The sequence below is a fragment of the Oncorhynchus gorbuscha genome, linkage group LG01 (genome assembly GCF_021184085.1).
Source record: "Oncorhynchus gorbuscha isolate QuinsamMale2020 ecotype Even-year linkage group LG01, OgorEven_v1.0, whole genome shotgun sequence".
Lineage (NCBI taxonomy): Eukaryota > Metazoa > Chordata > Actinopteri > Salmoniformes > Salmonidae > Oncorhynchus > Oncorhynchus gorbuscha.
In genome coordinates, this window is record NC_060173.1 from 97,369,690 (window position 1) to 97,513,868 (window position 144,179).

The following is a 144,179-nucleotide window of genomic DNA, read 5'->3' on the forward strand; positions in this document are numbered from 1 at the left end:
CTGATACTTAGCACTACCTACCTTGCTTGCTAGCACCAACATGAGGGCGAATCTACCGTGGCGGCTATCCAAATTATCATGTTATATGGAAATCCCCTCTAAGGGCACTATTCAATCCATAGGTCTGAAGATCCGCTTTATAGTGTGATTGACAATTAAAAGCTATGTTCCCGTGGTTGCGGACACTGCATTAACACTAAACGCTGCATAGGTCGGTTCAATCGGAAATTACCTTTACATTTATTAACGCGTATCTTCCGCAATATTTCGCAGATATAGATTGAATCCAGCACTAATTGTTATAAGGCTGTTGTTTGTAAATTTGGGATATCAATTTGAATTTCCCTGTAACACTTTACTCAACACAGTTCTAATTTCATAAAGTCATTATTTGAACTTTTCTGGCAGACACACAGACGTTTCTGTCCTTGATACATGGGTAATATGTTTCTCAATTTGTCTTAATCGGTGTAAACATATTCCAAAAAACGTTATTTAAAGTTAGCACGCTAAAGTAAAGTAACACCAAGAGTCCCATATGAGTAAGCAGAGTAACCTTTTGCTGCAGCGAGTTGAAACACTCCTGGTTTCCAACATGGTAACAGTTACACAGGAGTTAGCATAAACTGTTACACAGGAGTTAGCATAAACTGTTACACAGGAGTTGGCATAAACTGTTACACAGGAGTTAACATAAACTGTTACACAGGAGTTGGCATAAACTGTTAGACAGGAGTTAGCATAAACTGTTACACAGGAGTTATCATAAACTGTTATACAGGAGTTAGCATAAACGGTTACACAGGAGTTGGCATAAACTGTTACATAGGAGTTGGCATAAACTGTTACACAGGAGTTGGCATAAACTGTTACACAGGAGTTAGCATAAACATCATTACTGTGCAGCTCTATTATTTGGAGTTGGCATAAACTGTTATTGGCATAAACTGTTACACAGAAATGTCTTTGTTAAACACAATCTAGTTTTTAAAACTTTAGATCGCTCCACACATGTTTCATCCTTGGCTGCTACAGTAGCTATTTAATCTGTCTTTCAGTCCACGGCTGGCCTTCATTTGTTTGTGATTCCAGCAGCAGACAATTTTGCTTGATCATTTCTCCTTCAATTTCATGTGAATGTTTTCTCAGGTGCTGATTGTTCACTGCCACGAGTGAAATGTTTTCAGTGCTTTAGGTCTACTGCCAAGCCAGATCCAGGTCCCTCTCCTCCATTTTGTTAGGGCCAATTCCTCTGTGAGACTAAAGTAATGCTAACGTAATGCTCCACGTGCACACACACACACACACACACACACACACACACACACACACACACACACACACACACACACACACACACACACACACACACACACACACACACACACACACACACACGCACACACGCACACACACACTACCAAAGCAATCCCCCCTTCGATCTGATCTAGAGAGCCACAGCTCATGTCGGTGATGTGGGAGGGTTTGATTTAAAGTACCATAAACCTTCACTCCACCATGCCATAGCAGATAACTAATTGTAAGCACTTTCACATGTGCCCAGAGCTGTGCTAGCTGTATGATGTAATGCATGCCCTGTCCCTGGGCATGCATTACGCCTACATGCACGCCTACAGTACCAGTGGGCTGGACAGGAGGATTATCCCTGGTCACAATGGACATATTGTGAGAGTTTGAACTAAACATCAAGGGCTTGTAGCATGACATCAACAAGAACAAAAGGAAAATGCAGACTAGGCAAACCCTGAGACTCAAAAGAAATCCCTTTGAGTGTAGTGTACAAATAATCTCCGCACACTTTTGAAAATACTTACAATATACAGTGCCTTGCGAAAGTATTCGGCCCCCTTGAACTTTGCGACCTTTTGCCACATTTCAGGCTTCAAACATAAAGATATAAAACTGTATTTTTTTGTGAAGCATCAACAACAAGTGGGACACAATCATGAAGTGGAACGACATTTATTGGATATTTCAAACTTTTTTAACAAATCAAAAACTGAAAAATTGGGCGTGCAAAATTATTCAGCCCCCTTAAGTTAATACTTTGTAGCACCACCTTTTCCTGCGATTACAGCTGTAAGTCGCTTGGGGAATGTCTCTATCAGTTTTGCACATCGAGAGACTGACATTTTTTCCCATTCCTCCTTGCAAAACATCTCGAGCTCAGTGAGGTTGGATGGAGAGCATTGTGAACAGCAGTTTTCAGTTCTTTCCACACATTCTCGATTGGATTCAGGTCTGGACTTTGACTTGGCCATTCTAACACCTGGATATGTTTATTTTTGAACCATTCCATTGTAGATTTTGCTTTATGTTTTGGATCATTGTCTTTTTGGAAGACAAAAATCTCCGTCCCAGTCTTTTGCAGACTCCATCAGGTTTTCTTCCAGAATGGTCCTGTATTTGGCTCCATCCATCTTCCCATCAATTTTAACCATCTTCCCTGTCCCTGCTGAAGAAAAGCAGGCCCAAGCCATGATGCTGCCACCACCATGTTTGACAGTGGGGATGGTGTGTTCAGGGTGATGAGCTGTGTTGCTTTTACGCCAAACATAACGTTTTGCATTGTTGCCAAAAAGTTCAATTTTGGTTTCATCTGACCAGAGCACCTTCTTCCACATGTTTGGTGTGTCTCCCAGGTGGCTTGTGGCAAACTTTAAATGACACTTTTTATGGATATCTTTAAGAAATGGCTTTCTTCTTGCCACTCTTCCATAAAGGCCAAATTTGTGCAATATACGACTGATTGTTATCCTATGGACAGAGTCTCCCACCTCAGCTGTAGATCTCTGCAGTTCATCCAGAGCGATCATGGGCCTCTTGGCTGCATCTCTGATCAGTCTTCTCCTTGTATGAGCTGAAAGTTTAGAGGGACGGCCAGGTCTTGGTAGATTTGCAACGGTCTGATACTCCTTCCATTTCAATATTATCGCTTGCACAGTGCTCCTTGGGATGTTTAAAGCTTGGGAAATCTTTTTGTATCCAAATCCGGCTTTAAACTTCTTCACAACAGTATCTCGGACCTGCCTGGTGTGTTCCTTGTTCTTCATGATGCTCTCTGCGCTTTTAACGGACCTCTGAGACTATCACAGTGCAGGTGCATTTATACGGAGACTTGATTACACACAGGTGGATTGTATTTATCATCATTAGTCATTTAGGTCAACATTGGATCATTCAGAGATTCTCACTGAACTTCTGGAGAGAGTTTGCTGCACTGAAAGTAAAGGGGCTGAATAATTTTGCACGCCCAATTTTTCAGTTTTTGATTTGTTAAAAAAGTTTGAAATATCCAATAAATGTCGTTCCACTTCATGATTATGTCCCACTTGTTGTTGATTCTTCACAAAAAAATACAGTTTTATATCTTTATGTTTGAAGCCTGAAATGTGGCAAAAGGTTGCAAAGTTCAAGGGGGCCGAATACTTTCGCAAGGCACTGTACATGTAACTGACAAAATAAAGGAAACACTTGAGTAAATGAGGGATACACATTATGTTGGTGTTTTCTTTATTTTTGCAGTTACCTGTAGGCTGTAGTGAAAAAATGTGTTTGAATCAACCAGGGTTTCTGTCAATTCCATTTCAATTCAGCCCTGATGAGCCCACTGCAGTCGTGATCTGGGTTCTGGGAGAGAATAACTAATGTCTGCCTCCTTGTCTGGCCCTGCAGGTGCACTCTGGAGAAGAGGAGGTGTGTGTGTGTGTGTGTGTGTGTTGAGCTGCAAATCTACCTGAAATATCTCACAGATGTGTACTGTATTCACACTGACAGGCTGCCAGGCCAGACTGTTAAAACAGCTGTACCTGCTGTAATGGCCCAGTCTGCCACAGAATAACAACATACCCTTTTAATGAGGTGAAAACCAAGTGGACTTTTCCTGAGTAGCCTACCCTACTATGTGTAAGGGCATTCATATCCATAATTGCACTAAGAGAGGCTGGAGCACGTATGCCCTGACTAACTGTCTTGGGCATTAGTACGGTGGGGTTGGGGGGAGTGGTTGCTGTGGTCTGTCAGGTGTCAGGTGGTGTAGCTACATGTCAGTACCTCTGTAATGTGTCATGTTCAAGAGCTGTAGAAGTATGATTGAAGACTTAGGAGAGTCATGGGAGACTAGGCCAACAAGCTCTCAGTTTAACCACAGAATCTGACTTTTGTCCATAAACGTCAAATTTCGAAAGTTAAGTTTAAGCATTCATTCTGAATGGTTGACGTAAGGATTAAGGTTTGGGATAGGGTTAAAACAAATTGAACACGTGACACTCAGAGCCAGAGCTCACAACTTATGCCCATTCACCATCCCTGTCCACAATGTCCTTGCAAACTCCAAGCCTATTTAATGGTAATAGCGCTCACCATTGCCCCTAGTGGTCAGTTTTGAAGTCATATCCCAATGTCCTGCTTACCAGGACGGATGTCAAATTTCGCAGTGGACCTTGAACAACTTGGCTGGACAAGGCCACCATTCAGGTCACCTCCTGTTCAAGTGTCTATTCGGCCAGCCATAACCCTAACTTGTAGGCTCTAGCTTATACAACGCATTACTTTTTTGGACAATGCTATACTTTGACAGCCTAGTTTTCACCTGACACAGTGGTCTGAGGTAGCCTAGTGGATAGAGCATTGGGCCAGTAACCGGAAGGTTGATGGATTGAATCCCTGAGCTGACCCAAGTTAATAAATTTGAAGGCAGCGTTACCAAATACTAATTGAGTGTATGTAAACTTCTGACCCACTGGCAATGTGAAAAAATAAAAGCTGAATAAATCATTATCTCTACTATTATTCTGACATTTCACATTCTTAAAATAAAGTGGTGATCCTAACTGACCTAAGACAGGGAATGTTTACCCCGGCCTTAAATGTCAGGAATTGTGAAAAACTGAGTTTAAATGGATTTGGCTAAGGTGTATGCAAACTTCCGACTTCAACTGTAAATGCAGAAGACACATTTCAGTTGAATTCATTAAGTTGGACAACTGACAAGGTTTCCACTGTGAAATTCATGGTTTGCAGCCCATATCGGCAGATGCTGGCTTGCAAAGCGTTATATCACTCCTATTGGAATCCAGACAGAATTAGGATATCTAATGACTGGAACTTTTGATCATCCGCAATCTGCAGTTAGAATGACTGCCAAGGTAGAAAGACTGATATATTAGACTACCTAAACCATCTAAACTGGAACAACCATCTCAATAACGGGTGAAATAAGCCAAACATTTGCAGATTGGATTGGTTTAGAAAGATGTAATCAGAGGGTGGTTTTAACCTTCCAGACTTGGAATTGTATCAACTCACCACCCAAGGCTTTTACTTGTGACATGTTGTTAAATGCACTAAAGAGAAACAATGGGTACAATGGAAGATGTGCATGCTCATCCCCAGAATCGTTTCACTTCATAGTTAAGAACACTATAACAATATGGAAGAAAATGAAATGGATTCTACAAGAACCAATATCACTGCCTAAAAACACACCCATGTGAAAAATCCGTGGATTGCTTTTCAGAATTCACCAATAAATTGGCCCACATGGAAAACTAAAGGCATAGAAACCATAAATGACATGGTAATAGGAAATACAATTATTTCCATGACAGAATTCAAATGCAATTTTGAACTGATTAATATAGACATTTTCAAATATATGCAGGTTAAAAGTTTTGTATCACGAAATTTCGACCTGAATACTTTTGGACATCAGAGTAATGTTGAGGGAATCCTATCTGTCAGATAAAGATATTGATGTGATAGGTAATATATAAAAAATTTGCAGAGAGCCTATCCAACTGACAATTTAATAGAGAAAATAGAAACTATTGGAAACAACTATTGTAAAAAATAATAATAAATAAAAAAATGTGTTATTTATCTTTGTGTATTATTAGCTAAATTAATCAGTCAATGTGCATGCAAAAACATACTGTAAATATTAAAGCATTCTAAAAAGCAACCTGCTGCAAAGCATTCTAGGAAATATGATAATGAGGCCCCTCCAATGTATTTTTCACTCTGAGGGCTCAATTCAATTTTAAAAAACTGAAGCGGTTACAGATTTCGCAACATACATTTTAAGGTACTTTCCAGCCGACATAAGCAACAATTACCGTGAATACAGTTTCTGCTCAACTAAAGTGGGAACATTGCCTTTAAATTTCAATCACGCTGTAAAGCTGAATTTCCACAATGCGGATTGAATGGAGCCCCGAGAGAGTTAACGGAAATTAACTCAACACAGTCGAGTAACAACAACACCAATTAACTCCTTAGAGTCGATATCCTCGCCCTGGTGGAAATACATTAGATCCGCCTGTTTAAGCTAGATATATCTGTTTTGTTTGCATGGCAGAGCTAAAGCGGTGTTTGAATCAGTCTTCTCACGGAAACACAAGTGTCACAGCAGTCATCTGAAGTCAGTACCGCCGATCTGCCAACTTCTGTCTGTAGGGTTCGAACAATTTGGGCTACCCACTGATATATGACTCCACCATCGAAAGGTGAGACTCTCACGAACAAGTACATGTCCACAAAGCCTCACAAGACTAGTCTGAAGGTAACCCAGTACCAGTTTTAAAGAATTATCGAAGTATATATGGAAGTACTTCAGTGACAAAAAAAGGGATTAAATATGGGTCTCTCAGATTTAGGACAGACACTTCTAAACATTTTATACTTATAGGAGTCATAAAACTGAAAATTAAAAAGTTAAATGATCCTTAGTATGACTATCTTCAAACAATTATATACGTTAGCTTAGTAGGAACCCAGCCCCATGCCCTTAGACCTTTAGCACACAGCTTGAACACAGCTGTTTACACAGGGCTGACTCAGGCACGGCGTGTGTGTGGTGTGGGGTGGGGTGTGTGGGGGTGGTGTGGTGTGTGGTATCCTGGGGGGCTAGAGAAAAGGCTAATCGATAATAATGACATGTATCTCTCTCAACAAGGTCCCCACACAGCTGGATTACTTTATATCACTTAGGTTTCATCTGTACATTCACCTGTATATTTTCATATCCATTTTCTTCGCATACATTTAAAAAATATTTTTTTTAAACTCAACTTCAACATATTCTCCTGCAACCCCTCTCACCCAATGTGGTATGGATCTGCTATTTACTTTACCTTAGAACCGGAACCCCCAACAGAGGCTAGCCAGCTAACTAGCTATTAGCTAGTAGTCAGATAGCCACTGCTAGCGGTCATCAGCTAACCTTTAGCCCGGACAACTCCTGCCAGTCTGCACAGCGTGATTCAACACAGAGCATATCGGACTTCTTCTTCTCCATATCTCTGTATTCCTATCGCAAGCTCTGAACCTTTTCACCTGGATCATTGCAGCTAGCAAGCTGCTATCCAAGTGGCTACTCCTGGCTAACGTTTCTGTCCCGAAGCAAGCACCAATTACCTTGGAGCTAGCCAATGCTAGGCCCATCTCCCGGCTAGCTGAAGAGGTCCATCAGCCACTCCTTGGGATAAAATAGCTATTTTGCCAATTGGCCTGGACCCCTTTTACTGCCGATATGGAGCCCCACCGATTCATCACCACTGGACTACCGACGTAATCCGCCCGAGGGTGTTTTTCAACAGGCTCCTCCGTCGCAACGTCCCCTGAATGCTCATTTGCTAGCCGCGGCCCGCTAGCTGTCTAGAGCATATCGGACTGTTAGCTAAAGAGGTTCATCAGCCAATTTCTTGGGCTACTATACCTATTTTGCCAATTGGCCTGGACCCGTTTACTACACGGACCCCTGCTGATCCATCACGACTGGTCTGCCAACGTAACCGCCTGAGGGGGCTACAACAGACTTCTTCCTTCGTGACGTCCCTCTAAGGCCCTTCTGCTAGCCTGCTAGCCCTGGCCTGCTAGCTGTCAGAATTGCCGTGTCTCCAGCCCGCCTAGCTACTCACTGGACCCTATGATCACTCGGCTTTGCATGCCTCTCGCTAAGGTCAATATGCCTTGTCCATTGTCTTCTTGGTTAGTGATTATTGTCGTATTTCACTGTAAAGCCTCCTGCCCTGCTCAATATGCCTTAGTTAACCCATTTCTTCCACCTCCCACACATGCGGTGGCCTCACCTGGTTTAAATTGCGTCTCTAGAGACAATACCTCTCTCATCGTCACTCAACGCCTAGGTTTACCTCCCCTGTATTCATATCCATATCCTGCCATACCTTACCTACCGGAAGGTTGCGAGTTCAAACCCCCGAGCTGACAAGGTACAAATCTGTCATTCTGCCCCTGAACAGGCAGTTAACCCACTGTTCCCAGGCCCTCATTGAAAATAAGAATGTGTTCTTAACTGACTTGCCTGGTTAAATAAAGGTAAAATAAAAAAATACAAATATATGTACATTAGGCCTTGAATCTATTCTACCGCGCTCAGAAACCTTCTCCTCTTGCTCTCTGTTTTGAACGTACTAGGCGACCAGTTATTTTAGCCTTTAGCCGTACCCTTATCCTACTCCTCTGTTTCTCTGGTGATGTAGAGGTTAATCCAGTCCCTGCAGTGCCTAGCTCCACTCCCATTCCCCAGGCTCTCTCATTTGTTGACTTCTGTAACTGTAAAAGCCTTGGTTTCATACATGTTAACATTAGAAACCTCCTCCCTAAGTTTGTTTTATTCACTGCTTTAGCACACTCTGCCAACCCGGATGTCCTAGCCGTGTCTGAATCCTGGCTTAGGAAGGCCACCAAAAACCCTGACATTTCCATCCCTAATTATAACATTTTCTGACAAGATAGAGCTGCCAAAGGGGGCGGAGTTGCAATCTACTGCAGAGATAGCCTGCAGAGTTCTGTCTTACTATCCAGGTCTGTGCCCAAACAATTTGAGCTTCTACTTTTAAAACTCCACCTTTCCAGAAACAAGTCTCTCACTGTTGCCGCTTGCTATAGACCACCTTCTGCCCCCAGCTGTGCCCTGGACACCATATGTGAATTGATTGCCCCCCATCTATCTTCAGAGCTCATGCTGTTAGATGACCTAAACTGGGACATGCTTAACACTTCGGCCACCCTACAATCTAAGCTTGATGCCCTCAATCTCACACAAATTATCAATGAACCCACCAGGTACAACCCCAAATCCGTAAACACGGGCACCCTCATGGATATCATCCTAACCAACCTACCCTCCAAATACACCTATGCTCTCTTCAACCAGGATCTCAGCAATGACTGCCTCATTGCCTGTGTCCGTAATGGGTCTGCGGTCAAACTGTCATGTATTGTCATATTATGTCTTGTTCCTGTTCTTTCTCTTCACTCCGTCTCCCTCTGCTGGTCGTATTAGGTTACCTTCACTTCCTCTCCTTCCCCCAGCTGTTCCTCATATTCTCTAACTACCTCGTTCACTCTTTTCCCACCTGTTCCATTTTTCCCTCTGATTAGGTCTCTATTTCTCTCTCTGTTCCTGCTTCTGTCTTTGTCAGATTCTCGTTTGAGTTTCTCATGCCAGAACCAAACTATCGTCTCGTTTGCTTCACCCTTGTCCCGTCCTGTCGGAATCTACCTGTTCATCTGATGCTACGTGTGATCAGGTACCTCTGTCCTCTACGACCCGCGCCTACCCAGAGAGACCAGCAGTCTGTCGCCGCTCACCCAGCTATTCTCCTCTGCTGCTAAGAAGGGGACTCTAACCCAGCTATTCTCCTCTGCTGCTAAGAAGGGGACTCTTCTGTAATTATCAGAAGGACTTTATGATTCATTTGTCGCCCTCTTTGCGGGTTGTCTATTTTGCCATTATATACATCTGAAGAGGATCTATGTCTTCCCTGTGTTTTGACATTAAAGGACTCTGTATTTGTTAAACCGCTTTTGGGTCCTCACTCACGTGCATAACACAAACGACCACCCCTCATCACTGTCAAATGCTCCCCAAAACACTTCAGCGAGCAGGCCTTTCTTTTCTTTTTTTTCCTTTTTTACCCGATTTTTTCTCCCCAATTTCATGGTATCCAATTGTTAGTAGTTACGTCTCATCGCGACAACTCCAGTACGGGCTTGGGGAATATGAAGGTCGAAAGCCATGCGTCCTCCGAAACACAACGCAACCAAGCCGCACTGCTTCTTAACACAGCGCGCATCCAACCTGGAAGCCAGCCGCACCAATGTATCAGAGGAAACACCGTGCACCTGGCGACCTGGTTAGCGTGCACTGCGCCCGGCCCACCACACGAGTTTCTAGTGTGTGATAAGACAAGGATATCCCTGCCGGCCAAACCCTCCCTAACCCAGATGACGCTAGGCCAATTGTGCGTCGCCTCAAGGACCTCCCGGTCTCGGCCGGCTGCGACAGAGCCTGGGCGCGAACCCAGGGTCTCTGGTGGCACAGGAGCAGGCCTTTCTAATCGACCTGGCCCGGGTTTCCTGGAAGGATATTGACCTCATTCCGTCAGTAGAGGATGCCTGGTTATTCTTTAAAAGTGCTTTCCTCACCATCTTAAATAAGCATGCCCCATTCAAAAAATGTAGAACCAGGAACAGATATAGCTCTTGGTTGACTCCAGACCTGACTGCCCTTGACCTGCACAAAAACAGCCTGTGGCGTACTGCGTTAGCATCGAAAAGCCCACGCGATATGCAACTTTTCAGGGGAGGTAGGAAACAATATACATAGGTAGTTAGGAAAGCAAAGGCTAGCTTTTTCAAACAGAAATTTTCATCCTGCAGCCAAAACTCCAAAATATTCTGGTACACTGTAAAGTCCATGGAGAATAAGAGCACTTCTTCCCAGCTGTCCACTGCACTGAGGCTAGGAAACACTGTCACCACCGATAAAACTGCGATAATTGAGAATTTCCATAAGCATTTTTCTACAGCTGGCCATGCTTTCCACCTGGCTACCCCAACCCCTGTCAACAGCCCTGCACTCCCCACAGAAACTTGCCCAAGCCTCCCCATTTCTTCTTCACCCAAATCGAGATCGCTGACATTCTGAAAGAGCTGCAAAATCTGGACCCCTACAAATCAGCCGGGCTAGACAATCTGGACCTTCTCTTTCTATAATTATCCACACCATTTTTTGCAAGCCCTATTACTAGCCTGTTCAACCTCTCTTTCGTATCGTCTGAGATCCCCAAAGATTGGGAAGCTGCCGCAGTCATCACCCTCTTCAAAGGGGAGACACTCTAGACCCAAACTGCTACAGACCTATATTTATCCTACCCTGCCTTTCTAAGGTCTTCGAAATCCAAGTTAACAAACAGATCACCCACCATTTCGAATCCCAGCCTATCTTCTCCGCTTTGCAATCTGGTTTCCGAGCTGGTCATGGGTGCACCTCAGCTACGCTCAAGATCCTAAATTATATCATAACTGCCATTGATAAGAGACAATTCTGTGCAGCTGTATTCATCGACCTGGCCAAAGCTTTCGACTCTGTCAATCACCATATTCTTATCGGCAGACTCAACAGCCTTGGTTTCTCAAATGAATGCCTCGCCTGGTTCACCAACTACTTCTCCGACATAGTTCAATGTGTCAAATCAGGGGGCCTGTTGTCCGGACCTTGGCAGTCTCTATGGGGGTGCCACAGGGTTCAATTATCTGGCCGACTCTTTTCTCTCATCAATGATGTATACATCTTGCTGCTGGTGATTCTCTGATCCACCTCTACACAGACAACACCATTCTGTATACTTCTGGCCCTTCTTTGGACACTGTGTTAACTAACCTCAATTACAACTCTCCTTCCGTGGCCTCCAACTGCTCTTAAAAGTAAAACTAAATGCATGCTCTTCAACCGATCGCTGCCCGCACCTGCCGCCCGTCCAGCATCACTATTCTGGACAGTTCTGACTTAGAATATGTGGACAACTACAAATACCTAGGTGTCTGGTTAGACTGTAAACTATCCTTCCAGACTCACATTAAGCATCTCCAATCCAAAATTAAATCTAGAATCGGCTTCCTATTTCGCAACAAAGCATCCTTCACTCATGCTGCCAAACATACCCTTGTAAAACTGACGATCCAACCAATCCTTAACTTTGGCGATGCAAAATATCCTCCAACACTACTCAGCAAATTGTATGCAGTCTATCACAGTGCCACCCGCTTTGTCACCAAAGCTGTCAGAGCAGCTCACAGATCACTGCACCTGTACATAGCCCATCTGTAAATAGCCCATCCAACTACCTCATCCCCATACTGTTATTTTTTATTTTTTTGCTCCTTTGCACCCCAGTATCTCTACTTGCACATTCATCTTCTGCACATCTATCACTCCAGTGTTTAATTGCTAAATTGTAATTATTTCGCCACTATGGCCTATTTATTGTCTTACCTCCCTTATCTTACCTTATTTGCACACACTGTATATAGACTTTTTCTATTGTGTTATCGATCTGTATGTTTGTTTATTCCATGTGTTACTCTGTGTTGTTGTTTGTGTCGCACTGCTTTGCTTTATCTTGGCCAGGTCGCAGTTGTAAATGAGAACTTCTTCTCAACTAGCCTACCTGGTTAAATAAATGGCCCTGGACAGGTAGGTATTGTTTTGTTCTCAATGTAGCCGGTGTGAAATGCCTAACTAGTTAACGATACGTAGCGTTCAATCACTGGTGCCACTCGCTCTGAGACCTTAATGTGGTTGTTTCCCTTGCTCTGCAAGGGCCATGGCTTTTGTGAACAGATAGGTAACGATGCTTCGTGGGTGACTGTTGTTGATGTGTTCAGAGAGTCCCTGGTTTGAGACAAGGAGAGGGATGGAAGCAATACATGAAGATTGAAAATGCTATTCTATTCTTCCTCAGTGTAATCCAGTGTGAAGTTACAGCCTGTGGGTAACTTTATAGGCACTCTAATTGAGAATGTAAGTCAGGCACTTGATGGAGAAAAGCCATTAACTTGAATAGAGGGCTCCTGGGTATAACTAACCACTATGTGAAACACATAAACAGATAGGATAGGGGCCACACGGGACTCCCTGTATACGTTACTTAGCCTGACACTTTTTCATTGTGTGAACCAACCTTCTTCATTCTAGTCTGTGGCTGCTGCACACAGTTTGAGCAAATTAATTTAGGAATGTAGCTACAAATAAAAAACAAACTCTCTCTCAGTTGAACTTATTATCCAATGAAATTATAAAGCTTATAACACAAAACAAAATTCCAATATTTTGTCGAATGCTTATTTCAAATGACGTACACTTTCAAAGTTATATTGTGTGTTTTCCGTGAACTTCAATGTTCCCCTAATAAAAACCACACTGTGGTTATAAGGTGTTACAACTCACTGACGCCAGAAATGGTGGAAGGGCTGCCAGCTCTACACCGCTCCACAGCTCTCCGCTCCAACCCATTCCAGTGGCCCCGGGTTGGTCGGGTGGGTGGGGTTTTTCCACCTCTCAGAGGAAAATAAACATGGAGCAATCATTCAGTCACCCCGAGGCCCAGCAAACAGGCTCAGCGAAGCCTCGTTGAAGCCAGCCATCAGCAGGGGAAGTAGAGGTCATCTCTCCAGGGGGAACATTAAACATGCTGGGCCTGGGCAATAAGCAGAACAGCAGCAGCACAGAACCTGTCTCTATACATCTACCCAAACTTCATGTTTCACACTTCTAATGCCCATGGTCTGGCCCGTTCACACTTCCACCAATGATAAACCACAAGATAATCAATTAGGGTCTGTTGCAGCCTGGTAAATCTTATCTGACGCAAGTTAGTTTGCATTGGACATGGGACAAAAGCAACCATGGAACCAGCTGGGACACTGGTTAAACACATTTTGTCCGGACTTGATATGCTTCCTAGCTAATTCTTCTAACATGTGTCTCTTCTACTCATAAAGCCAGAGGATGAGGAAGGAACAGATCAGCCATCTCCTCCAAAGGGTCCAAAGGGGTCGCTTGTGGTGATGAGAGATTTTGTTCCAGTGTGTTCTCTATGTGACGGTGGTCGGTGCGTACCGCAAACCGGTGAGGACAGAGAAAACAGAGGTTTCTGACAGAGAGAGAGAGAGAGAGCAAGAGGGAGAGAGGTGGATGGAGAGCGAGAGAGATGAGAGATGAGAGAAATAGAGAGATGGAGAAGAGATGGAAAGAGAGAGAGAGAGAGAGAGAGAGAGAGAGAGATGGAGGAAATATGGAAATAGAGAGATGGAGAAGAGATGGAAAGAGAGAGAGAGATGAGTTTGATGTGTTGCCACTGTGTTCTCATCCCTGGACCGTTTCATCCCTCTCTCCAGCCACAACCTCTGAGCTTTGAGCCAGCGAGGGCTTTGACCCAGGGTTCTCCCCATCCCCTCCCCTCCCCCTGCCTTCCCCTGAGCTCCAGCACAGGAAACAGAGCTGCTGAGCTTTCATGGGAAACGGGTAGATACTGCCTCAGTCTCCCCAGCGAGGTAGAGGAGAGGAACAGATAGGAGAGCAGATAGAGGTGAATATTCTGGAATCACAGAATAGTTTCTCATCATGCATCATTGCATTGTTTTATTCTATAGGAGAATGACAAATGGCAACTCTAATTAAATTGTTTTAGAGTTGATGCATAATTTCATTATTGCAAAGTCATAATGTGAAATAAAATCACTCCTTTTGCAGAGTGAAGAGGGATTAAAAGTGCACTTTATCTGACCTATCGTTCCAGCTTTCAGCCGAGAGGTAGCAGGTACAGTAGGGCTTGATGGTGTGTCACTCACTGTGCTCTTATGGAAGTCATTAAATATGTGTCTTATAAACCCAGTCAGTAATGTGTTTAGGGAGGCAGGAAGGCGCTGGCCTGGAACAGAGTCGTGCCTCTTCCATGATCTCACACCACTTGAGCTGTGATCCAAATGACACCCTATTCCCTAGATAGTGCACTAATTTTGACCCTGGCCCATAGGGTAGTGCACTATAGGGAATTGGGTGCTATTTGGGACACAGCCCAGCCCCGAGCAGAGCGGCTACGCCAGAAAAACTCTCACTGCACTGTACCGGGATTTGATGGTTTCCATATGGTGCATCATTTACGTGAGTAAAATGCAGGAGGTGGGACAGATTAATTATCAGAGTGATTTATCCCAAGCGTCCGGTTGCACTAAAACAAGACAGAGGTAGTAGTGTGTGTGTGCACCTGTGCATGCCTGCGTGTGTATGGCTGAAGATGGCCTCCCAATTCATGGACCGAACATCGAGTTGGGCTTGTTATAACAAGTTCATTTTGTGTTCACTATCTCATAAACTCACCACAGACAGTCCATGATTAAGTCACTCGTATATTCCTCCCCTACACTTCATATCTGATCACCTGTAAATAAGGTTCCGGCAGCACCCGACAGGGTGACGTTGTCATAGAAATAGAACGATCATCATTCTTAGTCTATGGACTTCACATAGGGAGATGTAGAATCTTTGATGACGTACAGTAGTGTGGGCCAGGAAGCATTCAAGACCTCAGTATTATCGCTGACCTGGGTGACAAATAATAAAATATCCACTTTCCTATTTAGTTTCACATGACAAGTAAGCAACAGTAAAATAGTTAAATTATGAATTGTATTCTTGTTCTATTGTGCATTTTTTACTATGCACTCTATTCTTCACTTGAGTGGTGAATTAGGTTGCTTGACAAACTAATAAACTTTGTATGGTTCATGTGATACTGGTAGATCTCTTTTAGTGTGAGGAGAATCTGTTTTGCTGCTTCTGTCTGTCACTGCGCAAGGCCAAGCTTTGTCTGTTCATAGCGAGCAAGCATTATTTCACATTAGAGGCCAACACTCTTTCCCTGTCGATTGGTTTGGTTTTGAGACTGTACTGTTGGATGATAAACAGACTCCCTCTGACTAAGAGCATGAATGCTTTCATAGGCTGGGAGGGAGCAGGCGAGCAGTATGCTGATTTGGCCTCAGTCCAGATTCTCTCTCTGACTTTCCTCAACCTCGTAGCCACTCATACATATAGCTTCCCTCTTCATTCCTTTAACTCCTGTTCATTTACAGTACAGTACAGACTTCTCAACAAGCTTCTCTCAATATGTTGAAGTGTGTAGGCTAGTCAGTCATGGCTACCCATGTTGTAGCTTAGTCGGGTCAATTTAGTCAGGTTGAGTTCTTCAAGTAGGGTAGGCTATACAGGTACGGGTAATACTGTATACTACATGTTTGCTGTGGAAAATATTGTTTTGGAATAAAAACATGTTCTGATCACATTATGTGCAAGACAGCTCATACAGCCATGGACTATGCGTTGGATATGACACCAGCCAGACAACGTTTAATAAAGCACTCAAATCAGATTTAAAATCACAATTGAGCGGTGGTTAGCATTTCATAGATTTATATATGTATGTATGTTGTGTACGAAGACAAACCAGAGTGATGTATATGAGAAGTATAAAACTACAGTTCAGTTTAGAAAAACCCGAAGCACCAAAAACGACCGGAAGAAAGACACTTAAGCAAATCATCAGAGCTCCAAAGCATGAGACATATAAGAAAGCAATTCAAACATTTGTTCCAGAGAGAGAAAAAGAGAGAGAGAGGGAGACATATTACATGTAATGCAATCATTATTTCAATAGCTCAATGTTGTCGTGTTTTGTGTTGTCATCAATGACATGATATACTTCTTGGATCATTCTGACTTTTCTTCACATACTGACAAAAACATGTCCCGCCTCCCTCCCACTTTCCTCATCCTTTGTTCATTTTTCTCCTTTGAAATGTGTTAAATCTTCTTGTAGTGTAAAATAGCCAGATTACAACTTGTTTGTGTTTAAAAGAAATAAAGCATCACAGAGCACCCCATCATAAAAGCACTTTGGTATCTTAAAGACATCCACTTCATCCCATGTGCAGTCTCTAGCTGCTAGATAAATATTCATCATTTCTCTTTAGAGTGCTTCTAACATAATGCTGTGCTAAGACCATTGTGCATCCTAAATGACACCCTATTTCCTATATAGTTCACTACTTTTGACCAGAGCCTGGGCCAAGTCCAAAGTTCCCTATATAGTTAATAGGGTGCCATGTAGGATGCAGTCCCTGTCACTCTTCCAGTAAAGTCCCTCGCAAGTCTCGTCCAACTGTACACACACTCAGCACTGTTAAATGAACATTTTGTTTGTGCAAAAAAAATTATGAAAACACACACAAAAAAAAGAATTATAAACAAATATAATACAAAACAAAGCAACAACTAAAAAATAATCTACATTCAGCTACAACAGTTTTGAAAAATAAAACGTGCAATAGTGCAATTTCAGTTTTCTGTCTGCAAACACTTTTCTTTCTATCTCCATATGTTGTCCCATATGTCATCATTTAGGGTTGCAACATTCTGGTAACTTTCCCCAAATTCCCAGAATTCCCAGTTGGAGGATTACATATTTCTTGATTATTCCCTCCTGATTCCAGAAAACTTGGAATTTTGGGAAAGTTGGTGGAATTTTGCAACCCGATCATCACTGCACAGGGACGCGTCTTGGTTGATCAGTGGCGGCTCCTCCGCATATTGCTTCTCCCAGAGTTCCCCCGGCTCTGGTCCCAACGCCTCACCTTCCTCCCCATACGGTCCTTCCACTTCTGTGCAATGGAGCCTTCGATGAGCAGAAGTCTACAGACAGGTGGGGGGCATATGAGTTACAATGTGTTATGAATTACATAAAGCTGGAAGTAGGGCTACAGTAGGTCCTACTGCCTTCCTTAAAAATGTACAACAGGGTTGGAGTCAATTCCATTTCAATCCTGAATTGAAATGGAATTGACTCCAACCTTGTCGTACATTTTTAACTGAAAGTTAACTGAAAGTTCCATTCCTATTCTCCTCCATTGCTATCAATTATGACATTTGGAATTGACAGCTCTGCTGATGTACACAATCATATATAAATGATTCCATGAATGATTGTTGCTAATAGAGATACAGTAATACGACTGGCTAAAGACGTACCTGGATCTCTCCTCGTTCTCGTAACCCATGATGATGTACTCGTCGTTGGCAGTGAGAGGAGGACAGGGACAGCCAGAGTTGTAGTACAGTGTGACTGTATCACGAGGGATGTTCACTAAGGAAGACTTCAGGATGTCTTTGACCTCCACGATGGCACTCAGATCATGATTTCTGCTTCTAATCTCCTTCACCCTCGCACGAATCACTGGGAGGAAAAGATTAAACACAATTCTATTTAATTTGATTACCTTAGGAACCTTTACATTTGAAAGCCAATTTGTTTGACTGAACATTCAGGGACGGTTTCCTGGACATTAATTAAGCCTAGTTCAGGACTAAAAAGCGCTTTTGATGGAGATTCCATTGAGAGTGCTTTTTACTGCAGGACTAGGTTTGATCTGTGTCTGGAATAACATCCAGAGTTTTAGGACAATGATAATATCATGCATTGTAATAATCAGCTAACTATATCTCTCTCATTCTGTAATCTTCTCTCACTCACTTCAGAACTGCAAAAGTAATTGCCTAAAAAAATCATACAGAAAATAACCCACCATAGTTGTAATTACTCTTTAGGTAAGTCTTGAGACCCAGTCTTACCGACTTGCACTTGCATCGATCTGAAACAATAAAAGGATGTGATTCATTGTAGAACATCTGGTATTTGAACAGCAATATTACATTCTTGAAATAAATGTAATGACAAACACATGACATCAAAATCTATATCATATTCTAACATAATACTGTACAGAAAAGATTCTTCAGCACTAAATTCAATAGCCAAAAATATTGTAGACATACATTTCTAAGCACATTAGGATACATTTTTAGTATGTTAGGACAAAAACAGCTCCATGCAAAAGTATGTTAGGACAAAAACAGCTCCATGCAAAAGTATTCAAATGTTTAGATAAAGCAAAGAAAATATCAATATTATTTTACCATTGTTGGCTCCTTTACAGTTCACATTGTGAGAGTCACTTGGAAAGTCAGGAGTTGATTCTGAATAAAGATAACAATGATAAGAACATTTTCACTGAAGAACAGTACAATCTATCACTTCACAAGTAGCCTCTAATAAAATAGGCAACTGTGGTTTAATTGTTTTGTCAATTTATATTGGGAACATATTCAAGGGTCACATGGATCTTACCAGGTGAGCATTTTGAGGGGTCTTGATAATAGGGGTTGTCTGAGGAAGAGAGGAATAATATTGACTTACAAGTAAGTGGCTGATGTAGAGAATTGTACATCATCATCACCATCATATTTTCCCTTTGATCTCTTTATATTATGTGAGGTATATTTATTCACAATATCTATTTCAGAAATACACCCTTATCCTACCTGGTCCTTCTGCCTTGACAATGGCCTCTGGCGAGATACAGACTCCCCGGTCATAGACTGGCAGATCCTCGCAGGCCAAGCTCTCTGGCCAGGTGTGATTATACCGCTTCATCACCGGTTCACAGCCGCACTTCGCCCGTTCACACACCGACTTGCATGGCTTGATAGGGTCGTGTTGGAAGTCAATAGTGCATATTGGAGCGTACATTGCGCACAGAAAGAACAGTAAATCTGGACTGCACTGAGTGCCAAGAAGCCCTTCAAACTGCTCAATCGCTAAGACTGCGTTCGCCTGGGTGCTGTGGTGGAGGTGGTTGGGCATTTTCGTCATGTTCCAGGGCATGGACTTGCACAGTGGGATCCGTATGGGCTCGCAAGCCGCTGCGGACGCTCTGGGTATCCCAAACAGACAGGTAACCGCGAGGAAGGAGACGAAGAACTCGTGTGAAAACATGATCATCCTCAGTTATATTCAGACAGGTGGTTTCGGACAACAAAATACAAAAAATTGAAAGCTAAATGCAATGCCTGGTTATGAAGTAGGCATGGATAAACTTCAATGCAATCCTAAAATCTATAGCCCTAAAGTTGCTGTCGAAAGTTGTCTGTCTACCTGGACGTGTCCAAACTTAGCGTCACGTAGAAGGAACGAGGAGCGAAAGTCATCTTTCGTGCGTAAAACCAAAACAACAAAGCCTATTCGAATCGAATTCCTAGTGGGAGATAACCTGGAGATTCCTTTAGTTTTCCCACTGTTCTTTTGTTGCTTATTCCATCGGCGCGTGTGTGATCATATTGCGGGTGGAAGTGGGCTGGGGTGGTGGCTCCGCTCTCTCTATCCCTTCCTCCCCAAACCAGTTTGCGCTGCAGTGATTGCTCGCTGGAATCGCAGTGACCGCACAGTGCGGGACCAGCTTTTTTACCCCTCCGCATCATCATCATGCCTCAGTCTGACCCAGGACACTCCTCCTCTCCTGCTTCAAGCCAATACCAAGCAGGGCTGGATAGCTTGTCCCACAGCCTTCTTTGAAACGCGTGGTCGTTATGAAATAGGCTATATAGCCTAACTCATTTCAGTAGCTAGGCCTATTAATTTCTATTTGGATTAAAAGTAAAGTCATGAAACCCTTATAAAGACACCAGTATAAAGTCACAAATCTAAAGACATATGAGGACAGTGCTAAGTACACAATGAACTTTAATCAAGCCTAACTAGTGTAAACACAACACAATTGTCTTTGATGAGTGTTAATAGGCTCATTGGCTGTTGACAAGATTAAGAATGTGTTAAATAGCATCCTTTATGCAAACAGTGTTTAAATAATATACAATGAACAGCATGGAGGATTTTAAAGGGATCGTTTACATTACATGTGACCAAGAGGTCATATAGGGTCAAATAGTTAATTATAATTAAGATACAGTATTCACCATTTCAGTGTTCATTATTTAATTAAATACCATTTTAGTGTTCACTATTTAATTAAATACCATTTCAGTGTTCACTATTTAATTAAATGCCATTTCAGTGTTCACTATTTAATTAAATACCATTTCAGAGTTCACTATTTAATTAAATACCATTTCAGAGTTTTCTGGATCCATGCAAAATTAGGCCAAATAAAGTGGAGCAAATTACTGTTATGAAAGCTTCTTAAAGAGCCTTTTCATTTAGTTTCTCACAAATAGTGTACCAGTGGAAAAGAGAGCAGATTTAGGATTTACGATTTGTAGATCAAAGGGTCGCCTGATTACCTGTCAGCCATTATTATAAAGTTCACATTTGTTCCTCCAGTCAAACATGAACACGGAAACGACTGATCGTGTGTGTGTTCACACGTATCTATGCTTGTGTGTGTGTGATCACGTGACTGAGGGGGTGTTTAACATTATGACCAGGGGAACGTCAATGTGATGGCTGCTGGCCGGCACCCTCAGGGTGGAGGAACACTTCCCCACTAATATTTTGACAGCAAAAAAACACAAAAAAGCACGAAACAAGTGACTAAGACCAATGTTGGCCTACGAAAATACAACTGTTCTAGGAAAGACCTTCAAGTTCTAGACAACCTTTGTTTCAGAATACACTGAGAAGCCAACTCTATAAAACAATAAGACAATCAGGTCAGGTGTGAGTTTGACAATTAGCTGCCAAGTGTGACAGCTTGAACTTTTGTGGACATTTCTCTAAACGCATGTCTCAAATGCAAACTCAAGTTAAAATGATTAGGCTAATCGTAGTACTGTATGTCTGTCTGAGTATGTATAGAATTTTGTGTGCAGTTTGTGTCCGGAAGTTTAGATTCAAACATGTCAACAACAACAAAAATCACACATTAGGCCAGTAAGTGGATATAGCCTAAGATTTATTCGTCACGTTATGGAGGACACAGTTCATCGAAACATCGAAAACATATAAAAGTGGTAAAAGGAGAGCTATTTATTAACATTCAATAAATATGAAAGAATGTTTATTATATACCATACAGACAGGTACAATGGAGTGGTTATGCCAATGAGGCATTTAGTTAAAAAATTATTCTATGCTTTATACAAATATCAACGATCTGTTACCACTTTTCATAATATTTAAGTTTAATACCAACATTTTAGCTTAGCTCCAAATAATATAAAATGCTATGGTTTCTCAACAGTTTGGCAAATATCTCAAAAGAACACAAGAATGTAATTAACACAAATTCACAGATACACATACTGTAATAATCAACAGATGATGGTGAATGGAATAACTGTGGATCATCATTTCCCCAAAAATCTGCAATTAGTTTTGCACATTGCAATGTTCCCCTTAATAGCAATTTTAGTGTTACATTTTTTAACCCATTCAATATTTAGAAACGAAAGCCTATGACAGTATTCAAACATGTAATTAAGTAGTAGTGTACCACTGATCATTGTCAACAAAGCTTACATCAGATTAATTTAAGTAAACAAATTATTCATTCATAAAACTGGGTGAAAAGAAAAAACCCTGATCCCACAAAACCAATAATATTCTTTTTTGTTTTCTTTAAGACTGAAGATGAAACACAGCACACCCACAATGGTCACATCATCATATCAGACTCAAGTTGTACAGAGCCATATATTTCTATTCTCAGTATAGGGCTCTGGGGCTGCCTGCATGTATCAAGCGTCTCAGAGTAGGAGTTCTGATCTAGGATCAGGTCCCCTGTCTATGTAACTGCTGGGTGTAACCCTAGCTAGCAAACTGTCATGGTCAAAACATATAGACTAAATGGTTGCTAAAATGGGAAGAGTTCTGTTCATGATAAGAAGTTGCTCTGCTTTCTTGACATCGAAATCAACCAGACAGGTCCTACAGGCCCTAGTTTTGTCGGACTTGGACTACTGCCCAGTTGTGTAAACATGTGCGGCAAATAAGGACAAAGGAAAATTGCAGTTGATCCAGAACAGAGCAGCACATATTGCACGGAAAATGTATACAGAGGGTGGATGTCAGTGGCATGCATGTCAATCTCTCTTGGCTCAAAGTCTTTTTTTTTGCCGGGTGTTGATTGGTTAAAGGTATCGAACTGTTTGTTCAAGCAGTTGGCACATAGTTCGGACACTCATTGGTACAACACAAGACATGCAGCCAGAGGTATCTTCACAGTCCCCCAGGTTCAGAACAGAGGCTGGGAAACGCACAGTATTACATAGAGCCATGACTAAATGGAACTCTCTACCACCCCGGGTAACTCAAACTAGCAATACAACCAGATTTTAAAAAAATTGATAAAAGAACACCTTACGGCACAACGGGGACTGTGAAGAGACATTTTTATACATTTTGTATTATATTCCTCATTGTATTAAGTATTGCATTATGTAGTGTATTCTGCACTGTATTAAGTATTGTATTATGTAGTGTATTCTGCATTGTATTAAGTATTGTATTAAGCATGGTATTATGTAGTGTATTATGTAGTGTTATGTATTTTATGTATTCTATTTGTCGTTTTGTTTCCTGTTTGGACTCCAGGAAGAGATTAGCAGTGGGATCCAAATAAAATATTACATCTCATCTAATTGTGATCTAAAAGGCTAAACTGATTTCAAATGATCACTCCTACTCTGAGAAGCTTGATACATAAGGCCCCTGATGTTGTCTCCTTCACTCTCTGCATGCTAAGGCTCCAGACAAAACCGCTTTCTCTCGCTAGGCAGGGAGCTTCCCCGCCTGCCTCTCTCTCTCTCGCTAGCCTCCCTGCCCCTCTCTCTCTCTCTCTCTCGCTAGCCTCCCTGCCCCTCTCTCTCTCTCTCTCTAGCCTCCCTGCCCCTCTCTCGCTAGCCTCCCTGCCCCTCTCTCGCTAGCCTGCCCCTCTCCCTCTCTCGCTAGCCTCCCTGCCCCTCTCCCTCCTCCCTGCCCCTCCCTCCTCGCTGCCCCTGCCCCTCTCCCTCTCTCGCTAGCCGCCCTGCCCCTCTCCCTCTCTCGCTAGCCGCCCTGCCCCTCTCCCTCTCTCGCTAGCCGCCCTGCCCCTCTCCCTCTCTCGCTAGCCGCCCTACCTCTCTCCCTCTCTCACTAGCCTCTCCTCCTCCTCTCTAGCCTCTCCTCCTCCTCCTCTCTAGCCTCTCCTCCTCCTCCTCTCTAGCCTCTCCTCCTCCTCCCACCTCCTCTCTAGCCTCTCCTCCTCCTCCTCTCCTAGCCTCTCCACCTCCTCCTCCTCTCCACCTCCTCCTCTCCACCTCCTCTCTAGCCTCTCCACCTCCTCTCTAGCCTCTCCACCTCCTCTCTAGCCTCTCCACCTCCTCTCTAGCCTCTCCACCTCCTCTCTAGCCTCTCCACCTCCTCTCTAGCCTCTCCACCTCCTCTCTAGCCTCTCCACCTCCTCTCTAGCCTCTCCACCTCCTCTCTAGCCTCTCCACCTCCTCTCTAGCCTCTCCACCTCCTCTCTAGCCTCTCCACCTCCTCTCTAGCCTCTCCACCTCCTCCTCCTCTCTAGCCTCTCCACCTCCTCCTCCTCTCTAGCCTCTCCACCTCCTCCTCCTCTCTAGCCTCTTTTCACCTCCTCTCAGGGCTCTCAGGTGGAGGAAGGCACACTCTGCTTGTAGACGGCGTGGTATGCGTTACGGAGCAGCACATAGGGGAAGCAAGACTCCAGAAGGTCCATGGTCAGGAATGGGGACTCCTGCACAATCTGGTAGAGAAAACACATGGATGGATAAGGACACAACCCAAAATAAACACTGTGTGAACAAAGTTACACATAGGTTGCATCCCAAATGGCACCCTATTCCCTATATAAGTGCACAACTTTTGACCAGGGCCCACATACGGCTCTGGTCAAAAGTAGTGTGCTATACAAGGGAATAGGGTGCCATTTGGGATGCAGATTAAGTTTAATCACACTTTTGTGATCTTGCCTTGTTCTCTATGTTATCGGGGCAGAGTAGCCCCATGGATTAGGCAGAAGGGTGTGTGTGTGTGTGAGTGTGTGTTCTATCCTATGCCAGGTCCACTGCAGGATAAAGACTGTGGCTGATTCTTCCTTCTTTCCATTACAGTTGTCTTTCTATTCAACAACCTCCCTCCTGTAGATTATTCTTCAAAGGAAAGCAAATCTCCAGACCAATGAGTAAGCATCTCTGATCAAAAGACCATACATGTGTATGCATGACTGCATATGTAATTTTCAATACAGTCAGAAAGAAAATAGTGCTCTGTTCATTTTCCAAAGAAAATAATGCTCGGCTCATTTTCCAAAGAAAATAATGCTCGGCTCATTTTCCAGTAGAAAGAGGTTATGCGATTCTCTTCCTTTTCCTTCTACTTTGTGCTGGCCAATGCTAGTGAAAATGTTGACCTTGGAACCAACTGGTATATTACATGTGTTAGTTAGATGATGGTTAGATGATAATTAGATGATGTGACAATGTGTTAGATGATGGCTAGCTTAGTCATAATGCATGTCAAGTTCAAAGTTCAAGTGCTACAGTATACAGTACAACTCCAATCTACTTGGACTATTATAATCCTTATTTATAGTAAGCCTAACTTTCTAAAACTGCAACTCTTAGTCATTCTGTTTGATATAGTGTCATCAATTTATAGTATAGGACTCTCTCCTAAATGAATTTTCCAGGTCTCCTTTGGGAAACATTTCTTCTGACCTAAACAGGACTTCCTGGTTAAATAAAGGGTTAAAATAGAACATTAATCTGCATCCCAAATGGCACCCTATTCCCTATATACTGCACTACTTTTGACCATGGCCTATAGGGCCCTATACAGTAGTGCACTATATGGGGAATAGGATGCCATTTGGGACTCAACCATACAGTATGTGACTCACCATATCCAGGAGCAAGTAGACAGATTCTCTGTTCCTTGTTGTGGTTTTGTCAGTCTCCTGGCCGATCTTCAGCAAACTGGAGGAGGCAAGCTGCACGGGAGAGGGAACCGTTTCAATCAGTTTCAACTGACTGTGTAGAAGAATGGTAAAGAACTAGAAGCTTTAAGAACAACTTCAAAATGGGGCGGCAGATGCCTAGCGGTTAAGAGTGTTGTGCCAGTAACCAAAATGTTGATGTTCCCTTGAGCAATGCACTTAACCCTAAATGCTCCTATAAATTACCCTGGATAAGATTGTCTTCTAAATGACTCAAATGTCAAATGTAAACTTTAACACTGAAAGAAGCATGGTGTCTTTTCACGACGTTTCTACAAGTCACCAAGCTGCACCGGAGAAAACAACTCTCACACCGAGGGCCGGTTTCCCACACACAGATACATCCTATTTCTGAACTAAACAGCAATTCAAACTTTTTGTCCTGCAATATTTATCTGTGTCTGGGGAAACCGGTCCTAAATGTATAGAAGCACTCGTGTCTCTTCTATCACTTTCACAATGTTACTAGGCATTTAAAGCACAATGTTACTAGACATTTAAAGCACAATGTTACTAGACATGTAAAGCACAATGTTACCAGACATGTAAAGCACAATGTTACCAGACATGTAAAGCACAATGTTACCAGACATGTAAAGCACAATGTTACCAGACATGTAAAGCACAATGTTACCAGACATGTAAAGCACAATGTTACCAGACATGTAAAGCACAATGTTACTCAGACATGTAAAGCACAATGTTACCAGACATGTAAAGCACAATGTTACCAGACATGTAAAGCACAATGTTACCAGACATGTAAAGCACAAATGTTACCAGACATGTAAAGCACAATGTTACGAGACATGTAAAGCAATGTTACTAGACATGTAAAGCACAATGTTACATTTAAAGACATGTTACGTAAAGTTACACAATGTTACTAGACATTTAAAGCACAATGTTACCTGACATGTAAAGCACAATGTTACGAGACATGTAAAGCACAATGTTACGAGACATGTTACGAGACATAAAGCACAATGTTACATTTAGACATGTTAAACATTTAAAGCACAATGTTATGTTTACTAGACATGTTAAACATTTAAAGCACAATGTTACGAGACATGTAAAGCACAATGTTACGAGACATGTAAAGCACAATGTTACGAGACATGTAAAGCACAATGTTACGAGACATGTAAAGCACAATGTTACGAGACATGTAAAGCACAATGTTACCTGACATTTAAAGCACAATGTTACTAGACATGTAAAGCACAATGTTACGAGACATTTAAAGCACAATGTTACGAGACATGTAAAGCACAATGTTACGAGACATGTAAAGCACAATGTTACGAGACATGTAAAGCACAATGTTACGAGACATTAAAAGCACAATGTTACGAGACATGTAAACATGTAAAGCACAATGTTACATTTAGACATGTAAAGCACAATGTTAGACATTTAGACATGTAAAGCACAATGTTACGAGACATGTAAAGCACAATGTTACGACATGACATGTAACATTTAAAGCACAATGTTACACAATGTTACGAGACATGTAACATGCACAATGTTACGACATTTAAAGCACAATGTTAACATTTAAAGCACAATGTTACGAGACATGTAAAGCACAATGTTACGAGACATGTAAAGTTACACATGTATGTTACGAGACATGTAAAGCACAATGTTACGAGACATGTAAAGCACAATGTTACGAGACATTTAAGCACAATGTTACCTGACATTTAAAGCACAATGTTACCAGACATTTAAAGCACAATGTTACCAGACATTTAAAGCACAATGTTACCAGACATTTAAAGCACAATGTTACGAGACATGTAAAGCACAATGTTACCAGACATGTAAAGCACAATGTTACTAGACTTTTAAAGTACAATGTTACCTGACATTTAAAGCACAATGTTACTAGACATTTAAAGCACAATGTTACCTGACATTTAAAGCACAATGTTACTAGACATTTAAAGCACAATGTTACTAGACATTTAAAGCACAATGTTACTAGACATTTAAAGCACAATGTTACTAGACATTTAAAGCACAATGTTACTAGACATTTAAAGCACAATGTTACCAGACATTTAAAGCACAATGTTACGAGACATGTAAAGCACAATGTTACCAGACATGTAAAGCACAATGTTACTAGACTTTTAAAGTACACTGTTACTAGACATTTAAAGTACACTGTTACTAGACATTTAAAGTCTACCACTCTAACCTTGCCTCTTGGATTTTAACTAAACACTGCAGGGTTTCAAAGAGGATGGGGCTTTTGGGCTGCATCTCACATGGTATCAGACTGGAGACAGCATTACATATTTTAACAGTAGTAATACTTTGTATTGCGCTCCAATATTGTAAGAGACAACATTTTATGAGGAATAATTCCAATGGAAACACAGAGGGGAAAACAAGGTTGGTGGTGTGCTGTACCCTCCTCCTCAGTGATGCAGAAAAAACCCCGGTATCCAGGAAAATTCATTTCAGATATTAAAATAAAAAATGATTTAGAATCACAGAAGGTTTATGGAACATTAATGTTTATCAATCCAGGTCATGAAAATAAAAAATGAAATAAAATAAATATCCTGCCTCCTCCCACGCCGTGTGTAATAAATTCTTACACGACCGTGGCTCTGTCCCAAACAGCACCCTATTCCAGGACCCAAAAGAAGTGCACTATATAGGGAAGTGTGCCATTTAGCATACACTCGCTACATTTTGAAAAACCCACCAGAGAGATTAAATAGGAAACAGATGAAAGAAGAGAGCTGCTTATAATAAATAATAAGAAAGGGTGGAGAGAAATGTGTGGTATAAACCAAATGGACTACCACTATAAAACGTACTGCGAGGAACTCTTTGAGGCGGTCCTCGATGCTGCCCTTGTGGATGGTGAATAAAGCTGCAGCGATCTGGTTTATAGCTTTAGCCAGACAGTGGATGTTGTTGCAGTGACCTGTGAAAGGATGACAGACAAGTAGATATTTAGTGTCTCGACTATGTCGTTAAACACTGCGGGTAAAACTATCTACTATATCTCTCTACAATGTTAACTTGAGACTAAACCACATCAATCCATGAACAACAAATGAACATAAAATGTCCTTAAGACATCTTATTACTTACTGTATGTCACAGCACTATTAACAAAGGACTATTATGAAGGAACCATATTCAGTATAACAACAAATAGACTTAAAATGTACATAGGAACATTTACTTCATGTATCTAAAAACAGGTACCTTCAATAGCAGGGCTATACTGGGACATGACGTTGCTTGCCAAGGTGGGCATAGAGACCGCCACAAAGACCATCAGCAGGCACGCTATCTTGTACTCCTCCTCAGGACTGATGTTCTCTGTTACCAAAGAAAGGAAATGTCTGTTAACAAACCATCACCATGACAGCTTAACAGCACGACTTTATCTTGGCATCATGACATAGAGAAAAAAATATATTAAAAAAATAGCAGTTTGGGGGAAATCGGGGGGATCCAATTTGGATATTATCTGAACACGAAGACCCTCTAGCCAAGACAAACTGCAATAAGGCTCTGTAATTAGCTGTAATTTATATTAACAGGACAACACTGGGAGATGATTCAACTATGTGGACCCAGCACGGGGTAAGAGTGCCTCCCAAATGGCATCCTATTCTCTATATTGCACTACTTTTGACCAGACCCTTATGGGTCTCCCTAAGGCCCTGGTCAAAAGTAGTGCACTACATAGTGAAAAGAGTGCCATTTGCATCCTAGGGGATGAAGTTGAGGGTTGATAACTATTTTGATATTAAACAGAGGTTTGTATAAGAACAGCAGGGGCATAATAGAAATGTCTTCGCTGGCCAAACGGCCTGCAGGGCTCTTAATGGCTCTGACAGAGTTAAAGCAATGTTATTGAGTATTTTCCTTAGAGCAACAGAGAGGGGCTGGGAACTTGAGGAGAGCCAGTGGTTTCGTCCCAAATGGCACCCTATTCCCTATATAGTGCACTACTTTTCACCAGACACCTATACAGGGGATAGGGTGCCATTTGGGATGCAAACAGAGGAATCTCTGGGAATAGGGTAACATTTGGGACATAGAGTGCATTCGGAAAGTATTAAGACCCCTTGACTTTTTCCACATTTTGTTAAATTACAGCCTATTTCTAAAATCGATTAAATAGTTATTTTCCCCTCAATCTACAAACAATACCCCATAATGATAAAGCAAAAACAGGTTTAGATATTTTTGTCATAAAAAAAAAAATCACATTTACATCAGTATTCTGACCGTTTACTTTGTACTTTGTTGAAGCACCTTTGGCTATTAAAGTCTCACGTCTTCTTGGGTATGACGCTACAGACTTGGCACACCTGTATTTGGAGAGTTTCTCCCATTCTTCTCGCAAATCTTCTCAAGCTCTGTCAGGTTGGATCGGGAGCGTCGCTGCACAGCTATTTTCAGGTCACTCCAGATATTTTTGATCGGGTTCAATTCGGGGCTCTGGCTGGGCCACTCAAGGACATTCAGAGACTTGTCCAGAAGCCACTCCTGCATTGTACATTTACATTTACATTACATTTAAGTCATTTAGCAGACACTCTTATCCAGAGCGACTTACAAATTGGTGCATTCACCCTATGACATCCAGTGGAACAGTCACTTTACAATAGTGCATCTAAAACTTAAGGGGGGGGGGGTGAGAGGGATTACTTATCCTATCCTAGGTATTCCTTAAAGAGGTGGGGTTTCAGGTGTCTCCGGAAGGTGGTGATTGACTCCGGAAGGTGGTGATTGTCTTGGCTGTGTGCTTAGGGTCATTGTCCTGTTGGAAGGTGAAGAGTTCTCTGGAGCAGGTTTTCATCAATGATCTCTCTGTACTTTTCTCCGTTCATCTTTCCCTCGATCATGAGTCGTTTCCCAGTCCCTGCCACTGAAAAACATCCCCACAGCATGATGCTGCCACCACCATGCTTCTCTAGATGTGACACTTGGCATTCAGGCCAAAGAGCTCAATCTTGGATTCATCAAACCAGATAATCTTGTTTCTCATGGCCTGAGAGTCCTTTAAGTGCTTTTTGGCAAACTCAAAGCGGGCTGTCAAGTGCCTTTTACTGAGGAGTGGCTTCCGTCTGGCCATTCTACCATAAAGGCCTGATTGGTGGAATGCTGCAGCAATGGTTGTCCTTCTAGAAGGTTTTTCCATATCCACAGAGGAACTCTGGAGCTCTGTCAGAGTCACCGTTGGGTTCTTGGTCACCTCCCTGACCAAGGCCCTCCCCCGATTGGTCAGTTTGGCCCGGGCGGCCAGCTCTCGGAAGAGTCGTGGTGGTTCCAAACTTCTTCCATTTAAGATTGATGGAGACCACTGTGTTTGTGGGGACCTTCAATGCTGGAGATATTTTTTGGTACCCTTCCCCAGATCTGTGCCTCGACTCAATCCTGTCTCAGAGCTCTACGGAAAATTCCTTCTACCCCATGGCTTGGTTTTTGCTCTGACATGCACTGTCAACTGTGGGACCTTATATAGACAGGTGTGTGCCTTTCCAAATCATGTCCAATCAATTGAATTTACCACAGGTGGACTCCAATCAAGTTGTTGATATATCATTTTGCAAACATTTAAAAAAAACCTGTCATTATGGGGTATTGTGTATAGATTGATGAGGATTTTTAAAAATGTAATACATTTTAGAATAAGGCTGTAATGTAACAAAATGTGGAAAAAGTGAAGGGATGCACATATGGAATGGACAGCACTTTGTGGATATGGCTGCAGAATACATGACTTGACAAACTAATACCAGTGTGTATAAGCATCAACATGTCCTGTTAAGTAACACGTCCCTCAGGGGTGCTGGGGTGTTAAAACATTACCTAAACAAAGCATGGCATATCTGTTGCGATTATGAAAAATTGACAGGACATGTATTTCTTTTTAATTTATGAAAACATTAGTTTGATACATGACCTCAGCAGGGAATGTAGTTCTAATGCTTGTCCAACTCTCTCTCTTTTGCCATTATTAACAGATTTACTTTCAAACTGAGATTTCAACAGCGAAAACTATCCCTATACACAGTGTTTGCACATGTAACTCAGGTTATGATGCATATGATAGCCATCGTCATTTCAGCTCAACAGCTAAACATATCCATTAATTCAAAATGTAAATGGCTAAATCCAAGATGTGCAGCAAACTAGTTCACATGTGTTCTTGTTACAGTTATTCATTATTCAACAATAATTTAATCAAATACACAATCATAGAGACGTCCTCAATGGTGCGTACAGAGAAATGGACTTCCATGTATCAGCTGTGTGATGAAGCAGTGTATGGAGTGTCCCATCTTACCTGACTTCTGGGAGGAGAGGGCCACCACTAAGGCAGGGTCTATCTCACAGGGCAGGCCTGCTGCAGAGGACAGCTCATACACATTCATGGCCACCTGATGATCAACATACAGGACATCAGAGAGTCAGTCTGCTTCAAACACAACAGCCATTTATATATCATATTAATAATATGAATAATATATGCCACTTAGCAGATGCTTTAATCAAAAGCAATTTACAGTACAGTGTATGTGATACTTGTGCGAACTGAACCCACAACCTTGACCACATGAAGCATCAATTAAAGGTCCTACTGTGTCTCTCACCTTCATGTCGGTCTCTCTGGGAATGTGATCCTTGAAGTCCTCCACTGAGCTCACCAGGAATGGGATGTGGCACGACAACACCTGTTGACAAGAAGAAGATAATGTGTTACCTCAATACTAAGCCAGAAATATTTGATTTAACCAACTTCAGCACAGGGTGTAATATGAGAAATCAAGATAATTGTGTACTCTATTGTGTCAATATATGATGCCAATCAATTTAGAAACGAAGCATTTGTGTTTAGTGAGTCTGCCAGATCAGAGGCAGTAGGGATGACCAAGGACGTTTTCTTGATAAGTGCATGGAATTAGACAATTTTCCTATCCTGTTAAGCATAAAAAAATGTAAGGAGTACTATTGGGTGTCAGGTAAAATGTAAGGAGCAAAAAGTAAATTATTTTCTTTATGAATGTAGTGGAGTAAAAGTAAAAGTTGTCAAAAATATAAAAAGTAAAGTACAGATACCCCAAAAAACTACTTAAGTAGTACTTAAAAGTATTTAAGTACTTTACACCACTGCCCACGGGACACGTCTGAAGTCGGTACCGCCAATGTGCCAACTACTGTCTGTAGCTTCTGAACTGTTTGGACTACAAACTAATATGGAAAGGGGAGATTCTCACAAACAAGATGGTGTTCCCCGTTTTGCTCTACGACCCCCACAAGTGTCACAGGACTCATCTGAAGATAACCGTGTACCGGTATAAATAAACGAATGGAAGTAGTTTGGTACCCCTACCAAAAATGGGGTTAAATATGGGTTAACATCTAAAAAAAAATCATTTCTGAGCTTTTGAATATCTCCTAGATATAGGACAGACACTTTAAAACCTTATTTGTTATGATATATCTTTTTTTACTCTCTGTTTTGCCATTCATGAAGGTGTTTCTATTAGCTATAGCAGTATTATTATCATTAGGATATATATTTTTTATATTGCTACAGGGGTCCTACAATTCAAAAGAGCCGACTTACATCTCGGAGTGCCTCCTGAGCCAGTGATCGGAATGAGAGGATAACGCCGATGATGGTCATCCGTTTCAGAACACTGTCGACTGCTGTAACACCAAGACAAAAAAACATGTGAGCCTCACAGACAACTGACATGTCTCTAGTCATTTTACTGGTATGCAAATAAGATTTAGATGTTATGTTACGTCACTTTTGCCCTTCAGCAGCCATAACCAAAGGTCCGTACGCATAACAGTTATATTTATGGGAGAATGTATCATGTATCGGTTGCTTATTTGGCCCTTGGCAGCACTGGGCCTAGTGTCTGTCTGGCACAGTAAGACTGACCAGGCCAGTAGAAATACAGACAGAGTACCCACATGAGAGCTTCTTGAACAGAGCAGCCATTTCTACCGGCTTGTCAAAGCTGGTCCTCATCTGGGTCAAAACCTCAACATTGTCCACCACCAGTTTCTGAAGAGGAGAAGAATGAGTTGAGGGAGACAGGGAGAGGAGTAGTAATGTGAGGGAAAGAGGAAGGAAGAGAAATAGGGAGATATATAGTATATATACAGTGCATTTGGAAAGTATTCAAACGTTCACTTTTTCCACAATTTGTTACAGCCTTATTCTAAAGTTGATTAAAACTTCGTATGGCTTAGATCCCGTTAACAGGATCGATATGACAACAGCCAGTGAAAGTGCAGGGCACCACATTCAAAACAACAGAAATCTCATAATTCAAATTCCTCAAACATACAAGTATTTTACACCATTTTAAAGACAAACTTGTTGTTAATCCCACCACAGTGTCCATTTTCAAAAAGGCTTTACTATGAAAGCACACCAAACTATTATGTTAGGTCAGTACCTAGTCACAGAAAAACAGCCATTTTTCCAGCCAAAGTGAGGAGTCACAAAAAGCAGAAATAGAGATACAATTAATCACTAACCTTTGATGCTCTTCATCAGATGACACTCATAGGACTTCATGTTATACAATACATGTATGTTTTGTTCGATAAATTTCATATTGATATCCAAAAATCTCAGTTTACATTGGCGTGTTACGTTCAGTAATGTTTTGCTTCCAAAACATCCAGTGATTTTACAGAGAGCCACATCAATTTACAGAAATACTCATCATAAATGTTGATGAAAATACAAGTGTTATGCATGGAACTTTAGATAAACTTCTCCTTAATGCAACCGCTGTGTCAGATTTTTTTTAAAGCTTTATCCGAAAAAGCACACCATGCAATAATCTGAGTACAGTGCTCAGACAACAAAACAAGCCATACAGATATCCACCATGTTGTGGATTCAACAGAAGTCAGAAATAGCATTATAAATATTCACTTACCTTTGATGATCTTCATCAGAATGCACTCCCAGGAATCCCAGTTCTACAATAAATGTTTGATTTGTTCGATTAAGTCCATCATTTATGTCCAAATACCTCCTTTTTGTTCACGCGCTTAGTAAACAATCCAAACTCACGAGGCGCGGGCAAGTCCAGGCGGAAGTTCGTAGAACTGTCAAACGAATTATAGAATCAATCTTTAGGATGTTTTTATCATAAATCTTCAATAATAATGTTTCAACATGTTTCAACAGGAGAGTTGACTGAGACTTTAAACAGATTGGAAAATTCCAGAAAATTATGTCATGGCTTTAGAAGCTTCTGACAGGCTAATTGAAGGTGTACCTGTGGATGTATTTCAAGGACTACCTTCAAACTCAGTGCCATTATGCTTGACATCATTGGAAAATCAAAAGAAAATCAGCCAAGACCTCAGATTTTTAATTTTGTAGACCTCCACAAGTCTGGGTCATCCTTGGGAGCAATCTCCAAATGCCGGAAGGTACCATGTTCATCTGTACAAACAATAGTACGCAAGTATAAACACCATGGGACCACGCAGCCGTCATACCGCTCAGGAAGGAGACGCGCTCTGTCTCCTAGAGAAGACCGTACATTGGTGCAAAAAGTGAAAATCAATCCCAGAACAGCACAGTAAAACAACCTTATGAAGGTGCTGGAGGAAGCAGGTACCAACGTATCTATATCCACATTAAAACAAGTCCTATATCGACATAACCTGAAAGGCCGCTCAGCAAGAAAGAAGCCACTGCTCCAAAACCACCATATAAAAGCCAGACTACGGTTTGCAACTGCACATGGGGACAAAGATCTGAAGAAATGTCCTCTGGTCTGATGAAACAAAATAGAACTGTTAGGCCATAATAACCACCGCTATGTTTGGAGGAAAAAGGGGGAGGCTTGCAAGCCGAAGAACACCATGCAGGGAATTGAGTGCCATTTGGGACACAATCAAAGAGGCGTTGAATGGTCTGTGATGGGTGTCTTGGCGCAACGAGCCAAAGGATTGTTTTTGAAATGTTGAGACAGTCATGTGTGCCGCTTGCAATGCCTCACATGTCATCCACTCCTTCAGTTTACTTTGAGACGATTCCCCAAAAAAGTAACTTGATGACCACGACTCGGTGTGCACAGACTGAATAAAACCAATGCTTAATTCCTACATCTGATTGTGAATCAGATACCAAAACAATTTTATTTTCACAAATTGCTTTCATATGTGGAGGGAAACGTTTGCATGTTAGAGAATCATAAATATGTACCAGAGCTACGTTAACACACCAATGTGTGCTCTAGGGACTAAACAAACCACCAATTATATTACAATCCAACGACCGGTTTGAAAAAACATGCATAATATTGTCAGTCTGCTGCGCTAAAATAATTTAACATTGATTATCATTCTTTAGATAAATGATATTCCAACAAGAACTCTTCTAAAACCGTTTTGTAACACTAACAAAGACATTAGTGTCATGTAATGCACACTACCGTTCAAAGGTTTGTGGTCACTTAGAAATGTCCGTGTTTTTGAAAGAAAAAATGTGCTTTTGTCCATTAAAATAACGAACTTGATTAGAAATACAGTGTCGACATTGTTAATGTTGTAAATGACCATTGTAGCTGGAAACTGATGATTTTTAATGCAATATCTACAGAGGCCCATTATCAGCAACCATCACTCCTGTGTTCCAATGGCATGTTTGTAACGGCGTTTGTCTGTTGTAAGAAGAGAGTCGGACCGAAATGCAGCGTAGTGGTTACTCATGACTTTAATGAAGGAAAACGGAACGATACATGAAATAACTCATAAATACAAAAACAACAAAACGGAATGTGAAACCTATTACAGCCTATCTGGTGAACACTACACAGAGACAGGAACAAACACCCACAAAATACAAAGCGAAAGTCAGGCTGCCTAAATACGGTTCCCAATCAGAGACAACGCGAAGCACCTGACTCCAATTGAGAACCGCCTCAGGCAGCCAAGCCTATACAACACCCCTAATTAGCCGCGATCCCAAATACTACAAACCCCAATACGAAAAACAACATATAAACCCATGTCACACCCTGGCCTACCCAAACATATAACAAAAACACAAAATACAATGACCAAGGCGTGACAATGTTGTATTAACTAATCCAAGTTGATCATTTTCTGTGAAGGGAGTAGTACACAGCGCTGTACGAGATCTTCAGTTTCTTGCATGGAATAGCCTTCATTTCTCAGAACAAGAATAGACTGATGAATTTCAGAAGAAAGTTATTTGTTTCTGGCCATTTTGAGCCATTTTTTTTAAAAAAAACATTTATTTCACCTTTATTTAACCAGGTAGGCTAGTTGAGAACAGGTTCTCATTTGCAACTGCGACCTGGCCAAGATAAAGCATAGCAGTGTGAACAGACAACACAGAGTTACACATGGAGTAAACAATTAACAAGTCAATAACACAGAGAAAAAAGGGGAGTCTATATACAATGTGTGCAAAAGGCATGAGGAGGTAGGCGAATAATTACAATATTGCAGATTAACACTGAAGTGATAAATGATCATGTACAGGTAGAGATATTGGTGTGCAAAAGAGCAGAAAAGTAAATAAATAAAAACTGTGGGGATGAGGTAGGTGAAAATGGGTGTGCTATTTACCAATAGATTATGTACAGCTGCAGTGATCGGTTAGCTGCTCAGCTAGCTGATGTTTGAAGTTGGTGAGGGAGATAAAAGTCTCCAACTTCAGCGATTTTTGCAATTCGTTCCAGTCACAGGCAGCAGAGTACTGGAACGAAAGGCGGCCGAATGAGGTGTTGGCTTTAGGGATGATCAATGAGATACACCTGCTGGAGCGCGTGCTACGGATGGGTGTTGCCATCGTGACCAGTGAGCTGAGATAAGGCGGAGCTTTGCCTAGCATGGCCTTGTAGATGACCTGAAGCCAGTGGGTCTGGCGACGAATATGTAGCGAGGGCCAGCCGACTAGAGCATACAAGTCGCAGTGGTGGGTAATAGAAGGTGCTTTAGTGACAAAACGGATGGCACTGTGATAAACTGCATCCAGTTTGCTGAGTAGAGTGTTGGAAGTAATTTTGTAGATGACGTCGCCGAAGTCGAGGATCAGTAGGATAGTCAGTTTTACTAGGGTAAGCTTGGCAGCGTGAGTGAAGGAGGCTTTGTTGCAGAATAGAAAGCCGATTCTTGATTTGATTTTCGATTGGAGATGTTTGATATGGGTCTGGAAGGAGAGTTTGCAGTCTAGCCAGACACCTAGGTACTTATAGGTGTCCACATATTCAAGGTCGGAGCCATCCAGTGTGGTGATGCTAGTCGGGCATGCGGGTGCAGGCAGCGATCGGTTGAAAAGCATGCATTTGGTTTTACTAGCGTTTAAGAACAGTTGGAGGCCACGGAAGGAGTGTTGTATGGCATTGAAGCTCGATTGGAGGTTAGATAGCACAGTGTCCAATGACGGGCCGAAAGTGTATACAATGGTGTCATCTGCGTAGAGGTGGATCAGGGAATCGCCCGCAGCAAGAGCAACATCATTGATATATACAGAGAAAAGAGTCGGCCCGAGAATTGAACCCTGTGGCACCCCCATAGAGACTGCCAGGGGACCGGACAACATGCCCTCCGATTTGACACACTGAACCCTGTCTGCAAAGTAATTGGTGAACCAGGCAAGGCAGTCATCCGAAAAACCGAGGCTACTGAGTCTGCCGATAAGAATATGGTGATTGACAGAGTCGAAAGCCTTGGCAAGGTCGATGAAGACGGCTGCACAGTACTGTCTTTTATCGATGGCGGTTATGATGTCGTTTAGTACCTTGAGTGTGGCTGAGGTGCACCCGTGACCGGCTCGGAAACCGGATTGCATAGCGGAGAAGGTACGGTGGGATTCGAGATGGTCAGTCACCTGTTTGTTGACTTGGCTTTCGAAGACCTTAGATAGGCAGGGCAGGATGGATATAGGTCTGTAACAGTTTGGGTCCAGGGTGTCACCCCCTTTGAAAAGGGGGATGACTGCGGCAGCTTTCCAGTCCTTGGGGATCTCAGACGATATGAAAGAGAGGTTGAACAGGCTGGTAATAGGGGTTGCGACAATGGCGGCGGATAGTTTCAGAAATAGAGGGTCCAGATTGTCAAGCCCAGCTGATTTATACGGGTCCAGGTTTTGCAGCTCTTTTAGAACATCTGCTATCTGGATTTGGGTAAAGGAGAACCTGGAGAGGCTTGGGCGAGGAGCTGCGGGGGGGCCGGGGCTGTTGGCCGAGGTAGGAGTAGCCAGGCGGAAGGCATGGCCAGCCGTTGAGAAATGCTTGCCCACTGCCTCAGTGCAGTGGGCAGCTGGGAGGAGGTGCTCTTGTTCTCCATGGACTTCACAGTGTCCCAGAACTTTTTGGAGTTGGAGCTACAGGATGCAAACTTCTGCCTGAAGAAGCTGGCCTTAGCTTTCCTGACTGACTGCGTGTATTGGTTCCTGACTTCCCTGAACAGTTGCATATCGCGGGGACTGTTCGATGCCATTGCAGTCCGCCACAGGATGTTTTTGTGCTGGTCGAGGGCAGTCAGGTCTGGAGTGAACCAAGGGCTGTATCTGTTCTTAGTTCTGCATTTTTTGAACGGAGCATGCTTATCTAAAATGGTGAGGAAGTTACTCTTAAAGAATGACCAGGCATCCTCAACTGACGGGATGAGGTCAATGTCCTTCCAGGATACCCGGGCCAGGTCGATTAGAAAGGCCTGCTCACAGAAGTGTTTTAGGGAGCGTTTGACAGTGATGAGGGATGGTCGTTTGACTGCGGCACCGTAGCGGATACAGGCAATGAGGCAGTGGTCGCTGAGATCCTGGTTGAAGACAGCGGAGGTGTATTTGGAGGGCCAGTTGGTCAGGATGACGTCTATGAGGGTGCCCTTGCTTACAGAGTTAGGGTTGTACCTGGTGGGTTCCTTGATGATTTGAGTGAGATTGAGGGCATCTAGCTTAGATTGTAGGACTGCCGGGGTGTTAAGCATATCCCAGTTTAGGTCACCTAGCAGAACAAACTCTGAAGCTAGATGGGGGGCAATCAATTCACAAATGGTGTCCAGGGCACAGCTGGGAGCTGAGGGGGGTCGGTAGCAGGCGGCAACAGTGAGAGACTTATTTCTGGAGAGTGATTTTCAGAATTAGTAGTTCGAACTGTTTGGGTATGGACCTGGAAAGTATGACATTACTTTGCAGGCTATCTATGTAGTAGACTGCAACTCCTCCCCCTTTAGCAGTTCTATCTTGACGGAAGATGTTATAGTTGGGTATGGAAATCTCTGAATTGTTGGTGGCCTTCCTGAGCCAGGATTCAGACACGGCAAGGACATCTGGGTTAGCAGAGTGTGCTAAAGCAGTGAGTAAAACAAACTTAGGGAGGAGGCTTCTGATGTTGACATGCATGAAACCAAGGCTTTTTCGATCACAGAAGTCAACAAATGAGGGTGCCTGGGGACATGCAGAGCCAGGGTTTACCTCCACATCACCCGCGGAACAGAGAAGGAGTAGTATGAGGGTGCGGCTAAGGGCTATCAAAACTGGTCGCCTAGAGCGTTGGGGACAGAGAATTAGAGGAGCAGGTTTCTGGGCATGGTAGAATATATTCAGGGCATAATGCGCAGACAGGGGTATGGTGGGGTGCGGGTAAGGCGGAGGTAAGCCCAGGCACTGGGTGATGATGAGAGAGGTTTTATCTCTGGACATGCTGGTGGTAATGGGTGAGGTCACCGCATATGTTGGAGGAGGGACAAAGGAGGTATCAGGGGTATGAGGAGTGGGGCTAGGGGCTCCATAGTGAACTAAAACAATGATAACTAACCTGAGCAACAGTATACAAGGCATATTGATATTTGGGAGAGACATACAGTGAGGCATACAGTAATCACAGGTGTCGAATTGGGAAAGCTAGCTAAAACAGTGGGTGAGACAACAGCTAATCGGCTAGCATAACAACAGCAGGTAAAATGGCGTTGACTAGGCAACGGGGCCGACAGATAAAACAAACAAGCAGAATCGAGTACCGTGATTAATGGACAGTCCAGTGTGCATCAGCACAACAGTAATCGAACCCACAAATACATATGCTCCAGTTCCTCAACTAGTCTAAAGAAGGCCAGTTGTATTGATTCTTTAAAATCAGCACAACAGTTTTCAGCTGTGCTAACATAATTGCAAATGATCAATTAGCCTTTTAAAACGATTGGATTAGCTAACATAACATGCCATTGGAACACAGGAGTGATGGTTGTTGATAATGGGCCTCTGTACGCCTATGTAAATATTCAATTTAAAAAAGTTTCCAGCTACAATAGTCATGTAAAACATTAACAATGTCTACACTGTATTTCTGATGAATTTCACGTTATTTTAATGGACACAAAATATGCTTTTCTTTCAAAAACAAGGACATTTCTAAGTGACCCCAAACTTTTGAACGGCAGTATATATCTATAAGGAATGATTTTGTGCCTAACCATAGTACCTTTTCATCCCAGTTACACTAAATCGAATTAAAAGATATTTTGCAGCTCTAAAGTGCAACACTAATCAAATACCAAGCCACGGAACGCATAGGTCTACGTATGTACAGTACGTCTATTCGAAGTGATTTTGGTTCTGATGTAGGTTTATCAATAGGCTGGCTAGCTGCTTTCCTAACACTTACCACGAACCCATTTTGTCCCAGTCTAATATACAGAACAAAAATATAAACACAACATGTAAAGTGTTGGTCCCATGTTTAATGAGCTGAAATAAAAGATCTCAGAAATGTTCCATACACATAAAAAAAATATTTCTCAAAAAATGTGGTGCACAAATTTGTTTACATCCCTGTTAGTGAGCATTTCTCCTTTGCAAAGATAATCCATTCGCCTGACAGGTGTTGCTAATTAAGCAGCATGATCATTACACAGGTGCACCTTGTGCTGGGGACAAAAGGCCACTAAAACGTGCAGTTTTGTCACAAAACACAATGCCACAGATGTGTCTAGTTTTGAGGGAGTGTTGGCATGCTGACTTCAGAAATGTCCACCAGAGCTGTTTCCAGAGAATTTAAAGTTCATATCTCTACCATAAGCCGCCTCCAAAATTTTAAAGAATTTGGCAATACATTTAACTGGTCTCACAAGCGCAGCCCACGTGTAACCATGCCAGCCCAGGACCTCCACATCCGGCTTCTTTACCTGCGGGATTGTCTGAGACCAGCCACCCAGACAGCTGATGAAACTGTGGGTTTGCACAATTGAAGAATCTCTGCACAAACTGTCAGAAACCATCTCATGGAAGCTCATCTGCGCGCTCGTTGTCCTCACCAGGGTCTTGACCTGACTGCAGATCGGCGTTGTAAACGACTTCAGTGGGAAAATGCTCACCTTCGATGGCCACTGGCACGCTGGAGAAGTGTGATCTTCACGGAAGAAACCCGGTTTCAACTTTACCGGGCAGATGGCAGACAACGTGTATGATATCATGGCGGCAAGTGGTTTGCTGGATGCGGGGAGGTTATTTTATGGGCAGACAAAAGCTACAGACAACAAACACAACTGTATTTTAACAATGGCAATTTGAATGCACAAGGGATACCGTGACGTGATCCTGAGGCCCATTGTAGTGCCATTCATCCGCCACCATCACCTCATGTTTCCGCATTATAATGCACGGCCCCATGTCGCAAGGATCTGTAGACAACTCCTGGAAGCTGAAAATGGCCCCTTTCTTCCATGGCCTGCATACTCACCAGACATGGCACCAATTGAGCATGTTTGGGATGCTCTGGATTGCTGTGTACGATAGCTTGTTTCAGTTCCCGCCAATATCCAGCAAATGGTAGCCACTCCAGATACTGACTGGTTTTCTGATCCATGCCTCTACCTTTTTTTTAACACATCTGTGACCAACCACCACCCAGTCATGTGAAATTCATAGATTCATGGATTTATTTCAATTGACTGATATACTTATATGAACTGTAACTCAGTAAAACCTTTGAAATTGTTGCATATTGAGTTTATATTTTTGTTCAGTGTAAGAACTAATCAAAACGATTTTGCTGACCCTACATAATTCAGTGGTCCTCTTTTTTTAAACAGAATTCTTATTAGTTACCCAAAATTCAGTAAGGGTAGGTAGGGAACTTGATCCATCGTCAGTCAGTCAGCAGTAAGAGGTTAGCAGAAACCCCCACTGCCTCTGCTCTTCTCTGGGAAACACCTCATTAACGAATAATGAAGAAACAAACAAATTTGCTCCGCTGTGGGTCTGGTTCTGTTTCCAGGGGGAAAAAAACTCTACTTCTGGAAAGAGCCTCTAACCACTATTGGCTCATACAAGGCAGTATCTCAAATGGCACCCTACTCCCTATATATTGCACTACTTTTGACCAGATCCCATAGGAGACCGCCATAGGGCCTAGGTCAAAAGTAGTACAATATATAGAGCAGGGGTGTCAAACATACAGGTCCAAACCAGCACCGGTTTGAGTAAAAAATAAATAATAAAACAAATCGATATACTTTAAAATTTGTATAACCAAATCAAAATAGTGTAGAAATGATAATGGACCTACATTCATACAATTTACTGACTGTCCAGCATACTGGCAATGAAATATTTAAAACATTCAGTGCAGCCCTCTGGACTTCATTGAAGACCGATTGCAGCCCGAGGCAAAATGATCTTGACACCCCTGATATAGGATACAGGGTCTCCTTTTGGAGCACACTAGGAATTAGAGAAGCGAGAAACCAGGGACGTGTTCATTAGGCACCAAACGGAACAATGTGGTCCTAAACTGGCATGGGACTATTTGGACCCCAAAAATAATATATGTATATTTTTTTTGTTGCTATGGCCAAGTGCCCTAATGAACATGACCCAGCCTGCCCTGAGTTAACCCTGGATTACCTATGGTCCTCAACCTGTAACCCCTGACCTCCATGACCCCTCACCTTGAGCTCGGCCACCTGGGAGGAGATATGCCACATGAGACTCTCACTGAGGAACTTCATCCCATAGGGCCCCAGCAGCTCTGACAGGGACCGCATTTCTGAGAAGAGAAGAAGATGACTTTATTGTCCAATAAATGTCCAACGGAAATTTGGCGTTCTGCTTTAAACCAACACAAGATGTCTTCTTCTGTATACATCATCTGTATACTTAAGGTGCTTTATCGTCCACAATTGTCGAACATACATGCTTTTTTGTTTTATCCCAATCCTTCCGACATAAGATGGTAATGTTTTGTCAGTGATTCATTGTGTCATCCAACACTGCTATTGCTATAAAAAAAGCCATGTTTAAATAGGCTAGATAGTAAATCATCTGACTCACTCTCAGTAACATAACATGAATGTCTATTGGTGTCTAAAAGGACAATAAGTAATGAAGCTTACCTGAGATATCAGAATATTCCTCTGCATTGAAGGTGAGCTCGTTCTCCGTAGGCAGGTTGACAAAAGCCTTCATGGCTGGGAAGTAAGCAATGTGTCCGTTACTTACTTGGCGCAGTAAGGTCTCCAGATACCTGAAGTACAGAGAGAATGTATGGTGTCTGCGTCATTGAATGGAAGGCATGATCAAGGCTGGGATTCAAATCAATCAATTTCTCAGATTTTCACAGAGATCACGTTCACTACCTTCCTGAAGACAAACAATGTATACGAAACGCTTCAGTCAGGTTTTAGACCCCATCATAGCACTGAAACTGCACTTGTGAAGGTGGTAAATTACCTTTTAATGGCGTCAGACCAAGGCTCTGCATCTGTCCTCGTGCTCCTAGACCTTAGTGCTGCTTTTGATACCATCAATCACATTATTTTGGAGAGATTGGAAACCCAAATCTACACGGACAAGTTCTGGCCTGGTTTAGATCTTATCTGTCGGAAAGATATCAGTTTGTCTCTGTGGATGGTTTGTCCTCTGACAAATCAACTGTAAATTTCGGTGTTCCTCAAGGCTCCGTTTTAGGACCACTATTGTTTCCACTATATATTTTACCTATAGGGAATGTCATTCGGAAACATAATGTTAACTTTCACTGCTATGCGGAAGACACACATCTGTACATTTCGATGAAACATGGCGAAACTCCAAAATTGCCTTCCCTGGAAGCCTGTGTTTCAGACATAAGGAAGTGGATGGCGGCAAATGTTCTACTTTTAAACTCTGACCAAACAGAGATGCTAGTTCTAGGTCCCAAGAAACAAAGAGATCTTCTGTTGAATCTGACAATTGTGGTACAGTCGTCTCTAATAAAACTGTGAAGGACCTCTGCGTTACTCTGGACCCTGATCTCACTTTGGACGAACATATCAAGACTGTTTCAAGGACAGGTTTTTTTTCCATCTACGTAATATTGCAAAAATTATAAACTTGCTTTTGTCACTTCTAGGTTAGACTACTGCAATGCTCTATTTTCAGGCTACCCAGATAAAGCTATAAATGAACATCAGTTAGTGCTAAATATGGCTGCTAGAATCTTGACTAGAACCAAAATATTTGATCATTACTCCAGTGCTAGCTTCTCTACACTGTTGTCCTGTTAAGGCAAGTGCTGATTTCAATCAATCCTTATCCCAGTCTGCTGTTCCCATATGCTTCAAGAGGACCACCATTGTTCCTGTTCCCAAGAAAGCTAAGGTAACTGAGCTAAACGACTACCGCCCCGTAGCACTCACTTCCGTCATCATGAAGTGCTTTGAGAGACTTGTCAAGGACCATATCACCTCCACCCTACCTGACACCCTAGACCCACTCCAATTTGCTTACGACCCAATAGGTCCACAGACAACTCAATCACAACCACACTGCCCTAACCCATCTGGACAAGAGGAATACCTATGTGAGAATGCTGTTCATCGACTACAGCTCAGCATTTAACAACATAGTACATTCCAAACCCGTCATTAAGCTCGAGACCCTGGGTCTAGACCCCGCCCTGTGCAACTGGGTACTGGACTTCCTGACGGGCCGCCCCCAGGTGGTGAGGGTAGGTAATAACATCTCCACCCCGCTGATCCTCAGCACTGGGGCCCCACAAGGATGCGTTCTGAGCCCTCTCCTGTACTCCCTGCTCACCCACGACTGCATGGCCATGCACGCCTCCAACTCAATCATCAAGTTTGCAGCCGACACTACAGTGGTAGGCTTGATTACCAACAATGACGAGACTGCCTACAGGGAGGAGGTGAGGGCCCTCGGAGTGTGGTGTCAGGAAAATAACCTCACACTCAACGTCAACAAAACAAAGGAGATGATCGTGGACTTCAGGAAACAGCAGAGGGAGCACCCCCCTATCCACGTCGATGGGACAGTAGTGGAGAGGGTAGAAAGTTGTAAGTTCCTCGGCATACACATCACGGACAAACTGAATTGGTCCACCCACACAGACAGCGTCACTTGAGTGGGTTGAGTCATTGACGTGATCTTCCTTGGGTTATGCCATGGGGGAGATCTTCGTGGGCTATACTCAGCCTTGTCTCAGGATGGTACGTTGGTGGTTGGAGATATCCCTCTAGTGGTGTGGGAGCTTTGCTTTGGCAAAGTGGGTGGGGAAATATCCTGCCTGTTTGGCACTGTCCGGGGGTATCACACGGGGCCACAGTGTCTCCTAACCCCTCCTGTCTCAGCCACAAGTATTTATGCTACAATAGTTTGTGTTGGGGGGTTAGGGTCAGTCTGTTATATTCTTGGAGTATATCTCCATTCTTATCCGGTTTCCTGTGTGAATTTAAGTATACTCTCTCTAATTCTCACCATCTTTCTCTCTCTTGGAGGACCTGAGCCCTAGGACCATGCCTCATGACTCCTTGCTGTCCCCAGTCCACCTGGTCGTGCTGCTGCTCCAGTTTCAGCTGTTCCGCCTGCGGTTATGGAACCCTGACCTGTTCACCGGACATACTACCTGTCCCAGACCTGCTGTTTTAAACTCTCTAGAGACAGCAGGAGCGGTAGAGATACTCTGAATGATCGGCTATGAAAAGTCAACTGACATTTAGTCCTGAGGTGATGAGGTGCTGACCTGTTGAACCCTCTACAACCACTGTGATTATTATTATTTGACCCTGCTGGTCATCTATGAACATTTGAACATCTTGGCCATGTTCTGTTATAATCTCCACCCTGCACAGCCAGAAGAGGTCTGTCCACCCCTCATAGCCTGGTTTCTTCCTAGGTTTTTCCTAGCCACTGTACTTCTACGCCTGCATTACTTGATGTTTCGGGTTTTAGGTTGGGTTTCTGTACAGCACTTTGTGACATCAGCTGATGTAAAAAGGGCATAAATAAATTTGTTTGATTGATGGTTCACCGAGGATGCACAGAAATCCCCTTACAAACTCAATCGCAGTGCACAGGACAATTATTTGCGTTTGTTTGAATCAAGGCCTAAATCTGTTATTCATAGACAGGCAGAAAGAGGACATTTGTATTGTTTTGTGAATGTATTGCTTGTGCCAGTTGGTGTAGAGGCTGGTGATGGTGGGTTTGGGTTAAGGGGGTTAAAGAGTTTGGGGTTTAGGGGTTAAAGAGTTAAGGGAGGTCAACGAGTTTTGGGGGGTGTGAGGAGTTATGGGGGTAAGGAGTTATGGGGGGTAAGGAGTTATGGGGGGTAAGGAGTTATGGGGGGGTAAGGAGTTAGAAGGGTTAAGGGGTTAGAAGGGTTAAGGGCTCACCAGTTGGTGTAGAGGCTAGTGATGGTTGGTTCTCCGTGACTGTCCAGATGTTGTGTCTGCTGCAGCAGCACGTTGTTGAACACCCTGGTGATATCTATCTGAACATAGTTCTCTATGCTCTGGAGCACAGTCATGTAAGCCCTGACACTGGTCAGCAGCTCAGATGGTTTGGCTATCTCCTGGGTCGCCTGGTTATACATGGTCATCCCCACGATAGACCTAGAGAAGGAACAAAACAGGATCGATCAGTCAATCAATCAAAGGCATGATGAAGAATTCCTTATATTTCACTGACAGGGATGCAGAGAGGGAATTCATCATGTCCAGGAATTTGATATTTGACTGGCAGATCCAACAGTTAAGATTGGAATAATAGGGATCAATCAATCAAATGTACTTATAAAGTCCTATTTACAACAGCAGATTATCCCTGTTACTGTTAGTTACATGGACTCCAGGGAGTTTGGGCGACTCTTCAACAACGTTCAACAATGGCTGTATTGTTTTCCCTAATGCCTAACCTTTCCGTATTTCTACGTAGATAACTTGGTGTGGAGTGGGCAGATCTGATCCAACATGGCAGGGTTAAAAAAAAGTGGTAAAACTCTTTTTCACACCCTGACCGAGCATTAGGAACATTTTGTAAATAACTAGCCACTTTTCCCTTCTGTCTGAAGTGTGCTGGGAACTGGGAACCTAAGAGCAGTAAAACTTTTATCCTGCACTGATCTGGAGGAGCAGGGCGGAGTGGTAAGTGGCGGTAATTGGGTATGTGTGTGAGCCCTCTCCTCTGTGGGAAGCCTGGACAGTGGAGGGGTTCACGGCACTGTGGAGAGGGGCCAGCCAACGCACCCACCCCTCACACACACACACACACACACACACACACACACACACACACACACACACACACACACTCACCAGCCAAAGCACCAACGTCACAACCCCAACTCCCACAGTGGAAAATAGCTGTTACTCTCCAGCACAATGTTTATTTCATTGGACCGGTCAGGCCCCATTCTGGATGTATGTCAAAAATCACTCTGACACCAAAAAACGTTTGTCTGTTGGACTAATAAATCACATATCACATCATTAACCCCAGAGAGGTTTTTTGTTAAACTCTGTCTAGGGATTTTAATTCAAATTAACAAATGGATGACAATGTTCCTTGATTTATAACAACAAACTAAGCCTCCTTCCTTTTGCATGAGATAGTCAATGGATTGGTGTTTGGGGAGGAGAGACAGATTTCATAACTGACCAGCTAACGTTACAACACAGTGGTGTCATGATGTTGGCCTGGGGGTAGGTTTATGACAGTTATAAATACCTCTTCCCCCCTTTCTCCTCTCTCTACCCTACTGATGTTACATTTGAAAACCCCTTGGTTAACATAGAGATTCTGGGAACACCAGAAGGTGGGGGGAAATGAACTATATTCTGGTAATCTGACCAATTGAACATATGCAGTGGTACTTAATGAATATGATGTCAGTTCGGTTGTCATCTGAGACATTCTCATCAATGATAAGATGACAAACTCTACAGTGTAAAGTCTTCACATCAGAGTTATCGGATTCACAGGAATTGTTGTTCAATTTAAATGTTTGAATATGAAATTATTCGTGATGGGATGAAATGTGATTTTAGCTTCTAAAATGTGAGAATTGGGTTTTCATGAGTGAATTAGGCCTGACTCACTGGCCCGCCCACATGAAGATACATAGGTTGTAAACTATGAAACACACACCCCTTGTCTCCCTCCACTATATAAGCCCTTGACGAAAATGTAACCTCCAGTTCCGAGGATGTGAGGACGATGGTCCGATGTCAGAATGGTTCAGATAATAACTACAGAACGAAGACAACATCAGCGTGAGCTTTGGTTGCGAATGGTATGAACTTTGAACTCTTATTCACTACAGAAGTGATACCTCATAGCCGTTGAGTTAGCAACAGCAGCTGCAAACGAGGGTTAGGAAGGAACAGACAGAGTATCCTGTCTATCACACAATGGGTGGTAATTTAGAATGCATAAGATACTGTATTTACGATAGCACAGCTTCTTCCTTTGTCCCTCAGTCTTCCCGCTCTTTCACTCAAACCCAGCCCTTTTCTTGTGTGTAACCAGCTGTCATATCTGTTCCACCCGCTAGGGACGTTTTCCTTTATGACGTAATTTGTAATCAAGGTATAATTCATTCTTTGTATATGTAATTCTGTGTGATTAGTTAGTTATTTAGTAAATAAATAATGAAACCCAATTTTGTATTGCTGATTCAACTTGTTAGCCAGGGTTTCGTGAAGATAACCAAGAATTTACAACTTTCAGATGAGACTGAATTTAGGTGACGATTAATATTGACTGCTATTGATGTAAAATATTACTAGGTATTTAAGAGTTTATTCAGAAGATAACAGCTCTATAAATATTATTTCGTGGTGCCCCGACTCTCTAGTTAACTACATTTACATGATTAGCTCAATCAGGTAATATTAATTACGGAGAAATTATTTTATAGAATAGCATGCCATATCACTTAATCCGGCATAGCCAAAAACACGACAGTGGGAAGCCACCAGACTATCTGCAGGAATTCACTCATAGCCTCCTGTGAGGATTGGTGTTTGGATTCCCTAAGTTTGTGTGTGTGTGTTCATGCACATGTGCGATCATACATATGCTTTTGTGCGTGCAAGCATGTGTGTACACTCACTTGGTGAAGCGGATCTCCAGGTGTGAGGTGAGGTACTCCCTGGGAGTGAAGGTGTGTTCCCATATCACCATGTTGGGTACATAATTGATGGAGAAACACAGCTCGGATAGCGCTGTGTGAAGCTTATCCAGGCTAGGAACACAGACAGTTAGGCAGACATTAAAACCTCATTTTGTTCAGATTAAAGGGGAAATCTGTGACAAAGCAGATGGATTAAGTTCCTCCAGCACCACAGTTAATGTTGTTTTTACACATCACTTTTTCAGCCCAGACCTGAATCTATATTATCCTAGCCCTGGTCATGGTCTGTTTCTATGCAGCTTACTGGACGCTGAGAATTAGGAGTATAGTAGTAGAGTTTGGACCAAATTCAAGTGGAATACCCAGAGCAGGGAGGGCAAGTGATGGCAGTAAGTCTTAGCATGGTATTTTTAACACACAGTGGAAGATGAGGTTGCAAAACCATGTCTGCATCCCAAATGGCATCCTATTCCCTATGTCGTGCATTACTTTTGACAGGTTGTCCACAGGGCTCTGGTCAAAAGTAGTGAATTTTGTAGAGAATAGGGTGCCTTTTGAGACACACACAGACCATGACTTACAAAACCATCCAATAACAGTGCCCTGTTGAAAATATCTGAAAGTGGATAGGAGGTCATGGGGAGGGGAACAGGTAGCCTAGTGGTTAAGAGCGTTGGGCCAGTAACAAAAGGTCGCTGGTTCGAATACCCGAGCAGACTTGGTGAAAAATCTGTCGATGTGCCCTTGAGCAAGTCACTTAACCGTAATTGCTCCTGTAAGTCACGCTGGAAAAAAGTGACACAAATGTAAATGTCTCCATTTCATCTTTTCTTGATTCCTCCAAATCGAGCATAGACACATTGGGAAAGAGTCCCTAACCTTACTTAGAGACCCTACAGAGTGTACACTACTTACTTGGTGACCAGCAGCCTGTTCTTCCTCATGCTCTCTACTCCAGGCTTCTCTCTCTCAGGTTCTCCTTTCTTCCCCGTCTGCTTCTTTGACTTCTTGTTCACCGCCTGACTGATGGTTTTGGCACAATGTTTTGGCAGCAGCTGCAACAGGAGCACAGCAGGGACAGGAAACCCCCTTTAACACTCACAGACCAATAAGGAATGAAGTGACAAATTATGTTTCCAAGGCACTTAGTTGGGACGTGCACAATGTAGGCTATCTGGTATTCTATTTACTAGGCTTGGGCGGTATACAAATGATTTTTCAATAGTTTTTCAATAAATGTGAACATTTGTAGCTACTTAAGTTATTACCTGCAGTCAACTTGTGCAATACGTTAGGAGATAAAGCAGATTGCATTCTTCATTTTACTTGTCACATTATTTTAAATGATGAAGCTTACCATAGTTCCCTAGAACAGTTGATCCAGTCGGGTGTTTGTTAGTAAATAGCACAACAGGAAACAGCAGGAGCTGGTGAACCCATAGTGTTCTATATCTGGTGAACCCATAGTGTTCTATATCTGGTGAACCCATAGTGTTCTATATCTGGTGAACCCATAGTGTTCTATAGCTGGTGAACCCATAGTGTTCTATATCTATCAGAGTCTCTGCTGTGCGGCGCACATGAGCTGAAGAACTTATTACACTTGGATACAATTCACTACTAAATGTTTGCCATCAGATATCTTAATGGCTTTCTGCCAGAAGTCAAAGTGATCTGGATGCGTTCTGTACAGACGCCATTTTTTCCCCTGTGTTTCCTACTAGTGTTTTTTCCCCTCCTCCTTCTCCCATCTACGCCGTGTACACACGCTGCTCTTCTTTCAGTAAAGCATGCATCACAACTTTCTCAATTTGCACAATTTCTTCCGTCCACTTTCACTTGTAAAATGTCCACACTCACTGAAAATGGGATTCAGTAACAACAGGCTATGCTTTTATAACTTTATGAGCTGGATTTGCCGGTCTTTGCAATTAGCTTATGTTTGGTTTCAAACGTTAGAATTTAGCTAACAGCTTCTATATGATTTTGCTATTAGTTCGTGCTAATTCTGTTAGCATTCTGGTAATAGCGGCCCAATGGGCTTTTCTTGTGTTTTTAGCGCACCCTTGTGGGTTATCCGGTAATACAGTAAATCCGAAGATGCGAGAAGGATGGTATAGCAATATGAAAATCTGGATACCGCCCAAGCCTATTTACCTGTACATGACAGAAATAGAATTTTGAAAAGTATCTGACTTAAGACCTACATTGAGTCAGTCATCAGTTGAAAAACTTAAATGGCTAGTAAATAGGTCCAACATACAATAGTTCCATAACAAGGCATGAACTCAATGTACCTTACCTTACGGGCCTGTTTTCCAGACTCAGATTAGGCCTAAATGACGAGGCTTAACCTGTGTCTGGGAGACCGGCCCTTCTCAGTAATTATAATAAATGAGATAGCTAGGAATGACACGAGAGCAGACCCAGATCACTCCTACCAAACAGTAAAAAAATAAAAAATGTAAAATACATTACACATTTCGTAATGACAGAATGCATTTTAAACTTCACGCACAGTAAAACTTGTGTAGGACTTTGGCCTAATGAAATTATTTTATCCACAGGAGTGGGGAAAAAGGTGCTTGTACATTAATAAGCAAAGACAAGGATGGCCTTAACGACACGTAATAAAATAAAGACGGCCTTAACGACACGTAATAAAATAAAGACGGCCTTAACGACACGTAATAAAATAAAGACGGCCTTAACGACACGTAATAAAATAAAGACGGCCTTAACGACACGTAATAAAATAAAGACGGCCTTAACGACACGTAATAAAATAAAGACGGCCTTAACGACACGTAATAAAATAAAGACGGCCTTAACGACACGTAATAAAATAAAGACGGCCTTAACGACACGTAATAAAATAAAGACGGCCTTAACGACACGTAATAAAATAAAGACGGCCTTAACATTACATTTTACATTTAAGTCATTTAGCAGACGCTCTTATCCAGAGCGACTAAAATAAATGACATCCAGTGGGACAGTCACTTAACAATAGTGCATCTAAAACTTAGGGGGGTGGGGTGAGAGGGATTACTTAACCTATCCTAGGTATTCCTTAAAGAGGTGGGGTTTCAGGTGTCTCCGGAAGGTGGTGATTGACTCCGCTGTCCTTAACGACACGTAATAAAATAAAGACGGCCTTAACGACACGTAATAAAATAAAGACGGCCTTAACGACACGTAATAAAATAAAGACGGCCTTAACGACACGTAATAAAATAAAGACTGCCTTAACGACACGTAATAAAATAAAGACTGCCTTAACGATACGTAATAAAATAAAGACTGCCTTAACGACACGTAATAAAATAAAGACGGCCTTAACGACACGTAATAAAATAAAGACGGCCTTAACGACACGTAATAAAATAAAGACGGCCTTAACGACACGTAATAAAATAAAGACGGCCTTAACGACACGTAATAAAATAAAGACTGCCTTAACGATACATAATAAAATAAAGACTGCCTTAACGATACGTAATAAAATAAAGAGGACACTTCAACAAGCCTATTTCACACCATAGCCTGCTGAATTTGCAAGACGACTCGTCTTTCATTTACATTTTGGCACAAATTAAAATTTTGCACTGACTCGCCCATAGACTGATGTTTCAGCATTGTATAAATTAAGAGTTCAGCCTTCGACTAGCCACGTGCGACATGCACGAGCAGTTACAAGCCTGCTCGAGTTAGCGGCAGGTGGACGAGCAATATCCACCATTGTAGTGTGGCTGAAGCCTGATCTGGAAAGAGAAGCTAAGTGAAGCTGGCTAGCTTTAGAAAATCCTGAGTAGATCAAGCTTGTATCGTAATATAGCCCTTTGGTCGCTGAGCGTGCACTGTGATTAATCACCATGACAACAGAACCTCACCTGGTCGCTGAGCGTGCATTGCTCGGTGCAGATGTCTGTGATGAGGTTGCGGGCCTGTTTAGCCATCTCATCCAAAAACATGTTGCACAGGGACAAGCTACGGTCGCCTATGTGATGCCTCTGTAGGAAGGAGGGAAAGGGGGAAGAAAATGTTATCCAGGGTAAATCAGTTTGCACTATAGGAAATTATCCAGGGTAAATCAGTTTGCACTATAGGAGATTGGCTGGTGGATGGTGAACGGCTGTTTGTTAGCCTGGTCCCAGATCTAACTCCTTCAGTATTTGTCAATGCCAAACAGATCTAGCGGTTTGTGAATAGCAAAAGGTTCTAAGGTAGGTAGAGAGGTCTGAGTGAACCTGTCATTCGTAGGTAGCCAACTCTTAACAGTACACACTGACTGAACAGCACACACCGCCACGCTCTAAAACTGGTCACACAGTCTCCACAAACAACTCTGGTCAAACAGAATAGCTCACAGAATAGGGCTGTGGGCAGCTGAGCGGAAACGGAGGAAAACTAAACTTTTGGAGGACCTACCATGCTTCCACTCCCTCCTCTCTACCTTCTCTTCCTCTGTGTACGTGCTAAAGCTGCTTTCTATCACTCTAAATTTCAAGCTTCTGCCTTTAACCCCAGGAAACTGTTTTCCACCTTCTCTTCCCTCCTTAATCCTCCACCTCCTCCTTCCTCACGGATTACTTTGCCAACCACTTTGAAAAGAAGGTCGACAATATCCACTCCTCATTCACTCAGCCTACGGAGTCCACTGGTCCCACTATTACAGAATTACCTTATACCTTGACCTCCTTCTCCCCTCTCTCTCTCCGTATTAAATCCTGCAACTAGTGATGTCCAGCCACCTGACAACCTGCTCGCTCGACCCCATGCCCTTCTCCAGACCATCTCTGGAGACCTTCTCCCATTCCTCATTAAGATGGCCAATGTTGCTCCCCTCCTCAAGAAACCAACTCCTGACCCCTCTAATGTCAAAAGCTATAGACCAGTACTCCTTCTTTCCGCTCTTTCCAAAACCCTGAGCATGCTTTTGTGAGTGAAATGTTATGTTTGTGTATCAAATCAGTGCTTAGAGCATTGGGCCAGTAACTGAAAGGTTGCTGGATCGAATTCCCGAGCTGACAAGGTAAAAATCTGCCGTTCTGCCACTGAGCAAGGCAGTTAACCCACTGTTCCCTGGGCGCCGAAGACGTGGATGTCGATCATGGCAGCCCCCTGCACCACTCTGATTCAGAGGGGTTGGGTTAAATGCGGAAGACATATTTCATTTGAATGCATTCAGTTGTACAACTGACTAGGTATCCCCCTTTCCCTTTCCCCAAATCAATGTTACTTTTCTAATAACCAATTAGATAGGTTCATGCAGGTGACTGACTGATTGTGTATGGAGGAATCCTCACTATCACTGATATGCAACTCGGCAGGACTCCCAGAATGTTGCTATGGGAACAACCAAAGTATCTCAGTTTCAAGGTCTAAACTTGGAGAGAGAAATCTTCATGAGGTATTGGTCAGCAACATGTGCGAACCACCGGTAATGATTCATTAATCATGCTAAATCATGCAAATATAACTTGTCTGTGTACAGTATAGCTGTATATAAGAAAACTGCTGGGACTGCCCCAAGGGAGCTTCTGATAGACCTGCACGGTGTGCAGAGTTTTTTGTAACCTGTTGTAAGCTTGCTCATAAAAGAGTGATTCATTTAAGCTCGACTTTAGGTGTCCCTGGTGTTGAATTTCCACCACACTTTCTATGACCAACTCTCTCATTATCTCTCTCAGAACGATCTTCTTGACCCTAACCAGTCGGGCTTCAAGACGGCTCACTCAACTGAGAACTCTCTCCTCTGTGTCACGGACGGTCTCCGCTCTGCCAAAGCTAACCCTCTCTCCTCTATTCTCATCCTCCTAGATACAGTGCCTTGCGAAAGTATTCGGCCCCCTTGAACTTTGCGACCTTTTGCCACATTTCAGGCTTCAAACATAAAGATATAAAACTGTATTTTTTTGTGAATAATCAACAACAAGTGGGACACAATCATGAAGTGGAACAACATTTATTGGATATTTCAAACTTTTTAACAAATCAAAAACTGAACAATTGGGCGTGCAAAATTATTCAGCCCCTTTACTTTCAGTGCAGCAAACTCTCTCCAGAAGTTCAGTGAGGATCTCTGAATGAACCAATGTTGACCTAAATGACTAATGATGATAAATACAATCCACCTGTGTGTAATCAAGTCTCCGTATAAATGCACCTGCACTGTGATAGTCTCAGAGGTCCGTTAAAAGCGCAGAGAGCATCATGAAGAACAAGGAACACACCAGGCAGGTCCGAGATACTGTTGTGAAGAAGTTTAAAGCCGGATTTGGATACAAAAAGATTTCCCAAGCTTTAAACATCCCAAGGAGCACTGTGCAAGCGATAATATTGAAATGGAAGGAGTATCAGACCACTGCAAATCTACCAAGACCTGGCCGTCCCTCTAAACTTTCAGCTCATACAAGGAGAAGACTGATCAAAGATGCAAGAGGCCCATGATCACTCTGGATGAACTGCAGAGCTCTACAGCTGAGGTGGGAGACTGTCCATAGGACAACAATCAGTCGTATATTGCACAAATCTGGCCTTTATGGAAGAGTGGCAAGAAGAAAGCCATTTCTTAAAGATATCCATAAAAAGTGTTGTTTAAAGTTTGCCACAAGCCACCTGGGAGACACACCAAACATGTGGAAGAAGGTGCTCTGGTCAGATGAAACCAAAATTGAACTTTTTGGCAACAATGCAAAACGTTATGTTTGGCGTAAAAGCAACACAGCTCATCACCCTTGCACACACCATCCCCACTGTCAAACATTGTGGTGGCAGCATCATGGTTTGGGCCTGCTTTTCTTCAGCAGGGACAGGGAAGATGGTTAAAATTGATGGGAAGATGGATGGAGCCAAATACAGGACCATTCTGGAAGAAAACCTGATGGAGTCTGCAAAAGACCTGAGACTGGGACGGAGATTTGTCTTCCAACAAGACAATGATCCAAAACATAAAGCAAAATCTACAATGGGATGGTTCAAAAATAAACATATCCAGGTGTTAGAATGGCAAAGTCAAAGTCCAGACCTGAATCCAATCGAGAATCTGTGGAAAGAACTGAAAACTGCTGTTCACAATGCTCTCCATCCAACCTCACTGAGCTCGAGCTGTTTTGCAAGGAGGAATGGGAAAAAATTTCAGTCTCTCGATGTGCAAAACTGATAGAGACATATCCCAAGCAACTTACAGCTGTAATCGCAGCAAAAGGTGGCGCTACAAAGTATTAACTTAAGGGGGCAGAATAATTTTGCACAACCAATTTTTCAGTTTTTGATTTGTTAAAAAAGTTTGAAATATCAAATAAATGTCGGTCCACTTCATGATTGTGTCCCACTTGTTGTTGATTCTTCACAAAAAAATACAGTTTTATATCTTTATGTTTGAAGCCTGAAATGTGGCAAAAGGTCGCAAAGTTCAAGGGGGCCGAATACTTTCACAAGGCACTGTATATATCCACTGCCTTCATCACTGCCAACCATCAGATTGTTCTCTCCACTCTCAAGGCTGGGTGTTTCAGGCTTTTGCATTGAGTCCTACCAGGCAGGTTGCTCATACCAGGTGACATGGAGAGGAGTCTGCATCACATGCTTTCAATACTGGTGTCCCAGTGGCTCAGTTCTAGGTCCTCTCCGCTTTTGTCAACACACAAAGTCACTCGGCTCCATCAAATCCTCACATGATCTCTCCTATCATTGCTATGCGGATGACACTCCTAGGAGGCGACATGTCTGCCCGGCACGCAGAGATACATCTCAGCTTGGATGTCGGCCCATCACCTGAAGCTCAATCCAATCGAGAAGACGGAGCGGCTCTTCCTCCCAGATAAAACCTGCACGCGCTAAGATCTCTCCATCATGGTGGACAACTGTGTCCCCCTCCCAGAGTGCAAAGAACCTTGGCATGACCATTGACAACACTCTGTTATTCTCTGCAAACATCAAAGCAGTGACTCGCTCCTGCAGGTTCATGCTCTAGTCTACAACATCCATAGAGGTCCCCTGTTGCTCAGTTAGTAGAGCATGGCGCTTGCAATGCCAAGATAGTGGGTTTGATTCCCGGGACCACCCATACATAAAAATGCATGCATGACTAAGTCGCTTTGGATAAAAGTCTGCTAAATGGCATATATTACACTGAGTGTACAAAACATTTAGAACACCTTCCTTATATTGAGTGGCACCCACTTTTTCCTTCAGGACAGCCACAAATCGTCGGGACGTGGATTCTATTAGGCGTCGAAAGCATTCCACAGGGATGCTGGCCCATGTTGACTCCAAAGCTTCCCACAGTTGTGTCAAGTTGGCTGGATGTCCTTTGGGTGGTGAATCATGTTGAGCGTGAAAAACCCAGCAGCTTTGCAGTTCTTGACACAAAACGGTGCACCTGGCCCCAACTACCATACACCATTCAAAAAGGCACTTAAATATTTTGTCTTGCCCATTCACCCTCAAATGGTACACAATCCATGTCTCAATTGTCTCAATGCTTAAAAATCCTTCTTTAACCGGTCTCCTCTCCTTCATCTACACTTATTGAAGTGGATTTAACAAGTGACATCAATAAGGGATCATAGCTTTCACCTGGTCAGCCAATGTCATGGAAACAGCAGATGTTCCTAATGTTTGTATACTCAGTTGATTATAATAATAGAGTACGACCCTTCCTCACACAGGAAGCTGCAAAGATCCTAATCCAGGCTCTGGTCATCTCCAGTCTAGACTACTGCAACTCTCTGTTGGCTGGGCTCCCTGCTTGTGCCACCAAACCCCTGCAACTTATCCAGAAGGCAGCAGCCCACTTGGTGTTCAACCTTCCCAAGTTCTCCAATGTCACCCCGCTACTCCACACACGCCACTGGCTTCCAGTCGAGGCTCACATCCACTAACCGACCCTCCCTATCTTCAGGCTATACTGAACTGAAACCCTACACCCCAACCCAAGCACTCTGTTCTGCCACCTCTGGTCTCTTGGACGTCCCACCCCTACGGGTCAGCTCAGTCCAGTGTTCATTTAGGATTTAGCCGAGACTTAGTCATTTTGACAAAAATATAATTAAGTCTTAATCATTATTCAAATGAAAAAAATGTGACAGTCTAGTTATTGTCAAAATGACAAAAGCAGCAGGCAATTTTAGTAAACTAAATGCCCTTTCATTTTAGTCACATCATATTGGTATTGTCTCATCAACCTATAGTAAACAAAATCACCGACTTCCATGTGCAAAACACACAGTACACCATAGCCTTGTCCTACCAACATATTTTTCTGCATAACATCATATTCTCTTCCCAACAGCAGAAATATGATAAACATCTACAGTGCCGTGAAAAAGTATTTGCCCCCTTTCTGATTTTCTCTATTTTTGATATTGAACAATAACAGATCAACCAAAACCTAATATTAGATAAAGGGAACCAGAGTTTAGATATAACAAAAAAAAGATAGTTATTTTATTAATTTAAAAAAGTTGTGCAACACCCAATTCCCCTGTGTGAAAAAGTAATTGCCCGTTCAATAACTCATTGTGGCACCTTTAGCTGCAATGAATGATACCAAATGCTTCCTGTAGTTGTTGATCAGTCTCTCACATCGCTGTGGAGGAATTTTGGCCCACTCTTGCTTTAACTCAGTGACATTTGTGAGTTTTCAAGCATGAAGTGCTTGTTTCAAGTCCAGCCACAACATCTCAATTGGGATTAGGTCTGGACTAGGCTATTCCAAAACTTCAAATGTGTTGCTTTTTTAACCATATTCATGTAGACTTGACTGTGCGTTTTGGCTCATTGTCTAGCTGCATGACCCAGCTGCGCCTCAACTTCAACTCACAGACGGATGACCTGACATTCTCCTGTAGAATTCTCTGATACAGAGCAGAATTCATGGTTCCTTCTATTAAGGCAAGTTGTCCAGGTCCTGAGGCAGCAAAGCATCCTCAAACCATCACACTACCACCATCATGCTTGACCGTTGGTTGAAGATCTGATAACATTCCTTATCAAAAACACTGTATTAGAATATATGATAATTATCTGGCCATGTAAATGCCTATTTCAGCCTACATTGATATTACACATTACATAAATTACATAAAAAACAAACAGACACGGAAGCACAGACAGAGGGACAGAAGAGATAGGCAGGCACAATCACCAGATGATGGTGTAAAGTATTGGAGAGTAGTATGGGTTGCACCTCCATCATTCACATTGTCATCATCATTTCACAGACGCCACAGCCACATTGATGCCTAAAAGTACAACGGGAGCTAATGACTGTTTCATCCAATGATGTAGTTGAGTCACTAAAGTAAAAGTCTTGAGTCTCCATGCTCGAGTCCTGGTCCAAGTGCTCAAGTCTGAGTCTCTAGGTCCACATGAACTCAAAATAAAATATATTTACCCAGTCAGATAGTGTAGTGGCGAGAGGAATTTAGTCAATCAATTGTTTGCTCTCCCTTTCCCTTTCTTTTCCACCAAATGTTTGCATATAGGCTACGTTCAGTTGAAAGATGTTCTCGAATGTTGAAGATAGAAATACCATGAATAGAGCCAACGTTATTCCTTAGTCAACATGTCAGAGGAAGGTTTGTTCTACATAGCATATTTCTCTCTGAACGTTCTAAACGTTGCGTCCTGCTGAACGCGCCCCCAGGTTGTTAGCTATAGCTAGCTAACTGAACAAGGTGTAGCCTAAACCAATGGTTAACAGTCCGGTCCGCAAGTAGCTACATTTTAAAATAGCCCGAGATATGCTTCATGAATGTAAAATGCAGCCCACCAATGCATGATAGAAAGAAAAAAAAAGTAGTGCCAGTATTATGGGCCATGTCTTTTGAACTGTAACCTAAGGGCTATTTTCTCTGAATAAAAGAGCGGGAATTGTCTTCTTTGGCCTCAGAACCTATATATGAGATGCAGTGGGAAAAGTGGGAGTGTTGAGCGAGACTACATTTACTGTTGGACATAGGCGGCAGAAAAAGCGCTTAGGCCCAATACTTTTTTTAATGCAGAAAAACCCTTCCCCCTGAAGCTAGAACAGCCAATTCCCTGCCCATCTTCCAAAAACATCTGAAACCCTACCTCTTCAAAGAGTATCCTAAATGAATCCCATGGCAGTTTGCTCTTTAAACCATTTAGTTTGGTCTTTTTGAAAGCCATAGAGGGTGGGGGAGTTATTTGTTCCCCCAGGCATGGAAGACATGAACAAAGGTTGAAATTTAAAGCTGTGAGTGACAGGTCTTATTTCTCCCTCAGGCCATTGCTAACCGGCAGACTCTATATTAATACTGTGTGTGTGTGCTCCTTACACAACATACTTCAATTATTATCTAGTCACTCAACATTTTCTGAGAAGATTTCACATGGAATAGCTTTCTTTCTAATAATTGTTGTATTTTCATTTTTTGTTGAAATGATTATGGCCTAAAAAAGGTTCAAATGCTGAAGATTTTTCAAAATAAATCTAAATCGGATGTAAAATTACGTTTAGCTGCCAAAAGAATAAAACAAAAAAAATCTAATCAGATGCCTTTCGCTGAAGCTCTGTGACCTTGGTTGCGTCCCAAATAGCATCCTATTCCTTATGTAGTGCACTACTTTTGGCCAGGGAACTATGTAGGGAATAGGGAGCCATTTGAGATGTATGAGGCCCAGAGTTGGGAACCAAGTCACTATTATTTGAGTCACAAGGTCCAAGTCTGGAGTCGAGTCTGGAGTCAAGTCCAGGTCGTGCATTCTAAGAGCAAGTCAAGTTGAGTCAAGTCACACGTTTTTTCAAGTAAGGTAAAAAAAATGTATACAGGCAACGACTTGTTCAACAACAAAAAATCTGTCTATTTATGGAGGCTACTAAACAGCCCTTTATTTAGTCTACAACACATTATGTAATAATACATTAACAACCAATTCCAAACAGGCTTCACAAGTACATTTTCACATAGCAAAATACCAGTAGGCCTCTGTTAGTAAGTGTTGCTTGATGCCCCATTGCTGGTGAGCTTGCAACGTAAACAGTTCATATTCTTGATGACCAAATTACTTGATTTTCAGAGCCCACATATTTTATTTTACCTTTATTTAAATAGGCATGAGACAATTTTATTTGATATTAATGTATGATTTGATATTAATTTATGTCAATCATCTCTCCCTACAATTTGACATTTGTGCTGCACCCGATCTCCTATAGCTGTACAGCAAATCAGCAATCTGTTCACTCAGCCGTTTTCAAACATTTTGACCTGCGAAGCCCAAAAAGGATTGGTTCAAAGCTTGCGACCCCTCGTGCACAGGGCGAACACAATCACTCCGCAAATGTAGCGTGTCATTACAGCCATAAACAGTGATTCACTTTCAAAACACAAGATACAGAAATAAACTGCGTTTTACATTTGGAGCTGAAAGTCATTCATGTTAGCAGTCACTATCAACTAGGGCTATTATGTCACTGTCACTTCTCTGGAGGTCAGAGCAAGCAGGATCATAACTGTATGCAGCGGAGGTTGCATGATCTGTCTGTAGCATTTTTCTTACTCTCAAACATCGTCATTCATTCTCCAGAATGTAACATCTTCATCCCGTAACTATTGAAGGTAGTGCGATGTTACAGCGATCTTTAGACATAAAGCCAGAACTGAGGTATATTATAAACCACCCAAACTAGGCCTATCTGAAATTCGAAAATGATCAATGAAATCACCAGCTTGTTGTGGCAAAGATGCGTTCCGTAGAAGATTTATATGGATAATATTCATGTAGGTATGCTATTCTCTTTTTGCCAGGCAGAACTGGAGAATATCAAACAAGCGCTTTCTGGTCACTAATCTGAATATGTGCGTCTGCCTTTGCGCGCCAATGCTGGTGACTGGTCAACAGTTAAGAAGCACAACGTTTTGGTTCTGAAGCACAGATTAGTTTTTGAAACAAGAATTTGGTCCAATGCCGTAGGCTAACGTTAGGTGACTAGATCGAATAAGCAAAAATATACATATAAAATACAAACAGTATGTATGTAGCCTATTAAAATATGTATGGAAAATATATATTATTCCCATTCAGTTTCACACTCAATCCCCCAAAACCTTCTCACTGTGCTAGCTCAGCCAACCTGTGTTGATTGACAGTTTGCTGGTTCAATCAGAGGGCAGAAAGTGTGCATTTCACCAGCCAATCAGTTTTTGTTGCAATTGCGATACTGTCTCTGGCTGCGTGTAGAGCAATCCACGGAGACTCTGTGCCACAAAATGAGTGACAAGGCGTAACAAAACCTGCCCAGATAATTTTAAGTAATCAGTCTCAAGTCAAAGTCGAGTCCTGAGTCTTGCGGCTCGAAGTCCAAGTCATGTCTCAAGATATTTTATTTTCTATCAAGCCGAGTCTCAAGTCATCAATTTTGTGACTCGAGTCAGACTCACATCTCTGATAAGCCCTGGTCAAAAATAGAATAGGGTGCCATTTGGGAAACAGACCTTTTACTGTTAATACAAACCACTGTAAAATGTTCCGTGCGAGATGGAAATATTCTTGGAAACATTTAATGCTTTTCCAACATAAATAAAGTTTGCAGCTGCCCAAAGCTATGAGGAGTGGACATAGGAAGAGGAACATTTTGAAAACACGCTGAGAGAGGGAGTTTTGTGAAATCCAAGCCTATGGCTCAATAAATCTATTTTATTTCTCTAAGTGCACTCAGACAGCTCCTAAGCAAAAGGCCCTCCTTTGACCACTCTGCTTGGCCACATGAGAACGCCCATTGTGCCACTTCTTTTGGTACTGTTTGTCAACCAATTAGGAGCGAAAATATGCCTTATTTACCAAACTAAATGGATATTGGGCTCCATGTTTGGCAGGAACAAACATGAATGGGCCTGGCGTATTTCAGCAGAGAGGGAAACAGAAATCTGTTGTGGAGGCTGTGTGAGCGGAGGGCTTCCACATCCCCCTGGGAGTAGCTAGTAGCTGCACCAGTGTATGGTTCAACTACAGATTTAATAAATCATGCTTTTCAGCCCTCTACTTCTCAGTACACATCCGGGTACATGGACCACAGCGCTGGACGCTTCGTTACACAACATTCCACAACCCCAGAAAATTTGCAGTTACTTTCCTGATTCTCCGTATGTCTCCATCCTGCTGTTGCGGAAGGAGACAGAGGCTGTGTCCCAAATGGCACACTATTCCTTATTAGTGCGCTACATTTGACCAGGCAAAAGTTGTGGCCAAAAGTAGTGCACTAATAGGGAATAGCGTGTCATTTGGGATGCACATATGAGCCTTAGCAGCACTGAGACGGAGCTGAAGGAGACTTTTCCAGTCTGTGTGAGACATCCTGTGAAATGGCCTGTTTCTCTGAGACTAGCAGTCCCCCTAAGAGCTACAAAACTAATGAGAGAGATGAGTCCAAATGGAATAGGCTGCTACTGCACCAATATATTTTACTTAAGATTCCAATTCTTGGAAAGACATCTAAAGAACATACAAAAACACTCATCTTTACATTACATGTATTATACATAAACGTGTCAGGGGCCATTACATGTATTTTATGTACATTTACATTACATTTAAGTCATTTGTATTCATTTATTTAAGTAGGAAAAACCCTTAAAAACATATTTTGCAAGGGCGACCTGATCAATTGAACATGAGTTATGTTGAAAATACATTTCTTTAATAAATGACTATCGCAGAGTGACCCGCCAGACCTTAGTGATGCTTACTGTGATGTTTTGTGACACAGTGGTAACATCATATCTCAATGGGACACTCACCTCCTCAGGACAGAGCTCATGGGTGCAGCTCATGAAGTGGGTACAGAGCAGAGGGGAAGGAGATGGAGTGACGAGACTGGGATGGCAGCTCCAAACACTGCTGGAACATCTTCTCAAACGCACGACTGTAAAAGCTATCAGAAGGGAGAAGGAGAGAGCGAGAGAGCGAGAGAGCGGGAAAGAGGAGAGGGAAAGAGAGAGGAGAGAGGAAAAGAGGAGAAGAGAAAGAGACGGAAAGAGGAAGAGAGAGAGAGAGAGAGAAAAGAGGAGGAGAGAAATAGAACGAGCATGAGCTGCAAATTTCAAACATACATCTGGTACAATCATATTTAAATCTGTCCAACCCTCTCCTCTCCTGTGCTGTGCTGTCTCCACCGAACATAAAGAAAAATAACAAAACCTCTAACAGACAGTTACCATGGGGTTTTAGAGGATGAATGATGGCTATATAGCCTATTAGCTTTTACTATATTTTCCTTGTAAACGACTTTAACTGAATATGGAGGTAGATGTAAATGTAGACTCCAGAGGTAAACCTCCCACTTGCACACTGCACCTTTGATCCAATCTATTTCTATTGAGGTCGTGTCTTCCTGTTTTTACTTTTATACGTACATTTGATGTGTTTTTATTAATATTTTACTTTTTCAATCAAATTGCCCAGCAATGACTCTAAAGGAGATTTGAAGTGGGTCATGTTTACATCTGTATCGGACTCTTTTAAGAACTGTGCGACTCTCTGAATCTTGAACAATTAATGCACCTACAAGATCAAATCCCAGAGCACCTAACAAACCAACGCTATTGGATATTCTTCTAACGAATACCCCTCACAAATACACATGAACTGGGATATTCTGTATTGATGTCAGAGATCACTGTGCAAAGCTTGTATTAGAAATACACAAATGACCCTGTTACATTTGAAAGACATTTTAGACAGTTTGATAAGCAAGCATTTACATGATCTGATTCCCAATGTTGACACTGCCTGGGAATATTTTGATATTTCTGTCCATTAGTGATCAGCATGCCCCTGTGAAGAAATGTAGATTCAGTGGAAGGGACCATCCCTGGTTTTCTGATAACTTAGCAGAATTAAATAGAAACAGAAATGTCTCTTGGGCTCAGGATATACATATAAATCAAATCAAATTTTATTAGTCACATGCGCCGAATACAACAGGTCACCTTATAGTGAAATGCTTACTTATGAGACCCTAAACGACAGTTCATTTTTTTTTAATATGGAGAACAATAAGAGAGAAATGTAACAAGTATTAAAAGAGGAGCAGTAAAATGGCCGTGCAGTCATGAGTGAACAGGGAGTACAGGAGGGGACTGAGCAAGCATTTACATTTAAGTCATTTAGCAGACGCACTTATCCAGAGCGACTTACAAATTGGTGCACCCCTGAGGGGCCCATGTTGAGGATCAGCGTGGCGGATGTGTTGTTACCTACCCCTACCACCTGGGGGCGGCCTGTCAGGAAGTCCAGAATCCAGATGCAGAGGGAGATGTTTAGTCCCAGGGTCCTTAGCTTAGTGATGAGCTTTGAGGGCACTATGGTGTTGAACGCTGAGCTGTTGTCAATGAATAGCATTCTCACATAGGTGTTCCTTTTGTCCAGGTGGGAAAGGGCAGTGTGGAGTGCAATAGAGACTGCATCATCTGTTGGGGCGGTACGCAAATTGGAGTGGGTCTAGGGTTTCCGGGATGATTGTGTTGATGTGAGCCATGACCAGCCTTTCAAAGCACTTCACGGGTACCGACGTGAGTGCTACAGGGCGGTAGTCATTTAGGCAGGTTACCTTCGTGTTCTTGGGCAGAGGCACTATGGTGGTCTGCTTAAAACACGTTGGTATTACAGACCCCGACAGGGAGAGGTTGAAAATGTCAGTGAAGACACTTGCTAGTTGGTCAGCGCATGCTCGCAGTACAAGTCCTGGTAATCGGCCTGGCCTTGCGGCCTTGTGAATGTTGACCTGTCTAAAGGTCTTACTCACATCGGCTAAGGAGAGCGCGATCACACAGTCTTCCGGTACAGCTGGTGCCCTCATGCAGGTGCCCTCATGCAGGTGTCATTTGCCTCGAAGCGAGTATAGATGTAGTTTGGCTCATCCGGTAGGTTCGTGTCACTGGGCAGCTCTCGGCTGTGCTATCCTTTGTAGTCTGTAATGGTTTGCAGGCCCTGTCACATCCGACGAGCGTCAGAGCCGGTGTAGTACGAATCGATCTTAGTTCTGTATTGACACTTTGCCTGTTTGATGGTTTGTCGGGGGGCATAGCAAGATTTATTATAAGCTTCCGGGTTAGAGTCCCGCTCCTTGAAAGCGGCAGCTCTAGACTTTAGCTCAGTGCGGATGTCCCCATAATCCATTGTTTCTAGTTGGGGTATGTACGTACGGTCACTGTGGGGACGACTTCATCGATGCACTTATTGATGAATCCAATGACAGATGTGGTGTACTCCTCAATGCCATCGGAGGAATCCTGGAACATATTCCAGTCTTTGCTAACAAAACAGTCCTGTAGCTTAGCTTCTGCTCTACCTGAGCACTTTTTTAAATCAATCTAGTTACTGGTGCTTCCTGCTTTACTTTTTGCTGTAAGCAGGGATTTGGAAGATAGAATTATGGTCAGATATGCCAAATGGAGATGCCAAATGGATGGAGAGCTTTGTATGCATCCCTGTGTATAGGTGGCCCAGAGTTCTTTTCCCTCTGGTTGCACATTTAACATGTTGATAGAAATTAGGAAAAACTGATTTATGTTTCTCTGCATTAATGTCCCCGGATACTAGGAGCACTGGTAGGTAATGTGGTCTGCAGCTTATCATGAGAAACTCTACCTCAGGCGAGCAATAGTTCGAGACTTTCTTAGATATCGTGCACCAGCTGTTGTTTACAAAAATATAGACCACCGCCACTGGTCTTACCAGACGCCGCTGTTCTATCCTGCCGGTACATCGTATAATCAGCCAGCTGTATGTTGAGATTGTTGTCGTTCAGCCACAACTCCATGAAGCATAAGATGTAAGTCTTTAATGTCCTGTTGGTAGTTTAATCTTCCCAATAACTCATCAATTTTTTGGTCCAAAGATTGCGTGTTGGCGAGCAGAATTGAGGGGAGTGGGGGTTTATCCGATCGCCTCCTACTCCTCAGAAGGCAGCCCGCCCTCCGGCCTCTCTTTCTCCGCCTCCTCTTCACACAGACCACTGGGGTCGGGGCCTGTTCCCGAGGGAGCCATATATCCTCCGCCTTGGGCTCGTCAGACTCGTGAAAGGAGAAAAAGGGTTCTGCTAGTCTGTGGTGAGTAATCGCAGTCCTGATGTCTAGAAGTTATTTTCAGTTATAAGAGACGGTAGCGGCAACATTATGTGCAAAAATAGTTTTTTTTTTAAATGTGAAAAAACGTTCAAACAACGCAGATAAACAAACAAAAAAAACTCTGTTAGGGGCACGTAAAACGTCTGCCATCTGCTCCGGCGCCATTTTACTCAATGCTCCTGTTGACTGGGCCTCCTTCAGAGTGCTAAGAAACAAATGTACAGGATTGATCAGGAAGTTCAAATCAGATTTCTATCTAAATACAGTCACAGAGAACCTTAACAACCCTACCATGTTCTGGAAGCTAATCAAAATCAGTGTCAGGTTCTATTGTATCCTCTGACCTTCCTGACCATTTAATGATGGATTCTAAAGAAGTGAAGGACAAAGACGATATTGTAGTGGTTTTTAACAAGCACTTCATATCTGCTGGTTCAGTTTTTGATAACGGTGGGGCCCAGGTCTCTAATGTAAGTTCTGTTACAGTAAACTATGATATAGGCCCTCATGTGAACCATTAACTTTGAGCCTGTTTCTTATGCCGAGGTCTATAAAGCACTAAAGGCAATAGACACAAAGTCTGCAGGCCCAGACAACCTGTATCCCTACCTCTTTAAGATAGCAGCTGGTATTATTACTGAACCTGTGGCTCACATTTTCAACTTGAGTCTCTTGACCAATTCCATACCCAGCATTTGGAAATCAGCTTATGTCCTCCCACTGCTAAAGGGAGGAGATCCCTTAGATGCTAATAACTATTGTCCTATCTCCAAACTCCCTATCCTGGCCAAAGTCTATGAATCCCTATTGAACTCAGTTAAAAAAAACGTCTTAATTGAAAAGAACATACTGAGCGGGGTTCAGTCTGGCTTTAGATCGAGGCACAGCACCACAACTGCAGCTATGGCAGTGACAAATGCACCTGATAAAAACAATATTGTGCTGCTCTGTTTGTTAATTTATCAAAGACATTTGATTCAGTTGACCATGAATTGTTGCTAGCTAGACTCAGTAACATTGGTCTCAGTAAAGGGGCAGTAAATTGTTTTCTGTCAGAAAGATTGTTTTAGGAACTATGTGAATATACCAACAATCACAAGGCTAGCATTCTTGAGATTAATAGAGGTGTGCCCCAGGGTGCCATTTTAGCTCCTGTATTGTTCTCAATTTTTATTTATGATTTGCGAACTGGGATGCAACCAGCAAAGTTGTATCTATATGCAGATAATAGTCATATATTAATGTGCTCCTTCTCTGGTTCAGGCTGTTGAAGAGCTTCAGACTGCTTTCAGTCACTGCAGGCCTCCCTTTATGGTCTGAAACTGGTCTTGAACGCACAAAAAACTAAATTAATTAACTTTGCCAGAGCTCGCACTCAGCCAAAGAAGGTTAAAATTTGTCACATCTGGTGGCTTATTAATTGAAAAAAAGTGGCATCCTACAAATACCTAGGTATATAGTTGGATGACATGTTTTCCTTTAAAGTTCATATGGATAATCTTGTGAAGAAACTGAAATTGTTTTTTTATTTTAATAGTAAGCCTTGCTTCCTGCTTACGGCTAGAAAGGTTGTCCAGGCCACTTTTCTCTCTGTAAATGATTATGGTGACTTGTATAGGCATGCAGCCTACTCCATCTTACAGAAACTGGACTCTGTTTATAATGCATCCATTGCACTTTATTACAAATGCCAAGTCACTCACCCATTGCACCTTGTAACAAAATGGTGGTTTGGACCTCACTTTATATGTGCAGAAAGCTACATTTGTATGTGTTCGTCTACAAAGCCCTTTTGGATAAACTCCCTCTTTACCTCAGTAGTCTGGTCTCCTTCACCACCAGCAGTTACCATACCCGGTTTGCTAGGTGGTTGCTACTTAAGTCTCCAGGACATTTACAGAATTAGGTAAGACTGCCTTCTCGTCTTGTGTTTTTATGGGAGAATGTTACAGGAGTGTAAATTCTTTTTTCGGCTGGATCATGCTGGTGAATTGTATTGTAAGTTTAAATGTTGTAATGTATTGATTGTTACTGCCTCCATTGAAAAAGATCCTGGTAAAAAAAAACATTTTTTTAAATGGGACATGTAGGTTTTTCTAAATAGGAATCCGAATCCCAAATGTAGACGCCTACCAGAAGATGGAGTCCACATAACCTAATACCTTTCCTGTTTTAAACGGCTGTGTAACTGAACATGCAGGTAAATGTCAACGTAGATCCCTACCAGAATAGGCCCTGCTGTAAACTAGCGTCTTGTCCAGGGGGTGTACTTCTCCATCAAGCTGCCTCACGCTATGGAAGCAGGAGATATGCGCCTGCCCTTTGGGTTGTTCTGGCGCAAACCAGATTTACTTACCAGAATATGGAGAGGTCAGACGTCTCCACCAGCATCTCCACCAGGGAATCCACCATCTTGGTGTGAAATATAATGGTATTCATCATCTTGCCTAGCTCACGGTGGTCTGCGATGCCCAGAGAAGCCTTTGACACACTAGTATAGGCCTGACCAAGAGATAAACAAGGCATTATTGGTATGTCTGACCAGAGGAAAACACAACACGTACCTTCTCATTCAAGAGTTCTTATTTTGACTATTTTCTACATTGTAGAAAAATAGTGAAGACATTATAACTATGAAATAACATATGGAATCATGTAAGTAACCAAAAGTGTTAAACAAAATCAAAATATATTTTATATTTGAGATTCTTCAAAGTAGCAACCCCTTTCATGACAGCTTTGCACACTTGGCATTCTCTCAACCAGCTTCATGAGGAATGCTTTCCCAACAGTCTTGAAGGAGTTCCCACATATGCTGATCACTTTTTGGCTACTTTTTCCTTCACGCTGCAGTGATTGTGGAGACCAGGACATCTGGTGCAGCACTCCACCACTCTCCTTCTTGATCAAATAGCCTTCACACAGCCTGTAGCTTTGTTTTGGGTCAATGTCCTGTTGAAAAACAAATGATAGTCCCACTAAGCGCAAACCAGATGGGATGGCGTATCACTGCAGAATGATGTGGTAGCCATGCTGGTTAAATATGCCTTGAATTATAAATAAATCACAGTGTCACCAGCAAAGCACCCCCACCATCACACCTCCTCCTCCATGCTTCATGGTGGGAACCACACATGGGGAGATCATTCATTCACCTACTCTGCATCACACAAAGACACGGCGGTTGTAACCAAACATTTTGTACTCATCAGACCAAAGGACAGATTTCCACCGGTCTAATGTCCATTGCTTGTGTTTCTTGGCCCATGCAAGTCTCTTCTTCTTATTGGTGTCCTTTAGTAGTGGTTACTTTGCAGCAATTTGACCATGAAGGCCTGATTCACGCAGTCTCCTATGAACAGTTACATTTAACATTTACATTCAAGTCATTTAGCAGTTGATGTTGAGATGGGTTTGTTACTTGAACTCTGTGAAGCATTTATTTGGGTTGCAATCTGAGGTGCAGCTAACTCTAATGAACATATCCTCTGCAGCAGAGGTAACTGTGGGTCTTCCTTTCCTGTGGCGGTCCTCATGAGAGACAGTTTCATAATAGCGCATGATGGTTTTTGCGACTGCACTTGAAAAAACTTTCAAAGTTCTTGAAATGTTCTGTATTCTGTTTCTCTTTGCTTATCAGAGCTGTTCTTGCCATTATATGGACTTTGTATTTTACCAAATAGGGCTATCTTCTGTATACCACCTCTACCTTGTCACAACACAACTGATTGGCTCAAACACATTAAGGTAAGAAATTCCACAAATGAACAAGGCATACCTGTTAATTGAAATGCATTCCAGGTGACTACCTCATGAAGAGGATTGAGAGAACACCAAGAGTGTGCAAAGCTGTCATTAAGGCAAACAGTGGCTACTTTGAAGAATTTCCATTTGTTTAACACTTTTTTGGTTACTATATGATTCCATATGTGTTATTTCATAGTTTTGATGTCTTCACTATTACTAAATAGTAAAAATAAAGAAAAAACCTTTAATGAGTAGGTGTCCACACTTTTGACTGGTACTTGTATGTAATGTTGTCTACAGCTGAAGCGGCTTTATATCTATTTTATTTGTCAAATATATCAAATCAACAGATTTTTGGTATCATGCAGTTTGAAATCTTTTAAAGAATCATTTTCCTGTTAGTAGCGTTCCTTTGCCACTTTCCCAAAAACTCCCTATTTCCTAGGAATTAAAGAAAAAGCTGATTCCATTTGAATTTGGAAGTCAGTGGGAGTCTGGAAGGAAAAGTGTGGTTGGATGAGTTACCATATCATTAACATCTAAGGAAAGATTTCTGGGAAGACGTCCGTGTTAACTTGATACCGCTGATACTGACAATAGCCAAATAACACAATTTCCTCCCAAAGCATATGGTATCAAACCAAGACTGTATGCAAAACAGATTCTCTCTGGTGTCTTTGCAGAGTTCAAGACAATGCTTTCTTTGAACGTCGAGATCGTCAGAAGGAAAATGGCTACAGTTCTGTCACTGTGTCCCAAATGACACCCTTCTCACATAGTGCACTACTTTTGACCAGAGCCCTATGGCGCAATATGTAGGGAATAGGGTGTAATTTGGGCAACACAACAAGAGCAGTGAAACATCTGCGTTACCAGGGTACAACTAGGCCTTAGAGAATCAATCTGAGAGTCCAAAAATAAAAGCACATACTTTTTGGAAAGAAGTCATCGTGAGCTACAAAAGTGTGAGAAAATGCAGCAAAAGTGTTGACTCGAACATGTTCCACTGGGTCTCAACATCTCTAAATGTCTGCCAACTTAAAGAACATTCAATGCCAACCTGGTACCACAGCCACAAAAACATTTAGCAGGTGCTAAACTCACACAAACGTTGTTCAAACGGCCGTGCAAGGATTATATATTGAAAAATTAGGCAAGGGGACAGCCTAAAGATGATTGGAATTCAAGGCCTATTTCGAAACGTTAAAGTGCTGTTGCATGATGTTCATGGTGCCATTGTCAGAACCACATTAGAAAACAGCACTGTGGAGAAGAGACATGACAAGAGAAAAACAGAGAAAGAGAGAAAGAAAGAGGGTTAGGGTTTCTCTTCCCTCAATCCAGTCCAACTGTGGCTCAACCAACATCTGCTCCTTGGAGTTAGATCATGACACGATGCAAGACTCAGTTTAGATTACAATCACTAACATGACCTTACTGTGGTAATGGCAGCTTGTGTTTCTCATCCAACATGTTCACTTAATGGATCAGACAAACAACAAGAGTTCCCTAAATAAAACAGAGATTTAAAGAAAATAAAGAAAAGTACTTGATAGATAGAAAGAACATCGATATGGCTTATGACAAGGCCTGTGTGCTGTAACCGCTCACATGGCTTGTGGGTTGTGGTTGACAAGCAGCTCGGAGGAGAAGAGAGCACATGTGGTAGAACCTTTAGAAGCAGTGTTCTTGATGCTTGTGGAAGAGACAGGTTTAGATTCTGATCCAAACATGAAGCTTTCAGGACCATCTTGATAAACTAGGATTATTCGCTGACACATTCTTATTTACAACAATCTATTTTTAGGGATTACAGTGACACCTAAATATGTAGGTATAGGCATATACTGTGAATACAGTATAGCTGTTCATACATTTGTCAGCTGTTCTTATACATAATGTTTAAAATACTTTCTGAATTTGCTTTAACCCTGGCAAACACTAAACGCAAAAACACACAGTGAATAAACCAACATCCTGCTTCTTGTAATCTGAGCAGTTCTGTTTTTGCTATCATAGTGTTAAGAGGCTGGCTGTGAAGGGTGTAGCGCAGTCAGTAGAAAAACCATGAGACTTGAGAAAATAGTTGTTCAGCTGTGTTGGGAAAACAGTCCCCATTCCACGCATGGAAGCTTTTCTCTTTTCCCCTTGCCTGCTGACTAAACTGAGAAACCTTTCCGAGTTGAAGAATTTCTTGCCGAGGCCCTGAGCTAAGATCAAACATCTCAGAGGGAGTTGAGTGGGACCGTACGTCACAAATGCACTCAATTCCCTATGTAGTGCACTACTTTTGACTAGGGCCTAAAGACCTAACGCGTAAGACCCTGGTCAAAAGTAATGTGAACAGGGCGCCATTTGGGACGCACACTGAAAAATCCATCTGAGTTGAGGGCTGGGCGAATCGGAAGGCAGCGAAAGGGCGAGCCGACCAACGGGTCAGGGAGTGATGTGGGTCCCTGACAGCAGGGATGGTTGTGTTGATCTCAGCAGAGTACTGAGGAGTCAAGCGTGATTGAGAGAGAGAAAGAAAGCGAGAGAGCGAGAGAGCTCAACTCAACCACACTTGAAAATAATATGCCATCTCTCTTTTCTGGGGTGAGTTGCGATTTATTTGGGACAGGATAAAAGACGTGCAACGATTCTTAAACAAACACTGTTTCAAAGAAGAATATTTATTGTCATTCATTCCAAATTCATTTTTAAGAAATGGTCAGGGAATGGGGCCCAGAATCTATCTTCCAATAAAGTTATTTTCCCTGAGAACATGGACATTTATTTTATCACCACTTCAAATAACATGTACATCATGCACATGAATAAAAAGTTGGAAAAGAAAACAGATGTGCTTCTACACCTGCATTGCTTGCTGTTTGGGGTTTTAGGCTGGTTTTCTGTACAGCACTTTGAGATATCAGCTGATGTACGAAGGGCTATATAAATAAATTTGATTTGATGATGTATAGACATTTGTCCTCCTCACAGTATCTCAGGCCATATTATCTATTACTAGTCTGTTAAATGAATGTGCAGTTGGGCTTCTCACACATGTACAAAGAACATCGCTCTGGGCCTGTATTCACAAAGTGTCTTAGAGTAGGAGTGTGGATCTAGGAACAGGTCCCCCCCTCTTATTCATTACGATCTAAAATACCAAACTGTCCTATATCAGTTATATATTGCCCCCCCCCCCCCACACACACTGGCTTACAGACAGGAAAGTAAGACAGGAGTAGGGTAACTGGAGTAGTGTAGCATGCTAAACACTGGTCTCTCATTACTGGCTAATTATGAGTGCTAATTACGACACAAACACAGAGCACAGTGGCCTCTCAGCATGATCTGGGTTCAAATCATATTCAAAATCTTTCAAAATACTTTAGGCCTTTGCTCTAGCCTGCCTGGAGTGCCAGATGGGCTGAGTTTGACACTTTTGAGACTATTATAGTTGTTCCATTGCACCAAGCAAGCTCAATTGAGCAGACAAAGTATTGTGAAAGGATTTCAAACACTATTTGAACCCACGTCTGTCTCCCAGCTCCAGCCGCAAAGCTGGTCTCATTTTCCTGATGGCTTCTTACCTGCAATCTGAACCAGTCCAGCCTCATGCCCCTGAAATCAAACACGTCCCCGTCTTCCACTGTAACACCGACAGAGACAATTCACTCAGATATGGGATCAACATGACACTGGAAGGAAGGAGGACAGAGTAGGGGAGATGTGGGGAGCGGCGCGGGCTCCTACTCTGCTCGCCATCTGTCCTCCCTCCTTTCATCTGTCCTTCACTCTTCACGCTTTTAGTGCTCAAGACTAACATGGCTAGATAAAAAACAACTAAGCATGATGAAGTAGACATTTCCTAACCTGGACTATTTACTGTACAGCAACAGGATGGATTGAACTGTGTTATCAACAACAGTCTCAATGAGAAACTGTTTATTGTTGATGATATTTATGTAATATGAGTGGCAGGCCGTGTTAGGTTGAATACCTTGTTTGACGCCGAGGGAGGTCATGGTGTTGACGAAGGAGGACATTATAATGGACTCATCCTCAGGACAGACGGACAGATTCTAGAGGAGAGGAAAATGAGGAGAGGACAGGGCCTCAGTTAGACACGGTTTAAAGTTGGAATTCACACCGCATATCAGAGAGCAAGACATGTCCAAGCAAAAAAAATAATTAAAAAAATACTTGATCTCCATCTAGTGGTCAGCTCTGTTGTTTTCCTTCAAAATAGAAACCTGCATACAACATAGTACAGTACACTGGGTCATCAGTCATACCCTAGATCATAAATACTAAGATATTATGAAACCAAGGGGAGAACATTGACAATGAGTTTCTCTGAAATGGCATCCTAATCCCTACATAGTAAACTACTTTTGACCTGGGCCCCATGGACCATGGTCATATGTAGTGAAATATATACAGTGCATTCGGAAATAATTCAGACCCTTCACATTTTGATACGTTACAGCCTTATTCTAAAATGGATTAAATTTAAATCCTCAATCTACACACAATAGCCCATAACGACAAAGTGACATAGGTTAAGACATTTTTGCAAATGTATTAAAAATAAAAAACTGAAATTATTCAGGCCCTTTGCTATGAGACTTTAAATTTAGCTCAGGTGTGTCCTGTTTCTATTGACCATACATAAGATGTTTCTACAACTTGATTGGAGTCCACCTTTGGTAAATTCAAATGATTGGACATTATTTAGAAAGGCAGCATTGAAGGTCCCCCAAAAAACATTGGCCTCCATCATTCTTAAATGTAAATAGTTTGGAACCACCAAGACTCTTCCTAGAGCTGGCTGCCCGGCCAAACTGAGCAATCAGGGGAGAAGGGCATTGGCCAAGGAGGTGACCAAAAACCCGATGGTCACTCTGGCAGAGCTCCAGAGTTGCTCTGTGGAGATGGGAGAAACTTCCAGAAGGACAACCATCTATGTAGCACTCCACCAATCAGGCCTTTATGGTAGAGTGGCCAGATGGAAGCCACTTCTCCAAATTGGCTGTCATGTGCCTTTTACTGAGTTTGCAAAAAGGTACCTAAAGGATTCTCAGACCATGAGAAACAAGATTATCTAGCCTGAAATCAAACCTGGCATCATCCTCACGGTGAAGCATGGAGGTAGCAGCATCATGCTGTTGGGGATGTTTTTCAGCGACAGGGACCGGGAAACTAGCCAGGATCGAGGGAAAGATGAACGGAGCAAAGTACAGAGCAATCCTTGATGAAAACCTGCTCCAGAGTGCTCAGGACCTCAGACCGGGGGCGAAGGTTCCCCTTCCAACAAGACAACGACCCTAAGCCAAGACAAAGCAGGAGTAGCTTTGGAACATCTCTGAATATCCTTGAGTGGCCCAGCCAGAGCCCCGAATTGAACCCGATCGAGCATCTTTGGAGAGACCTGAAAATAGCTGTGCAGCGACACTCCCCATCCAACCTGACAGAGAAGATCTGCAGAGAAGAATGGTAGAAACTCCACAAATACAGATGTCAAGCTTGTAGCGTCATACCTAAAAAGACACGGGGCTGTAATCACTACCAACAATCCTTCAACAAAATACTGAGTAAAGGGTCCGAATACTTAAGTAAATGTGATATTTAAATAAAAAAGATTTATGCCTTGTCATAATGTGTGTGGTATTGTGTGTAGATTGATGATGAAAAAAACAATTTAATACATACTAGAATAAATCTAACGTACCATTTGAGAGGGAGCCCATGAGAGCTTCAGCTAGCAGTCTTACCTGTACTAGCTCGTTGAGCACCACGGCATCGAAGCCAGACAGGTACTGGACATAGTACCTCTGCATGACAGGACCATACTTCCTCACATGAGCCCTCAGCTCCTCCATGTAGAAGATCAGCTCTGCAATGTGCCTGAGGACATAGAAAAGCAAAAATTATCTAAAATTATACAAAACATAAACGCAAGATGTAAATTGTTGGTCCCATGTTTGATTAGCTGAAATAAAAGATCCCAGAAACTTTCCATATACACAAATCTTATTTCTCTTAAATTTTGTGCACAAATGTCTTTACATCCCTTTTCGTGAGCATTTCTCCTTTGCCAAAATAATCCATCCACCTGACATGTGTGGCATATTAAGAAGCTGATTAAACAGCATGATCATTACCCAGGTGCACCTTGTGCTGGGGACTATAAAAGGCCACTGTAAAATGTGCAGTTTTGTCATAGAACAATGCCACAGATGTCTCAAGTTGAGAGAGAGTGCAATTGGCATGTTGACTGCACGAATGTCCACCAGAGCCGTTGCCAGAGAATTTAATGTTAATTTCTCAAATATTGTTTTAGAGAATTTGGCAGTACTTCCAACCGGCCTCACAACCGCAGACCACGTGTAACCACGCCAGCCCAGGAACCTCCACATACGGCTTCTTCACCCGAGGGATCATCTGAGACCAGCCAACTGGACAGCTGATGAAACTGAGGAGTATTTCTGTCTGTAATAAAGCCCTTTTGTGGGGAAAAACTCATTCTCATTGGCTGGGCCTGGCTCCCCAGCGGGTGGGGGGCTATGTCCTGCCAGGCCCCACCCATGGCTGCACCCCTGCCCAGTCATGTGAAATCCATAGATTAGGGCCTAATGAATTTATTTCAATTGACTGATTTCCTTATATGAACTGTAACTCAGTAAAATAACTGAAATTGTTGCATATTGCATATTATTTTCATTTAGTATAAGAGAACAGAAGACCTAAACTTCATTCGTATGCTCAATACTCCTACACACCACGGCTTTCCTTAAAGGGTAATTTTATTCAAAAATCTTTGAGACATAGCACTTTTAGCCTCCTGATGGCAGTCAAGCAAGAGAAAAACATGTCACGAAGATGCATTTTCACACAGGGCCACTACATGCCATAGTTACAAGTTGAGTAAGTAGGATGTCTTACTTGTCAATAAAATCATCTGTGCTCTTCTTCTGGATGTTGTCTGCATGTCGTAGCAGCCAAATGATCTCATCCCGAGCGAACGACAGAGCCATGAATACAAACAGGGCCTAGGCAGAGGACAGGAGTCAGGTTTTATAGTTAATATCACCCATCAATTAGACACGACAGCCCACTTAGAGTGTAAGGACTACTGGATCTAAACAGGTCATTCAGGATTTGAATCCCAATCCTCTGACCCCTTTAAAGTTAGTCCAACTAGCATTATCATGTCAACACAACTAGAGTGCTTATACTATAGTGCTCGTTCAACTAGCAGTATCATGTTAACACAACTAGAGTGCCTATAGTGTCAGTCCAACTAGCATTATCATGTCAACACAACTAGTGCCTATACTAGTGTTCGTTCAACAAGCAGTATCATGTGAACACAACAATAGTGCCTATACTAGTGTTCGTTCAACAAGCAGTATCAAGTGAACACAACTAGTGCCTATAGTGTCAGTCCAACAAGCATTATCATGTTAACACGAGTGTATAGTGTTAGTCCAACACAGGAGGTGGCGGCACCTTAATTGGAGAGGACGGGCTTGTGGTATTGGCTGGAGCGGAGTGATATCAAATACATCTAACACATGGTTTCCAAGTGTTAGATGGCATTCCATCTACTCAGTTCCAGACATTATTATGAGCCGTCCTCCCCTCAGCAGCCTCCACTGTAGTCCAACTAGCATTATCATGTTAACACAACTAGAGTGCCTATAGTGTTAGTCCAACAAGAGAGCAGTAGCGCAGGTGCAGAGCTGTGGTTGAGCGGCAACACTCCCGGCAAAAGCCACATATACAAATCTCCCTAACTGAGACTGGGGTTCAATCCCTGTGTCCACCCTTCCCACTGTTTCTCCCACCTCCACCCCCTTCTGATTTCAAAACCGTCTAAATGGTGCCGTGATGAAAGAGCAGTGGTGCAGTACCTTTGGGCCCAGTAATCCTGGCTGGTCAGATAGGACTGTGGCCAGCTCCTTCAGGGCAGATCTCAAGAACTTGCGTCTTTCTCTGTGCATCAAGCCTCTGTAACAAAACAAACAATCACATTCTGAGAGGATAGTGTGGCAAATACAATTTAAAATCTCTGTGCTGAATTGCATCCTAAACCGTCAATGAGATACATTTGTGGGGCACTTACGCATGTGACAGAGCTTGTTCTTTGCACTCTTTGATGTCATTCACACGCTTATTGTAGCTGTGAAATGAAAAGGAAGAATAGTTCATTTACTCATACACACTTAAAATGCCTGGGTATATTCTTAAACTGTCCCTCATTGAGCATGCTTTTCAGTCCAGGGCGACGCTTAGTCCAGGAAAACTGTTAATGTGTGATCCCTCACCCGCGGATGTTGATGAAGAGGTCCTCAGCAGCCTTGTGGATGTGGAACACCTCGTCTCTGAAGAGACAGAGGCAGGTGCTGCTCTGAAGAGCCAACTTCCACAGGCTCAGAGCTGCCTGGTCGCTGTTCAAGACCCCATGACACAGGATGAAGCCAACTGACACACAAACACAAGGACAGAGAGAGTTCAATGCACAGAAATAAGATTGTGAAACATTCAAAACAAATACGGCATTTGTGGGGAATAAGAATATTTAGACTGATTTATAATTTTACCTGTGTTTTAAAGTGTTATGCTTTTAGATATACACATTGATGTTAAATACACCTGTACCATGAATTACAATTTAAAAAATTATCATGCTCCCCACTCCCTCCAATGGTATAAACCTATCAAGTCAATTAGGTCAGACTGTACTCTACAAACAAACACTTACATACTATCCACTTCTCCATGGCGTCCAGGGACAAGTATTCACAGGGCATCTAGAAGAAACAGAATCATAGGTCAATGCATGTTGCTGTGAGCAGGAAACGGTATGATTGGAGATCTACAGTGCCCATAGAAAGTCTACACCATTGAATTGTTTTCAGATTTTGTTGCATTTCAAAGAGGGATTTAAATAAATTTCATTTTTGATCCACACAAAATATTCCATCATTTCAAAGTGAAAAGAAAATTCTACAAATGAAATAACTAAAATACACAGAACCAGTCAAAAGTTAACACACCTACTCATTCAAGTTTCCCCCCCCTTATTTTTACTATTTTCTACATTGTAGAAAAATAGTGAAGACATTAAAACTACGGAAAAACACATATGGAATCACATAGTAACCCAAACAAAAAGTGTGAAACAAAATCAAAATATATGTTATATTTGAGATTCTTCAAAGTAGCCACCCCTTGCCTTGATGACGGCTTTGCACACTCTTGCCATCACACCTCCTCCTCCATGCTTCACGGTGGGAACCACACATGCAGAGATCATCTGTTCACCTACTCTGCATCTCACAAAGACATGGCGGTTGGAGCTGTGGTGTATTTGCAGCAATTCGACCATGAAGGCCTGATTCAAGCAGTGTCCTCTGAACAGTTGATGTTGAGATGTGTCTGTTACTTGAACTCTGAATAATTTATTTGAGTTGCAATTTCTGAGGCTGGTAACTCTAATGAACATATCCTCTGCAGCAGAGGTAACTCTGGGTCTTCCTTTCCTGTGGTGGGTCCTCATGAGAGCCAGTTTCATCATTGCACTTGATGGTTTTTGCCACTGAAATTTAAGAAACTTTCAAAGTTCTTGAAATGTTCCATATTGACTGACCTTCATGCCTTAAAGTAATGACAGACTGTTGTTTCTCTATCTTCTGTATACCACCCCTACCTTGCCACAACACAAGTGATTGGCTCAAACGCATTAAGAAGGAAAGAAATTCCACACATTAACTTTTAACAAGGCACACCTGTTAATTGAAATGCATTTCAGGTGACTACCTCATGAAGCTGGTTGAGAGAATGCCAAGCGTGTGCAAAGCTGTCATCAAGGCAAACGGTGGCTACTAAGAATCTCAAATATATTTTGATTTGTTTTAACACTTTTTTGGTTACTACATGATTACATATGTGTAATTTCATAGTTTTGATGTCTTCACCATTACAATGTAGAAAATAGTCAAAAAAAGACAAATCCTTGAATGAGTAGGTGTGTCTTTTGACTGGTACTGTAGCTGTTACACAAGTACTCGCCCCTTTGTTTTGAAAAGCCTGAATTAGTTCAGAAGTAAAATGTGACTTAACAAATCACATAAATAAGTAATTTGTACTCACACTGTGTGAAATAATACGGGTTCACATGATTTTTGAATGACTACCCCTTCTTCTGGACAGTACATCTGTACGATCCCTCAGTTAAGTATTGAATTTCAAGCACAGAGTCAACTGCAAAGACCAGGGAGTTTCAAAAGCCTCAAAGAAGGGCAGTGATTGGTAGATGGGTAACAATAACAAATCAGACATTGAATATCTCTTTAAGAATGGTCAAGTTAATAATTATGTGGATGATTTATTAAAGTACACAGACATCAAAGATACAGTCATCCTTCTGAACTGAACTGCAGGACAAGAATGAAACTGCTCAGGGATGTTATAATGAGGCCATTGGTGATTTTTAAAACAGCTACAGAGTTCAATGGCTGTGATGGGAGAACACTGAGAATGGTTTAACAACATTGTAGTAATTCTACAATAATGACAGTGAAAAGAATACAAATATACAGAATAAAAATATTCCAAAACATGCATCTTGTATGCAACAAGGCACTAAAGTAATACTGCCCCAAAAAATCCCAGAGGAAAACCTGCTTCAGCCGGCACCGGGAAAGGAATTCACCTTTTAGCAGGACAATCTACATCACAAAGCCAAATCTACACTGGAGTTGCTTACCAAGAAGACAGGGAATGTTCCTGAGGCCAAATTACAGTTTTGACTTAAATCTGCTTGAAAATCTATGGCAAGACTTGAAAATGATTGTATAGCTATGATCCTTGACAGACCTTGAAGAATTTTGAAAATACTGGGCAAATATTGCACAATACTTGTGCAAAGCTCTTATGGGACTTTCCCAAGAAGACACAGCTGTAATCACTGCCAAAGGTGTTTCTAACATGTATTGACTCAGTGGGGTGAATAGTTATCTAATCAAAATATTAGTGTTTTATTTTTCATTAAGCTAAAATAAAATAAAAATAGCATTTTCTTCCCACTTTGGACATTCTGACTGTGTATATCGTTGACAAAAATAGCATTTTTCTTCCACTTTGACATTACAATATTTTGTGTATATCGTTGAAGACAAAAAATGACCATTTTAATCCCTCTATGTAACACAATAACACATGAAGTAATCCAAGGGGCTGGGCTGGGTTGAGACTTTCTACTGGGCTGGGTTGAGGCAGTGTATTGATGGTACTGTTTGACTGGGCTGGGTTGAGCACGGTAACTGGTGTCTGACTGGGCTGGGTTGAGCAACACCTGACTGGGCTGGGTTGAGTCATTGTTCAACTCCTGGAGAGATCATATTACTGCACTCACCCTCACTGTGTCTGACTGGGCTGGGTTGAGCACGGTAACTCACTGTGTCTGACTGGGCTGGGTTGAGCATGGTGCTAGGAGCACTGATGAGACTGAGTAGCTGGGCGTTCCTCCACTGGTCAGCAGACAGGTTTCTCCTGGGGTACACCATCTGGAGGGAGAGCAGGGCGTCTGACAACGACTACAGGGGAGGGAGAGATTGATTTAGGACAGTTTATATGAACTTTCATGAACAAGCATTAATCATCTATTAACACATATGTATTTTATTATTAGTAAACATTTACAAACAATATAAGCATTTATAAACATGGCTTAAGCATACAAGTTATAATACAGTGTAACCAAAAAAGGTGTTATTGTCAGTGCTCAGGACAAGAACATAACATGTTGAGATATAGTTGACACTATTCACCTTCCCATGTGGAACAAACTCCTCCATCATCTTTTTCAGGGGGTTCTCGTAGTCAACGATCATCTGTCCCAGCCTAGGGTACTCTCGATCACTAGATGGGGAACAAACATACAACAATGTTGTTGATATTTCTAGTTCTAAGGGATTTCTAAGTCCGAATCAACAATACAAAGAGTGTTTTAGTCATGCATCACATTTTCCCTATAATACTATGCCATTTTAATATAATGCCACTGGAACTGTACGTATAAAAGCTTTAAGCTTCACTTATTTGAATATTAATATTGTTTTACCTTGATCCATGTGTCATTTCATGGGCATAGTTGTAGAGGCCAATGATAGCTTTCCTCTCTTCAATCCGAGACAGTAGCATCATTAGGTTAGTGTAGGTCACTACTAAGTCAAGGTAGTTTTTGGTCAGGTCAAAGTTTACAGTCTGTAGAAAGATATGGGAACAAAATTAGATCTAGACCGATCCCTTAAGAGTCAGTCAGCAAACTTATCTAATCCAAGTAAAAACATAACATCTTTGAGATATAATCTTGGAGGTATAACCAAAAGCATTCTGTAATTACATGTACTGTATAAATAAATGTGTCTTACAATATCAAAGAATACTTGGCAAGCATCGATAGTGTTCAGCAGCTCACAGACATGGTCCTGGAAGCAGAAAGAAAACAGTATTTATATACATTTCACAGTATAGTACCTTGATAATAAGTGTAACTGATTTGTGATGGATTATCATTACACATGTATATAAAGTACTGTACATTGGTATCAAGACAGTCATATTATGCTCCTGCTACTGCTTATTTGACAACGGATCTTAAAACCCGTTCTCTATTTTCACTACATTGAATGATGCTTAAATTGCACATACCTTAAACTCCATCACATCTACGAATGTGAAGTAATACAACGCTAGATTCTTAAGGATTTCAGACTTCTCTTTTTGTAGTTGTGCAAGCTGTTGCTGTAGAAAAAAAATACATGATTGTAACAAAAAGGTGCTCTAAAGTTAAACATAGGACACACAAAGGTTCAATGTATGGATGCTATGGAACAATGAGCACAGTCAAATAGGCTGACGGAATCTGGCATAAGAGTTCAAACATTGTCTACTTTATAGTGACTTTGACATCTGTGTTTGCTAGTTCATGTTTGGTAGAGCAGTGAGTGGTCTCAACTAGAATAACTAGATATCCTGAGAAATACTACCAAGGACATCACACAATGTGTCAGGGTAACATTTTGACAACGCTAAACTGTAGAGCTCTAACCAAAAACACCTTTCCAAAACATGCATGCCGCCTTCGATAACATGACTGCATTTTTAGCAGTCACAATGGGGGCTTTATTTAACCAATGATAGCCTCTCACAAGCCAAAAATGAAGTCATGTTTTATGGATTGTCATCTGTGGTTTGCGTCCCAAATGGCACCCTATTCCCTATGTAGTGTGCTTCTTTTGACCAAGGACCATAGGGTTCTAGGTAAAAGTAGTGCAGTATAATGAGAATAGGGTGCTATTTGGGACACACCCTTGGTCTCTTGCCCATAAATGTTACTTATTCTAACTATTAACAGTTACCTAATAGTATTGAAAAACTTGTGTGAAAGATAATACAAATATGAATAATTAGCAACAAATTAAATGAAAATCTGCTACATAGAGAATAATAAGACATGCAAAACATAGAAAGAAAGGAACTCTGAGGAGCTTCAACTTACCAAAAGAATATTCCAGAAAAAAGCCAAGAAGTTAAGCATGCAAAACAAAAACACAGACCAAGTAAAACATGAACGACTGCAGCAAAAAGTACAAAATAGCAAACCACATGACAGCTACACCACAGAAGCAGTTAAACAGTTCAAATGAAATAGAAAGCCGGCCAATGGTGATAGATAAGCATCAAGTGGAAAAACACTTGAAAAGACAAACATGGTGAGAATGAATTAGTTGTACTGAAAAAGGCTAGCTATAAAAAGATAGAATTGTCATACAGAACATAACATTTATGGAAATGTACATGTGATTGATACATATATAGTGAAGAGATAGGATAATGGATCTCAGATGGAATTTCATTTACATTTACAATTCCTATTTTATCTCAAAAGAGTCAAATACTATGATTAAAATGACTAATTACAACAATTAATGCAATTAATAAATTCACATTATTGCACAGACCTTGTAATGCAATAGGTAAAGGACTGCATATAGATACCAAGCAGCATTCAAATGAGCTGAAATAACATGGAATATATCTGGAAAATACATGCAATAGACAGACTTACATTGTTGTTGCGCGTTTCAACCGCTGGGAATTTTCTGACAATGAACTTGACAGCAGACTCCAGGTTCTTGTCTATTAGATAGGATGGTTTGGCTTTGGGGTCACCACATGCCTATAATGAAGAGGGACAAAAACACAGACAAACGCTAAAGAAGCATCAACAATATTACTAACAACAACAACAAAACATTGGCAGAAAACTGATAGGATGATGTAGTATTTTGAGTGAGTGTATGAGAGAGAGCGAGAGCCAGACACTGAGAGAGAGACAGAGTATGAATACATGTCCACTGACAGAGTGCTGTATGGGAGGTTGGAGAGCAGTTCGTGAGAAAGCAGTGCATGGGCATGCTCCTACTGGGAGAGAAGATAGCTGAACTGTGTGTTACAATATAGATGTTAGAAGAAACAAAAGGTTAGCAGGTGTATGTTTGAGGTAGGATGGTGTATGGTATACGACACTGGGCATGCACAGCTACCCGACAAAACAGGAATAGTTATATTTTAGTATTCAGTCAGTCTATAACACATAAGAGTGTTGAGGTTCGCAATACAATAAAACTAAAACAGCAGAGCGACAAACATATAGAGAAAGAGTATGTTCAAATCCTCATATCATCAAAGCTGGATTGAAGATTAGTGATACGATGTGATGGATCCATGCAGGGAACACTTTCATTTTGCAGAGGAGAGCAGGGTAGTGTTGAATTGCATAATGAAGTGTCAGTGAATTCAACCAGGCCCTATCTTTTCCCATTGCCTGATCTTCAAACCCTAAAAAAAATACAAACTTTTTGTTTTTGTGGTGCAAATGTCCGAGAGCTGTGAATTTGATGCTCACAAACCAAAAGATGACCGTGGTTATAGCGTTAATGTATTATGATCTAGTTGTTGGACTATAGGTGCTCACCTTTTTTTAATAACAAGCTAAAGATAACTAACAGTTGCAAAGTCTATCTGGTAAGAAATAAACGGGAAAATATTATATCTATTTTAACCTAATAAAATTATTCCAGCGATTCAATTGCACTCTGGGATGGGCCTGTTTGTTGAATTGTGAACTTTGTGAGTACTGAGTAGTATACAAGTAATTCCTGGACATGATGCTGGTAAGGATAGCAGGGAGGGGTAGAACGAGGGGGAGTGATTTAGGGAAGAGCTGAGCAAACCTTCCAAACTTGTCCTTGCTGAGAGAAGCATTGTGATAGAAAGAGAGAAAACCACACAGGTAAACACAGGTAAACACAGGTAAAGTCAGGTTTAAAACATAGAACCATGCATCGCTACATTAAAAAGGCTTCGGCTTTTACTTCCGGGATATTTGTTGAGAGATAGTTTGGCTTTACACTGTGCACAATAATTCATGTGTTGCCTGTCAAAGCATTGTTCAATCACTATCTCACACCATGCTGGGAACCCTCCTCCTAAAGTAGCAACACCGTAGAGTATTAAGGCTTTAAGTTTAAGAAAGGACAAAACGTATTCTTTGATTAGTACAAGTAGGAACAGAAACATGCAAGTAAAACCAAGGAAAATGCTAAGCCAGTTCATCTACCAATGAACCCAAAAAGAATATGGCCTGAAACATTTCATGCACAGAACCCGTAGCTCGTATATGCAGTTAGGCAATTCATTGTTCATTTCTAAGATAAATTCACAACATAAAAAAAATAACAGAACATGTCTAACAGTACAATGACATACAGAGATTAGCTTGTAAATATTTTGTTTAAAAATGTGCAAAATCAAAAGGAGTAAAATAAAATATGTTTCTCTGCTTCATCCAACACAACTTTGGTCTGAGACCAGTTAAGTTAACTTGGTCTAATTTAGTGAGCAGCACTGACTACCATAAGCACTTCTTCTCTAGTGCTATTACTAATAGCTCTAGCAGAGCTTTCCAAGTGCTTCCCCCCTTCCCCAGTGTCAATTGCTCCTCCCCAGTGATAACAGTACTTCCCCCTTCCCCAGTGTCAACTGCTCCTCCCCAGTGATAACAGTGCTTCCCCAATGATAACAGTACTTCCCCAATGATAACAGTGATTCCCCCTTCCCCAGTGTCAACTGCTCCTCCCCAGTGATAACAGTGCTTCCCCAGTGATAACAGTGCTTCCCCAATGATAACAGTACTTCCCCAATGATAACAGTACTTCCCCAATGATAACAGTGCTTCCCCAATGATAACAGTGCTTCCCCAATGATAACAGTGCTTCCCCCTTCCCCAGTGTCAACTGCTCCTCCCCAGTGATAACAGTGCTTCCCCAATGATGCTTCCTAAGTGCTACCATGGTCATAGGAGAGTGAATAACAGATTGAGGTAAAGGCTATGTACACATAGGAGACCCTCCCCCTCTGACCTCATAGATGCAGTAAAGACATCAATGGAACTTGACCGTAACAATGGAAATTCCATGGAAATGCGTGAGGGAAATATCCCAAGTCTTCTTATTGTCCACCCAGTAAAATTAGCCTGCATTTAGGCTATTGTTTATGTGTATTTCACACTAAAAATCTGAGTATAAATCTGAGTATAAATGCTTGTATGGATGTCAACCCCAACACATGTCCATGTCATTGTCACCAATCAACTGCATTGCAGTTAAAAACAACTGACTAGCACCACTGATTTCTGTATGCCAGCTATGGTACCAGCTAATACAAAAAGGAGTTATCAGTCACTTCTTCTATACCTGAAAAGAAACAACTTCTACATGTTATGAGGCAAAAATAGCCAAATATATCCAAATCAGACTTTAGTAATCACATTGGGGACCTGTTACAATACATCAATCATGACGGATTAGACAAATATCCACTTTGTTAGATCAGATTTATATTCTCTTCAGTCTGCGTTCCATTGACCGCTTTTACTGCATCTATAGGACCCTACGTCTTTCAGGACCCTACGTCTTTCAGGACCCTACGTCTTTCAGGACCCTACGTCTTTCAGGACCCTACGTCTTTCAGGACCCTACGTCTTTCAGGACCCTACGTCTTTCAGGACCCTACGTCTTTCAGGACCCTACGTCTTTCAGGACCCTACGTCTTTCAGGACCCTACGTCTTTCAGGACCCTACGTCTATCAGGACCCTACGTCTATCAGGACTTGATCTGGTTATTGGCATATGGATGGATGATTTGTGTTTTTCTGCAGTACTGCTATCCAATGTTCAACCCAGTGACCAGAATCTCTGTTGAATGTTGTGAGTCTTTCAGCAGGACAACAACCCAAAACACACATAAAAAGAACCATGGAATGTTTCAAGAACAGATGCTGGACTGTTCTGGAGTGGTGTGAATCTGAATCACATCCAAAACCTATGGCGAGATCTGAAAACAGCAGTTGGTGGGAGGCACCCCTCAAACATTGAAGAATTAGAGCAGTTTTCTGCTGAAGAGTGGGCCAAATGGTAAGTAGAAAGGTGCAGCTAGCTCATTGATGGCTACTAGAAGCATTTTTTTGGCAGGTTCTTGACCAATTTTAAATTTAAATTGTAGACTTAAGTTTACAAAAATAAAATTGGTTCTGCAATGTTGAAAATCCAATAAGGTGTGATGAACAAAAGTTATTTTCAATTTATATTCATTGAAATAGGACATTTAAGAAAATTGCAAGGGTGCCATTATATTTGGCCACAACTGTATGTTAGACTCGAGGACAATTTGAGCTAACCCTAAATCTTTTCCTTAACCTACTGTAACGGATGTGAAACGGCTAGCTAGTTAGCGGTGGTGCGCGCTAAATAGCGTTTCAATCGGTGGCGCCACTTGCTTTGAGACCTTGAAGTAGTGGTTCCCCTTGCTCTGCAAGGGCCGCGGCTTTTGTGGAGCGATGGGTAACGATGCTTCGAGGGTGACTGTTGTTGATGTGTGCAGAGGGTCCCTGGTTCGTGCCCGGGTATGGGCGAGGGGACGGTCTAAAGTTATACTGTTACACTACTTCACCTAGCCTGCCACAGGTAATTATCTTAACCTGCTGCAAAAAGTCACTTCTGCTAGTGAAAACCAGCAGGCTTGCCCCTGAGAGCAGCAGGAGTTTCCACTATGCGATACACCTTCATTTATGACATCATAAGAAGCGCTCCCCTCTCCACAAACATGGTTATTTTTATCAATTTGAAAACCTACATTTGAAAGGCAAAATTTTTCAGCCAGTAGTCTATTTGTCTGAACACATAAATTGCTACATTGCAATATAAGGGAGTCATACATGCTTATGAAAAGTCTTACACTTTTCAAACAAATATTGCACTGTAACACTGATACACTACATAAACATTATTGTTAAATGACAGAAATATCATCATTGTATAAGCCAGGGGTTCTCAAACTCTTTGGGGCCAGGGACCACTTATGTGATAGCAAATTTATCAGGGAACACTTCATAATCAGAACACAACTTGAGGTAGATAAAAATAGCATACAAAGAGTTTTACTAAGATTTCGGCAGTACAACTCTCAGGCCCTGGGAAGGAACATTTTATAGGCCCACCTCTTGGCATCGTAGAAAAAAAATCCTAAAATTCTACACATTTTGTCATGGGTCAGAGATATTGTGTTGTTGTTGCAGCTTCAAAGCCAATATCCTGCAATTCTACACATTTTACCATAAGGAAATTAGAAAACTGTGCAGTTTTACATCTTAAATTACAGCGCATTTATGTAAAACATGTTTTATAATAATTGGGTGGGAATACAAGAAGTATAAAGTTGAAAAATGTATAATTGGTGGAGTCCTGTGGATACCAATATCCAGCTGAGCTTCCCAGTCCCATGTTGCCCAGGGTTAAGAACATGAATTGTAATGTAATATTGTACCACACCCTCTAAACTTATTCCTGGATCCATTGGCAAAAATGTGTTTAATCTGTTATTGTTAGTAATATTCATTTAAAAAATGCAAAGTCAAAAATAAAAAATTTAAAAATAAATATTTTTTTTTAAATATTGAGATCTGGCTGCGGACCCCCTGCAGTGACTCTGCGGACCCCACTTTGAGAACCCCTGGTGTAAGTTACATCAATATAATGAGAAATACTGCTGGCTCAGACAGTAGTGTCCCACTTGCAGCCAGCTGTCATATCAGGGGTCCCATTGTTTTGCTGTCAACAATTCTAATGCTAAGCTATAAACTGTTCTTGGTACATAATCCCATATTGTTGGTCACTGAATCTTCAGATTCACATGTAACTCGCTGAGTGGGTATCAACAAAATATCTCTCTATTTTGGATGAACGCTCCAATTAATTGTGTTTGATAAAGCTGCTCGTCTAAGCAGTTTGATTTACTGAGGTAGTCCTAGTAGACTACTGTGGTAGTAGTAGGAGTGTGCAGTAGGACAATGATATAGGCCTGTGGTAGACCTGTGTGCCTTAAGAATGTGCAGAACCCTACAGCTGTTTGATGTACTGAGGTAGTCCTGTGCTGCAGCCTACAATCACAGCACGCTACAATCACAGCACGCTACAATCACAGCACGCTACAATCACAGCACGCTACAATCACAGCACGCTACAATCACAGCTGAAACAAAAAAGCCATCTGAAATTCTTAATAAGTGCTATCAATGCCTACCAGTTGCCAAGCAACAGATCTGCTAGTTTAATGCACAAGCATCGAACGCTGCCACAGTTTCAATAAAGTACATTTTCCCAATAACAAGAAATGTTAGGCCTATATAATAACAAGAAATGTTATTGGAAGCTTGAAAATTGAGGTTTATAAATGGAACTGTATGAGTAAAAGGCCTAATATTACTGATAGATTGTCTGCAAAACTGCTGCTCTTTAATTATTTGTTACTTTTTAGGGGTATATTCTTACTGCATTGTTGGTTAAGGGCTTGTAAGTAAGCATTTCACTGTAACACCTGTTGTATTCGGCGCATGTGACAAATAAAATGTGATTTCATTTGAAAACCGTCAGACAACTCAGCTCTTGCGTGTTGTGACAATCAACCTTATAGTCATTTTGATAGTCATCCTGTGTTCTGAGGAAAGTTGTTTTCCCTTCTGAATCCTGTATCTTACTTGGGCTGCATAATGTTTCTATGATAATGTATCTGTATCACCATCTAACTTCAATTGAGAGTTTAGAGAGAGAGAGATGATTCTGTGGCACCTATTAAGGGCTAAGCCTTCTAGCCCGGGTAGGCCGTCAGCACAAGTGTTGATTGGCTGGCAGACAGACAGGCAGACAAGGCAGAGAGGCATTATTCTCCACCAGCCTCCTTTCAGCTAGACGCTGGACTGCCTCCAGCTATCTTCTATCTGCTGCCATTTACCCAAAGTCGTTCAAGCATCTCCGATACCCAGTCTGTGTCCCAAATGGAACTCTACACAGTGCACCTCTTTTGACCAGAGCATAGGAATAGGTTGCGACACAGTACTCTCTTCTCATTAAAGGACTGACTGTATCAAGGCCATTAACATGGACAGATACACTAAGAATGCTCTTTTCTGTTACACTGACTGAAAGTCTTGTATGAAATCTGCATTTTATGACACCTCCCGAGTCCCCACTATGAATAAGTAATAATGAATAGTGAATAGTATTAAACTAGGAATACTACTAAGAATGCTTTTCTCTGTAGGGGTTTAAAATAAGTAAATTAAACATCATGGGCCAGTTTCACAGACACAGATGAAGTCTAGTCCTGGACTAAAAAGCACTTTCATTTCATATGTTTCTTTAGTCCAGGACTAGGCTTAATTAGTGTTTGGGAAACTGGTTCAAGTGTGGAATCTGTATCATAATGTCACCACTTTTACAAGTGTACTAAACAAATAATTATAATCTCTAAAGCGGTGCCTTCTTTTAGATACTTCTCCCTTCTGTCCTGCGAAAATGTGTTTTATTGTGTGATTTTAAAAACTGGACCTATATGCTACTATGCATCAGGCATTAAATAACAACTCTACAATAACTGTATAACAACCATATCCAATACATGTACAACGACTGTAGATACTGCTGTGCCATTTGTTAGTATCCTACAGTCATGATGTGCAATTTGCCAATGATGTGTTGATTTGATTCTGTACAGCACTTTGAGATATCAGCTGATGTACGAAGGGCTATATAAATACATTTGATTTGTGGTGGGTGTTTAGGCCTACTGGATGATGTGATGGCTGAATAGAATGGTCTACATCAACAACTGACTGCTGTCAGACAATATAGGCCTAATGTGTGTCAGATAGTGTTAATATTATTACTCTAGTATCTACTAATCCGACACATTATGTGTTCACATTAAATTGATATATCTCACCGATTTCAATCTCACCAAAAATAGCTCAAGAATCTAGAACAGCCTTCCTTTCTTAATTTGATTGAATATTATATTAGCAATGTGGTGAACGAGAAACTATGTAACGTTAACTAACGTTAGCTAGCCAGCAAACAAAAAAAAATGCACAGCTAGGCATGTAGGCTATTTCACTGAGCTACTATTTTATTTCAAAGGAAGTGAGCAACATCTTTAAATATCCGATGAGTTTGCATTATTGTTATACGAAGATTGAAATAGATCAATCTCAGAAAACAGTGATTTGGCATTTTGATGCTATTGATGACAGAGCTTGGCTAGCCACATAGCTAACTTATACTGCAACACATTTCAAGAGGGCCTTGACTGGAATCCTGCAGCCCTAGCCGTCATTCTTTGGATTTCAAACGAAGGCTTCTGCCATACATCACAAATCATTTTGGGGTTTGATCTTTAATTTCTCTTGAATGTAGTTACAATTTACTATGAACCTAGGAATTACACTGAGTACCTTACCTTCTTGATATTATAGACACGAGTGAGCATCCCGATGCCCCGGTCGTTCAGAATGGTAAATTTCTCCGCCAGCTTTTGCTGGCCCGGTTGGAGCGAGCCGCGCGACAATGTTGCCGACATAGCTACCGAATCTTGTAAAATAATCGTTGTAGAATTTGTTTGTTGTGAAAACAGTGACACTCGAGTGTTAAAATGTTATAAATCGCCCATTCTGTGGGTTGAGCGGTTTTGCCAAGCCCCACTCCTCTCTCCGGTCGCAGACTCAGTTTTTACTAGGTGTTGTCCTATCTGACGAAAACGAGGCTGTTTCCTGCAATCCAAAGGCATGTCACGTGACCAGCTAGGGAAGGAACATACTATTCTATATGTAGGCTGCACCCACACTACACCCACGACAAAATAGTTCTAAATTATAGGTTTCTATTATTACATTTGTTTGGTCGAGTAATGCGTGCATACATGTTTAATAATGGGAGGTCCCAGGAATCGAATCCACTATCAATCCTGGCGTTGCAATGCTCTACCAACTGAGCTACAGAGGACCAACATGCATTCCTTGCATTCTTGTGGTGGTCATTATCATTAGTGTGACATTTTATTTTATTATTTTATTAAATACGTGTCATTTGCCATGGTATCAAGAACATACTCTTGCTAAACTGGTTTTCAAACTGGTTTTTAAAACTCACCTCAACCAATCACAATGCTTGTTTTGACCCACCTGTTGTAGAATACATGATTTAAACAAATACTGTTCATGTGTAAAACTTCATATGGGCAAGCCCTTTAGGGCAATCCTCGATTCAATGGTATCTCGGTTGTGTTGGAAAATGATATATGAAATAATATACCACTGCACCAGCCTACTGGACACACACACACACACACACACACACACACACACACACACACACACACACACACACACACACACACACACACACACACACACACACACACACACACACACACACACACACACACACACACACACACACACACACACACACAGGCTTTAGAATGGCATCATGTGATAGTGACATCTGTGACGCCCAGAAAAAAAGCCCGGGGCCCATATGGGTTGATTGACTGATTTGGGCTGATTGACTGATAGGAGTTCTCAATTTTCAAATTGGTGTTGACAAAACCTGTCCAGAAAACATGCAGGTTTTAAGTTTGTTGCCACTGAGACTCTGAGTCCACTAGATTATTGCATGTAAACACATGTATTTTTCCCTACAGACAGTTGAACTTTTACAGTACCATTACTGTAGTAAGTCAATATAAACATATATTGCCAATTCTCTACAGGCTCAGTTATATTTCCATTACAAATTGCCTCACAGGTTCACAATTTGATGGTTGTTAATTATTGTTGTAGGCTCACAACATGCTGCACATGACTTTGGCACTCTGAAAAAATATAACGTATTGTTTAATGTAATAGAGACATAATAGAGACATGTTTATATAATTTTCTGTCTAATTCTGTTTTGTTTTGGCGTTTCATAAATGTTCTTCTTCCATTTTAGGTGTCCAGACCTGTTCATTTATAAAACACCGAGCATTCTGGATGTGTCTGATACTGACATAACATCCTATTTCCAAGAGTGCTCAAAATTCATAGACCAAGCAAATAAAGAGGTAAGTTGTTAATGTTCTCACGACCTTGTAGGCTAATTGGGGGCAGTAATATCCAGTTTATTTTAATTTTAATATTTTATTTTTACGCTCATATTTCACTGCATTCATCTTACCTGACAGTAAACATTTCTAAGCATCATGAATGGTGACACAAGTGTTTTCCACTTGCTAACTTTTTTTTATTAATAAGCACTCTACTGTATACAGCATATCGGTCAAATTACTTTACGTTAAGCTACTTTGTTTAACTTTACTTTAGTAATTTCATTGACTGTTCAAGTTTATTACCTGGCCTATACCTGATACTGGACAGCAGTGAGCCAATGCAAATCCTCCCTCACTACCTCTAGGCATCCCCAATGTGTAATAAATAATACACAGCAGAGTTTTCACCATGCATAATTTATCCTGTTGTAGAAATATCATATATATAGCGGCCCTATGTTTGCTATACAAACTTTTAGCAAAATGCGGTGCTGGTTACTCAACAACCTAACACTGCCTCATGCTGAAAATTCACCAAAGGTTTATGATTACAATAACTTGATCAAACTGGGCTGAAGTGCTTTTGGGTATGCCTTCATTCTACTGGCATAAGGCTTGTTTCCCTCTTCTTCCCCCTCAGAATGGAGTTGTGTTGGTTCACTGCAATTCTGGAGTCTCGAGGTCCGCCTCGGTTGTCATTGGATACCTGATGTCCAGGGAAGGGAAGCCTTTTGATGACGCATTTGCCTTGGTAAAATCAGCCTGGCCAGCCACATGCCCAAACCCAGGCTTTGTCGAACAGTTGAAAGGTTTCAAACCTAAATGGGGCATACAAGCCAATGGTGGGGACTATGAATGAGCAACAACAGCAACACCTGCAGCGCCAGAGTAATGCATTTCATCATCAACCACTGTTTCTCATAAAGAGATCATTCTGATAAAGATCCTTGGCTGTGTCCGAAATAGCACTCTATTCCCTATACAGTATTGTGCACTGGGGCCCTGGTCAAACGTAATGCACTATATAGGGAATTGGGTGACATTATGGATCTTAATATGGCCCCTAATCCCCTAATCCAAGGAACCCCACCATCATGTTGAGGTGTTCATTAGCCGTCATTTTGAAATGCCCTACAATGTCCTGTCAATTTACACTGTGGGGCCAGTGTTATCCAATAGTTAAACATTCCCGTTATCAATTTCAATAAACCACTGAGGGTGGTTGGAGGCCACAGTGGAATTGAAAATAATCTAATTTGAATAGGAAAGGTATAAATATACAATTCTCAATTTTATGAACGATGCCATGTCTGTGCAACAATTCTTAAATTAATTTTGAGTCTTTCTTTTTTTGTACCAAAAATGTGTGGGGTGACAGGTAAAGAAAACGGACTAAACTGATACAAAAATATTATTGTTTAATGTAGAGTTTAAATTTGATATTCATTGGTTATTTTGTGGGTTGTTATTCTATGTTTGGTTGCCTGTTCTGCACTAGCCATATTGCTTCACAGTTCGTTTTGTTGTTTTGTTTAGTTCTGTTCCATGTTCTCTCTTTAATTAAGGAGTTATGTTCGCTTACCACGTTGCGCCTTGGTCTCCTCCTTATGACGACCGTGACAAAACAACCCACCAAAAAAGGACCAAGCTGCGTGTTAAAAAGGAGTGGACATCGTTTACCCGGGAGAAAGAGGAGTGTAGGACATCCTGGACCTGGGAGGAGTTAATGGCAGGGGACAAGACCCTGCCATGGAAGCAGGTGGAGATAGCACAGGAGGAACAGCGTCGATATGAGGGTACATGGCTCGCTCAGAAGCCCGAGAGGCAGTCCCAATATGTTTTTTTGGGGGGCACACGAGGAGATTAAATGAGTCAGGTCGGAGACCTGAGCCAACTCCTCGTGCTTACTGTGGGAAGCATGTTACTGGTCAGGCACCGTGTTACACGGTGTCTCCAGTGCTATTCTAGCCCGGTGCGCTCCATTCCAGCTCCTCGCATTGGCCGGGCTAGAATGGGCATCCAGCCAGGAAGGAGGGTGCCGGCTCAGTGCTCCTGGTCTCCAGTGTACCTCCTTGGACCAGGATATCCTGCGCCGGCTTTGCGTACTGTGTCTCCGGTGAGTCTACACAGCCCAGTAAGTCCCGCCAGGACGGGTTGTGTCAACTATACACTCAAGACCTCCAGTACGCCTCCACAGTCCAGTACATCCTGGTCCTCCACCCTGCACTCGCCCTGAGGTGTGTGTCACCAGCCCAGTACCACCAGTGCCGGCATCACGCACCAGGCATCCAGTGCGCCTCCAGGGTCCAGTACGCTCTGTTCCTGCTCCTCGCACTCGCCCAGAGGTGCGTGTCCCCACCCCGGTACCACCAGTTCTGGCACCACGCACCAGGCCTACAGTGCCTACAGGTGCCCAGTCCGGAGCGTCCGGCGATGGTGCCCAGTCCGGAGCGTCCGGCGACGGTGCCCAGTCCGGAGCGTCCGGCGACGGTTCACAGACCGGAACCTCCAACGACGGGCCACAGTCCGGGGTCTCCAACGACGGGCAACAGTCCGGAACCTCCAACGACGGGCCACAGTCCGGAGCCTACAACGATGGTCCCCAGCCCGGCGTCTCCAGCGACGGTCCCCAGCCCGGCGTCTCCAGCGACGGTCCCCAACCCGGCGTCTCCAGCGACGGTCCCCAGCCCGGGGTTTCCAGCGACGGTTCCCAGTCCAGAAAATCTGGCGATGATCCAAGTAGCGAGGGTCCCTAGCCCGGGATCTACGGTGAGGATCCGCAGTCCATAGCATCCGGCAATGATCCACGGGTCAGTGCTACAAGAGCGGACTCAGTATAAAGAAGGGGGGTGGCGTCCAGAACCAAGGACAGACGGGAGACTCTGGCGGCTCAGGACAGACGGGAGACTCTAGTGGCTCAGGACAGACGGGAGACTCTGGCGGCTCAGGACAGACGGGAGACTCTGACAGCGCTGGGCAGGAGGAAGGCTCTGGCAGCGCTGGACAGGCGGGAGCACCTGTAGGGAGAAGACGGAGAGACAGCCTGGTGCAGGGGGCTGCCACCGGAGGGCTGGTGCGTGGAGATGGCACCAGATAGACCGGACATGCAGGCGCACTGAAGCTCTTGAGCACCGAGCCTGCCCAACCTTACCTGGTTGAATGCTCCCCGTAGCCAGGCCAGTGCGGCGAGGTGGAATTGCCCGCACTGGGCTGTGCTGGCGAACTGGGGACACCATGCGTAAGGCTGGAGACCAGATGCTTAGAGCCGGCTTCATGGCACCTGGCTCAATGCCCACTCTAGCCCGGCCGATACGAGGAGCTGGAATGTACCGCACCGGGCTATGCACACGCACCGGGGACACCGTGCACTCCACCGCATAACACGGTGCCTGCCCGCTCCCTCTCGCTCTCCGGTAAGCATGGGGAGTTGGCTCAGGTCTCCTACCTGACTTAGCCACACTCCCCGTGTGCACCCCCAATACATTTTTGGGGCTGCCTCTCGGGCTTCCAGCTGCGCTGCCGTACTGCCTCCTCATACTGGCTCCTCTCTGCTTTCGCTGCCTCCAGCTCTGCTTTAGGGTGGCGATATTCCCCTGCTTGTGCCCAGGGTCCCTTGCCGTCCAAAATCTCCTCCCAAGTCCAGGAGTCTTGTGTTTTCGGCCACTGCTGCTGCCCGTTACCACACTGCTTGGTCCTCTTGTGGTGGGTGTTTCTGTAACGGATTTCCTCCTCTTTGTCTGTGGAGGAGTAAGGATCGGACCAGAATGCAGCATGGTAAGTGTCCATATTGATTTATTCAAAAACACAACTGAACACCGGAACAAAATAATAAACATGAAATATACAAAACCGAAACAGTACTGTGTAGCCCAAACACTCACACGGAAACAAACACCCACAAACCAAAAGTGAAACCCAGGCTACCTAAGTATGATTCCCAATCAGAGACAACTAACGACACCTGCCTCTGATTGAGAACCATACTAGGCTGAACACAAAAACCAACATAGAAAAACAAACACAGACTGCCCACCCCAACTCACGCCCTGATCATAATAAAACAAATAATAAAATAACAGAAATATGGTCAGAACATGACAATTTATATGTCTATGGTTGCCTAGATTGGTTCTCAATCAGAGGCAGCTGTTTATCGTTGTCTCTGATTGGGAACCATATTTAGGTAGCCATATTCCTTGGTTATTTTGTGGGTTGTTATTCTATGTTTAGTTGCCTGTTCTGCACTAGCCATATTGCTTCACTGTTCGTTTTGTTTAGTTCTGTTCAGTGTTCTCTCTTTAATTAAAGAGTTATGTTCGCTTATCACGCATGCACCATGGTCTCCTCCTTATGACGACCGTGTCATATATGAACATGTTTGACTGCAAATTAAAATGTTGTGAACTCTTGTTCAAGCACAGGGATGAGCTACTTTGATGGGGTGGGGGCCACAAAGAAAATCAGTGCCCACAATGGCTCGCGGGTCTGCGTACACACATCCATACAGGCATGCAGTCAAACTGATTTGTGCAATCAATCTATTTACGCAGTTCACATTTTTGTTTTGAAGTTCATTTCCTGCAATTTGGCCATGGGGTGTGGAGAAAGTTTTGCAGTTTTAAGGCAAGTTTTCTGCAATTCTACTCATTTTGCCATGGGGTGGAGAGAACTTTTTGCAATTTTATGACAAATTTCATGCAATTCTACTCATTTTGTCATGGGGCAGAGTGAAAGAATGTGTAGTTTTACAGCTGATTTTCTCATGCATTTTGCCATGGGGTGGAGAGAAATTGTTGCTGTTTTAAAGCAAATTTCCTGCAAATCTACACATTTTTCCGTGACTTATGTCATTAATCAATCTAAAAATTGTTAGCTGACATAGCTAATTCAGTAACTGTCAGTGATTGACATAACAAGAGAAAAACTGCTGATTCACAACCAAATTTGCACCTTGTGTATTCTACTATTCTAACTCTTAACAGTAAGTTGAAGAAAAAAAATGAAGAAAAATAAATATACTTTTAAATGTTGGTCGGGGGCCTTTTTTTGGAAATTGATCTGAGGGACTACAAAAGGTGGGCCGTGGGCCGCTCGTTGCAGATCCCTATTCTAGAATGTAAACTTATTTTATTTGAGTTTCTTGGATTTTTGTCACCCATGAGCAAATCGGGAAGGGGACTGTGGATATGTCTCTGTCTGTATAGTACATTTGTATGTTCGTTCATCACACGTGATATCTCAGACAGTACTCGGCCGATTTTGACTAAACTTTGGTGAATGATGGGTTTTGGGGACGTTATAGTAATCAACTGTACGTACATTAGTCACACGTGATATCTCAAACACCACTGGCCCCATTTTGATGAAACTTGGATTAATGAAGCGTCATGCCATAGAGATCTGTCATTGACAAAATTACACTGATTGGCCCAAGGGTGGCACTGCATCAATCGTGATGGATGACATGTTTACTGTTTTGCTTTATTTTGGCTTCCATACACAATGTACTGCTTACATTTCCTCCATAATATTTGTTTTGGCAACTAGTGTGAATTATTAATCAAGAACCTATCTTTTGATTAATGCATGAATGAACCCTTTTGATCAATGTGTGTATGTATTCAGAATATACAGTGCCATCAAAGTTTTCATACACATTGACTTATTCCACATTTTGTTGGGTTACAGCATGTATTCAAAATTGATTAAATAGATTTGTTTCACCCATCCACACACGATACCCGATAACGGCAAAGTGAAAACATATTTTTGAAAATGTAGCATGAAAAATGAAATACAGAAACATCTCATTTCCACAAGTATTCACGCCAGAGTCAATACTTTGTCGAAGCACCTTTGGCAGTGATTACCACTGTGAGTCTTTTGGGGTACGTCTCTAAGAGTTTTCTACACTTGGATTGTGTAACATCTGCCCATTATTATTTTCAAAATGATTCAAGCTGTCAAATTGGTTGTTGCTCATTGCAAGGCAGCTATTTTCAGGTCTTGCCATAGATTTTCAACTAGATTTAAGTCAACTGTAATTTGGCCATTCAGGAACATTCACTGTCTTCTTAGTAAGCAATTCCAGTGTAGATGTGTTTTTGGTTATTGTCCTGCTGAAAGGTGAATGTATCTTCCAGTGTCTGGTGGAAAGCAGACTCAACAAAGTTTTCTTCTAGGATTTTGCCTGTGCTTAGCTCCATTCCATTTATTTTCGTTTCTGAAAAACTCCCCAGTCCTTAATGATTACAAGCATACCCATAACATGATGCAGCCACCACTATGCTTGAAAATATGGAGAGTTTTACTCAGTAATGTGTTGTATTGTATTTTCCCCAAACATAACACTTTGTATTCAGGATAAAAAGTTAATTGCTTTGCCACATTTTTTTGCAGGATTACTTTAGTGCCTTGTTGCAAACAGGATGAATGTTTTGGAATATTTTTATTCTGTACAGGCTTCCTTCTTTTCACTCTGTCAATTAGGTGTCACATTCGGACCTTAGTTCCTTTGTTATGTCTTTGTTTTAGTATGGTCAGGGCGTGAGTTGGGTAGGTTGTCTATGTTCGTTTTTCTATAATTTGGGATTTCTGTGTTCGGCCTAGTATGGTTCTCAATCAGAGGCAGCTGTCAATCGTTGTCCCTGATTGAGAATCATACTTAGGTAGCCTGGTTTCACTTTTGAGATATGGGTGTTTGTCTTCCGTGTCAGTGTTTGTTACCACACGAGACTGTTTTGTTTATTCACGTTTATTGTATTGTTCTGTTGTGTTTGATTAAACATTATGGACACTTACCAAGCTGCGTATTGGTCCTCCGATCCGAGACGTAACCCTTCTCGCTACTCCTCCTCAGAAGAGGAGGACGAGATCCGTTACATGAGGTCAGTATTGCGGAGTAGCTTCAATGTTGCTGATCCATCCTCACTTTTCTCCTATCACAGCCATTAAACTCTGTAACTGTTTTAAAGTCACCATTGTCCTCATGGTGAAATCCCTGAAAGGTTTCCATCCTCTCTGTCATCCAAAGTGTAATTAAGAACTTCACCATGCTCCAAGGGATATTCAACGTATGCTTTTTAAAATTTGACCCATCTTTAAGAACTTCACCATGCTCCAAGGGATATTCAATGTATGCTTTTTAAAATTTGACCCATCTTTAAGAACTTCACCATGCTCCAAGGGATATTCAATGTATGCTTTTTAAAATTTTACCCATCTACTAATATGTGCATTGGACAACCTTCCTGGTCTTTGTGGATGAATCTGTGTTTGAAATTCACAGCTTGACTGAGGGACCTTACAGATAATTGTATGTGTGGAGTACAGAGATGAGGTAGTCATTAAAAAACAGGTTAAACTCTATTATTGCACACAGAGTGAGTTCATGCAATTTATTATGTGACTTGTTAAGCACATTTGTATTCCTGAACTTATTTAGGCTTGCAATAACAAAGGGGTTGAATACTTATTGGCTCAAGATGTTTTATTAATTTGGGAAAATTTGCAAAAACACAATACCACTTTGACATTATAGGGTATTGGGTGTAGCCCAGTGACAAAACAAATTCAGGCTGTAACACAACATATTGTGGAAAATGTCAAGGGGTGTGAATACTTTCTGAAGAAACTGTATATATTGAATAAAAAACTGCTACTGAAGAGTTCATCTCCATTCAATTAAGTTTATAAAGTTATTATACTATATTATTTCATATCAATTACATCGCTAACACAGCACATCTGTAAATAAGGCACCATGATGCCAAATGCTGTTGGCGCGTTTGCTTGTCATGTTTAATCACAAGAGAGGGCTCCAATATTGCCGCCTAATCGAGGGGATGCTGTGGTAGACAAGACAACTAACTGTATTTAGACTACTGAACATCAATAGCAGCGAGCTGGGAAATGAGAAGACAAAACAGACTGACCAGTACTAGACTCTAACTACATGGCATGGATTTCGCATCCAACAGAACAGGTGTGGCCATGGGCTCTCCATCGCTGTGAGGAGTCGCTCTCCGGAAAGCTTAACCTCTCACATGCAGACAGGCTTCGGCGGGGATTTCTATATTCTTCATGGGCACGCTCTCTTCGAAGCTCACGCGACGGAAGACTGCAGTTGTCTCGGTCATAGTCACGGAGCGGGATGATCCTGTGTGGACAGCAGCGAACGAGAACCACCTGACCGAAACTGGACCGAATGCCGTAATTAAAAATGCGGTTCAAAAGGTCGCTCCAGAGATGCAGAATGTTTCTGTCATCAGCGAGGAAGGCAAGTGCTGAAACTTTCGTTGCCCTTATCAACGCAGCATATACCCTGTTGTCAGGGTGAATGTCAGTGCGGCTGAATAGAGAGAATAAGAAAATGTCAAGTTGCTTTATTTTGTAAAGACAACTTAATACTTGATATTTGAAATATTGAATTAGTTAGGCAGGTATTAATGTCAGTCAGTTACTTCTCTCATTCAGTAGGCCTACTTCAACTAAATATACTGTAATGAAACAGGCAGGGAACAGGTCTCGAACCCTCGACCTTCTAACCCGAAGTCCAGCACGCTTTCGACTGTTCCACAAAAGCATGCTCGTGCGGCAGAGTCTATATTGTTACAATACTCACGTTGCCTATGACATACTACAACTTGCTGGTTATTAGATAGCACATTTTAAACTGTAAAGTAAGCAAGATGAGTCTCACAGTTTGCAGTAGCCTAAACACTATTCCATATAGACCTCATGATTTCCCTAGATACAGTATATAACCTGTCATTACCAGTGTTTGAAACTGCATGGACAATCTTCAAAATTGTAGGGTAAAACCCAGTGACTTCTAGTCAAACCAAACTGTATTTACAAAGGTTTAGGCTAACATGTTGACCACTTCATGCCAGTTTTTGGTTATCTCAACATTTACTGTGCAATGCCCATGGTAGATTGAGTGAAACACATACACACTCATTGGGACCCAGACCCACAGGACCTTGTTGCACCCTGCAACACACCCACATTGGAGTTTGCAAGCTGCATAATGGCTTCTGAGACTTTGACAACATCATGCAGCTTGCACAACATCATGCAGCTTGCGCATCAGAGTCTAATATTGAAGTAATTTTTCTAATGTGCAAGGCCTCCCCTGTAGCCTACAAACATACCCTCCAAATTGAACATTGTTATAGCCCTTACAGCTGAGGTCACTGAAATATTTTTTATTTGGGGATAATATTATACCACCCGTATGTATACCTATTATACCACCATCAATTGAAGTTACAAATCTTCCTTATTAAGAACAAACTGGTCAGATAACAGCATGGGTTGGACATGAGGCAGGACTCATTTACACCACCCTCAGAATACAATCAAAACACACTTATGAAATATTGTAAATCACGATTAGCCTGTAATATACCTCAGAGGAGGCTGGTGGTGGGATTTACACCACCCTGAGTAATCAATCAAAACACACTTATGAAATATTGTAAATCACGATTAGCCTGTAATATACCTCAGAGGAGGCTGGTGGTGGGAGCAATATGAGTAATCAATGGAACAGAGTCAAACCGTTGTTTCCATGTGTTTGAGGTGTTTGGTACCATTCCTTCACTTTCACCACAATTCCTTACGATACATCCTTATTCTAGAATTGATTAAATTGTTTTGTTTCCTCATCAATCTACACACAATACCCCATGAAGACAAAAGCAAAAGCAGTTTTTTAGACACTTTAGCAAATCTATACAAAAAAAACAAACTGAAATATACCATTTGCATAAGTATTCAGACCCTTTATTCAGTACTTTGTCGCAGCACCTTTGGCAGCAATTACAGCCTCGAGTATTCGTGGCTATGACGCTACAAGCATTGCACCTGTATTTGGGGAGTTTCTCCATACCTCTTTGCAGAACCTCTCAAGCTCTGTCAGGTTGGATGGGGAGCGTTGCTGCACAGCTATTTTCAGGTCTCTCCAGAGATGTTCGATCAGGTTCAAGTTCAGGCTCTGGCTGGGCCACTCAAGGCCGTTCAGAGACTTGTCCTGAAGCCACTCCTGTATTGTCTTGGCTGTGTGCTTAGGATCGTCGTGAACCTTCGCCCCAGTCTGTGATCCTGAGGGATTAAAAAAAAATCTGATCCTGAGCGTTGTCTTGGCTGTGTGCTTAGGGCCGTTGTCCTGATGGAAGGTGAACCTTTGCCCCCGTCTGAGGTCAAAATCAAATCAAATTGTATTTGTCACATGCGCCAAATACATCAGGTGTAGACCTTACAATGAAATACTTACTTACAAGCCCTTAACCAACAATGTTTTAAGAAAAAACGTGTTAAGTAAAAAAATAGAAAATAAAAGTAACAAATATTTAAACAGCAGCAGTAAAATAACAATATCGAAGCTATATACAGGGGGTACCGGTAGAGTGTCAATGTGCGGGGGCACCAGCTAGTCGAGGTAATTGAGGTAATACGTACATGTAGGTAGAGTTAAAGTGACTATGCATAGATAATAAACAGAGAGTAGCAGCGTAAAAGAGGGGTCTGGGTAGCCCTTTGATTAGCTATTCAGGAGTCTTATGGCTTGGAGGTAGAAGCTGTTAAGAAGCCATTTGGACCTAGACTTAGCGCTACGGTACCGCTTGCCGTGCAATAGCAGAGAGATCAGTCCATGACTAGGGTGGCTGGAGTCTTTGATACTTTTTAGGGCCTTCCTCTGATACCTTGTGGTATAGAGGTCCGGGATTGCAGAAAGCTTGGCCCCAGTGATGTACTGGGCCTTACGCACTACCGTCTGTAGTGACTTACGGTTGGAGGCTGAGCAGTTGCCATACCAGGCAGTGATGAGACCAGTCAGGATGCTCTCGATGGTGCAGCTGTAGAACCTTTTGAGGATCTGAGGACCCATGCCAAATCTTTTCAGTCTCCTGAGGGGGAATAGGCTTTTTCGTGCCCTCTTTACGACTGTCTTGGTGTGTTTGGACCATGAGAGTTTGTTGGTGATGTGGACGGCAAGGAACTTGAAGTTCTCAACCTGCTCCACTGCAGCCCCGTCGCTGACAATGGGGGCGTGCTCGGTCCTCCTTTTCCTGTAGTCCACAATCATTTCCTTTGTCTTGATCACATTGAGGGAGAGGTTATTGTCCTGTCACCACATGGCCAGTTCTCTGACCTCCTCACTATAGGCTGTCTCATTGTTGTTGGTGATCAGGCCTACCACTGTTGTGTCATCGGCATGCTTAATGATGGTATTGGAGTCGTGCCTGGCCATGCAGTCATGAGTAAACGGGGAGTTCAGGACTGGACTGAGCACGCACCCCTGAGGGGCCCCTGTGTTGAGGATCAGCGTGGCGGATGTGTTGTTACCTACCCTTACCATCTGGGGGCGGCCCGTCAGGAAGTCCAGGATCCAGTTGCAGAGGGAGGTTTTTAGGCCCAGGGTCCTTAGCTTAGTGATTAGCTTTGAGGGCACGATGGTCTTGAACGCTGAGCTGTGGTTAATGAATAGCATTCTCACATACAGTTGTCGGAAGTTGGAAGTTTACATACATCAAATACATTAGCCAAATACATTTAAAGTCAGTTTTTAACCATTTCTGACATTTAACGCTAGTAAAAATTCCCTTTCTTGGGTCAGTTAGGATAACCACTTTATTTTAAGAATGTTTAATGTCAGAATAATAGTAGAGAGAATGATTTATTTCAGCTTTTATTTCTTTCATCACATTCCCAGTGGGTCAGATGTTTACATGCACTCAATTAGTATTTGGTAGCATTGCCTTTAAATTGTTTATCTTGCGTCAAATGTTTCGGGTAGCCTTCCACAAGCTTCCCACAATAAGTTGGGTGAATTTTGGCCCATTCCTCCTGACAAAGCTGGTGTAACGGAGTCAGTTTTGTAGTCTTCCTTGCTCGCACACACTTTTTCAGTTCTGCCCACAAATGTTGAGATCAGGGATTTGTGATGGCCACTCCAATACCTTGAATTTGTTGTCCTTAAGCCATTTTGCCACAACTTTGGAAGTATGCTTGGGGTCATTGTCCATTTGGAAGACCCATTTGTGACCAAGCTTTAACTTCCTGACTGATGTCTTGAGATATTGCTTCAATATATCCACATAATTTTCCTTCCTAGGGATGCCATCTATTTTGTGAAGCGCACCAGACCCTCCTGCAGAAAAGCAGCCCCGCAAGATGATGCTGCCACTCCTGTGCTTCATGGTTGGGATGGTGTTCTTCAGCTTGCAAGCATCCCCCTTTTTCTCCCAACATAACCATGGTCATTATGGCCAAACAATTATATTTTTGTTTCATCAGACCAGAGGACATTTCTCCAAAAAGTACAATCTTTGTCCCCATGTGCAGTTGCAAACCGTAGTCTGGCTTTTTTTATGGCGGTTTTGGAGCTGTGGCTTCTTCCTTGCTGAGCGGCCTTTCAAGTTATATTGATATAGGACTCGTTTTACTGTGGATATAGATACTTTTGTACTTGTTTCCTCCAGCATCTTCACAAGGTCCTTTGCTGTTGTTCTGTGATTGTTTTGCGCTTTTCGCACCAATGTACGTTCTGTCTTCCTGAGCGGTATGACGGCTGTGTGGTCCCATGGTGTTTATATTTGCGTACTATTGTTTGTACAGATGAATATGGTTCCTTCAGAAATTACTCCCAAGGATGAACCAAACTTGTGGTCTATAATTGTTTTTTTGAGGTCTTTGCTGATATCTTTTGATTTTCCCATGGTGTCAAGCAAAGAGGCACTGAGTTTGAAGGTAGGCCTTGAAATACATCCATAGGTACACCTCCAATTGACTCAAATGATGTCAATTAGCCTATCAGAAAATTGTAAAGCCATGACATAATTTTCTGGAATTTTCCAAGCTGTTTAAAGGCACAGTCAAGTTAGTGTATGTAAACTTCTGACCCATTGGAATTGTGATACTGTGAATTATAAGTGAAATAATCTGTCTGTACACAATTTTTTGAAAAATGACTTGTGTCATGCACAAAGTAGATCATGTCATGGCTGCAGACTTGAGTGCTACGGGTTGGTAGTCATTTAGGCAGGTTACCTTCATGTTCTATGGTGGTTTGCTTGAAACATGTTGGTATTACAGATTCAGTCAGGGACAGGTTGAAAATGTCAGTGACACTTGCCAGTTGGTCAGCGCATGCTCGCAGTACACATCCTGGTCTGGCCCTGCGGCCTTGTGAATGTTGACCTGTTTAAAGGTCTTACTAATTCCGGCTACGGAAAGCGTGATCACACATCGTCAGGAACAGCTGATGCTCTCATGCATGCTTCAGTGTTACTTGCCTTAAAGTGAGCATAGAAGTAATTTTGGTCGTCTGGTAGGCTCGTGTCACTGGGCAGCTCACGGCTGTGCTTCCCTTTATGTTCTGTAATAGTGTGCAAGCCCTACCACATCCAACGAGCGTCGGAGCAGGTGTAGTACGATTCAATCTTAGTCCTGTATTGATGCTTTGACTATTTGATGGTTACACGGAGGACATAGTGGGATTTCTTATAAGCTTCCAGGTTAGAGTCCTGCTCCTTGAAAGCGGCAGCTCTACGCTTTAGCGCAGTGCGGATGTTGCCTGTAATCTATGGCTTCTGGTTGGGATATGTACGTACGGTCATTGTGGGGACGACGTCATCGATGCACTTACTGATGAAGCCAGTGACTGATGTGATGTTTCGGAAGAATCCCATAACATAATCCAGTCTGTGCTAGCAAAACAGTCCTGTAGCTTAGCATCTGTTTCATCTGACCACTTTCTTATTGGCCGAGTCACTGGTGCTCCCTGCTTTCGTTTTTGCTTGTAAGCAGGAATCAGGAGGATAGAATTATGGTCAGATTTGCCAAATGGAGGGCGAGGGAGAGCTTTGTACCCATCTCTGTGTGTGGAGTAAAGGTGGTCTAGAGTTTTTTGTCCCTCTGGTTGCACATTTAACATGCTGGTAGGTAAAACGGATTTGAGTTAAATCAAATCAAATCAAATCTTATTTGTCACATACACATGGTTAGCAGATGTTGATGTGAGTGTAGCGAAATGCTTGTGCTTCTAGTTCTGACAATGCAGTAATAACCAACGAGTAATCTAACCTAACAATTCCACAACTACTACCTTATACACACAAGTGTAAAGCGATGAAGAATATGTACATAAAGATATATGAATGAATGATGGTACAGAACGGCATAGGCAAGATGCAGTAGATAGTATCGAGTACAGTATATACATATGAGATTAGTAATGTAGGGTATGTAAACATTATATTAAGTGGCATTGTTTAAAGTGGCTAGTGCTACATTTTTCCCATCAATTACCATCATTAAAGTGGCTGGAGTTCAGTCAGTATGTTGGCAGGAGTCGTTTTACCTACCTGTTTTTCAGTCTCTCGGTCCCTGCTCTAATGCACCTGTACTGAACTCGCCTTCTGGAGTATAGCGGAGTGAACAGGCAGTGGCTCAGGTGGTTGTTGTCATTGATGATCTTTATGGCCTTCCTGTGACATCGGGGGGTGTAGGTGTCCTGGAGTGCAGGTAGTTTGCCCCTGGTGATGTGCAGACCTCACTACGCTCTGGAGAGCCTTACGGTTGTGGGCGGAGCAGTTGCCGTACCAGGCGGTGATACAGCCCGACAGGATGCTCTCGATTGTGCATCTGTAGAAGTTTGTGAGTGCTTTTGGTGACAAGCTGAATTTCTTCACAACGCTGTCTGGGTGGATGAACCACTTACTACCCTCTCCACTACTGTCCCGTCGATGTGGATAGGGGGGTGCTCCCTCTGCTGTTTCCTGAAGTCCACAATCATCTCCTTTGTTTTGTTGACGTTGAGTGTGAGGTTATTTTCCTGACACCACACTCCGAGGGCCCTCACCTCCTCCCTGTAGGCTGTCTCGTCGTTGTTGGTAATCAAGCACTGTAGTGTCGTCCGCAAACTTGATGATTGAGTTGGAGGCGTGCATGGCCACGCAGTCGTGAACAGGGAGTACAGGAGAGGGCTCAGAACGCACCCTTGTGGGGCCCCAGTGTTGAGGATCAGCGGGGAGGAGATGTTGTTGCCTACCCTCACCACCTCGGGGCGGCCCGTCAGGAAGTCCAGTACCCAGTTGCACAGGGCGGGGTCGAGACCCAGGGTCTCGAGCTTGATGACGAGTTTGGAGGGTACTATGGTGTTAAATGCTGAGCTGTAGTCGATGAACAGCATTCTCACATAGGTATTCCTCTTGTCCAGATGGGTTAGGTCAGTGTGCAGTGTGGTTGCGATTGCGTCGTCTGTGGACCTATTGGGTCGGTAAGCAAATTGGAGTGGGTCTGGGGTGTCAGGTAGGGTGGAGGTGATATGGTCCTTGACAAGTCTCTCAATGCACTTCATGATGACTGAAGTGAGTGCTACGGGGCGGTAGTCGTTTAGGTTAGTTACCTTAGCTTTCTTGGGAACAGGAACAATGGTGGCCCTCTTGAAGCATGTGGGAACAGCAGACTGGGATAAGGATTGATTGAATATGTCCGTAAACACACCAGTCAGCTGGTCTGCGCATTCTCTGAGGACGCGGCTGGGGATGCCGTCTGGGCATGCAGCCTTGCGAGGGTTAACACGTTTAAATGTTTTACTCACATCGGCTGCAGTGAAGGAGAGTCCACAGGTTTTGGTAGCGGGCCATGTCTGTGGCACTGTATTGTCCTCAAAGCTAGCCAAAAAGTTATTTAGTCTGTCTGGGAGCAAGACATCCCGGTCCGTGACGGGGCTGGTTTTCTTTTTGTAATCCGTGATTGACTGTAGACCCTGCCACATACCTCTTGTGTCTGAGCCGTTGAATTGCGACTCTACTTTGTCTCTATACTGACGCTTAGCTTGTTTGATTGCCTTGCAGAAGAAATAGCTACACTTTTTGTATTCGGTCATGTTTCCGGTCACCTTGCCCTGGTTAAAAGCAGTGTTTCGCGCGAATGCTGCCATCAATCCACGGTTTCTGGTTTGGGTATGTTTTAATCGTTGCTGTGGGTATAACATCGCTGATGCACTTTCTAATGAACTCGCTCACCGAATCAGCGTATTCCTCAGTGTTGATGTTGGACGCAGTGTGGAACATATCCCAATCCACGTGATCGAAGCAGTCTTGAAGCGTGGAATCAGATTGGTCAGAGTTTCCCTGCATTAAAGTCCCCGGCCACTAGGAGCGCCGCCTCTGGATGCATTTTTTTCTGTTTGCTTATGGCCGTATACAGCTCATTGAGTGCGGTCTTTGTGCCACCATTGGTTTGTGGTGGTATATAGACAACTTCGAAAAATGCAGGTGAAAACTCTCTTGGTTAGTAGTGTTTTCTACAGCTTATCATGAGATCCTCTACCTCAGGCTATCAAAACTTAGATTTCCAGCGGTTGTTTACAAATATACATAGACCTCCACCCCTTGTCTTACCAGAGGCTGCTGTTCTATCCTGCCGAAAAGCTTAAACCCCGCCAGCTGTATGTTATTCATGTCGTTGTTCAGCCACGACACGATGAAACATGATATTACAGTTTTCAATGTCCTGTTGGTCGGATATACGTGATCGAAGCTTGTCTATTTTATTATTGATTGATTGTACGTTGGCTTATAGGATCGATGGTAAAGGTAAGTTACCCTCTCTGCGACGGAACCTTACATGGCACCCGGACCGTCATCCCCGATATCTCCATCTCTTTCTCCTGCCAATGACGGGATGAGGGCATCCTCACTAAGTATTCCTCAGTACGGGTTAGGTAATCGCTGTCCTGATATCTAGAAGCTCTTTTCGGTCATAAGGCATGGTGGCTGAAACATTATGTTACAAAATAAGTTACAATTAACATGAAAAAACAAACAGAATAGCATAATTGGTTACGGGATCGTAAAACGGCAGCCATCTCCTTCGGCGTCACTATAGTATAGAGCGCTCTGGAGCAGGTTTTCATCAAGGATCTCTCTGTACTTAGCTCTGTTCATCTTTCCTGCGATCCTGACTAGTCACCCAGTCCCTGCCACTGAAATACATCCCCACAGCATGATGCTGCCATCAACATGCTTCACCGTAGGGATGATATTGGCCAGGTGATGAGCGGTGCCTGGTTTCCTCCAGACGTGAAGCTTGACATTCAGGCCAAAGAGTTCATTCGTGGTGTCATCAGACCAAAGAATCTTGTTTCTCATGGTCTGAGAGTCCTTTAGGTTCCTTTTGGCAATCGGGCTGTCATGTGCTTTTTACTAAGGAGTGGCTTCCTTCTGGCCACTCTACCATAAAGGCCTGATTGATGGAGTGCTGCAGAGATCGTTGTCCTTCTGGAAGGTTGTCCCCATCTCCACAGAGGAACTCTGGAGCTCTGTCACCTTCCTGACCAAGGCCCTTCTCCCGCAATTGCTATGTTTGGCCGGGCAGACAGCTCTTGGAAGAATCTTGGTGGTTTCAAACTTCTTCCGTTTAAGAATGATGGAGGCCACTGCATTCTTGGGGTCCTTCAATTCTGCAAACATGTTTTTGGTACCCTTCCCCAGATCTGTGCCTCAACACAATCCTGTCTCGGACGTCTATGGACAATTCTTTCAACCTCAGGGTTTGGTTTTTGCTCTGACATGCACTGTCAACTGTAGGACCTTGTATAGACAGGTGTGTGCCTTTCCAAATCATGTCCAATCAATTGAACAAAGTTATAGAAACATCTTAAGGATGATCAATGGATAAAGGATGCACCTGAGGTCAATTTCAAGTCTCATAGCAAAGTTTTGTTTTAAACATACATTTGCAAACATTTAAAAAATCCTGTTATTGCTTTGTCTTTGGTTACTTTCAGGAGGCGGGTGGCTTTTAGATAATTACTTTTGGCCACCTGTGAGAGTAAATGTAATTCCTGTTGGTCAGGTTAAGTTTGTGCACTGGAATGTTACATTTTCCTTGAATATTATTGTCACGGCTTGGTCATTGTATTTTGTGTTTTTGTTATATGTTTGGGTAGGCCAGGGTGTGACATGGGTTTATATGTTGTTTTTCGTATTGGGGTTTTTGTATTATTGGGATTGTGAATGATTAGGGGTGTGTCTAGTTAGGCTTGGCTGCCTGAGGCGATTCTCAATCAGAGTCAGGTGATTCTCGTTGTCTCGGATTGGGAACCGTATTTAAGTAGCCTGAGTTTCACTTTGTATTTTGTGGGTGATTGTTCCTGTCTTTGTGTAGTGTTCACCAGATAGGCTGTAATAGTTTCACGTTCCGTTTGTTGTTTTCGTCTTTCAGTCTTTTCATGTACCGCATTTCATTCATTAAAGTCATGAGTAACCAACACGCTGCATTTCGGTCCGACTCTCTTCCTTCAACAGACGAATGCCGTTACAGAATCACCCACCACTCACGGACCAAGCAGCGTGTTAACAGGCAGCAGCGAAAGGAGGACGTTATGGACGGTAGAGGCATGGAGTATACGACGTGGGAAGAAATCGACAGGTGGGCGGCCGACCCAGAGAGAGTGCAGGTGCCCGCCTGGGATTCGCTGGAGCAATGCGAAGAGGGCTATAGGCGAATGGAGTCGAAAAGGAAAACACGGCGACACAGAGCGAAAACCGAAAGTAACCCCCAAATATTTATTGGGGGAGGGCGCAGAGAGAGAGTGGCTGAGTCAGGGTTCAGACCTGAGCCAACTCTCCCTGTTAATCGTGAAGAGCAGTTGCAGTGGGAGAGGCTGCACCACTTGGAGATTTGGACATGGGAGGAGGAATTAGACGGGAAAGGACCCTGGGCTCAGCCTGGAGAATATCGCCGTCCCAAGGAAGAAATAGATGCGGCTAAAGCGGAGAGGCGCTGGTATGAGGAGGCAGCACGGCGACGAGGTTGGAAGCCCGAAAAGCAGCCCCAAAAAATTATTGGGGGGAGGCTAGAAGGGAGTATGGCTATGCCAGGTAGGAGACCTGCGCAAACTCCCTGTGCTCACCATTGGGCTAGAGAGACCGGACAGGCACCGTGTTATGCTATGGAGCGCACGGTGTTTCCAGTGCGGGAGCATAGCCCGGTGCGGCACATACCAGCCCTTCCTATTGGCCGGGCTAGAGTGGGCATCGAGCCAGGTAAGCTTGGGCAGGCTCGGTGCTCAAGAGCTCCAGTGAGCCTGCACGGTCCGGTCTATCCAGAGCCACTTCCACACACCAGTCCTCCGGTAGCAGCTCACCGCACCAGGCTTCCTGTGCGTGTCTTTGATCCAGTACCAACAGTTCCAGCACCACGCACCAGGCCTTCAGTGCGCCTTGCCTGTTCAGCGCAGCCAGCGCTTTTCTCCTCTCCTGCGCTGTCGGAGTCGCCTGCCTGTTTTGCGCAGCCAGAGCCTTTCTCCTCTCCTGCGCTGCCGGAGTCTCCCGTCTGCCCAGCACCGCCAGTCTGCCCAGCGCCGCCAGTGCTTCCAGTCTGCCCAGCGCCGCCAGTCTGCCCAGCGCCGCCAGTGCTCCCAGTCTGCCCAGCGCCGCCAGTCTGCCCAGCGTCGGCAGTCTGCCCAGCGTCGCCAGTCTGCCCAGCGTCGCCAGTCTGCCCAGTGTCGCCAGTCTGCCCAGCGCCGCCAGTCTGCCAGGATCCGCCAGAAGTGCCAGTCAGTCAGGATCTGCCAGTCTGCAGAGAGCTGTCAGCCTGCATGGAGTATTCAGAGCTGTCAGTCTGCATGAAGCAGCCAGAGCTATCAGTCTGTAAGAAGCAGCCAGAGCTGTCAGTCTGCATAGAGCAGCTAGATCCGCCAGTCAGCCATGATCTTCTACATCTGCCAGACAACCAGTCTCTTCCAGATCTGCCAGACAACCAGTCTCTTCCAGATCTGCCAGACAACCAGTCTCTTACAGATCTGCCAGACAACCAGTCTCTTCCAGATCTGCCAGACAACCAGTCTCTTCCAGATCTGCCAGACAACCAGTCTCTTCCAGATCTGCCAGACAACCAGTCTCTTCCAGATCTGCCAGACAACCAGTCTCTTCCAGATCTGCCAGTCAACCAGAATCTTCCAGATCTGCTAGTCAACCTGAATCTTCCAGTTCCGCCAGCCAGCCAGGATTTACCGGAGCCTACTACCTGCCTGAGCTTCATCTCAGTACTGGGCTTCTTCTCAGTACTGGGCTTCCTCTCAGTATTGGGCTTCCTCTCAGTACTAGGCTTCCCCTCAGTCCCGGGCTGCCCCTCAGTCCCGGGCTGCTTCTGTCCCGAGATGCTCAACCACACCCGCCCTCAATTGCTAATAACCTATCTGCAACCACCTGACTGTGGTAATAAAGTAAACATCTGAGGCCCACCCCAACCACAACCCTCAAATATGGAAAATGTGCTATAGGCTACAGTCAAAGACAGCAGAAATATTTTTTGACAGGGGGTGCCGGATTTTCTTTTAGATATGTTTCTGCTTATAATTCCCAATATTTTGGTAGGCTATTTGTTAGTCAACTTGTCTATAATTAGATATAGTAGCTTCTCTTTTGTCATTATATGTTGCCCTAGATGACTAAATAAACCCTTTTCACCATGTCATAAATTAATGCTTCAATCTAGCTGACATCGGTAAAGTTTTCTCTGTCATCTTCTTTTGCGGAGCAAAGAAGATTATTCTAACCGGTGAAGATATTCTGTGCAAAATTTCCAAATGACATCAGGAAATAGAAAGCTATGAAAATGTCCCAACATGTTTCTGCTAACATTTCCGTTTGGCTTAGATGCATATTTTATGTGGTTGAAATACTATCAGCTTTTATGATGTTGATAAAGATAGCACATCTACAGATGGTATCTGAGCATTAAGCATTCTCTCAAGATGCTGAAAGAAAGAAATAATATTTCTCCCCTCCTGTTCCAGTAAAAAAAAATCCTACATTTGGTGTAGCATTTTATTGCAAGAAATGCTTAATTCTGCAGGAGTTAATATTAAGGCTATGTGAGAAGGTTAGAGACTTACAGTCAATGTCCAGATAACATTTTCCATTGTACCCATCTGACAGTAGGCTTCAGTTCCCTTGACGTACCATATGTTATGCAGGTGAATGAGGACCCAAAAGCGACTTGGCGAAAACAGAGTCTTTATTCCAGTAAAGGAAATATGCAATACTCCTAGACAAATCGGAGCGGTAAACAAAGCATAAAAAACAATTCCACTCGTAATGACGAGGACAGACTGGAGACTCGACCATAAACTGTAGGTTGCCTCGGGAAGGCACTGACCGTAGGAGACTCAGACACCTGCTCACCACGCAGCATCTGAGGGAAACACGACACGACAGGGCGAGACAAAGACACAGCACGGTGAACAATATACAAGGATCCGACAGGACAGAAACGGAAAACAAGGGGAGAAATAGGGACTCTAATCAGAGGAAAAGATAGGGAACAGGTGTGGAAAGACTAAATGATTGATTAGGGGAATAGGAACAGCTGGGAGCAGGAACGGAACGATAGAGAGAAGAGAGAGAGGGAGGGATAGAGAAAAAAGGAAACGAACCTAAAAAGACCAGCAGGGGAAAACGAACAGAAGGGAAAGCAAAATGACAAGACAATATAAGACAAAACATGACAGTACCCCCCACTCACCGAGCGCCTCCTGGCGCACTCGAGGAGGAATCCTGGCGGCAACGGAGGAAATCATCAATCAGCGAACGGTCCAGCACGTCCCGAGACGGAACCCAACTCCTCTCCTCAGGACCGTAACCCTCCCAATCCACTAAGTATTGGTGACCCCGTCCCCGAGAACGCATGTCCATGATCCTACGTACCTTGTAAATAGGTGCGCTCTCGACAAGGACGGGAGGGGGGAGGGAAGACGAACGGGGTGCGAAGAAAGGGCTTGACACAGGAGACATGGAAGACAGGATGGACGCGACGAAGATGTCGCGGAAGAAGCAGTCGCACAGCGACAGGATTGACGACCTGGGAGACACGGAACGGACCAATGAACCGCGGAGTCAACTTACGAGAAGCTGTCGTAAGAGGAAGGTTGCGAGTGGAAAGCCACACTCTCTGGCCGCAACAATACCTAGGACTCTTAATCCTACGTTTATTGGCGGCTCTCACAGTCTGTGCCCTGTAACGGCAAAGTGCAGACCTCACCCTCCTCCAGGTGCGCTCACAACGTTGGACAAACGCTTGAGCGGAGGGAACGCTGGACTCGGCAAGCTGGGATGAGAACAGAGGAGGCTGGTAACCCAGACTACTCTGAAACGGAGATAACCCGGTAGCAGACGAAGGAAGCGAGTTGTGAGCGTATTCTGCCCAGGGAAGCTGTTCTGCCCAAGACGCAGGGTTTCTAAAAGAAAGGCTGCGTAGTATGCGACCAATCGTCTGATTGGCCCTCTCTGCTTGACCGTTAGACTGGGGATGAAACCCGGAAGAGAGACTGACGGACGCACCAATCAAACGACAGAACTCCCTCCAAAACTGTGACGTGAATTGCGGGCCTCTGTCTGAAACGGCGTCTAACGGGAGGCCATGAATTCTGAACACATTCTCGATGATGATTTGTGCCGTCTCCTTAGCGGAAGGAAGTTTAGCGAGGGGAATGAAATGTGCCGCCTTAGAGAACCTATCGACAACCGTAAGAATCACAGTCTTCCCCGCAGACAAAGGCAGACCGGTAATGAAGTCTAGGGCGATGTGAGACCATGGTCGAGAAGGAATGGGAAGCGGTCTGAGACGACCGGCAGGAGGAGAGTTACCTGACTTAGTCTGCGCGCAGTCCGAACAAGCAGCCACGAAACGGCGCGTGTCACGCTCCTGAGTAGGCCACCAAAAGCGCTGGCGAATAGAAGCAAGAGTACCTCGAACGCCGGGATGACCAGCTAACTTGGCAGAGTGAGCCCACTGAAGAACAGCCAGACGAGTAGAAACAGGAACGAAAAGAAGGTTACTAGGACAAGCGCGGCGGCGACGCAGTGTGCGTGAGTGCTTGCTTAACCTGTCTTTCAATTCCCCAGACTGTCAACCCGACAACACGCCCATAAGGAAGAATCCCCTCGGGATCAGTAGAAGCCACAGAAGAACTAAAAAGACGGGATAAGGCATCAGGCTTGGTGTTCTTACTACCCGGACGGTAAGAAATCACAAACTCGAAACGAGCGAAAAACAACGCCCAACGAGCTTGACGAGCATTAAGTCGTTTGGCAGAACGGATGTACTCAAGGTTCTTATGGTCTGTCCAAACGACAAAAGGAACGGTCGCCCCTCCAACCACTGTCGCCATTCGCCTAGGGCTAAGCGGATGGCGAGCAGTTCGCGGTTACCCACATCATAGTTGCGTTCAGATGGCGACAGGCGATGAGAAAAATAAGCGCAAGGATGAACCTTATCGTCAGACTGGAAGCGCTGGGATAGAATGGCTCCCACGCCTACCTCTGAAGCGTCAACCTCGACAATGAATTGTCTAGTGACGTCAGGAGTAACGAGGATAGGAGCGGACGTAAAACGTTCTTTTAGAAGATCAAAAGCTCCCTGGGCGGAACCGGACCACTTAAAACACGTCTTGACAGAAGTAAGAGCTGTGAGAGGGGCAGCAACTTGACCGAAATTACGAATGAAACGCCGATAGAAATTAGCGAAACCTAGAAAGCGGTGCAACTCGACACGTGACCTTGGAACGGGCCACTCACTGACAGCTTGGACCTTAGCGGAATCCATCTGAATGCCTTCAGCGGAAATAACAGAACCGAGAAAAGTAACGGAGGAGACATGAAAAGAGCACTTCTCAGCCTTCACATAGAGACAATTCTCTAAAAGGCGCTGGAGTACACGTCGAACGTGCTGAACATGAATCTCGAGTGACGGTGAAAAAATCAGGATATCGTCAAGGTAGACAAAAACAAAGATGTTCAGCATGTCTCTCAGAACATCATTAACTAATGCCTGAAAAACAGCTGGCGCATTGGCGAGACCAAACGGCAGAACCCGGTACTCAAAATGCCCTAACGGAGTGTTAAACGCCGTTTTCCACTCGTCCCCCTCTCTGATGCGCACGAGATGGTAAGCGTTACGAAGGTCCAACTTAGTAAAGCACCTGGCTCCCTGCAGAATCTCGAAGGCTGATGACATAAGGGGAAGCGGATAACGATTCTTAACCGTTATGTCATTCAGCCCTCGATAATCCACGCAGGGGCGCAGAGTACCGTCCTTCTTCTTAACAAAAAAAACCCCGCCCCGGCCGGAGAGGAAGAAGGCACTACGGTACCGGCGTCAAGAGACACAGACAAATAATCCTCGAGAGCCTTACGTTCGGGAGCCGACAGAGAGTATAGTCTACCCCGAGGAGGAGTGGTCCCCGGAAGGAGATCAATACTACAATCATACGACCGGTGAGGAGGAAGGGAGTTGGCTCGGGACCGACTGAAGACCGTGCGCAGATCATGATATTCCTCCGGCACTCCTGTCAAATCGCCAGGTTCCTCCTGAGAAGTGGGGACAGAAGAAACGGGAGGGATAGCAGACATTAAACACTTCACATGACAAGATGACAAGAAACGTTCCAGGATAGGATAGAATTACTAGACCAATTAATAGAAGGATTATGACATACTAGCCAGGGATGACCCAAAACAACAGGTGTAAAAGGTGAACGAAAAATCAAAAAAGAAATAGTCTCACTGTGGTTACCAGATACTGTGAGGGTTAAAGGTAGTGTCTCATATCTGATACTGGGGAGATGACTACCATCTAAGGCGAACATGGGCGTAGGCTTGTCTAACTGTCTGAAAGGAATGTCATGTTTCCGAGCCCATGCTTCGTCCATAAAACAACCCTCAGCCCCAGTCTATCAAGGCACTGCATGTAGCACCCGAACCGGTCCAGCGTAGATGGACCGACATAGTAGTACAGGATCTAGATGGAGAGACCTGAGTAGTAGCGCTCACCAGTAGCCCTCCGCTTACTGATGAGCTCTGGCTTTTACTGGACATGAATTGACAAAATGTCCAGCAAGTCCGCAATAGAGGCACAGGCGGTTGGTGATCCTCCGTTCCCTCTCCTTAGTCGAGATGCGAATACCTCCCAGCTGCATGGGCTCAGTCTCTGAGCCAGAGGAGGGAGATGGTTGCGATGCGGAGCAGGGAAACACCGTTAACGCGAGCTCTCTTCCACGAGCTTGGTGACGAAGATCTACCCGTCGTTCAATGCGGATGGCGAGAGCAATCAAAGAGTCCACACTGGAAGGAACCTCCCGGGAGAGAATCTCATCTTTAACCACTGCGTGGAGTCCCTCCAAAAAACGAGCGAGCAGCGCCGGCTCGTTCCAGTCACTAGAGGCAGCAAGAGTGCGAAACTCTATAGAGTAATCCGTTATGGATCGATCACCTTGGCATAGGGAAGCCAGGGCCCTAGAAGCCTCCCTACCAAAAACTGAACGGTCAAAAACCCGAATCATCTCCTCTTTAAAGTTCTGGTAATTGTTAGAACAATCAGCCCTTGCCTCCCAGATAGCTGTGCCCCACTCTCGAGCCCGGCCAGTAAGGAGTGATATGACGTAAGCAACCCGAGCTCTCTCTCTAGAGTATGTGTTGGGTTGGAGAGAGAACACAATATCACACTGGGTGAGAAAGGAGCGGCACTCCGTGGGCTGCCCGGAGTAACAAGGTGGGTTATTAACCCTAGGTTCCGGAGGCTCGGCAGACCAGGGAGTAACAGGTGGCACGAGACGAAGACTCTGGAACTGTCCAGAGAGGTCGGAAACCTGAGCGGCCAGGTTCTCCACGGCATGGCGAGCAGCAGACAATTCCTGCTCGTGTCTGCCGAGCATGGCTCCTTGGATCTCGACGGCAGTTTTACGAGCGTCTGTAGTCGCTGGGTCCATTCTTTGTTCGGATCCTTCTGTTATGCAGGTGAATGAGGACCCAAAAGCGACTTGGCGAAAACAGAGTCTTTATTCCAGTAAAGGAAATATGCAATACTCCTAGACAAATCGGAGCGGTAAACAAAGCATAAAAAACAATTCCACTCGTAATGACGAGGACAGACTGGAGACTCGACCATAAACTGTAGGTTGCCTCGGGAAGGCACTGACCGTAGCAGACTCAGACACCTGCTCACCACGCAGCATCTGAGGGAAACACGACACGACAGGGCGAGACAAAGACACAGCACGGTGAACAATATACAAGGATCCGACAGGACAGAAACGGAAAACAAGGGGAGAAATAGGGACTCTAATCAGAGGAAAAGATAGGGAACAGGTGTGGAAAGACTAAATGATTGATTAGGGGAATAGGAACAGCTGGGAGCAGGAACGGAACGATAGAGAGAAGAGAGAGAGGGAGGGAGAGAGAAAAAAGGGAACGAACCTAAAAAGACCAGCAGGGGGAAAACGAACAGAAGGGAAAGCAAAATGACAAGACAATATAAGACAAAACATGACACCATAGGCCTATTTGAAGTCCCTGTCTTGTGATTACTTCTATAGTGCCTCAATCGTCACACATAACATAGCCGACATTGCTATCATCCTCTTCTACCACTTCACAAAATCTTTCCAAAACATGACTTTTCTGTCTCTCCTTTCTCTTTATTTTCAACTTCATCGCAGATTTTCTCTTATTGAAATAAACTCCACCATTGTCCTTTGTGCCTCCATGGATTGGCGTTTTTCTGCCCATTCCCAAAAGCATTTGGTGATTTCCGTGTATAGGCTATTTGGTGTGCATACAGTTAGGCCATAAAGCTTAGTCTTATGCCCTAATGCTAGACAGCCTAAAACAATGAAAGAAAAACCTCAATGTACCCTATAGATATAAATTGCATAAGAATGATACATTGATGGATTTTTTAAAGGTTTTGTTTTCTCTTTATTCAACCGCCCACCACCCACCTGCCCTTCATAAAGATATAACCGCCGGGACATCGGGTTATGAGTCAACTCGCGCACCACTACTATACTGGTCCGTACATTCAGTGTTCATTTAATACAGGAGAATTTGCTGTGTAGCATATTGCTGTTGTTTTCGTCTTCATTACCCTTTAGAAATCCATCATAATGACTAAATCTATCTGTTTTATTTTAAGCCCACTGGACTGGGTTGAGTAGGCAGAACAAAGACAGTGGAATTCATAATGGGTCCTCTCCACTACTCTCTGGGCAGTAGAGTGAGAACACACACACACACACACACACACACACACACACACACACACACACACACACACACACACACACACACACACACACACACACACACACACACACACACACACACACACACACACACACACACACACACACACACACACACACACACACACACATTTCCACTTTGGACAGGATATTGAGTGCACTGCAGGTTCAATCTCTAATTCACTCCCCAGACCTGGGTTCAAATACTATTTTAAATAATTTAATTACTTTATCCGGGCTTGATTGAGCTTGTCTGGGTCAATAGTACACTCCCAAAACTGTAAACCCCCGCCCACATGGCACTCTAGGCAGGCTAGAGCAAACTGTCAAAGTATATGAAAGAGATCAAATACTATTTAAACCCAGGTTTGTTGCTATCTGCTGCCAAAGCTTATTAGCAATTAAAGACAGCCACATGAGGCGTAATTAAGAGGAATGAACTCAGCCCAATCACAGTGAAGAGCTGTTAAATTAAAATGAGTACAAACCAGGGTCAGTGTGCACTGTATTTTTCCAGCGGTAGTTCCTACATCCCATCATCTCTACAATCAACAAAATTGTTATTTTTAGATGTTAATTTGCTCTTAATGGTGCCAGTGAACTGTGTATTAGCCTAGTCTGTGTGAATGGAGAAATATTGTAGATGTGATAGTCTCCTCTCACAACCGCTGAGAGAAGAGAGATGTGAAAAGAGAACATTGAAAATGAGTGATACAGCTTTTTGCATGGTGAAAAGGCATATGTTCCTTTCATTGAATACAAAGAGATACATAGCTATTGACTTCCTATAGGGATTTAGCTAATAGACTAGTAATCTATATTTAATAGTACATAATTAAGTCTTTGACTTCTCACGGTAATGAGCAGTCCTGCCTTGTAACATCTTCCATTCACAGGCCACAGCATTACCTTGTAGGGTAGAAGTTTGAGTCTGATGTATGCCACCTGTATTTCTGAGACCTAGAGTCTAGACCACACTGTTAGTTAGATACTGGGAAAGATTCACTGCCCTTGCAATGTCAAGCCACAGGCCACACAGTATACGAGAATTCCCCGTTAGCAGTCAGGTCAATGAGCAACAGAAACCTTTAAAGGCACGCTATGTAATTTAGCTTACAGTAATCAAGTCACCTCTTCCACTTCTTTCATTTTGTATTTGCAAATACCCATTTGCACTGATTGTAAATACATGTCTCTTAAATGATCAAAATGTAAACGTAATCAGTCCTCAAGAATATAAACAAACATTAAGTATTCTTTCTGTTGCCACTTAGCAGAAGATCAGCCAAACTGCTAATCACGTGGGGGGAAATACTAATGCACTGGGGTTCTGGTTAGGTTTATAAAGAGGATTTTAATCTAACATGGATGGCCACTAGATGGCGCCCTGTAACTATAAACCTGCAAAAAAATAACTCCCACTTCTTTCTGGAGGCTCAAAGGATGAAGAAATATAGGTGGTGAGCAGGTGTATTGAGTGCAACATAGCATGCCGTGTGTGTGTGTGTGTGTGTGCGCGCGTGGGCGTGCGTGGTGTTTCCCCTAGGATTTGTTTTTCAGCAGCAGTGGCAAACGTAAGGTTGCTTCTGGTGACTTTTTAAAAGGACATTATATTTCAAAATGAATTAAAATTCAAGTTTATTGACACATATTTAAGTTGAAATATAATTTCCCATTTAAAATATTACAACCTGTAGCCTAACTGATGCAGCATAGCGGCTTTAAATAATAGTCTGAAACATGGGGTCTTCCATCTGCATTTACCTAATTGAAAAAACTAAACAAAAAAACATATACACTGTAACTTGTTACTCTGATCTTAAATGTGTCTCGGCAGAAACCTTTTTTAAAACTAAATCATTTTGGAAGTGGCGGCAACGATTTAGCAGCAAAAAATCAATAATCTTTCCTGACTATGACTATCAAAATGACTATAAGGTACAGGATTGTCACAACACGCAAGAGCTGAGTTGTCTGCCGATTTCAAATGAAATGACATTTTATTTGTCACAAGCGCCGAATACAACAGATGTAGACCTTAAGGTGAAATGCTTACTTACAAGCCCTTAACCAACAATGCAGTTTTAAGAAAATAACAATTTTAAGAGATAAGAATAACACATAATTGAAGATCAGCAATAAATAACAATAGTGGGGCTATATACAGGGAGTACCAGTACAGAGTCAATGTGCGGCGGCACCGGTGTCGAGGTAATTGAGGTAATAACTACATTTAAAGTAGTGACAATGCATAGATAATAACAAAGAGTAGTAGCAGCGTAAAAGAGGGCGGGGGGGCAATGCAAATAGTCTGGGTAGCCATTTGATTAGCTGTTCAGGAGTCTTATGGCTTGGGGGTAGAAGCTGTTTCGAATCCTCTTGGACCTTGACTTGGCGTTTCCGTACCGCTTGCCGTGCAATAGCAGAGAGAAGAGTCTATGACTAGGGTGGCTGGAGTCTTTGGCAATTTTTAGAGCCTTCCTATGACACCGCCTGGTATAGAGGTTCTGAATGGCGGGATGCTTGGCCCCGGTGATGTACTGGGCCATAGTGCCTTGCGGTCATATGCCGAGCAGTTGCCATACCAGGCAGTGATGCAACCCGTCAGGATGTTCTCGATGGTGCAGCTGTAAAACCTTTTGAGGATCTGAGGACCTATGCCAAATATTTTCAGTCTCCTGAGGGGGAATAGGTTTTCAACCTGCTCCACTATAGCCCCGTCGATGAGAATGGGGGCGTGCTCGGTTCTCCTTTTCCTGTAGTCCACAATCATCTCCTTAAGGGGAATATAGGGGAAACACTGATGTCTCTACTGTGTGTGTGTGTTGAGCAGGTGTATGGAGTGCAACATAGTACGCCATCTCTTTGAGGGAGTGTGACCTCTAGGAATCAATGTGCTCAGACTGCAGTGGTGGATTGGCCATTTGGCAATTTTGGAAAATGTCAGATGGGTTGGACCATTTTTAGTTGGGTGGGCTGGTTGAAAGTGACACACACTCGCAAACATTTTTTTGTATATAAAAATAAAACAATGAAAAAGGTGACATGGCCGGCGGCCCATGGACCTTACGGATAGGCGGGACAGTCGCGTCCCACTTGGGCAAAAAATAGGGAAAATGAAGCGCGGCAAATAAAAAAAATTATATAAAATCAAACTTTCATTAAATCACACACAAGACACTCAATTAAAGCTACACTCGTGAATCCAGCCAACATGTCAGATTTTAAAAAGGCTTTTCGGCGAAAACATAAGAAGCTATTATCTGATGATAGGGGCGACAGGGTAGCCTAGTGGTTAGAGCATTGGACTAGTAACCGAAAGGTTGACAAGGTACAAAATCTGTCGTTCTGCCCCTGAACAGGCAGTTAACCCACTGTTCCTAGGCTGTCATTGAAAATAAGAATTTGTTCTTAACTGACTTGCCTAGTAAAAAATAAATAAATTGCACAACCAGTAAACAAAGAGGGTAGCCCTGTAATAGTAATCATTAATTACGGTGTTTATTTAGGGGAACACATATGACGGCACTAATTTGCTAAATATTTCCTAAATCAGTTTGTCTTTATAACGTTTAAGTTTTAAGCAGACAGACAGACTGGTGTGGATAAAATGCCAGGGTCGAATTGTTGTCCCATCCGCCTCTGTCAGACTGGACTTTTTATTTATTTATTTAACCTTTATTTAACTAGGGAGGCCTGAATTGAACCAAAAGCTTTATTTTACATTTTGGCTTGTTTAATCTTAGAGGATTATCTTGTCACACCCAGAAAGCTGATCCTTGATAAAACATCAATTAATTTACCTTATTGCTTTTCCCTTTCCTCTTTTTTTGTATGGATTCATAGGGGCCATGTGCCTGAGGATTACAGAGACCTTTGAACAATGTTGATGTGGGCCAGGAGTCAGAATTAAATCAAATGTTTGATCCTGTTTGTTCCTCTTGCTAACTGTGAATAAGAGAAGCAGTTGATTATGGTTCCCATTGATAGTTTTTGTTGACTGATTAGTCAATTATTTAAGTATTTCTGCCATACAAGCTTCCACATGTATTTGTGAATAGCTATAGCTATTTTGATATGGAAAAAGGAACCACATAAATAGTATTGATTACCAGGCCTAATGATGCAGCATTCTATTCATGAACATTGCATATGATTGCTATAAGAGCAGTACAATGAGTAAACATGATTATTTTTACCTTTGCAGCTGGAGGATTCCTATGGGCAAATGTTCTGAGTGTATTCTTGTGGTGTTTTGAGATTTATTTAATTTATTAGGATCCACATTAGCTGACGCCAATGGTGACAGCTAGTTTTACTGGGGTCTGACATAACGAAAAAGACATTACAGACAAAATACTTTACAATTGAAATACATTTAAAATACATGAACATGTAGTGTGCGTGCGTGCATCTATCAGTTACACATGCATGTCAGTACATACTGTACACACAACAAGTAGGTCACATGGGGGTGTTGTAGACCGTCCTGTAGACACAGAGAACATTTAGAACATTTAGGCCTGTTTCAATGCCACAAAATAGTTCTAATTCCAGGGCTGTGGGGTGTTTGTGGGCTGACATTAATTCAGTGGAAAAGGAAGGAGATGTCAGGGAGCCAATGGGTTTCTTGATTACACAGAGAATATATGAGTCTATTCAATTAGGTTACTATTTTTTATCCCTGGCAGATGTATTACCTTCTGATATACGTAATAATATTTAATACAAGGCATATATCACCTTTGACAACGAGTGCGTAAGACATACTTTTTTTAACACGGTTTGGCTTCATTATAAGTGCAGACATCATTAATTAATTTTTGTCAGATAATTATCTTAGCAACAATTTTAGAATGTCTAGTAAATGAACCTGGGAAATTTTTAGCTATATTAAATGAACTCCTAATATTAATTTCCCACCTTGTCCAACAAATCAGTGTTGATGTCTTTGTAGGTGGTTATAAATAGTGATGGGCACGATAATTCAATAGTACTGTCGCGATCTGTTTCAAATTGTTTTATCAAAGATACTTTTTCTCTTTCAGCTGTGGTTTTATCCTAGCCAGCATTTTAAGGCCATGAGCTTTTTGCCCATTTTTGGGGGTAATATTGCCAGGCAACGGGATGTTACCTTACCTTTACCTTTTTGCTCTGAGCAGTGGAACTCATCTTGGCATTCAATGAAAATGACAGAATCTTCAAAAGAGGCGGGAGCGCAAATATTTGTCAAACCAAGATGGCAGCTGTGGTGAAAACCCCCATATGAAAAACACCACTAATTTTACTTTTCTAGTAAACAAATATGTATGTTTTCCAAATGATACAAGCAGTTTTAACTGGGTAACTACCTACAACTAACTAGCTATTTGTTTTGTAACTTAAGTATGTTTACAAATCTTGTGTATACCCGTTTAGATGTAGCTAGTTAGCTAGCTAGTGATTTATGCTAACATTAGCTACCGTAGCTAGCTAGCATCTAAGACTTAATTGCTGCTATAATTGGAAAAGGCTATAAGGACACTCCTGGCGCCCAAACCAATATTTAATTTCAGTATTGATTACAATTAAGTTAGGGTAAGGGTCAGGGTGAGGGTTAAAGGTTTGGTTAATGTTACAGTTAAGGTAAGGTAAGGGACATTTTTAGGTTTTTGCTAGTCAGTTTAAGCATCAGCTGTGTGCTTATAGTCTTTTCCATTATAATTGCTGGTGGGTGTTGATTTTATCATTGGGGGTTTAGGGGTTTGTTAGCTAGCTAGCCTTAAGCCAAACAGGGAAGCAGAAAGTTTTGATTGGTGTAATCAGCTAACACCAAAAAAGCGCATGACCTTTTCCAGTCTGCTTCTCTCCACTTTTATCGATATGGACTTTCTAGTGCCCATCACTAGTTATATAAATAGGCTATATGGGAGCACGTGATGCCGCAGAGCTGAGCAGACGTTGACAAACCGAGCTCTTCAAAGTTATTCTATTTTGACCTAAATAACAACGTTGAAACACTATTCTAACATCGGCTGATAAATTGTCAAGTATTTACCTTCCCAAAGAGCCATGGACCTCCGGCCGAGAGGCAAGAAGGACGACCAAAACTTTGTTGATTCCCAAGATAACGATAACGCTACAGCTAGCAAGATTAGCATTAGCCCTCATAACTCAGACGACAGTTCCAGACTCTTGCGAGCCTGCTGACATGCTGGCTACTCTCCTCCGGGAAATTCAGGATGGTAACAGAGGTCTTTCTCTGAAAATTTATAAGAAATCGGCTGAACTCCATTCTTCCATTGACGACCTGAAATCCTCCATGAATGATCTTCTTTTGAGAACGACTGAGGCAGAGTTGCGCATTAGCACAGTTGAAGATACCATCGCTAGACATGACCAGGTCTTGACACAACTGCAAAAGGACAATGCCTACCTCAAAAACAAGGTAGATCAGATGGAGAACCAGAGTTGACGTAGTAATATCCGTGTGGTGCGATTGAAAGAGGACAGCGAGGGCCGTGACCCGGTCCGTTTCTTCACTCAATGGATCCCGGAGGTCCTAGGCATAATCAACTTCACCAAGCCGCTGGAAATCGAACGCGGCCACAGAACATCAGCGCCGAAACCCCGGCCAGATGAGCCCCAACGAGCCGTCCTGATCAGGTTCCTCCGTTTCCAAGACAGAGAGAAGAGACTGCAACTCGCAAGAGCCAGAGGGGACATCACCATCGATGGAAAGAGGGTCAGCCTTTTCCCAGATATGAGCGCGGATCTCGCCAGACGCCGGCAGCAGTTCAGACCTGCCGCCAAAGCACTGAAGGAGAAGAACATCACCGGCTACCTCATCCACCCTGCGCGGATGAAAGTTCAGTACAAAGGCCGAAGCCATCTCTTCAACACACCGGGAGAAGTGCACACTTTTCTCAAAGAACTGAGCAACGTCTGAGCCAGGACGGTCTCTCTGGGGGATCAAATGCAGTTCGTTTGTTTTCTCTTATCCGGATTGAACTGCTGGTATCTCCCGGTCACTTTAATTGATTTGTACATTTTCAACTAACCGTATCTTCCCGGGGTGAGTTCTATTACATTTACAGGAGAGTATATTTTGGTTTAGTCCATATCTACTGGGCGAAGCAATAAGTGGGTTTAGGCCCACTGCTTTCCCCCTCATTTATGTTAATCTTTCGAAAAGAGACTCAAGCATCCCTTACCGTGGGCAGTAAATATTCAGCCATAAATATCTATTCACAACGTTTGTTTTCAATTTAGAGAGCTCACAGGTTTTAGTGTTATGCTGGTGAATGAGGACCCAAAAGCGACTTAACAGAAACAGAGTCTTTATTCCAGTCTTAAACAAAAACGATAATCCTGGATATTATCTTAGGTAAATACAAAACAGGAAAACTGAAATCCACTCATCAGTGGAGAGGAACGACTGGAGACACGACCACAGACTGCAGGTCGCTTCGGGAAGGCAACGGCCATAGCTGACATAGACACCTGCTCACACGCAGCATCTGAAGAAGGCAAAAACACGACAGGGCGGAACAAGGACACAGAACAGCGAACATCAAACAAGGATCCGACAAGGACAGAAGCGGAAAACAGAGGGAGAAATAGGGACTCTAATCAGAGGGCAAAATAGGGGACAGGTGTGAAAGAGTAAATGAGGTAGTTAGGAGAATGAGGAACAGCTGGGAGCAGGAACGGAACGATAGAGAGAGAGAGCGAGAGAGGGAGAGAGGGAGGGGGAGAGAGAGGGATAGAAAGAGGGAAAGAACCTAATAAGACCAGCAGAGGGAAATGAATAGAAGGGAAGCACAGAGACAAGACATGATAATCAATGACAAAACATGACAGTACCCCCCCACTCACCGAGCGCCTCCTGGCGCACTCGAGGAGGAACCCTGGCGGCAACGGAGGAAATCATCAATCAACGAACGGTCCAGCACGTCCCGAGATGGAACCCAACTCCTCTCCTCAGGACCGTAACCCTCCCAATCCACTAAGTACTGGTGACCACGTCCCCGAGAACGCATGTCCATGATCTTCCGTACCTTGTAAATAGGTGCGCCCTCGACAAGGACGGGGGGAGGGAAGACGAACGGGGCGCGAAGAAAAGGCTTGACACAGGAGACATGGAAGACAGGGTGGACGCGACGAAGATGTCGCGGAAGAAGCAGTCGCACAGCGACAGGATTGACGACCTGAGAGACACGGAACGGACCAATGAACCGCGGAGTCAACTTGCGAGAAGCTGTCGTAAGGGGAAGGTTACGAGTGGAAAGCCACACTCTCTGACCGCGACAATACCTAGGACTCTTAATCCTACGTTTATTGGCGGCTCTCACAGTCTGCGCCCTGTAACGGCAAAGTGCAGACCTGACCCTCCTCCAGGTGCGCTCACAACGTTGGACAAAAGCCTGAGCGGAGGGAACGCTGGACTCGGCGAGCTGGGAAGAACAGAGGAGGCTGGTACCCAAGACTACTCTGAAACGGAGATAGCCCGGTAGCAGACGAAGGAAGCGAGTTGTGAGCGTATTCTGCCCAGGGGAGCTGTTCTGCCCAAGACGCAGGGTTTCGAAAAGAAAGGCTGCGTAATATGCGACCAATCGTCTGATTGGCCCTTTCTGCTTGACCATTAGACTGGGGATGAAAACCGGAAGAGAGACTGACGGAAGCACCAATCAAACGACAGAACTCCCTCCAAAACTGTGACGTGAATTGCGGGCCTCTGTCTGAAACGGCGTCTAACGGGAGGCCATGAATTCTGAACACATTCTCAATGATGATTTGTGCCGTCTCCTTAGCGGAAGGAAGCTTAGCGAGGGGAATGAAATGTGCCGCCTTAGAGAACCTATCGACAACCGTAAGAATCACAGTCTTCCCCGCAGACGAAGGCAGACCGGTAATAAAGTCTAAGGCGATGTGAGACCATGGTCGAGAAGGAATGGGAAGCGCTGGGACAGAATGGCTCCCACGCCCACCTCTGAAGCATCAACCTCGACAATGAATTGTTTAGTGACGTCAGGAGTAACAAGGATAGGAGCGGATGTAAAACGCTTCTTGAGGAGATCAAAAGCTCCCTGGGCGGAACCGGACCACTTAAAGCACGTCTTGACAGAAGTAAGAGCTGTGAGAGGGGCAGCCACTTGACCGAAATTACGAATGAAACGCCGATAGAAATTTGCGAAACCGAGAAAGCGCTGCAACTCGACACGTGACTTAGGAACGGGCCAATCGCTGACAGCCTGGACCTTAGCGGGATCCATCTGAATACCTTCAGCGGAAATAACAGAACCGAGAAATGTGACAGAGAAGACATGAAAGGCGCACTTCTCAGCCTTCACGTAGAGACAATTCTCTAAAAGGTGCTGGAGTACACGTCGAACGTGCTGAACATGAATCTCGAGTGACGGTGAAAAAATCAGGATATCGTCAAGGTAAACGAAAACAAAGATGTTCAGCATGTCTCTCAGTACATCATTAACTAATGCCTGAAAGACAGCTGGAGCATTAGCGAGACCGAACGGCAGAACCCGGTATTCAAAATGCCCTAACGGAGTGTTAAACGCCGTTTTCCACTCGTCCCCCTCTCTGATGCGCACGAGATGGTAAGCGTTACGAAGGTCCAACTTAGTAAAGAACCTGGCTCCCTGCAGAACCTCGAAGGCTGACGACATAAGGGGAAGCGGATAACGATTCTTAACCGTTATGTCATTCAGCCCTCGATAATCCACGCAGGGGCGCAGAGTACCGTCCTTCTTCTTAACAAAAAAAACCCCCGCTCCGGCGGGAGAGGAAGAAGGCACCACGGTACCGGCGTCGAGAGAAACAGACAGATAATCCTCGAGAGCCTTACGTTCGGGAGCCGACAGAGAGTATAGTCTACCCCGAGGGGGAGTGGTCCCCGGAAGGAGATCAATACAACAATCATACGACCGGTGAGGAGGAAGGGAGTTGGCTCTGGACCGACTGAAGACCGTGCGCAGATCATGATATTCCTCCGGCACTCCTGTCAAATCACCAGGTTCCTCCTGAGAAGAGGGGACAGAAGAAACAGGAGGGATAGCAGACATTAAACACTTCACATGACAAGAAACGTTCCAGGATAGGATAGAATTACTAGACCAATTAATAGAAGGATTATGACATACTAGCCAGGGATGACCCAAAACAACAGGTGTAAAAGGTGAACGAAAAATCAAAAAGGAAATGGGCTCACTGTGGTTACCAGATACTGTGAGGGTTAAAGGTAGTGTCTCACATCTGATACTGGGGAGAAGACTACCATCTAAGGCGAACATGGGCGTGGGCTTCCCTAACTGTCTGAGAGGAATGTCATGTTTCCGAGCCCATTCTTCGTCCATAAAACAACCCTCAGCCCCAGAGTCTATCAAGGCACTGCAGGAAGCAGCCGAACCGGTCCAGCGTAGATGGACCGACAAGGTAGTACAGGATCTTGATGGAGAGACCTGAGTAGTAGCGCTCACCAGTAGCCCTCCGCTTACTGATGAGCTCTGGCTTTTACTGGACATGAAATGACAAAATGTCCAGCAGAACCGCAATAGAGGCAAAGGCGGTTGGTGATCCTCCGTTCCCTCTCCTTAGTCGAGATGCGAATACCTCCCAGCTGCATGGGCTCAGTCTCTGAGCCGGTGGGAGGAGATGGTTGAGATGCGGAGAGGGGGAACACCGTTAACGCGAGCTCTCTTCCACGAGCTTGGTGACGAAGATCTACCCGTCGTTCTATGCGGATGGCGAGTGCAATCAAAGAGTCCACGCTGGAAGGAACCTCCCGGGAGAGAATCTCATCTTTACCCTCAGCGTGGAGTCCCTCCAGAAAACGAGCGAGCAACGCCGGCTCGTTCCAGTCACTGGAGGCAGCAAGAGTGCGAAACTCTATAGAGTAATCCGTTATGGATCGATCACCTTGACATAAGGAAGCCAGGGCCCTGGAAGCCTCCTTCCCAAAAACTGAACGATCAAAAACCTGTATCATCTCCTCTTTAAAGTTCAGATAATCGTTAGAACACTCAGCCCTTGCCTCCCAGATAGCTGTGCCCCACTCCCGAGCCCGACCAGTAAGGAGTGATATGACGTAAGCGATCCGAGCTCTCTCTCTTGAGTATGTGTTGGGTTGGAGAGAGAACACAATATCACACTGGGTGAGAAAGGCGCGGCACTCAGTGGGCTGCCCAGAGTAACATGGTGGGTTATTAACCCTAGGTTCCGGAGACTCTGAAGACCAGGAAGTAGCTGGTGGCACGAGACGAAGACTCTGAAACTGTCCTGAGAGGTCGGAGACCTGAGCGGCCAGGGTCTCAACGGCATGACGAGCAGCAGACAATTCCTGCTCGTGTCTGCCGAGCATTGCTCCCTGGATCTCGACGGCAGTGTTGCGAGAATCCGTAGTCGCTGGGTCCATTCTTGGTCGGATCCTTCTGTTATGCTGGTGAATGAGGACCCAAAAGCGACTTAACAGAAACAGAGTCTTTATTCCAGTCTTAAACAAAAACGATAATCCTGGATATTATCTTAGGTAAATACAAAACAGGAAAACTGAAATCCACTCGTCAGTGGAGAGGAACGACTGGAGACGCGACCACAGACTGCAGGTCGCTTCGGGAAGGCAACGGCCGTAGCTGACATAGACACCTGCTCACACGCAGCATCTGAAGAAGGCAAAAACACGACAGGGCGGAACAAGGACACAGAACAGCGAACATCAAACAAGGATCCGACAAGGACAGAAGCGGAAAACAGAGGGAGAAATAGGGACTCTAATCAGAGGGCAAAATAGGGGACAGGTGTGAAAGAGTAAATGAGGTAGTTAGGAGAATGAGGAACAGCTGGGAGCAGGAACGGAACGATAGAGAGAGAGAGCGAGAGAGGGAGAGAGGGAGGGGGAGAGAGAGGGATAGAAAGAGGGAAAGAACCTAATAAGACCAGCAGAGGGAAACGAATAGAAGGGAAGCACAGAGACAAGACATGATAATCAATGACAAAACATGACATTTAGTTTACGCCAAGGTTTAGCTAGTAAGAGCAAGATGGAAAGCGAGCAGCAATGTATCTCTACAAGTGTATTCATGTTTGATTGTTGGGATTGTTGTTTTAGTCTGACAATCGGGGTGGGTGGGATTTTTATTATTTTTTTCTTCCTTTTTTCTATGTTTATTGTTTCCTTCCTAAAGAGACACACGGGTCACTTTTGTGCTCAAACCAAAGTTGAAACATTTCCTAATTATCTGCATATGATAGATTTCTATTCAGTTACATTTTGAAACCCAACCTATGCTTAATCGACTAAAATATGTCACATTCAACGTAAAAGGTCTTAACAGCCCGATTAAAAGGAAAAGAGTCTATACATACCATAAGAAATTAAAGGCTGGCATTGTGTTTTTACAAAAAACACATCTTACAGCCAGTGAACACAAGAAATTGAAGAGGGAATGGGTAGGACAAGTTTTTGCATCCTCTTTTAACTCCAAAGCAAGAGGAACTGCAATTTTGATAAGTAAACACATCCCCTTCTGCGTCAACAACACCATCTCTGATCCCTCTGGCAGGTTTGTTTTGGTGCAGAGTCTTGGACCCTATTGAATATTTATGCTCCTAACTTCGATGACCATATGTTTATTCAGAATGTCTTCCTTCAGGTTGCTCAAGGACCACCAGGATGGCTACTGGTTGGAGGAGATTTTAATTTTTGCTTAGATACAGTTCTTGATAGGTCTTCTGATAAACCCTCACTTCTTACCAAAGCCGGCAAGCACACCATGTCATTCATGAAAGATCTCAATTTACTAGACATCTGGAGACAGTTGCACCCACAGGATAGGGACTACTCTTTTTATTCACACCCACACAAGACACACACACACATAGATAACATTTTACTTTCGACACAACTGTGTCATAGAGTGTTAGATGTCGAGTATCTTCCCAGATTGCTTAGTGACCATTCTCCTCTGGTATTATCAATCTCCATTCCTACCAAGGTAAATGGAGCTTATAGATGGAGACTAAATTCTACACTCCTAAAGCAACCTGAATTTTGTGCATTCATCAAAGAGCAGATCAATATTTTTACTTTGACAAACAAACCCTCTGCTCCTGACAGCTTCATTCTTTGGGACACATTGAAGGCCTATCTGAGGGGACAGATTATTTCCTATACTAAAGGGCTGAAGAAAAAACACAGTGCGGAACTGAGTGCCCTTGAATCTGAAATCTCCGAGCTAGAGAAAACCTACCAAAGAGGCCCGACTAAAGATCTATACAGGCTTTTGGTAAATAAAAAACTTAAATATAATATTCTGAACACATATCAAGCTGAGAGGGCCATCACTAAATCAAAACAGCGTTATTATGAGCTTGGAGAGAAAGCTCACAAAGTATTGGCATATGGCAACTGAAAGCAGAGGAAGGTAAGAGGACAATTAATGCCATAGAAACTCTTACTAAAGAGATATCTTTTGACCCTACTGAAATTAATAATACTTTTAAGAAATACTATGAAGACCTCTACACTTCCCAATCAAGCGATGATCTATCAGAGATAGACTCCTTTCTCTCCTCTCTCAACCTCCCATTCCTGTCAGGGGAAGACAGCGAGCGCCTGAGTGAACACTTCTCAGTTCCTGAATTGTTGGAGGCCATTAAATCCTTACCTTCTAATAAATCTCCTGGGGAGGATGGCTTCCCTCCAGAGTTCTATAAAGAATTTAGGGAGCTGTTGGTCCCCTACCTTATGGAGGTACTTAAAAAAGAAAGAGAAGACAACTGCTTTCCAGAGTCCTTCTCTCAAGCAGTGATTACTGTCATCCACAAGAAAGGGAAAAACCCGCTAAAGTGCACCTCCTATAGACCAATCTCTCTCCTTAACACAGATTGTAAACTGGTCACCAAGATGCTATCTAAGAGACTGGAGTCATGTCTTCCCCTGTTGGTCAACCCAGATCAGACTGGCTTCATAATTAATAGATTGTGCTCCAATAATCTCGGAAGGTTCTTTGATATAATTCACCTTGCTAACAAAAACAAAATACCTAGTGTCGCAGTCTCCCTCAACGCCGAAAAGGCCTTTGATAGGGTTGAATGGCCATACCTCTTTCGTGTCTTGGAAAAGTTCGGTTTAGGTACCGTGTTTGTAAATTTGATAAAATCACTCTACAAATCTCCTAAAGCTAGGATTGCTACCAATGGGATTACTTCCTCCTCTTTCCCTCTTTATAGGGGGAACAGACAAGGTTGCCCAATTAGCCCCCACCTCTTTGCCCTCGCCATCGAACCGTTGGCTGAGGCTATTAGAACGTGCCCTGACATACATGGCTTTGAGGTGGGCCCCCATACCCATAAATTATCACTCTTTGCGGACAACCTTATCTTATTTCTAACAAACCCAGAACACTCCCTCTCTCACTTGCAGATCCTACTACAGTGTTATAGTTCTTTCTCTGGATATAAGGTCAATTTTGATAAAAGCGAAATCTTACCGTTGTCTGTCTTTTACCATCATACCATCAAGCACAAGTTTCCTTTCAGATGGTCGCCTATGGGCTTCACATATTTGTGCATAATGGTGGATGGTAATCTGAACAACATCTATAAACTCAATCTGGCCAGTTTGTTGCAAAAGGTGGAGGTTGACCTTTGTAAATGGATGGACTTACCTCTCACTCTACTGGGTAGAATCAATGTAATTCAAATGAATGTCCTGCCCAGGTTTCTATATCTGTTTCAATCTCTCCCTATCCCTGTTCCCGCAGCATTTTTTTCCTCTCTCGACAAGCTGACCAGACGGTTTATCTGGCACGGCAAAACCCCTAGGGTTGGCCTGGATAAACTGACCCTTGATTACAGTCAAGGGGGTTTAAACCTCCCCAATTTTAGAATGTACTACTGGGCTGCACAGTCTAGGTTTCTGGCTCAGAGGTTTGACAATGGTCCCTCTCCCTCATGGTTGAACATTGAAAAGCTTGAGGTAAATGATAACACTGGGGCAGATTTGTTTTACAAATGGGCCAGAAAATCTATAAAAACCATCACAGACAACCCTTTAATCATACATTCTGTCCTGGCATGGTGCAAACTGCATGAGCTGTTCGGACGAGGGGGATTCCTTTCCCCTAAAACCCCTTTATGGAACAATAGATTGATCCCTATGTTTTTCCAGAATAGTAACTTTAGACCATGGTCTGATAAGGGGATCACTCTTCTGGAACATTGTTACAAGGAGGGAGTTCTTATGTCTTTTGATCAGCTGAAACAGAAATACCACTTGCCTAACAGGGACTTCTTTAGCTACCTACAACTACGAAACTTTATTAGGGTGACTCTCAAGGGACAATGGAACCTACCTAAGATGTCACCTATTGAACAACTCTGCCACGCAGACCAACCACTGTTCAAGACCATTTCCCGTGTTTACAATGCTCTTATGTCAGGACTAACACTGCCTGGGCTAGATAAACCCAGACTTAGATGGGAGAAAGATCTGGGTATTGATCTTGATGAGGATCTATGGAGTGACCTATACAGGGATGGTGTTACATCCACATTGAACTCCAGATACAGACGGATCCAGTTTAATTTCCTCCATCAGCTCTATATCACCCCATCTACACTGCACAAGTTCAACCCAGATATCTCCTCCCTATGTTTTAGATGTGGCTCAGATGAAGGAACATTCCTCCATTCCACTTGGCAGTGTTCAAAACTACACGGTTTCTGGCAGGGGGTATGCGATACCATATCCTCAATTCACGGGGTTGCATTCCCTTTAGACCTTTAGGTCTGTCTACTGGGAAACTTTACTAACACCAATCTTAGGCAAAGCCATACTAAACAGCTAACAGAAATATTGCTAGTGATTGCCAAGAAATGTATTGCCTTGAAATGGAAATTGGATTCCTCCCTGCCAGTTGCAATGTGGCTATCGGAAGTTAATAGTTGTATCCCTTTGGAGAAAATCTCATTGATTGAATCTATATACAGTGCCTTGTGAAAGTATTCGGCCCCCTTGAACTTTGCGACCTTTTGCCACATTTCAGGCTTCAAACATAAAGATATAAAACTGTATTTTTTTGTGAAGAATCAACAAGTGTGACACAATCATGAAGTGTAACGACATTTATTGGATATTTCAAACTTTTTTAACAAATCAAAAACTGAAAAATTGGGCGTGCAAAATTATTCAGCCCCCTTAAGTTAATACTTTGTAGTGCCACCTTTTGCTGCGATTACAGCTGTAAGTCGCTTGGGGTATGTCTCTATCAGTTTTGCACATCGAGAGACTGAAATTCTATCCCATTCCTCCTTGCAAAACAGCTCGAGCTCAGTGAGGTTGGATGGAGAGCATTTGTGAACAGCAGTTTTCAGTTCTTTCCACACATTCTCGATTGGATTCAGGTCTGGACTTTGACTTGGCCATTCTAACACCTGGATATGTTTATTTTTGAACCATTCCATTGTAGATTTTGCTTTATGTTTAGGGTCATTGTCTTGTTGGAAGACAAATCTCCGTCCCAGTCTCAGGTCTTTTGCAGACTCCATCAGGTTTCTTCCAGAATGGTCCTGTATTTGGCTCCATCCTGAAAGGAAAGGGGCTGAATAATTTTGCACGCCCAATTTTTCAGTTTTTGATTTGTTAAAAAAGTTAAAAAATTTCCAATGAATGTCATTCCACTTCATGATAGTGTCCCACTTGTTGTTGATTCTTCACAAAAAAAATACAGTTTTATATCTTTATGTTTGAAGCCTGAAATGTGGCAAAAGGTTGCAAAGTTCAAGGGGGCCGAATACTTTCGCAAGGCACTGTATAATCCTCACATAATGTTTCACACGTAATGTATAATATGTAGTACGGCAGGTGATCCAATGTCTCGTTATTTTTATTTATTTATTTTTATTTATTATTATTGTATGTTTGTTTATATAATTATAATTTATTTTTGTTACGCTCGTCTGTTACTGTCTGTTACTGTACCTATCGTTGTCTAATATCTTTTCACTTTTGTTTTGAATGTTCTTAATTGGAAAATGCAAAAATAAAATATTTTAAATAAAAAAAATTAAAAGGCTATATTAGCCATAGCCTTGTGTTATTAACTACAATGTACAATGGTATTACAATAGCGGGCAGGGAGGATTTTTTTTTAGAAGTGAGACAGAGAGACCATGAACTAACAATCAGTCTGATGGCAGTCATTCTGTCATTAGTGATCTTTTTCCCAGGCAGCTTTTACTTGATGCCTGCCCTGACAAACATTTACTAAGCGTACATCCAGTCCAAACACTACAAAAATACTCTACAGCAGTTGTATTGGTGACATTCAACCTCAATATTTACTGCCAGTTTGTCTGTATGGACTGATGACTTTGACCTTGTTATTGTTTCAGAATGATGATGCACCTGAGCATCACCTAGGTTGCTTCACAAATGGCACCATATTCCCTTTAGGGCACACTACTTTTGACCAGAGGTAGTGCACTATATAGGGAATAGGGTACCATTTGGAACGAAGCCAAAGAACACAGGTTCATCCAAAGTCACTCTCAGACCTCTGGAGTGGCCCTTACTCTGATTGGTTGTTGATAGCTCTGTGAGGTTTCTAACAGATGAGGGTGAGCAGGTTAATAAAACCAATGGCATCTCTATGTGTTTATGTTTGTGAGTGAGTGTGTGTGTGTGTGTGTGTGTGTGTGTGTGTGTGTGTGTGTGTGTGTGTGTGTGTGTGTGTGTGTGTGTGTGTGTGTGTGTGTGTGTGTGTGTGTGTGTGTGTGTGTGTGTGTGTGTGTGTGTGTGTGTGTGTGTGTGTGTGTGTGAAGGCAGAAAATGTGGACATTTGGTTTTGGAGAGTGTTAGTTGAGGCAATAACAGTTTTATGTTTGTTGCCTCCAAGCCATTGTTTTTGAAGCTATTACGTGAATGCTTCTATTGACAATAACATTTCAGAATACAGCCGACTGCACAGTGCATATGGCTTCAAGGTAATTGTTTCAGTATTTATCAGGCACAAACACACACACACACTCTTAAGTCTTGTCACTTGATGCATTGCACTCTTTTTGTTTATAAAGCCCTCCTGCATAAGCATTTGCCATACCTTACTTCCTTGTTAACTCACAAACATGTGAGATACCAGAACCAGTCTCAGGGATGGCTAAATCTGGAGATCCCTTCAATCTCCACTGAGTTAGGTAAATCTGCTTTTAGTGTTTTTGCACTTTACTTGTGGAATGATCTACAAGGGTTTCTAAAATGTGATGAATTGGTGCCTCTAGGGCAATTCAAAAGGATGATTGAGGACCATTTTACTGAAAAAGGAATGCTTTTATCTTTGATAGTGTTTTGCTTTTAGTGTATTTATGTGAATATTGATGTGTGTAGTGATGTGTATAGTGTATATTGATGTGTATTGATGTCTATTAATGTGTATGCAGGGCTCATCTGTGAAAGAGACCTTGGTCTCAGCATTTCTCCCTGTCGAAATAAATGGGATTTTTTTTAAATAAAGAGGGAGAGGGAGAATTGTCGCATCAAACAAATTGATGTGGAACCCATTGCTACTACGGAGTCGCAGAGTGCAAACTCACAAACTGTAATGAAGAAAACGGAGAACAGGAGCAATTTTACTAGATTGGCCAGTAACAGTTTCAGTGGGACCATAAATAGTATTGTATACCGCTGGCAGCTCCAACAGAAAGCCATAGGGTGCATCCCAAATGGCACTCTGTCCCCTATATAGTGTAAAAGGAGTGCACTAATGTTTAAATAATATAGTGCCATTTGGGATGCAGAGTAATGTCTCAACTGTTACAACTTCCTTTCCATTTCATTGGATATTTCAATGGATATCAGACGTTTTAATTGGACATCTAGCGTTTTACTGTTGTGCCGAAACCCAATAATGAGACAAATGTTGTTTAATGTGATTGTGAACTGTTAAAAGCAAACGTACAAAACAAACAGGTCCTTTGCTAAACCCTCTGTGGACAATGACAATCCCTTCCTGTATAATAATAATAATAATATAATAATAATAATAATAATATATAATAATAACAATAATAATAATATAATATAATAATAATAATAATATAATAATATATAATAATAATAATAATAATAATAATAATAAGTGTGGTTCTAATGTGCTTGTTTGTGCTATGCCCATTAAGATGGTTGTAGTAGAAAGGTCATACAGAGAGAATCATCCTGCAGATATTTAGCTGCTTTGTTAGAAGGTGAACAGTACAGAGTTAGGTGTCACGCCCTGACCTTGGAGATTTTTATTATTCTCTATGTTTGGTTAGGTCAGGGTGTGACTCGGGTGGGAAATTCTGTTTTCTATTTTTTTGTTTGAGGCCAAGTGTGGTTCTAAATCAGAGGCAGCTGTCTATCGTTGTCTCTGATTGGGAATCATACTTAGGCAGCCTGTTTTCTATCTGAGTTTGTGGGATCTTGTTTTCTTTTTCAGTGTCTGTTCCTGACAGAATTGTGCACGTTCGTTTTCACTTATTTTGTTTGAGTGTTTTTTGAAAATAAAATATCATGAACACGGTCCACGCTGCACTTTGGTCCACTCCTTTCTACGAGATCCGTTACATTAGGTGCTGTGCGAGCTGACAGTAAAGCCAGAGTTATTTTCAGGGAAGTAGACTTTGTTTTAATAGGTAATGGTAAATTCAGGATATTTCCTGCTGACCTCTTAAAAAAAGTTGATGTGTTGTCACATACACCAGGTAGGTGCAGTGAAATGTGTTGTTTTACAGGGTCAGTCAAAGTAGCACAGCACCCATGGAACTAATTAGAGTTAAGTGCCTTGCTCAAAGGTACATCCACAGATTTTTAAGCTTGCCAGCTCAGATATTTGAAACAGAAACCTTTTCATTACTGGCCCAACACTCTAACCGCTAGGCTACCTGCCACCCTAGCAGGTACCCAGGTCCCCCTCGCAAAAGAGGTTTCCAACCCCAAGGTACTTTTCCTGGTTAAATAAATGTTTAATTCATAAAGGAGCATAAATGTTTTTCCATTAAATTGTACCTATTTGGTTTGCTCTGAGCAAAGCATGCATGGCAATCTCAATGAAACATTACTTGGATTTGCTAGGCCTAATGTCAGACATTTTGTAACAAGATCAGAGCACAGTACAGTCTGGTTATCAGTGACCCTCATCAAGTGTCTAATTTGTCAGTCTTCTGAAGCAAATGGAGCATTTTAGCGTTTTTACAATTGCAACTGTGTGGAAATCTCACAATGTGGCATTCTGTGGCAGAGCACATATGTAGTCATAGACAACTAGTCAAACCGCCTGCACATAACATTTAGAGAGAGGGGGAGGGCGATGTAGCCACATACCATCTACCTACTGGGCACAGATGTCAGTTCAACATCTAATTTTGATTTGGTTGCGTTGTCAACTAGCGTAAATTCAACTTTAAATCAACAAAGAAATGTACCATGTCATTCGATTTATGTAAAAAGTTGTGTGGAAAAAAACACCAAATTCGCTTACGTTTAATTTTTTCAAATCCAATCAGTTTTCCACGTTGATTCAACGTGTTCACATTGATAGTGGATAGGCCACTAACTGTCAGCCTGACGTGAAATGGTTAACATCAGTGTAACCTGTGGCTGTGGTTTCTGTTTCAGAACTCATTATTTCATGTATTCATTATGTTTCCTTGTGGGATGTGATTGGACACATGTATCTGGTTCTTATCTTTTACCATGGCAACCAGAGAACAAAGCAGTTAGTGTGTTCTGTTCTCACGAGCATGAACGTGCCATGATCCAATCAGAATCAGATTGCCAGCTAAATGGGCTACAATGACAGGATACACACACAGCATGGGGATGATTTGATTAGGAATTGCAGTACATCTGATGTGTCATTGAACTATCAAGTGCATATTTACATTTAGTTAATTGTTGGTGGCTCACTCTTTCAGTATGTACACAAATTAAGTCATTGCTCTTTCTCAATAACTCATAAAGATTGAAATGTATTACAGCGCAACAGCCTAACTGAATCTTCATATTTTGTAATAGATGTTCTATAGAAGGATTTGAACATTCTCCACCAAAGGAGGCTGGTGGGATGAGCTATAGGAGGACGGGCTCATTGTAAGGGCTGGAAATGAATTAATGGAACGGAGTCAAATGAGTTGTTTCCATGTGTTTGATGTGTTTGGTATCGTTCCATTGATTCCATTCCAGCCATTACAATGATCCTGTCCTCCTATAGCTCCTACCTCCTCTGTTTTCCACTAGGGCTAGGATTTGCCAGGGGCCTCAATATACAATATTATCATGATACTTAGGAGCCGATACTTATTGCGATTCCCACGATTCTATTCTAGTGTATGGATTGTGATTCAATACTGCATTGATTTTTTCCCCCATCGCTATTCTGAAATGGATCCTCCACTTATAGAAAGAGAACGTCTCCACTCTCTCCACTATTCTACTCTCAGGGCTTTAGAATTCCCCAACGTTCCTACTCACTAGAGACAGAAAGCATGTATTTGCTCTAAGACTATATTATTGTTACACAGCAAGTTCTCCAGTGTTAAATCAACACTGAGAGT

At 42.8% G+C, this 144,179-nt stretch overlaps 1 protein-coding gene and 1 pseudogene across 1 annotated transcript; both read right to left on the reverse strand.

The window, feature by feature from the left end:
- Positions 1–16,215: 16,215 nt before the first annotated feature.
- On the reverse strand, positions 16,216–20,171 carry frzb (frizzled related protein). The gene is made up of 6 exons (XM_046340253.1): positions 19,265–20,171; positions 19,071–19,109; positions 18,860–18,919; positions 18,469–18,534; positions 17,915–18,119; positions 16,216–17,578 (listed from the first exon to the last, which is right to left on the reverse strand). The coding sequence occupies exons 1-6, from the start codon at positions 19,722–19,724 to the stop codon at positions 17,455–17,457; spliced, it is 954 nt and encodes a 317-aa protein (XP_046196209.1). The 5' UTR covers positions 19,725–20,171; the 3' UTR covers positions 16,216–17,454.
- Positions 20,172–24,187: 4,016 nt separating this feature from the next.
- On the reverse strand, positions 24,188–94,174 carry LOC124046872 (annotated as a pseudogene).
- Positions 94,175–144,179: the final 50,005 nt, after the last annotated feature.

Bases quoted from the DNA above. Each gene is read 5' to 3' on its own strand.
- frzb (XM_046340253.1), bottom strand. From the start codon at position 19,724: ATGATCATGTTTTCACACGAGTTCTTCGTCTCCTTCCTCGCGGTTACC. The intron at 19,110-19,264 runs GTAGGATAAGGG...TCTCTTCCTCAG, and splicing joins TGTCAAGGCAGAAGGACCAG to ACAACCCCTATTATCAAGAC. The intron at 18,920-19,070 runs GTAAGATCCATG...ATCTTTATTCAG, and splicing joins CCCCTCAAAATGCTCACCTG to AATCAACTCCTGACTTTCCA.